The sequence below is a fragment of the Ambystoma mexicanum genome, chromosome 2q (assembly GCF_040938575.1).
Source record: "Ambystoma mexicanum isolate Mex_15411 chromosome 2q, UKY_AmexF1_1, whole genome shotgun sequence".
In the NCBI taxonomy this organism is placed as follows: domain Eukaryota; kingdom Metazoa; phylum Chordata; class Amphibia; order Caudata; family Ambystomatidae; genus Ambystoma; species Ambystoma mexicanum.
This window is the reverse complement of record NC_090924.1, coordinates 1,041,839,525-1,041,983,703: the sequence shown is the minus strand read 5'-3', so window position 1 is coordinate 1,041,983,703 and position 144,179 is coordinate 1,041,839,525.

Here is a 144,179-nt window from a genome sequence, read left to right as displayed (position 1 = left end):
ACAACACAAACTTCCCACTTTCCCATCCAGAAGACTCAACCAGTGATGCTGGAGTTGTCGCTGAGCAATAAGTTTCAAACACTGGCAGAAAAAAGGCAAGTTGAAGACGTAAAATTCTTTCTAAACCAGAAAAGCATCTGACCAAGTGAAGAACCTAAATTAGAAACTTCAAAGCTTGTGGTCGCCAAAGGTCCTATTGTCAAGGTGGCAACATTGTGCGCGACTCACAGCAAAGTGCTGAGTGACAGAGCTGAGGAAGGTTCGACTTCGAGCCCCCAAAAATTCTTACCGTTGGCTCAAAGAAGGCTGGCGGCAGACAACTTACATATGCAGCAGCAGAAAACAGCCACTTAGACCCAAACACCAGAAAAAGATCCTTTAAAGTCCTGGGCACTGGGGTAAAACAGCATAAGGGATAGATCAAGGTGTTTAATATTAGAAAGGTTGGTAGACTGAGATGACAACCTCATCGAAAAACAGACAAAATATATTGGACCTTTGACATTGTATCCCAAACCTCAGACAAATCAATTCAGAGGACCTATCTTTAATCGAATTTGTGGATGAGGTAGCTTTGAGTCTCCAGTTGTTGGACTTTGACTTGACATCAGCGCTTGAAGATGGATCAGAGGAACACAGTGTCAAAAGTGGAAAAGGGGGCCTCTCCAAACACATCAGTTGGGATAGGCCTCCTAAATGGAAAGCCAAAGTTTGAGGTGGTCAGGGTAAAAGTCACTCACTGTCTCGCCCAGCCCTCGAATCCCACAAAAATGAATGAGCGTTCAAAGTCAAAACAAAATGAGCAACACAACAAACACACCCTTATTATGATAGTGTCTTGGTAAGGAAGCCTTGGACAGGAGAGAACAGTACAGATGCCGATGACAAAAGCTGCAAACACATTAGAGAGGCACTCCTGGTACTGGTTGCCTGGTGTTTTGGTGGTGGATAAATCGCAGTAGCTGGCACCAGCAAAGGGGCCTAGATATTTAACTATAGCATCATGGAACACCAGAGGCTTCCCCCACTTGCTTGGAAGAAGCAACGTAAAATTGGAGGATTATGACTTGATATGCCTCCAAGAGACCTGGTTATGCAATAAACCAAGCTTGGATGGTTTCTCAGTCCTTCTTAACCCAGCGATTTGTAGCATAAAGGGAACACCAGTATTGGGACTCCTCATTGCCATTAAAAATGAAATTGGTTTAGAAGTGATTAGTATGGAGAACACAAAAACATACATACAGCGAGTAGTGTTGCGTTGGGTCTCCTTCCGGGACATCCATAAAAGTCCAAAGGAAGGGTTTGACTATTATTAATCTCTACTGAAATCCGATGGTCGTGGTGGAGGCAGACTTCACTGAGAAGGTGGCAGACTTCATCGATGAAGCCTATAATACGGAAGGAACTAGATCCATCATAGTATATGGAGATTTGAATATTACATGCTTGAACAAGATAGGAGAAATAAACTGTGACGAGACTCTTCATGTAAGGCCATCGGAAAGAAGAGGTTTGGTGTGGGTCACTCTTATGGAGTCAGGCGATCTACACATCCTGAATGGCCACATGTAGGGAGACCAACTAGGATGCACAGCGTGGTCCTGGAGTGAAGAAACTGCAATAATTGATTATATTTTTGTTTCACAGGATTTGTGAAAGGACATAAAAGACTTCAAGGTGGTGAACACTATGCACAGCGATCACAACCTCTTGAAAATGTCTTTGCTAGGACAAGAAGAAATGGTGGGTGTTGCAAGAACGCTATTGTCGGGGTAGTGAATAAGGGAAATTGCCTTTAAATGCCAAGAAAGAATGTTGAGAGTTTGGTAGCCCAATATTCATTGTGGGTGCTTTTCATGAAAGAGGGTTTAATTGGTAAATATCCTAGACTGCACCCCTATTCTGCAGAGCTTCATGGTCCGGAGACAGGGTCAGGCAGGAGGTTATTTTCGACATTGGCATGTTAATGATAGAGCAGTAGTGAAAAAAAGGATTGAAATGAGGAGACGTCTAAAACTTCAGAATTCCCCGGCCTCTATTATAGCCGCTAATAAGATAAAAAAACTCTACAAAATTGCTTACAATTATATAAGGCCACAATATTTCAGCAAAATGCAGAGGACATGCTAAGATCCATCTGTAAAAAAAAAACAGGTGAGGTCTGGGTGGATCATTTTAAAACCTTATACTAAGATAAGAGTAAGTCACAAAGTGAGATTATAAAAGGGGAATCTGTAAAATGGTTAATTCCACATAGTGTGGAAGACCCCTTGGCACTGATTAAGAAGGAAAGTAGTTCTCCAGAACGGGGGCCTGATGGCCAAACTAATGCTATGCTGAAGCAAGAACCAGAGGTTTGGGCCTATTTCGTACATATTCTGTTTGAAAAAATTGAAAGAACTTGTGTCATACCAGCGTAATGGATGAGAACGCCTATAGTTCCAATATTTAAAAAGGGCAATATGGACGATCCCAAAAACTATCGCCCTATTGCCATTTTGGATGTTGTTGGAAACATTTTTGGATCACTGTTACTAACCAGGCTGAATGAGTGGTCCTCAAGAGAGGGCCCAATGACATTTTTCAAACAGGGTTTGTACAGGGCCTCAAAACAAGTCCAAACATTACTGTGATAAATATACTAAAAGGCAGGGCTTTGAAAGGCAATTCAAGGACCTACTTAGCCTTTGTCGGTGTAGTGCAGGCCCTTGACAGTGTCTCCGGATACCCTGGGATTCACAGGTCAGGCTCTGGCGTGGTTAACCTACTTTGTCTCCAACTAAAGCTCTCTCAACCTGTGGCATTCCGCAGGGATCTAACCTATCCCCCTGGTTCTTCAGTGTCTACATGGCTGCCCTGACACATGTGATTGCCACCTTCATCTCTAACTTCCAGTGTTACGCAGATGACACGCAACTATCTTTCAGGCTCCCCTCAGCCGCCTCCTCCTCCTCAACACCAGTAAGACTGAGATTGTTTGAATTGGGACCCCTGCTTCCGCTTTCCCACTTTCACTGTGGCCGGCCTCCCTTGGCCCTGCACACGCACCCACCTGTGTGACAAGAAACCTTGGGGTCATTTTCGACTCCACTCTTTCCTTCTCCTCTCACATTTCGGACATCTCTAAAAAGTCCAACTATCAGGTACACATCTGTACTGGAGGACCCGAATTAAAAATATATTGAATCAACAGCTGATTTAAGTGGAGGGAACCCACCCCCCCCCCCCACTTAAACCTAAGCGGAGAAATTTGCATGGACTAATGTGGTGTTGCAATTATGTGAAAATGGTATTCATAATGTTAGTATATACAAGTAGTCAAAAAGCATCATGGTTAATGTCGAAAATGTCATTATCATGATGGAGTAAGGTGGCAAGGCACAGAATGGACAATAAGATTTCTTTACACAGACAGAAAATAATGCTGCCAAATACCTTTAATGAAAATGCATGTATCCGAAAATGTGGCTAAAATGAGCAGAGAGTGTAGTATGAGGTAATTTTAAGGTTGAGACATTCAAGGGTAGCCTGCTGTCAGAACATTGACGAATAGCCAGTAACCAGACATTTAATTGGGCATGGTCGAGAACCTTATCTGAAGAATCCAGCTGCACCAATGATAAATTGAGAAAAACACTGCAGGAAAAGTCAGACATGGATGCTAGAGCGTATTTCATTCTGAAGGTTTAGTTTAATTAAAAATAATTGGCCAATGAGCTAATGTTTGACGATGAAGTTGCTTAAGACTGTGCAGGAACAGTGGGGGCAGATTTCTCCCTCACATTTGGCTATAAAAATTAGCTTTGTGTGATGCTGAGGGGGGTTGAGGATAGGAGCTCCGCCGCGGCACGAAGGCTGCTCTGTGCCAGCAGTTGCATGAAATAAACCTCTATGAACTTAACAGTCTCTTTGCCATATCCTTGAGTTGTCCTTATTGAATTGTGTTGGAGTATATGAATCCTGCACCCTAACCTCCTCAAGGTGCAGCTGCCTTGTCTTAAGGTATTCAAGGGCGAGCTCTGATTCTATGGGCCCGTCAGAGGTCACTCGGGCCTCGTTTACATTTGGTAGCAGAGGATGGTTCTTGACCATCAATTATTGACTAAAATAAGACACCTAATGGCCGTTGATACAAAGTAACTCTAGGTCTTCGGCAAAATCACGAATCCTTCACCATTTCGGGCTGAGTAGACTGTGAAGCTCCCCGTAGACAATGGTAGTGTAATTGAGACTGCAGTCGGAACCTGAAGGGGCTCGTGCTTATAAACTTCTCCATTTCCATTCCTACGGGCAGCGGACCAGACAAAAACCTGAAGAAGGCAGTGATCGAGAAGGGCAGGAGGTTAAAAAAGGTGAGTGAAAACTACCCTAGCCGATAGAGACAGGGACACGGGGAAAAAGGATAATGGCAGTCAAGATTTGGGAACAAACCAAAAACATTAACTGCATTTAAAAATCAATAACAAGAGTAAAATATTCATGAGGGGCTTGCATGCAGCTGACCATATCGTGTCTGATTTTGACACGTCGTGTTATGTTGTGTGTCTAAATTGTTGTATGTTACGGCTGTTCATGTGATTTATTTTATGGCATAACTGTCTGTGTGCACTGTAAAAATATTGAACCAGTATAAAAAATGATATTTTAAGCTAAATTAAAAAATTGGCGTCAAGCCAAGGTTTTGAAATTGCGAAAAATTACATTAAAAATAGGTGATCAGATATTATGGTTTAAGGCACACAAATTTGTGGTGATTTCAGCCCAAAAAGTGTCAAACAGCCTATGAAAAGTGCAAAAAGCTGGTGCACTTTAAGCAAACACATTTTGTTTCAAACCAGCAGCTATGGAGTTAAATTTGTGATGTCCTTGTAGAAGACAAGATAACTGATAAATCGTGCCAAGAATGATAGATTTTTGCAGTAAAATAGCTGAATTATAATGATTTATAGAAGTACTGTTCTCGTGCGTTAAGCGCGCTGAGAGAAAGGAATGTGCAAATAGCAGCCCTTGAGACAAGCATTGCCAACGCTCCATGTGAGCCTTGCAAGGTTGTCTTAAATCACACACAGAGTATTATAAAAAGACAGGCTGTACTTCAGATTGCAGAAGGCAAAGAATAATTCTGAGCATTGTTGCAAATTATGGAATGAAAGGCCCACATTTAACCAAGCGGTTAGGGGATATTTATTAATGAAAACAGCAGCTAAATATTTCCGTGGGATGGCTGGTAAACGCAGGGCTCAGATCTGGCTGGGTCATTACATTTTTTCATTATGACTCGTGGTGACACGCTAGCAGCTGTTGTAATTGTGAGGTTATTTCAGTGATCTGGAGAATGCTTGAGTGAATGTGTCTTATACATTGCATTTTTGAAAAAGAATGCATTACATGTAGAATGAATGTGTCTCACGGCAGAACAGCCCCAGGAATTGTAGGAAAGGGGCTTGATTGCATAATAATGTGTCCGGCCTGTTGTGGAAAGCATTGCAAGATTATTTCATTGTAGTACTGGTGGGCAGACATTCCAGCTTTTGGGAGCCGGATGACTAAAGCTAGGCCCCGTTTGTGGAGTTTCAAGAATAGGCGTATATTATTGGGGTGGCCTGGAGGGTCTAAAGGACTAACAAGAGTGATTAATTCCGATAAGGATGAATGAGCGCAGACGAAAAGACATCTTTTGCGCGCTGCCAATGAGGTTAACAAGAAATGCATTATTTTACTGATAACCTATGCGCTTCTCTCATGTCTTATGAGAGGCATCTGTATGGGAATATTCAGTATTACCTAGAGGCCTTACTCTCTGTGAGACATACTCATGCTGCTGTGCAGCATTCAAGATAAGCATGTTTACGCCCTTTTTAAATCCCCTACCCTCTCCATTCCTGCGCTATTGAGAATGAGAAACAAGTAGCATTTGAAGGCCAACATTAGCAATTTATGAAGAGGTCACTTCTCTTCCAGTGTAGAACAAGATACCTTTTAGCATCCGGGAAAGTATACAGCCTGCAGTAATAATGAAGGACTGTATGTGAAAAGATACATGCAACTCAGAATAGGCAGATTAGAAGCTGCCAGGAAGGTGTCTTTATCCAGGCAGACTGAGAGTAGGAGTGGGACATGGTTTTCGAATTGCGTTGCCATTAGAGATCGAGGGGACAAGTGCCTGTAGTATGCAATATGTCAATTCTCACTATCATAATGGAAACAACCCCATAGCCAGTGAAACTATGAGTGGTGCCTCGATGAAAAACATACCCTGAGAAGGAAATCACCCTGAAGGGCTGACGATTTTGAAAGGTTTAGAGACTGGCAATTAAGAAATGTTAGGCAATAAAAGATTAAATGAGATGCCCAGGATCACACAGTGTTTAATGGGGGAAGCTGGGATTTGTGCCAATATTGCAATTCCTGCAGTTGAGCACTTTCTCTTCCAGCTCTTAACATGAACTAAAACAATCTAATGTTATAAAACTGACTTGCAAAAGTACGCAACCCGCATTTCCAAACCTGACAATTTTAAAACCCAAAATATTACAGAAGGGGGTTACACAACATGGGAATGATTATAGCATCAGTTTCTCCATTATCAAGGGGAGTTCCAGCATGCAAGCAGGTAAAACCTCGCAGAAGACAGCACAGTAATGCAAGGGATCCTATATGATTTGACCAGGATCACTGTGCCGTCTGCTGGCATAGCCAGGACACAAGCATGAACACTTTGGCTACACAGTCTCGAATTTGCATGCTTGTTTGCGCGCTTGGATGGATATTCTATGCACATCTTTTAAGGGATTGCTTAGGTTTTAAGAATGCCCAGCTGAGCAAACTAATTTCAACCCCTATCTGGTGCAGGAACAGTGCTGTTAATCGCGCCGCTTGTGCTGCAAACCCAAGTAAATGTGCAGGTATGTTTTTGAACTTCAGATTTAAAGACGGTTCAACCAGTCTTACTGGGATGTGCCCTCCTGATCTTTCACATGAACACATATCCCTACAATAAGTGCTTAACACACTGAGACAACGTCTGAACCTCTGGGGATAAATATGGATTTCAACTTTGGCTATTGCACACAATCAGCAACTTCCCACAGTGGGGATGTAACGCTACAAAGCTTGTGTTACCCAAACTATGTATTCCACAATGAAAATGAAAGGCATTGCATGTTTTAATTGATCAAGGCAGAATGTACTTGTCAAAACCGACAGGCAATGGGTTTGGAGCCTCAGCAGCATGGAATCAAATTTTCCTGGCATGTGCTATTTAAGCCTGATGTAAACTGGAATCTTACTTCAGACCAGGCAGCATCGTGGGGGGCCCTGGGCAGCCACACCATGTGCCCTCCAATAAAAACATCTCTGGGGTCTACTGTCGTCTGGCAAGGAATGAGCGATTCCCAGTAGCATGGAGCACACAGAAGCCTGTGGGCATTGTGGTGCTATTACAAGGAAGGGGCTTGCAGATTACAATAAAAAGGCATACACTAGGGGCTGTGTGATGAAGCATCGCCTGTAGTTATAAGACAAATAGATATATATTGTAATTACTATGAATGAGCTGCACGTTAAGCTCACACTGTATAGAGTATATTAAGTAAAACATAGCATAATGGTTAATTTAGCAAATGGGGGATGAGTGCAGACACTGCTGGCCGAACTGATAGAGGTAGGTAACCAAAGTAGGGTTGAGAGTTTTGCGGGAAATGAGGAGGGATGGCTCTGCTCTAAGTTCACTAGAGAAAGCATTCCATGTTTTGGGGACAAGACGGGGGAGCTAAGCCCTGCGGCATTAGCTCCTTTGGTCAATGGGGACAGCAGCTGGTGACAATAAGTCCATGAGCACGAGCATTAGGTGGTAGGTCAGGATTTAAGATATGCTCGCCTCTCGCATTGCATGTCGGAAAAGCTCCTCACCTAGGTAGGCCCTTCTGCGACGCGTGTGCATGTGTTTATGTATTGTTAAGTGCTGTATGGAAACAGAATACTAGCAGTAGTGGTGAATTTTAACACTGAGCTTGCAGAGTGAGCGTGCCAAATTGACTTGTTAAATTGGGATTTTATTCCTTGCATTGGGAGGGGGGAATTTAAGGCTGTGTATGACCATCCTGCACGCCCAATAGGGGAACCAGTGATGACAATGAAACAGGTCTTAGTTCCATTTCTATTTCTTTATATTGTGGGGTGGCAAGCAGCCTGGTGCAGATAGGCAACCTGACCCTGGCTAAGCATCAAAGAAGATATTGGCTGGGTCAGTGCGCCTGCAGTCCCAGTGATGCATACATGCAGGACTACCAACAACTTAGGCAAATGGAATATGGCAGTCAGAGTATGAATGCTGCTCCCTATAGCATGTGTGGCTCTGAAAGAGCTAGAGAATGAGGTTTAGAGTCTCATCTAGCTGCCTCCTCACTCTCAACCCCTTTCTGGGCTGGCAGAGATCCTTCAAAGGGCAGAATCTGTGTTTGTGCATAGCTGTGAATAACACCAGTCTCAACATGTCACTCAATGGTGTGCTGTTTGGACACTTGGCTTTCATACCCTTTGTTTGCAGACACCTTGCCACAGATATTGCTTTGTATTTCTGATATGTGGACTTTTAGTTAAGTCTATTGTGTATGTGCGTTGTATGGCAGAGGCACAGTGTTCCCATTTTTGTGAACTGCCTTTGATGGTGTCGATAGGTGCTTCATTTTAGAAAAATGTATTCGTATGCATTATTTGTTAATGCTTTCACATTAGTCAAGTCCAGATGTACTTGAGCTGGAAAAAACCATTGTCAACATTTCAGTGGATTCCAGGCTGTTTCCGACTAATATCTAGGCCAGGATTTGTGATGTCATATTTCTGTGGGCTTGGACAGTCAATTGCACATCTTGTAAGCCATTTTTCCAAAATCCCTTGCAGAGGGAGAAGCCACCGGCACACTGGTTGGTGTGAGGTGGCCTAGCTCGCTCCCAAATTCCCGCCAAGATATGTACGCCCCACCATCTTCCAAAGTTACCAGCCGCCACTGGGCTGAACTGACCCTAGTCGCAGCAACAGTTAAATAAACTAGCGCTGTGTAAGACTTACATTCTTGATTTTAAAAATTAGCCTGTCCTCCATGGGTAACCAGTGCACAGCTCGTCTGACGCGAAATCATGTGTATTCTCTCAATGAATACTGAGAGTTGGCCACAGCAGCACTCCGCACTTTTAGAGCTTGTGAAGATTCTGTAAGATGTCTGCAAGAATGGCAGTGTAGTAATACAATTTAACACTGATAATGACACGAGAAATGAATGAGCAAGGTGTTGTAAGTATGGCGGGGAAAGGAAAGGGCTGGAGGCATTAGCATATGTGGTATTGAAAAGGAAGTAATGACACAGGGACGTCATTCCACCAAACTGATAGAGGTATCGGACGTGACATCTCATGACCCTTGACCTCTGATGATATCACTGTAGGAAAAGTTTTAAACATTTTTTTATTTTAGGGTAGCAAAGGAGACCGCGGGGCAACAAGGGATACCTCAGGGGTTGCAGCCTCGACCCCTGGCAACCCCCAAATGACGTCCCCGCAATGACACTCAAACGATAAGTGCAACAATGCAGAGTGTAGCATGTAAGCTGGCATGACATGAGCAAGGGTTATTTTACAGATACAGAAGTAGTGTTAGAATTAAAAGAGGTAGTGATAAACTTCATGAAATGAGAAGCAAGTGATTTCACATGGGGTTTTAAATCAACGTGCAGGCAGGAGCAGGCACTGCCCTGTAGCTGAATGGTTCATTGCCATTCATGTGTTCTATCATTTTTGACTTAGAATGCCCCATGAAACTAAAGGAGGTTACTGGGTCATTTGCGACCTGCTTTTGGGGAATTTTGGGGATAGCACACATGTAGTGAAGGGGGTTTTTGGGGTGCTCCTAAAGGCTTTTTCTAGGAGCTCCACCGTGAGGGGTAGGACAGTTTGCATGGAGTCATAGCAGGGGTGATATTTTATAATTTTGAGGCCTCGACGGCCAGAGTGGAGAACATTTTTATTAAACAAGGAAAACCCTTTTGTGATTTGAGACGAGCAGTTGTGATTCAGGTATTATAGGATTTAGATGAATGAAGAAAGGTTTGAATGACAATATGTAAAAGCATGATGATAGCATTTAGATTGCCAAGAAAAGCATGTTTTATGTAGAATATGCCCCATTTCGGGATAAGCACGATTTTGAGGCATGAAAGCGGCAGAAGGTCGATGAGAATGTTTGGGTGAAAACTAAAAGATTTCATTATCATGGCAGCATGGTAAAAAACAGCTCGTTGTATGACCTGGTGGAGAAATAACGAAAAAGGAGAGGAAGGATTTTAGAAATTCAGGCGCAGGCTGCGAATTATGAACGTTTGCAGACACGAGGTAGAAACAGATGACCTCCAGGAAAATAAAGGCAGCCATAAAATAGGGAAATATGGCAAATGAAAAAAGAGCAAGCAGAATGAAATAAGAATCATGAAGGACAGTAGTGGTTCAAGTAAGGTTTCCGGGGGGGGGGGCACCCGAGAGAAAAAAGTAAGGTTTCCGGGGGGGGGGGGCACCCGAGAGAAAAATGTAAGGTTACCGGGGGGGGGCACATGAGAGAAAAACGTAAGGTTACCGGGGGGGGACCCGAGAGAAAAACATAAGAGGATTCGCCTTGTTCCTGTGCTTTAATACAGCGGTCAGAAGAAACGTGAACCCGGAGCCCACATAATAGGGGATGATAGGCTACGGTGTCGATTAAAGACGGCATCAAAGGGGTTCGTTTACACCCCATGTCGGGCTATTGATTAGAAGGCAGGTATATGTGTGTCCAGCTGTCATGAACTTCAGATCACGCCCCTTTTGGACCACCTGGTCCTTGTCTCAACGGGGCTTACATTCAGTACTAGTTCCAACATGGCCGTTCAGAGCCGTAGCCCTTGCTCGCTCCATGCGCTGAGCGCGGCGTGATCTATTTATAGACCACGCCTTCCGCGGCTCCGCGCGTCTCAATGCTATTGCAGAGTAGCCCAGACGTGTGTTCTTAGCTCGCGGTATTGTTTCCTTATCCCAGTGCTATTACCCACTCCTGTCCCTTTCCCCTTCCTGGTCCCGGGCATTTCTAGCCTTTCAGTCTCCCGGATTCCTGGACTCCGCGATCCCGGAACTAAACGCAACCTGGAACCAGACGAGACTCGAGCAGCGCTGTTCAAGACCAGGAGCGTTCGCAAGAAGGCAGCGATCGAAGACACCGGCAAACACCGGACCCAGGTGAAAAGGGGGGAACTTCTTGACAGTTTGAGAAGTCACCCGATCGAACCTAAAAACGAGATGGAAGCCACCGTGCAGGACTTAATGCGAGGCATGCAAGAGTTATCAACCAAGGTTCAAAACCTTAAGGCAAAAAACGCCGCACTCAAACAATTGGTCTTGTCCCGGGATTCTGCTACATAGGAGGGTGCCCTGTTGGGCAGTAGTGTTGACAAGTATGATGGTTCGGCAAAAACACTTCGCGGATTCCTGGATTCATGCCTGGTCCATTTTACCTTTAAGCCCTATTATTTCTCGACTCCTAGGGCTAAGGTGGGTTTCATCATATCCCACCTTTCCGGCAATGCCTTAACTTGGGCAACACCCCTTGTTAACTCCGGCTATGCCCTCCTAGACGACTACGATGGGTTCATATAGGCCCTTAAAGGCATGTTTGATCGTCCAGAGCAGGTCTATACTGCCCAAGAACGCTTGCTGGATTTTCAACAGGGCTCCCAAGATATGCTCACTTATGTGACCAGATTTAAACAATTGGCTAAGGAAGCAGACTGGTCTTCTGAGGCTAGTTTTACCCTGTTCAGGAGAGGCCTAAACGAAGAGATCAAGGATGAACTGGCCAGGGTGGCCAGACCAAATTAATTCCAAGCACTAATGGCCCTGGCCTTGCAAATAGACTTTCGCATCCAGGAAAGGAAGGCTGAAAGGAAGAAATCCAAGGGAAACCCACCCAAGATGTCCTTTGAGAGCACAGCCAGAACGGACGCAAACCCAAGTCCAGCCCCAGAACCTAAACCCATGCAAATTGGACCCATATCACCTCAAGAAAGATTGAGAAGGATCCATACGGGTTTGTGTATGTATTGTGCTTCAGACAAACATTTGGTCAGGGAATGTCCTTTGGCACCTCCTCAGGGTTCGGGAAACGCCAGCTCCTGATCTTAAATGGAGCAGAGATTCGGGAGAGAGATGTTTGCTCCACATCAATTCCATCCTTCAACTCTCCTGGACAAAACAGTTTGGTGATACTACAGGCCTTCCTGTCGCCCTCCAAAGACAAGACCTATCCCATTCTGGCCTTGGTGGACTGCGGAGCTATGGGAATTTTCATTGATCAAGACTGGGTTGTTAGTCATCATATTCCGTACGAGACACGAAACACCATGCAGCCGGTGGAAGCAATTGACGGAAGACCCCTCTCTTCAGGACCCATAAGCCTGCAGACTAAAGAGATCCAACTTTCCATAAACCATCATCAAGAGCGGATTACATTCGACATCATTAAGTCAGCCCATTACCCCATGGTTTTGGGTATGCCCTGGTTACAAAAGCACAATCCGTATATCAATTGGACAGCAGGATCATTATTCCTGGGCTCAGAGTTCTGTATGTCCCACTGTCTATCCCTGGATCCCTCCTCGATAACTCCTAAAGAACTACCAAGAGACCAAGAAAAACCACTCATGGTTTCCAATGTCATACAAGTTCCAGAGGCCTATCAGGGATATGCTGATGTATTTTCTACTGCCATTGTCCAGGCCTTACCCCCCTCACAGGCCCGAAGACTGTGCCATAGATACGGATCCCGCAGCTGTAATTCCTTTCGGCAGAATGTTCATTCTTTCCGAACCCGAGAAAAAGGCCCTTCGGAAAATACCTAGACACTAATCTTGAAAACGGCACCATAAAACCCTCGAAATCTCCAGCGGGTGCTTCATTGTTCTTCGTTCCCAAGAAGGATACCAAGGAACTCAGACCTTGCCTCGACTATAGAGGCTTAAATCAATGCACCCTCAAGGATCGATACCCACTGCCCCTGATCTCGGATATCCTGGAAGCTGTGAGAGGAGCCGTAATATTCACCAAATTGGATCTCAGGGGTGCCTACCATTTGATCCGTATCCGGGAAGGAGACGAGTGGAAGACCACCTTTAGAACACCCTTTGGTCACTACGAGTACCTGGTCATGCCCTTTGGACTAGCCAATGCCCCAGCAGTATTCCAACGTATTATGGATAGGGTGTTCTCTGATATGTTGTTTCTCTTCGTCATTGTCTATCTGGACGACATATTGATTTTTTCCAAAGACCCTCTGAAGCATGAAGGACATGTTAAGGCAGTTCTACAAAGACTCCGGGAATATCACCTCTTAGCCTAACCTGAAAAATGTTTGTTTCATGTTACCTCTGTGCACTATCTGGGATTTATCCTTAGTCCAGAGGGGATTGGCATGGACCCTTCAAAAGTAAAGGCCATTCTCGCCTGGCCTATTCCCACGTCCGTGAAACAAATCCAATCCTTCCTAGGACTAGCCAATTTCTACCGGAAGTTCATAGCCACCTTTTCCGAGATTGTACAACCCATAGTGGCTCTGCTAAAGAAGGACACCCCATTTGTCTGGTCAACATTACAAGAAACTGCATTTCAGCGTTTAAAGACTGAGTTCACACAAGCTCCCATTTTGGCTCAACCTGATACAAGTCGACCCTTTTTAGTGGAAACGGATGCCTCTAATTACGCTATAGGAGCAGTGTTGAAGCAGAAGATGGAGGACGATTTGGAACACCCTATTGCTTATCTGTCAAGAACTTAACTCCTAGTGAAACGCACTACTCCGTCCTAGAAAAGGAACTCTTAGCCATTCGCCAAGCCTTCGCTGAATGGCGACACCTACTTCTGGGAGCCAGACATCCTGTCCAAGTCCGTACTGATCATCGAAACCTTCAGATTCTACAGTCACTGGAGTGCAGGAACAGTCGTCAGGCACGTTGGGCCTACTTTTTTGCCCAGTATCAGTTCCACATTACCCATGTCCCTGGATCACAGAACCTGATCGCTGACGCCTTGTCTCGCCGTTCTGACTAAGTGACCACTGAAGATAAGGCATTTCCTAAAATGTTCTCTCCCACGATCTTCGTAGCCCAAGCAGTTGATCTCCTGGAAGAAGTCCGATCGCAAACTCAATACTCGGAATTATGGAAGGACATTTCAACACGAAATCTCTGGAAATTAAGAGCCAAGGAAGGCTACTTATTCAAGGACAATTCACTACTCATTCCTACACAGAAGTTACAGCAAAAAATAATAAACCTTTGTCATGACACACTCCATTCCGGGCACCGAGGTATCACCAACACCCTCCGTTTTATACAGAGACAGTTCTGGTGGCCTAAAATGAAGTCTGACGTACAGCAATACATCCAGGCTTGTAAAACCTGTGCCCAAAATAAACATGATAACAAAAGACCAGTGGGTCTTCTTCTGCAGCCTACTCTACCCTCTAAACCATGGGAAATCATCGCTACAGACTTCATAGTGGAGTTACCACCTTCCAGAGGATATACTACCATCATCATGGTCACCATAGATTTGTTTACCCATATGGCCCATTTTACGCCACTGATGAAACTACCCTCCTCTTCAGAGCTAGCTGGAATATTTCTGGAACACATATTCCGACTACATGGGCTTCCTTCCAAGATCATATCTGTCCGGGGTCCCCAATACATTTCACAATTCTGGAAACACCTCTGTCGGGTACTAGGAATCCAACATGCCCTCTCTTCAGGATATCACCTCCAAACCAACGGAGCCACAGAACGTGCAAATCAGACCCTGGAACAATATCTCTGATGTTTCACCACCAAGGTGCAGGATGACTGGTCTCTCCTGATACCCGTTGCGGAATTCGCTTACAACAACTCTGAACACTCAGCGCTACAGACCAGCCCCTTTTATTGTAGCCAGGGGTTCCATCCATCAGTCTTACCCTCGATTCTTCCTTACTCTACACCAGTACCTACTGTTGACTCCTGGATCGAAACTCTTATCAACATTCACCGGGAGGCTAAAGAACACTTAGAGAAAGCCAGATCACAAACCAAGAGGTATGCAGATTCCAAGAGAAGACCAGGTCCTTCCTATACGGTTGGTGACCGAGTGTGGTTGTCATCAAAACTGCTTCCCCGACACTTACGACCTAACAAGCTGGCTCCCTGCTACTATGGTTCATTTCCCATCAAGGAGATTATCAATCCTGTCTCATATCGAATCAAGATACCTGATTCCTGGAAAAGAATTCATCCAGTTTTTCACACATCCCTATTGAAACCCTACATCCAATCCTCTCGAAAATCCAGTAGACCAACTCCTCTACTGGTTGACAACCAACTGGAATATGAGGTGTCCCAGATTTGTGACTCCAGGTATAAGCGGGGCCATCTTCAATACCTAGTGGAGTGGAAAGGACATCCTCCTAGCGAAAGGACCTGGGAACCTATTTCAAATATCAAGGCTCCTCGGTTGCTCAGAAGATTCCACCTAATACACCCAGGCAAACCTGGAGGGAAAGGCCTTCGGAGGAGGCATGCTGTCATGAACTTCAGATCACGCCCCTTTTGGACATCCTGGTCCTTGTCTCAACGGGGCTTACATTCAGTACTACTTCCAACATGGCCGTTCAGAGCCGTAGCCCTTGCTTGCTCCATGCGCTGAGCGCGGCGTGATCTATTTATAGACCACGCCTTCCGCGGCTCTGCGCGTCTCAATGCTATTTCAGAGTAGCCCAGACGTGTGTTCGTAGCTCGCGGTATTGTTTCCTTATCCCAGTGCTATTACCCACTCCTGTCCCTTTCCCCCTTCCTGGTCCTGGGCATTTCTAGCCTTTCAGTCTCCCGGATTCCTGGACTCCGTGATCCCAGAACTAAACGCAACCTGGAACCAGATGAGACTCGAGCAGTGCTGTTCAAGACCAGGAGCGTTCGCAAGAAGGCAGCGATCGAAGACACCGGCAAACACTGGACCCAGGTGAGAAGGGGGGAACTCCTTGACACCAGCTGGTGTTTGTCTAGTCTGTCAAGTGCCTGTTATACATGTCCTGTTGTATGTCACATGTAAGGAATTTTGTCTCCTTGTTGGTTGAAATCAAGTAAGGGTTTTATGCGATTCTATAGTTGAGAGGGAATCGCTCACAGATTGATGTTCTTTGAGTAAATTGGCGGTATGAATAATTTGGCGGGAAGAGACTGGATTGGAGTTTGCAGTATTTGGTGCTCGCTCATAGTAATGGGAGTGTTGGACTCACATAAGGATATCGTTAGAAACAGAGTTAAGCCCGGAAAACATTGCTCCAATTGGAGGAGTGGGTTAAAGGTACCGCCCACAAGATGTTTATGCCGCGGTCCCAAATTGAGTCTTCATCTAAAGCCATCTTACAACGCATGGCAACTTACTTGCATGCCGCATATACAAGAAAAAAGTCAGAAAACGCTATGCTGTTCTCAAATTGTGAAAAATATAAGAACAAGGAAAGGAGGAAGAGCCTCCAGAAGCTTGGTTGCAAAAAAAAAAAATATGCACTGAGAGGGGGTGAGACACCTGCAGCGACGCCTGCCCCGCCTGAAACAAGAACCGAGGGAAGTAAGCCTGAGAGACTTTACCCATTAAAGAGAGATAAAAGCAGCCACAGGGTATAGCAACCCTGCTTATGAGTCACCTACATACAGTAGTAACAAAAATCAAGGGAAGGACAAGAATCTCACATCCCTAGCCCCAAGGGACAAGGGGAGATGCGATGATGTAGTAATAAAGGAGGGGATCAGGCACAGACAAGTGCATCTCTCGATAAGGGGAGAGGAGGAAATAAGAGGAAAGGAAGTGAAGACAGAACTGATGAGATAGCATTTACAAAGGACGAATGGATGGGAGGACAAATCTCATTGAAACTCGATGGGAAAGAAAGTGATGATGGGAGACCTAAAAAGAAGTTAGATGAGGCACAGAGGAAGAAGAAAGAGAAGGAGTTAAGGGACGGAAGGATAAGAAGGAAGGTAAGGTTAAGGCGAGAAACAGCTATATCGCGAAGAGCAAGAAAAGCGACAGAGAACAGCCTATGAACGAGAAAGACAGAAACAGCAAAGGTTAGAAGAAAAGCAAAAGGTACGTGAAAGAAGGGATGAGGAAGTTCAGAAGAAAGATGAACGTAGAAATAAAGGGAAAAGGAAGAAGGTAGGGTCAGAGAAGAGGCAAGAAGCGTAAAAGGATTGGTCACAGAAATAAATAAACAAATAAATAAATCAGGAAATACTGAAAATGAGTGGTTATCTTGAATAAAAAATGAATAAAGGGAAAATTGAGAAATAGGAACAATTGGGCAAATTAATAAAAGGATAAGGGATACACTCAAAAGCATAAAGCGAAAAAAAAAAGCAAAAAGTGGAAAACAAATATCACTTATGAGGTTTCCTGGCCAACAGAAAAAAGGAGCGTTGGGCAATAAAAAACATCAAGAGACCATGAAGACCAAGAAAAGGAGTATGAATGATAAAATTGGGTCAATTAAACAAAGAAAACTCGCATGAGCCATTTTAAGTAAATATGGTGAAGTAAGCAAAACAACTTGTGAATGTGTCAGGTTGGTCAGAAATATCCTCCTCTTCTACTGAGGACTCCGTCCCTTCCAACTCCCCTTCCTCCTCAACTCTACTTTTCCACCTGAGTGCCAGCTTCTTCTTTCCTTTAGGTCCGGGTCTCTCCTTTTTTTTTATGTAGATAGGGGCGGCCGCGGAAGGACGCCACAGTGTCACCTTATAGGTGGGCTGTGGGCAATCCTCTGCGGTAGCCAAATGTGGGGAAAAAGCCAGAGGCACAAAAAAACCCAATGGAGTCTCCACCGACTTCAATGTTGTTGCTGTGTTCCGGGGTTGACTCTGAAGTGTATCCACGTGAGGAATCTGGTAGGCAAACGCTGTCACAGGACGATGAAACAGTAGAAAGGCGGCCAAAAGAGAGTATACCGCCAAACTGTATTAGGCTGCTGAGTGTGGTATTAGAACAGAACGTAGTACTGAAGGGTCAGGAAGAAGCAATCCGGGGACAGGCGCAGGTCTGGTACACACGAGATGAGGAACGAATACAATGGGTAAGGCAGAGCAATCCAAAGGCAGGCCAGGAGTAGGTGAACAGGAAGACGGGAACGAGAAATACAAACGGGAAAAAACAGACAAGACACGGGAAGGAAAGAACAATAAGAAGGAACCAGAGAAAAGAAACGGAAGGAACAGAGGGAACAGAGGAACCGGGAGTGAGGGCAGCAAGGAGGATGGGAGAAATAAACAGAGAGAGAGAGGAATAAACAAGGAAGGCAAGGCGGACGGGCAGGTAAAGCTAGAAGCTAGGGCAGGAAGCGAAGGCAACAGCAAGCGGCAGAAAACCAAGGGACGTTGCAAGGTGTCCAAGAGCCGGAAGTGGGGAAACCGGCGTCAGACGTGTAGCAACAGAAACACTAGACCTGCACACGACGCTGCAAGGAACGTGATGGAAACTTCAATGGCGGACAACGTTTCCATCGGTTCCAAACCCCCCATCTGCCCCAAGCCGTGACAGTATGCCTCCTCCCAAGACCTACACACTCGGGTTTACCTGGATGATTCCGGTGGAACTTGCGTAACAGTATTGGGGCATTTAAATGGGATCTGGGTTCCCACGAGTTCTCAGACCAAGGGTATCCCTTCCAATGTACGAGATATTCCAATCGTCCCCTGTGATATCTGGAGTCACATATCTGAGCCACCTCGTACTCTTCCTTGGAAGAATCCGGGGGAAAAGGGGCGTTTCTGGAGACACGAGTCCACTTGTCAACCACAAACGGTTTAAACTGAGAGGTGTGAAAAACCGGGTGGACTCGGCGCAGACTCGCGGAGGGCTGAAGGCGGAATGCCACTGGGTTTATTTTGTGGGTAATCTTATAAGGACCAATGAATTTTGGGGACAACTTGGAAGGGCAAACCCATCGTGGTAAATATTTGGTTGAAAGTAGTACCTTAGATCCGACCTCCCAACCCGGAACGGGTCTACGGTGTCTATTGGCCTGGGTCTTGTTGCGATCTTGAGCCTCCTGGAGACTCAGTTTGGCCTTCTCGTGGGCTTCATGAATGAGTGTTAAGGAGGAATTAATGGTGGGAATGTTGGAGATAAGGCCTGCTAGGGGTAGAACAGAATGTGGGTGATACCCATAGGTGCAAAAAAAGGACTCATCCCTAGAGTGGAATGGAAGGAATTATTGTAAGAGAATTCTGCGGTGGGAAGGAGTGGGACCCAATTGTCTTGTTGCTGATTAACAAAACAGCGAAGGTACTGTTCAAGAGTACCGTTCAGACGTTCGGTTTGTCCACTGGATTGGGGATGGAAACCTGAAGTCAATGCTCTTTCAATCCCCAATCTCTCGCAGAATGCCTTGCAGAAACGGGGGGTGTACTGGCTACCATGATCTGAGATCATTTTGGTTGGTATCCCATGAAGTTTGAAGACATCCTTTAGGAAAACTTCTGCCATTTCGGTACCTGAGGGAACGACAGGCAGGGGTGAAAAATTAGCCAATTTAAAAAAAGAATCCACTACAACCATGATGCAGGTACACCCTTGGGATCTGGGTAACTCGACAATGAAATCCGTTGATATGGTGCACCAGGGGCTTGTAGGTATGGCACATGGCTCCAACAATCCCACAGGCTTTTGCGTGGGTACCTTGTTGCGGAGACAAGTCGGACAAGACTGTACATATCGGGTGGTTTCTTCTCCCATATCTGGCCAGTAGAAATGTCATTGTAGAAAGACGAGATCGCCTTTACTACCACGATGTCCTTCGTTTTTTTGAGTCGTGACACCAAGATAAAGCAGTCTTCCTCAAAGACTGTGAAGGTAGGTATAATTTCCCCTTCACCAAGTACAGACCGTCCTGTATGTCATAGTCGATATCTTTGTAATGTCTTTCAATCTCAAAGTGTCCACTGACTCCTCCTTTACTTGTTGTAGGAAGGTGGATGGTACCTCGATCCTCTTGGTCTTCGTGATCAACAACTCTTTTGCCTGTTCGGTTTCTGCGGAGTAGTTACTGCGTCTGGAAAGGGCATCAGCAACCAAATTCTGTTTGCCTGCTATGTAGGTGATGTCAAAGTTGAACTGGGCAAAGAAGTGAGCGCATCTCGCCTGTCTGGTGTTATAACATTCGAAGTGACGTAAAACTTGGAGATTTTTGTGGTCGGTCCGGATAGTGAAGGGATGTTCACCACCCTGAAGGAGATGGCGCCATTTCAGACAGGCCAATTTCATAGCTAGCAGTTCGCGTTCTATTACAGAATAGTTCTTTTCACTGCTGTTGAGTGTTTTCGAGAAGTAGGATACCGGGTGTTCCTTATCCTGATGTCTTTGTAGCAACACTGCCCCTACAGCAGCGGCAGAAGCATCGGATTCTACAATGAAAGGAAGGAGTTGATCCGGTTGTCGGAGAATGGGTGCAGAGCAAAGGGATTCCTAGAGATGAACAAAGCTTTCTTCGGCATCTTGGGACCAACAAAACGGGGTAGATGATTTCTTAAGGAGTGTAGTGATGGGCAATACCTGTTGAGAAAAGTTAGGTATGCATTTCTTGTAAAAGTTCGCCAAACCAAGAAATCTTTGGACATCCTTAACAGTCTTGGGTGATGGCCAACCTAGGATGGAGCTGACCTTCTGGGGATCCATGGCGATACCTTCAGGGGAAAGGATGAACGCGAAATAAGAAATGGTGTAAGCCGAAAAGACACTTTTATTGAGTTTTACGGAAAGATGATTTTCCTGCAGTCTCTGGAAGACTTCTTTGACATGTCAGTCATGTTCTTCTTGGGTGCGAGAAAATATCAAGATGTCGTCCAGATATATTATGGTAGTGTGACTCAGTAGGTCGGAAAACAGGCGATCCACGAAGCGCTGAAATATGGAAGGAGCATTGACTAACCCAAAAGGCATCACTTGGTACTCATAAAGACCAAAAGGGGTGCGAAAGGCGGTTTTCCATTCATCACCGGACTGAATCCGCAGCAGGTGGTAAGCATTGCGTAAGTCTAGTTTGGTGAAGACGGTGGCTCCTTGTACAGCGTTAATAATCTCGGTGATAAGTGGCATGGGATATCGGTCCTTTATGGTCACCTTGTTCAAGCCCCTGTAGTCAATGCATGGACGTAGTTCTTGCGTCCCTCTCTTAGGGATGAAGAATAATGAAGCTCCAGCCGGAGACTTAGAAGGGCGGATCAATTCATTGGCATGGTTGTTGTCCAGATATTCTTGGAGATATTGCTTTTCTTGTACGGATAAGGGGAACATCCGGCAGAAAGGTACCAGGGCTCCTGGATTGAGATCGATACAACAATCTTCTGGTCTGTGTGGTGGTAGTTCTAAGGGGATCTTTTCTGCAACCACTTCAGCGTAGTCCTCGAGATAGTTGGGCAGACAATGGACCACCTTAGACTCTGTACCGCATACGGTTTTCACCATTTCAAATTTAGGTTCAGGCAGGCAATCTGCCTTGCAGAAAGATGAATGAAAACTTAGGAGATTCTTGGACCAATTGATGGTGGGGTTATGCTTCCGTAGCCAACCAATGCCAAGGATAAGAGGAAAGTGTGCGGCTCGAATTATGTCAAAGGTAATGCATTTGGAATGTTGTTGGATAGACATAGTGAGCTCCTCGGTGGTATGGGTAATAAGGCCTGAGCTCAGGGGTTCACCATCTACCCCCTCTACCTTCTGGTCTTCTGTCTTGGTGATGCGGGTTAAACCTCATTGCTCTGCCCATTGGGTATCAATAAAGTTCCCAGCAGCTCCACAGTCGAGCAGGGCTTGGGACTGAATTTTTAAAGTTACCAACAAGTAAAGTCACTGCCACTACCACGAGAATCATCCGTCCTGTCTGAAGAGGTTACCGAAAGTGTGGCTTAAGGACTAGTAATAGCCCCTCGGTAGTGAGTTCCAGCACTCACCGAGGGCGATCGTTTCCCGGGCGTCTGGGTGGCACATCTGGACATTCCCGCAGCAAATGAGTTGAGGAGCCACAGTACATATATAGACTTCCTTCTCGGCATCTCTTGCGTTCTTCTGGCGTAAGAGGGGCACGGGTGGTTCCGATCTGCATAGGCTCCTCTCGGGATGAGCATGAGGTAGAAGGTTGTAGCGGAGGAAGGGTCTCCAAGGGAGAAGGGCCATAACCCTTTTCTTTCTTTCTTTCTGTTCGGCGTTCTGATAACGGAAAGTCAATGCGGAGCGTGGCAGTAACTAACTCAGCAAATGTGGGAGGTCGAGCAATGCATGCCAGCTCATCCTTTAAGTCTTCTCTTAACCCGCTCCGAAATATGGCATATTGAGCCTGTTCTTGCCATCCGGCTTCCGCCGCTATTTGCTTGAAAGAAGTAATGTATGACAGTAGATCGGTATTACCTTGTTTGATATCCAGGAGATCCTCAGATGCTACGTAGGTGCTTTCAGTACGTAAGAAAGTCTGTTGGATAAAAGTCTTGAAGGCACTATAGTTGTGTAGTACCGGATCGGCTTGGTTGACCAATGGGGTGGCCCATGCCAGGGCGTTTCCGGTCATGTGGGTGATAATAAACCCTACTTTGGCATGATCAGAAGAATATGATTGAGCTCGGAATGAAAAATGTAAATTACAAGCGTCTAAGAACTCTTTCACTTTCTTAGGTGTGCCATCAAATTTTCCTGAAACCAACGGAAGCGGAGGCTGTTCCCTCTCGGTCATCCGGTGTTGTAGGGTGGCATTGGCACTCTTGAGATTCTGGACTTCCAGATTCAAGTTCTGGACAGCTGCCACTAGTTCCTGGACTTGCTGTGGAGTAGCCATGTCGGGTTGTGGGCGTTGCAAACTGTCAGGTTGGTCAGAAATATCTTCCTCTGTCGGAATCCAATGATGCGGAATCTATGGATGATAACACATGGAGTTATTTTCAAAAGTATTAGGAATGATGTTAGCACTTGGCATAGGCCAAAAGGAGGGTCTGTCGGAATCGAAATAATATTATACCTCCTATTGCATTGTTTGAATGTATGTTGGCCTACGCCAAGTTGTCTAAAACATCGTGTAAATAGATTCCGCGGCAAGGTCTTGACCTTAATGTACTGTGTAAATCGCCATCTTGGATTTAGCCGCCATTTTAGGTTCTCTTGTAATGTGGAAGTCACCCTGAACACCAAAATGGAGAACGAATGACATTTCGAGTGGGATTCCGGCCGTTGTGACCTCCGCACACATGAATAAGTAATATGCCTGCAGGCCACTTGTTGGGGTCGCGAACTGAGACCTTGTCCTATCTCTGACCTATGTGTAAATGAACAACTGTATCAGCGGAACTGATCAAAATGCATACATTATGGGATTGACCTGGCAAGGAACCCTAGGCCTGGTCCTAAGAATGGTTAACCCGCGAGGGGGTTGGCCAGAGCAGGATAAAGAGTATAAAAACATGAGTATCCCAATGTACGGTCTCTCTCACTAACGCAGTGAACTCTCGTTCGTTCTGTTACTCTGAGAGACGAATAGCTATCCGTTTGTCATTTGACTTTTTGGTAACTGTTGTAGCTTTTGAATAAAGCACTTTGTATGTTCTTTGTAACCTGTGTTGGTGTGTTTCCTTCGGGCTTCCCGGCCTCATATCAATTTCTCTGTTTTCACAGTTGGCGCCCGAATAGGGACCCTCAAGATTGATGCCGGATCATTGAAGGTTGACGCAGACTATCGAACCGGGATCGGACGGTGTGATTCTGCGTGCCCGACCGATCGAGACGCGATACCTCGGCAGCGCTGCACGATCCGATCCTTGGACAATAGTCGTGTGGTCTGACACGGCATCTTGACGAGGGTCCAAATTTTGAGGCGGGCAGATTTGCCGAAACCACCAAACACAAGGTCAAATTTGTTAGGTAAGTTCTTTGATAAACCGTACAGTCCTCCTTAGGTTTGGTCAGGTGCAGTCGTGACCCGGCTCTTAATTTAACCCTGACAATTTGAATTTGGCGTATTGTATCTGCAGACACAATTATTGACCAGGTAACACCATTTTTTTGTGAAATGCCTCGGAAATTGTCTAGCTGCTTTAGGGCTCTGTTCCGCAGCGATCGACAATCCTTGGAATTTAGCCGCCCGGCACCACAGGAGGGGTCGCCGGGGTGTACTATGTACTGTAAGTATGGCATTGGAAGTATAGTATTTAATGATATTTGGCACAGACAGACCAGACATGCCTCCGAATTTCAGTGGCCAATCAACGGTAGTTTTGAGATCCCCCGTATTGAATACTTAGAATCAATCTTGTTAAAGAAGAAGGCTAGACCTGCAGCCTTTGATGTTTTACAGAATTGGAAAAAAGAAGCGTTACAGCAGCTTAAAAGTAGGGATAAACATGCACGTCGTCATAAAACAAACGCCGAAAAAGCATTATTATATGATAAAGAAAAGCGTTCAGAATCAGTTAATAATATGGATAGAGCTTTTTCACTCGGGATCCAGAAAATTTACCCCTCTAAAGATTTCCATGTTTCTGAGGAATTTATCGAGAAGTTATTAAATGAACGGAGGTTTGATGCCTCAGCGCCACCTCCGTATGCTCCTATTTTGGGCGCTCTGCCCATTCCTGCTGTCGCTCCTGTTGTTATTCCTGTTCCCCCTGTACAACCTATTGTTCCTAGTCCTCTGGTTGTTGTTCCTCCACCTATCGCACCGCCCCTTCCTTCTACACCGATAGTTGCACCTTTATTAAATTTACCTACACCTCTGCTCCCGAGTGGCCCCGTATTGACTGAAGTCGATCCAGGTGCAGGATCAAAGATTGTCACTCGTAGTACTGTTTCTGCAGATAAGAAACAGGAATTGTTTGCATGGGCTAAGCATTGCATGGAGAAAGGTGATCAAGTTGATGTTTTTTCCACATTATCTAATTTGAATAGTTTTCCCGAGAAAAATGTTTTTATCGAAGGTTTGGGGACTCATTTGTGTGTGATGTGGGGTAGATTACAAAATTCAGATCTTCCACAAGGAGTAAGAGATCTAAATGCTTTGGCACTTTCGAGGGACACAGAGCAGAAAGTATATGGGCATGTTGAAAAATTGTTTGAGTTTAGGAAAGACTTTGAAAAGTCACGAGATGAGGACGACGAAGACGATAGAATATATGTACAGAAACGGTTCCTTCCGTGCCGCAAATAGGCACCTGAGGAAGTACGAATTTGTACTAAAGATGCGGTTCGATGGATTTCGGATTCATCGATTCCGCCAGACGAAGTATATGACACGTATAGTCAGTATACAGTAGAAATGCAAAGAAAGGTAATTCAGGTTATGGTACAGCACCTGCAAGAAGAATGTGTAAGAAAGAGGGTTAGTTGCCCCATAGAATTATTGGGGATCTGTAAAAGGGCTTTTTCGCCCGATACTTCTACAGCTGCCTTAGCGCTCGACCTGGCCCTGTTGCTTAGTAAGCGGCCGGAGGTACCTATATCTCAGTTGCCAATGAGAGAGGTTCCTCTGACCTTTGTCCCAAAAGTTGAGATCCCCGCCAACGCGGGGACTGGTGCCCCCGCTGTGGATATCCCTGCACATCATGTATCGCAATTTGTTCACGTCCCGTTTTCACGACAGGAAGTGAACACAATTAGACAATCAGTTCCCGATATCAGGAAAAACCCGACGGGGTTTTACAAAGAAATAGAGTCCGTTTTGCAGTCCTCTGTGTTCACCTTGAGTGACATTGACTTGTTATTCCCTGTACTTCTACCCGTAGATGTATGGAAACAGGTTCGGACAATAGACGATGTGCCGGGGGTTGGGAGATACGTGGGCTAATATGATTAGAATTGATGGGGAAAGACCAGCTGGTGAGAAACCACCACAGGTAATACTTACTTTGCCTGATAGAATTGTTGCAAAACCGAAAACTATAATTCCAGAGAAAAGGATTATTTGGGACAAGCTTACGGCCTGTGTCCAAGGAAAAACTGAAGGCGCCACCGAATTTTTTAATAGATTCGAGCAGGTATTTTCTGACTTCAGTGGACAGGATTTAGGTACAGAGTCGGGGAAAAGGTTGTTCGTGGACAAATTTGTACGTGGATTGTTACCTGACATCCAGTCACAGATTATGTCCTCTGAGAGCGCTTGGCAGGCAAAATCTCAATCTGAGGTTTTGCACATGGCTCAGTATTATGAGAACCGTGTTAATAATGAGAAGGAAAAAATTGCAAAGAGGAAAGGAGATTTGAAAACCAAAGTATTATTACAGCAAATTGTTAGAAACCCCAGAGGAGGCACGACACAGACTAGAGGTCAGTATGTCCCAAAAGGAAATGCTCCTTTGGGTCCTGTGAATATTAATCAATGTGCTTATTGCCGCCAGGAAGGTCATTGGCGAGCACAGTGCCCTGTCCTTCGTCAGAGGTCAAACAGTGCGTTTGGGGGCATGGGTAGACGACCTAGGGGCCACCCTGGAGCAGGGGGCCCTGATAGAGGTCAGCTTTTACAAGATCCTCAGCAACTTTTTTCACGGGAAAATCAGACCTCGAGTATGGACTTGAGGAACATATTTGATCACCCTTCTGCTGCCTACCTTTCTGAAGAGCTTCCTTTTGACGAGGCTCTATTTCATTAGGATTGCCGAAGCAGGGTTTGGAACCTTCACCTATTCCCGTTAATCAGAAAGGCCCCTACGTTGAATTATTAGTAGGGAATAGGAAACACCAGTTTTTGATTGACACTGGAGCGCAGAAGTGCTCCATTGATCATTCTCGGGTTCCAAACATACCACTGTCAGGGCAAACAAATGTTTCCGTAGGGTTTTCTGGTATACCAACTGGCTGTCCGGTTTCTGCACCGGTATCCGTTTCTTTGGGTCCCTTTACGGACCATTGCCCTTTTCTTCTCACTTCAAACTGTGGAGAGAATTTGCTGGGGTTGAATTTGTTAAAGAAATTGAACGCAGTAATTCATTGTTCTTCGGATGGAGTACGGCTGACGGTTTCACCACAGCAACTTCCTAATTCTCAGTTTTTGATTCGACCTTTACCTCCTGAGTTTAGCATTGTCCCGGAATGTTTGTGGGCGGTGGACGACAATGATGTCGGGGTGTTACAGATTGAGCCCGTTAAAATAGTTCTGAAACATGGAGTGAAACTGCCACGCATTCCGCAGTATAAAATATCAGTTGAGGGCGAACGTGCTTTGAAATGCATTGTCTCCGATTTTGTGCATCGTGGGGTGATCGAGGAGATTACAGGTAGTTTGTGTATTAGTCCAATCTTGCCTGTATATAAGAAAGGCGACAATGCAATTCCATACCGGTTCATAATTGATCTTCGTGCTATTAACAGAGTGGTCGCCCCACAATTTCCAATTGTGCCCGATGTGACGACGATATTGACAATGATCCCTGTTACGGCTACGCACTTCAGCGTTGTGGATTTAAAAAACGCTTTCTTTAGTATTCCTATACATAAAGAAAGTAGATATCTGTTTGCGTTCACCTTGGGGGGACGCTCATTTACATTTACAAGGGCACCTCAAGGGTATACTGAAAGTCCCAGCATTTATAGTAGAGCTTTGAAAGAGCAGCTCGACACCCTTGAATTGCCACCTACTTGTACGCTGCTTCAATATGTTGACGATTTGCTTTTGGCTGCAGACTCTGAGAGTGCTTGTAAAGAAGGCACTGTACTGTTGCTTGTTCATCTAGCTAAAAATGGTCAGAAAGCTTCACTTAAAAAATTTCAATATTGTTGTCAGGAGGTTGCCTATTTAGGCTACCTCCTGTCAAAGGAGGGGAGAAGATTGACACCTGAAAGAATAAAACACATTTCTGGCATGTCTGTTCCAAATACACAGAAGGAAGTCAGAGCCCTGATAGGTATGGCTTCTTACTGTAGGTTGTGGATCCCGAACTTCTCACTAGTGATAAAACCGATGTTGGCTCTGACGAAGAAGGGCATTTCTCTGCCACTGCCATGGGAATCGGAACATCAACGATCATTTGAGCTTCTCAAAACCGCGCTATGTTCGGCACCGGTTCTGGGTACTCCAAATTATGACAAGGCCTTTGTGTTGTTTGTGCATGAATGTGATGGATGTGCTTTGGCTGTGTTAACACAGGAACACGGAGGGAAGAATAGGCCGTGCGGCTACTACTCCTCCGCCTTTGATCCTGTTGCATGCGCTTTGCCAAGATGTTTGCGCGCTGTCGCTGCTGCTGCCGCGTCTGTAAAACAGAGTGAGGGAATGGTCCTAGGCCATGATTTGATTTTGATGGTACCTCACTCTGTTGATATTCTATTGAACAAAACCCAAACGCAACACCTCACCTCTGCGCGGTTAACAAGGTATGAACTAATTCTGTTTGCCCCTCACATCCAAATTAAGAGGTGTTGTGTTCTTAATCCGGCTGAACTCTTACCTTTCCCGCAAAACACTGTTTGCGGAGACGAAGAATTACATGACTGCCTGTATACCACTGAACAAGAAACGAAGGGCAGGATAGATCTCATAGATACTCCTTTGGATAATGCAGAAGGGGAGCTGTTTTGCGATGGCTCCTGCTTAAAACTTTCGGATGGTACATCTACAGCTGCTTATGCAGTTACTACATTGAGCAAAGTTGTCGAAACTAAGAGAATTTCGCATAACTCCGCGCAGGCCGCAGAGATTATAGCGTTGATCCGAGCTTGTGAACTTTTCCAAGGGCGTAGAGTAAATATATATACTGATAGTCAGTACTCTTTTGGGGTGGCTCACAACTTTGGAAGGCTCTGGTCGGAAAGAGGGTTCCTGACCTCACATGGGACCAAGATCCAGCATGGCCCCTTGATAGTGCAATTACTTTCGGCACTCTCACTCCCTAAACAGTTAGCGATCATGAAATGTGCAGCACATCGGAAGGTCATAGATGATGTGGGCAAAGGGAATGCTTTTGCGGACTTGATAGCCAGACAAACGGCCACAGACCTTAGCACGGACATGTATGCCTCGAGGGAAATGAGAGATGCTTACATAATGGATGAAGGTATTGGGTCTGTGCGAGATATTCAAACTGATGCCACAATAGAAGAATCTAAAAGGTGGGCTGAAGGAATGGGGAAACTGGATGATGAAGGGTGTTGGGTGGATACATCCGAAGGGAAATGGTTGCTCCCTGATTCATATGTATTGGCAATGGTTACGATGGCACACGGTCCTACGCATGTTTGTGCCCAGCAGATCACGAAAATGCTAGAACAAGTTTGGGTAAATGACAAGATTCTGGAAACTGCGAAGAGGCACGTCCAGAACTGTATGATCTGCCTACTGCACAATGTGGGTAAGGGGACAGTGACTCCAAGGGGAAGCTTTGGGCCCCCTTTTGTTCCCTTCGAGGTCCTTCACTTTGATTTAATTGAGATGGAACGATGTAATAATCTAAAATATGTTCTTGTAATTATTTGTGCCTTCAGTAAATGGGTCGAGACTTTCCCCGTCAAAGATGCTACCGCCATGACCACTGCAAAGATTATGGTAAAAGAATTCTTTCCTCGATTTGGGCTCCCGAGGATAATTTGGTCGGATAATGGTCCCCACTTTATTGCAGCAGTAATTTTGCAGATATGCACAGCCCTATTTATTGAGAAACGATTTCACTCAGCTAGACATCCTCAAAGCACTGGGTTGGTGGAAAGACACAACGGTATTTTAAAGAATAAGCTTGCGAAAACATGTGCTGATACCAAACTAAAATGGCCGGATGCCTTACCTATCGTGTTACTAGCTATGCGTACCACACCTCAGACTAAGACTGGGCTTTCTCCATTTGAGGTAGTGATGGGGAGACCTGCTAACATTTGGGGTCTCCCAAAACCTAAAGCCCTGAGAGAGGTGGAAAATGTATTGCTTGTAGACTATTGTAACCAGTTAACTAAAAACTTGTATTTCATTTATCACCAGGTACACTCGGCTTTACCTGTACGGTTCACGGGCCCAGGACACGATATACAGCCTGGAAGTTGGGTCCTAGTGAAGGCCTACGAGAGGTCTTCCTGTCTCGCGCCTCGCTGGCGGGGACCCCACCAGGTGTTATTGGTCACCAGGACAGCAGTGCGTGTGGCTGGAAAGAAGAACTGGATTCACGCAACGCATGTCAAGAAACTTCCTCACCCGACGCTACACGTTACAGAAGAAGCAGAACCCCTCGCTGACGCTACAGTCTCTGATCTTGGAGTAGCAAACAGCACTGTGAGTGCATCGGAGAAGTTCTCTGAGCCCGAGGAGCTTGGGGAACAGTCCATTTCGTCTCCGCACTCTCTTGGAAAATCACTTCCGGAAAACACTGTTTCAAGCTCCGCGACTTCCGTCGCCTCCGACACGTCGCTTCGCTCAGGAAGTGACGACACTTTACTTCCGGACCAGACAGTTTTGGGTACCACCAGGTACAACCTTCGACGAAGAAAATAGAACTACGGCACGAGTTTTTCGTGCATCTGGAAAAAGGAAGTGATTGGAAATTCTCTTTTTATGAGAAAGTTCTGTTGAGCAAAAGGGATTCTGCTGGCTAGGGTTGGGAAGGACTAAGAAATCGCGCGACCGTAGCGTCGCCAGCAACGAACATTGGGGTCGTTGATTGAGGAACTATGATGCCTGCCACCTCCGCTGCTGCCCCCCGCATTGGACTTGTGAATAAGGGGGTGACCAAATTGGACAATGAACAAAGTGCCTGGGCCCCGAAAATGTACTGCTGTGTTTTGATAATGATTATTGTTATTTTGGCAACTGCTGCTGTAGGACTTTGGTATTGCGAAGAAATCTATCCTCTGAAACCTTTATTACCGACCGAGATTGCACCAACTGTTTGACTCCCTCTGTACACCTTCACACTCTGTCCCCTAGAGACTCCCAACATAGACAAAAGTATCATAATAACACTCTGATGATAGTAATGAATGCTACTCATGCCATTTTTTAATAAGAGTAATTGTTGGATTTGTACTCATTTACCGCAACATGGGAACAAGGGACTGGGATGGTATATACATCCTCTACCTTTAACGACTGCTTGCTATGCCTCTCTTAGAGCACTATTCTTTGGCCGATGGAATGATAGCATCTCAGGGAACTTTGATGGAACTAATCTGAATGATTTCGAGAAACGTGAATTGACTCCCCTGGGATGCTCGCTTTTCACAAATAGAAGTAAACCTAACGTTGCTTCTATTAGGCCGTCTGATAAACTATCTCTTCCTTTTCAAACTCTCATTTCCTTTAAAATGGCTCCGATAGGCAATAAGGACGCTGTACCTCCTTCTTATTCTATAAATCATAGTCCTGACTCGGTTCCCTTCTGTGTACAGAGAAATGGCACTAGGCCAATGGGAGATTTTGAAGGTTGTAAAAACATTGTAAATTTGACTGGGGAGAACAGGCCTCTGTATGTAGAGGGGCCTGTTTATTTTGGTTGTGGTAGTTTAGCATTTCCCTTTTTGCCCAAGGATTGGCAGGGAACCTGTTATTTAGGAATATTGTTACCCGGGGTATTTGTAGCAAGTACATTAGAGATTTCTAAGGCTCACCCGCGGCGAGACGAGAACGGAGATACCCCTGGGCAAGTATTGGGAGATATAGCGAAATCAGTTGTGCCCTTCTGGGGACAAATATCAAACTCAGAGAACATTAGGGGATTAGCAAGGGTACTGGAGAGAAAGATCAACCGGACCACGGACATACTCTACAATATGACCTTAGAGCAAAAAGCAATAAGATTGGTAGCACTTCAAAATCGGATGGCATTAGATGTCATTTTGGCAGAACGAGGTGGAGTATGCAAATTAGTGGGGTCCACTTGTTGTGTTTTCGCACCAGACTCCTCGCCAACAATTTTTAAAGCGATACAGAACTTGCATACTCTTAGTTCTGAAGTACATATCCCTGTAGGAGACTGGAATCTCAGCACTTGGTTCTGGGATTCTTTACGATCTTGGGGTTGGAAGGTGCTTTCCGTTATTCTAGTTATTTTAGGGATCCTGCTATTCCTTTGTTGCTGTTTTCAATACCTCCCGAGTATATGTGGAATGATAGGGGGATGTTGCGCCCAAGCAGTGAGCGCAATAGGGCATAAAATATATGCCCCAGATACAGCATCTAAAGAATTCATGTTACAAGAGGTTTTTATGAACGACCTAATGGCTATAGACATTACAGACAATGATGCGGAATCTATGGATGATAACACATGGAGTTATTTTCAAAAGTATTAGGAATGATGTTAGCACTTGGCATAGGCCAAAAGGAGGGTCTGTCGGAATCGAAATAATATTATACCTCCTATTGCATTGTTTGAATGTATGTTGGCCTACGCCAAGTTGTCTAAAACATTGTGTAAATAGATTCCGCGGCAAGGTCTTGACCTTAATGTACTGTGTAAATCGCCATCTTGGATTTAGCCGCCATTTTAGGTTCTCTTGTAATGTGGAAGTCACCCTGAACACCAAAATGGAGGCCGAATGACATTTCGAGTGGGATTCCGGCCGTTGTGACCTCCGCACACATGAATAAGTAATATGCCTGCAGGCCACTTGTTGGGGTCGCGAACTGAGACCTTGTCCTATCTCTGACCTATGTGTAAATGAACAACTGTATCAGCGGAACTGATCAAAATGCATACATTATGGGATTGACCTGGCAAGGAACCCTAGGCCTGGTCCTAAGAATGGTTAACCCGCGAGGGGGTTGGCCAGAGCAGGATAAAGAGTATAAAAACATGAGTATCCCAATGTACGGTCTCTCTCACTAACGCAGTGAACTCTCGTTGAAGTTCGTTCTGTTACTCTGAGAGCCGAATAGCTATCCGTTTGTCAATTGACTTTTTGATAACTGTTGTAGCTTTTGAATATAGCACTTTGTATGTTCTTTGTAACCTGTGTTGGTGTGTTTCCTTTGGGCTTCCCGGCCTCATATCAATTTCTCTGTTTTCACACCTCTTCTACTGAGGACTCTGTCTCTCCCAACCCCCCTTCCTCCTCACCTCTACTTTTCCACCTGAGTGCGGGCTTCTTCTTTCCTTTAGGTCCCGGTCTCTCCTTTTTTTTATGTAGATAGGGGCGGCCTCGGAAGGACGCCACAGTGTCACCTTATAGGTGGGTTGTGGGCAATCCTCCGCGGTAGCCAAATGTGTGCGGAAAAAGCCAGAGGCACAAAGAACCCCAATGGAGTCTCCACAGACTTCAATGTTGTTGCCGGGTTCCGGGTTGACTCTGAAGTGTATTCACATGAGGAGTCTGGTAGGCAAACACTGTCACAGGATGATGAAATAGTAGAAAGGCGGCCCAAAGAGAGTATACCGCTGAACTATATTAGGCTGCTGAGCGTGGTATTAGAACAGAACGTAGTACTGAAGGGTCAGGAAGTAGCAATCCGGGGACAGGCGCAGGTCTGGTACACACGAGATGAGGAACGAATACAATGGGTAAGGCAGAGCAATCCAAAGGCAGGCCAGGAGTCGGTGAACAGGAAGATGGGAACGAGAAATACAAATGGGAAAAAACAGACAAGACACGGGAAGGAAAGAACAATAAGAAGGAACCAGAGAAAAGAAATGGAAGACGGAAGGAACGGAGGGAGCGGAGGAACCGGGAGCGAGGGTAGCGAGAAGGATGGGAGAAATAAACAGAGAGAGAGAGAGAGAGAGAGGAATAAACATGGAAGAGAAGGAGGACGGGCAGGTAAAGCTAGAAGCTAGGGCAAGAAGCGAAGGCAACAGCAAGCGGCAGAAAACCAAGGGATATTGCAACGCGTCCGAGAGCCGGAAGTAGGGAAAGAAAACAACCGGCGTCGGACGCGTAGCAACGGAAACACTAGACCTGCACACAACGCTGCAAGGAACGTGATGGAAACTTCAATGGCGGACAACTTTTCCATCGGTTCCAAACCCGCCATCTGCCCCAAGTCATGACAGAATGCCTGTAACAATTTTGATTTATTTTACAGACAAGCTATGGACCTCTTGCATGGAAGCACAAGAAATTGTCTGCATGGCCTTAAATTAGGGAGAAAGAGAAAAAGGTAAGTACTAGTTCACACCAAAAGGGTGTGAACACACAATCGATCAACACTAAAAGTAAGAGGATCCAAGTGAGTAACAGGAAAAAGGTAGTAAGAGACACAATGGGCCTCATTACACGGTAGGAGGTAACCATGGCACTATTAGCGGCATGGCTACTCCCTTACCGCATGCCGAAATCCGGGTAGGCGGTATGGGGACTTACCGGGTCATTCCAACCCTGGAGGACCCGGTAAGTCCCCATTCCAAATACCATTCCCCATTCCCATTGAGCCCCCATAGGACTCAATGGGAATGGGGACGGAGCTAATAACGGTACCGCAATTTGCGGTACCGTTATTAGCTGTGAAGTCCCTCAGCGGGTCCCGTCCTTAACGCCTGGTCAGACCAGGCGTTAAGGATGGGACCCGCTGAGGGACCTCATAGTAGGGCGCTAAGGGATTACTGGCACCGGTGACCTTACCGGTGCCGGTAATCCCTTAGGGCCTACCGTGTAATGAGGCCGAATGTCTTCAAAAGTTAGCTGTTTTTCCCAAGACAGGTACAACAGGTGTGGGAAGAGTAGAAAATAGATAACAACATGGCCGTTTCAGACAACCACAGAAAACAGAATTAGAATTGATGGTAAGTAATCATTTTCATGTTCATAATGTCAAAAGGATTGTTATGATAGAGGTATGCAGCATTAGAATAGGCAAACATTAATGAGAACAATAAAGGTGGAGGCACATAGTAAGAATTGAAGACTTAGAAGACAGGGGTGGGCTAGATCAAGTTAGACAGGGACGGTGTGCAGCGAAACGCCTCTGTTTTATCTCCCTAGGATGAACACAAAGCACAAGCATAGACCATGGTCCAACTAACGGAAAAAAAAGAATAGGAAGAATGGCTGCTAAGCTGAATAAGTATGTGCAGCTAACCAGCAAGAATTTACTGCTAAGCTGAGGAAATATGTGCAGCTAAGCAGCAAGTATTTACTGCTAACCTGGAAGAATGCAGCTAAGCTGACCAAAGAACCCAGCCGAAACTAAGTATCCTCATGGGGTGGTTGGAAAATAGTGTTTATGTGCACCAACGAATAGGGGAGAATGACCCAGAGAGTATTTTTTGATAGCAGAAAAGGAGGAAGGGGGTTAAAGTCATAAAGAAAACCTGACCCCTTGCTGATGCCCGAATGACTTTTGTCTTTATTTTTTACTTTCTACAGACAACAGGGATCCCCAAGGGCGTTTCTGTCATCTACTACGGACGTGCCTAGAAGACCAGGAAAGAAGAAGACATCTTTCTTTAATTATTTTGTCTCCTTAGGGTTGCATGTGGCACCCAGAAGGGGAAAATGTGTCCCATGAAGGACGAGATGTATTTTGTGTTATTGAAAACAAAAATCATTTCAAAGCCAGCTGACACAGAGCTAGGAATGGGGAGTATTTTAGTTATGGTGTGAAAATGACCCACAAAAGGGAAATGTTTGAAAGAAAATGTTTTGTAGCTTGTCTAGGAGGCAGGGGTGTCAAATAAGAGGGAATGTCTCACAATTTCTAGGGAATAAGGTGTAAGAGCAAATGCGAAAAGAGGTTTTAAGGAAATGGGTTGGTAGGAAATGTGTTAAACAGTAGAGACCTGTTATTTTACAAAAGAAACTCATTCCGTTTTATATTACAGGTATAAGTCGAGGGACCTGTATGCCTTGGGAAATTAACGTTGAACCGCGTGAGGAGAGAGGGAGGTCGTAGATAAACCCAGTGAAACCCCGACGCTGAATTGCGTCTGCATAAAGACTCCCCCAACCCTGCATCCCCATGCTGAACCGTCCCCTCTTGTGGACTCATTGAACAATAAACCCTTTGTTGAAAAAGAAACACTCTGGGAGGAAAGAAAAACTGAATGTCTTGTGAAAAGGAAAAAACAATGGACTTCTGGTCTAAGCATCAAAAGAACCTGGGAGACCGACTGTAAAAACAGCACAATGAAAAGGAAAAGGCGACAGGACACAGACGGGCCACTAAGGCCAAACAAAAGACAAATAAAACGGAAGATACCGAAAAGGAAAGAGTGTGGAAAAGAGGGAAGGACAAAGTGAAAACAATATGCATGGGCAGAAGGAGGTGATCAAGGAGAGACGGTACTTTGTTGGGGTGGGAGTTGCAGACAAGGTGTGACATACAAAGAGACAATGGGCTAATGGGTTGCCTCAAAGCTTGACCAAACCTCTCACATCTCACAATGGCTGTGAATCGTCCAAGGCATACAGTTAGATTAGAGGCACACGATTACAGGAAGTAGGGCTTCCATGGAAGGAGATGACACGCACATGTTTGTTTTAAGAATTACAATACGTTAGTATGTACCAAAGTGTAAGATTGTGTTAAGATGTTTTAGATAAATATTAAGGAGAATAGACATTGGATATGGTTTAACGTTGTTGTTTTACAAACAAAAAAACTTTCAATACGAGGGAGTGTACTGGAGGACCTGAATTAAAAATATATTGAATCAACAGCTGAATGAAGTGGAGGGCACCCCCTCCCCACTTAAACCTAAGCGGAGAAATTCATATGGACTAATGTGGTGTTGTAATTATGTGAAAATGGTATTCATAATGTTAGTATATACAAGTAGTCAAAAAGCATCAAGGTTAATGTCGAAAATGTCATTATCATGATGGAGTAAGGTGGCAAGGCACAGAATGGACAATAAGATTTAGTACACAGACAGAAAATAATTCTGCCAAATACCTTTAATGAAAATGCATGTATCGAAAATGTGGCCAAAATGAGCAGAGAGTGTAGTATGAGGTAATTTTAAGGTTGAGACATTCAAGGGTAGCCTGCTGTCAGAACGTTGACGAATAGCCAGTAACCATACATTTAATTGGGCCTGGTCGAGAATCTTATCTGAAGAATCCAGCTGCACCAACGATAAATTGAGCAGAACACCGGAGGAAAAGTCAGACATGGATGCTAGAGTGAATTTCATTCTGAAGGTTTAGTTTAATTAAAAATAATTGCCCAATGAGCTAATGTTTGACGATGAAGTTGCTTAACACTGTGCAGGAACGGTGGGGGCAGATTTCTCCCTCACATTTGGCTATACAAATTAGCTCTGTGTCATGCTGAGGGGGGTTGAGGCCGGGAGCTCCACCGCGGCACGAAGGCTGCTCTGTGCCAGCAGTGGTATGAAATAAACCTCTATGAAGCAATGGTTCTTTCTAGGCTGGACTATTGCAACAGCCTCTTCCTCAAACTCCCTTCTTCTACCCTGCACCCTCTCCAACTCATCCAGAACAGACTCAAGCCTAGGGACTGCATCTCTTTGGCACTGAAATCCCTTCACTGGCTCCCTGTGGCTGCAAGTATCAAGTTCAAGACCCTCTGCATTGTCCACAAAGCTGTTTGGGGTTTGGGGTTGGGGTTCTGGGACCTACCTACCTGTTGCGCTGCCTACCTAAATACTGCCCCTCACAAGCCCTTTGCTCATCTACCTCCAACCTTCTGCAAGTGAGCCGGTTCTTCAAGCAGAGATTTGGAGGGCGGTCCTCAGCAGGTGCCTCCCTCTGGAATAGCCTCCGTGCCACCCTCTGCCTTGAGCCCGATCTTCTTAAGTTACAGAAACTCTTCAAGACCTTCCTCTTCTCGTCTTCCTTCTCTCTCCCTCCCTCTCCCCTGCTAACCTAGATATCTGCTGTTTCCCTCCTCTTCCTTACAGCTTGCTGACTGATATGATATGATAAGTTATTTATAATGTGCTTAATGGCCAGAGGTTTCTAAGTGCGGACCCGGGGATCGAACCTGTAGTGCTCCGTGTCGTCCTTCTTCCAAGGCGAGCTTGTTGCTCCTGAGCTATCCTCCCGAGACCACCTGGTGTACCTCAGATTGTCACAGGTCCTGGGCACCACCGCCAGTGCTCTTTTTGCACTTGCCTAATGGCCCTTCACCCCACCCACATGCACTGCACTTGAGAAATAACCAAAGAGAGTGGCTCCCTTTGCACTTACCCCAGTCTGCACCTATGGGGTGCACTTGGACCTCCCCCTCCCTGTGACCATCTATGCACTTGCACGATCTGCATGCACAATGCCTGAAGATCGTCTGTCTGTTCCACCTGTCTTCACCCCTTAATTGCACTGGTAAAACTGCAGAATTGCCTTCAGGCCTATTTGCTGTGTCTCAACTGTTATATGTACTTTATGCACTTAGTCTGCCTGTGCAGACTATTATCATCTCAGAATTTCAAGGACTCTGATCAACTGTTGTTTTTTCCTTACGTTCCCACCCTCTTTGAGCGCTTTGAAACACTTACCTGTATATAGGCGCTTTATAAATAAACAATGCCATACCATACCAATACCAACAGGTCCCGACTGTTTGGTAAACTGACCACATGGAATTGCCCAGTAGATCTTTTGGAGCTGCTGAAAGCACTGCACACAGACACACACCTGAGGGTTAGACTGAACTCTTCTGGTTTGCTATCAGAAGAAATAAGTACATCCCAGGGACTTAAACAGGACTGCTCCCTAGCACCAGCACTTTTCAATTTTTCTTGTCTTGCTTGGATGAAAAATTAAACCAGGCGAAAAGTTTCCCACCACGATTTGGAGGAAGGTCCATTAGCGGCCTGCTGTACGCAGAAGACTTGATCCTGATGGACCAAACTGCGATTGGTCTACAGCGGCAGCTAGGAAAACTAGATGAGTATGTCCAAGAAAATTAGCTCGTAATACACACAGAAGGCAAAGATCCTAATCTTGGAACAAGCTCAAAGAAGGGTAATATCTCTGTTTGTCTAGCGTCTGAGGACAGTGCAGATAGTGCTTGTGGAGTCTTTTAGATATTTGGTACTATAAGTTAACACGAGAAAGGTAGAGGCAAACACTGAAATTATTTTAGAAAACAAGTCAAACATTTTGGCAACTCAGGCAAGTGCACTAGATAGGAAATGTTGCAGTATTTCCATATTGCCAGTGCTGGAGTTTTATGAGCTAAAAGTTACTGCTGCACTGACATTTGGCTCTGAATATTTATTATGTATACCTCCGAGACTGTGGTTGGTTATTGAAGGTATATTTGAAAATATACCTTCAATAACCCAATACAAGTTCTACAGCAGGAATTGGGGTTGGCCTCTCTAAAAGCAATGGTCGTTGGAAATCGCTGGCCTTGTTTAGAAAATGTATTCTGGAAGAGCTGCCTCCAGTCTTTGCCATTTAAAAAAAAGAATTGGCTAATGGAAGAGGCAGAACACTGAAGACATTGGAAATGTGTTGTAGAGATTTGCTTGATAAATTGCCTCAGGGGATGATCGAAGGGGAAATCCAAATATGGTGAAGCTGATACTTTGGAAATTAGATTGGATTTTAACAATAGAAGAGGCAAATAAATTCAAACTGTATTAACATTGAAACATGAAACTAGTGCATTTGGTTCCATTCCCAAATATCTGAGCAAGTTTCCAAACAGCTTTTACAGAAACCAGTTTATGAGGAGTCGGCTGTATTTACTCCCAAATAAAAAGTATTATCCACCAGACTACATATCAGGCTGAGAGATGTGCAATGTACTTACTGTAATAAAGAGGGAATGGCCGAAATTTTGCAGCATATGCTACAATTTTGCACCGCTCTAACAGACTTAAGAACTAAGCACTTTTAGACCTACTTGGACAGTTCAAGTACTTTAACACCTGAGGAATGGTGGTCTCTTTTAATAAGTAAGGAAATTACATTGTTGGTTTTAGTAACTGTAAACGTTTTAGAAATTGTTCTATAGGACATTTTAGAAATGGTTTTATGTCTTGAGGTGATTATATGGATTTCAATCGTTTCTCCTTTTTCTTTAAGCTGGAATGTGTGTGACGTAATACATGCAAAAAGGTTAGCAATACACCAAAATTAATTGTAACAATGTGACCACGGGCAATGCAGTTTTTGATCCAAAAACAGTGAGTGAGGTAAGTGTATAGCAGATGTTGTGCTAATTGTAATACCAAGAATGCCATATACACTATCAGGTGTCCTTGTGGCATTATTATGTTGGTTATAATGCAAATGAAGCAAAAACATGCTGGAATGAACATAGCTCAGACATGTAAACAAACAACGAGAGATCAGCAGTGGCATGTAATTTCAAAGAAGCAAGACATAAATGTCTCACAAATGTGGTTCCATATTGTGGACAGAACTGACAACAGGAGGCAGAATTGGGACTTGGAAAAAATGCTGAAACAAAGAGAATACAAATGGATTGAGATGCTGGATTCACTCGAGCCAGATGGAACAAATGAAGAACAAGACTTTACATGTTTTCTTTGAGTTGAATATTGATGGTAACAGCATGGTTAAACGGCTTTCAGCAGTATCATGTGGTATCTATCACATACAGAGATTAATGTACTAGTTGTATGAAAAGGCCACAGATGTCGTTTAGAGATGTAGAATATGATGTGATATTTTTGTTGTGAAAAGGTGTCTTTAATTAGAGTGGACCATTTGTGAACATTGATTACTTATAAAGATAAGACAGGCGCACCACACAATGTGGGAATGGCAGCAATAAGTAATCAGAGAAACCAAAGACACAGTACTGATACAGATGTAGTTGTGATGGAGATCAGGTAGAGGAGCTTGGTATTTTTAGTTTTTGCCAGGTGTTTGCACAATGAGCTGGTGCTGGTTTTGTAAAATGCACTACCAATGTTTGACAGTGATTTAAGCCATCATGGTGATACTTTTAATCTAGACAATGGGGTTTGTTTGGAAGGTAAAGGGGTTGGATACACAAGGTTTTGGTATTGGATTATAACAACCATTGTAGTACTTATCTTTATTATTTCATCTTTTGTAGGGTTGGAATCTCCATCTTTCACCGGTGTTTTATCGGTATGGAGGCGATTGGTAGGATGAACAAGGTACAGATTGAAGACATAGGAATGGGGTTCAGTATTTACAGTGTTTAAATGACTCATAACTAATGTCATTTTGTCTTTTGGTGTTTTTTCTGTTTTCTTTCTGTCTGTTTGTATGACAGGGGATCATGATCTCTTGAATTATGTGTATACTTGTGACATCCCTTTCTTTATATTTTTTTTACAAGGTCCCTGCTGAAGGACTTGTGGTAGTCCAAAATGCATTGGACATATCACCCAAGTTTGGCTCGATATTAAAGCATATATTTTATGATTATTTTTAATAAATCTTAAATTTCACATTGACTTGATTGCAGGGATGTAATTGAGATCATTAGTTTCAATAGCAGCAAGAGTTTGAAGTTTGAAGTTTGGTTTATTTGTAAAGCGCACCAGGCCCATGGGCAACCGGGCGCATAATCTTAGTTAAAGGTTACAACAAAAGTATACACAGGGTACCAAATTTACAAGTTATACACAAATACAAATATACAAGTTATAATCGATACAGTGTGGCATATGTACAAAGATAAGATATATTGCAGGTAGAGAACCAGGCTAGTGTGAGGAACCTTATGCTTTCTGGGTGAACAGCCAAGCTTTGGCGTTGTTCTTGAACGTTAGGAACGAAGGTTCAATTCTTATCTGGGTTGGTAGACTGTTCCACAGTTTGGAAGATAGGACAGGGAAGCTCACACCACCCGCTTTTTGGAGTTTAAATCTGGGCAGGGTTAGACTGTGAATTTGGGCTGATCTGGTGGGATGGGCAGAGGAGTGAAGTGCAAGACGCGAAGAAAGGTAAGGTGGGGCATTGTTGTTCAGGCATTTGTGAGTCAAAGCTAACGTTTTCAGGGCAATTCTTTGTTTTACCGAGAGCCAACGTAAGTCAGATCTAATGATGGAGATATGGGACCGTCTAGGGATAATGAGAGCTGCCCTTATGGCATTATTTTAAATAGTTTGAAGTTTATTGAGGTTAGACTGACTAGTCCCTAGGTAGAGGGCGCTACAGTAATCGATTTTGGACATGATGAGTGTTCTAGCCAAAGTAGTGCAGTTGTGAAGGTTCAGAAATGGTCTGCAGGCGGTGATAAGTTAGCATGTGTAGGCTGAGGCCAACCTAACAGCATTTGTTTGTCTGTTCAAGGAAAGGGTGGTGTCCAGATAAACACCTAAGGTTTTGGTGTCTTTGGAGACCTTGATGACGTTGCCGCCAATAGTGAAGGACTTATAGGCTTGGTCAAGTTTGTTAAGACGATAGGTGGATCCTAGTAGTAAGAGCTCCGTCTTATCGTTGTTGAGGCAAAGTTCATGTTGCGTCATCCAGGCCTGGATGATCAAGTAGACATCATTCAAGGATTTGGTATCGGCTGTGTAGTCACCAGTAATGGGAATGAGTATCTGGGTGTCATCCGCGTAATTGGTGTAGGATACACCCAGATAGTCAAGCACATCGAAAAGGGGCTTGGTGAATACATTGTACAGTGTAGGCGATACACAAGAGCCGATGCTGAGGGTGAGAAGACCCGCATATATCTGTTGCTGAGGAACGAGTGGATCCAGGCATTAGCAGAGTCAGAGAAGTAGGCAGCGGATTTGAGATGTTGGCAAAGTATTTGGTGATTGACCAAATCGAATGCCGCAGAGAGGTCGAGGAGAAGGAGTAGAGCTAGCTTCCCGTTGTCCTTCAGTGTCTCCATCTGAGTTTTCAGATCAATCAGGGCTGATTTGGTGCCGTGTTTGGGGCGGAAGCCTGATTGTCTTAGCCCCAGGAGTTTGTTAGACTCGAGGTAGTCTTGGATCTGCAGGTAAGCTGCGCGATCAAGAATCTTAAGCAGGAACGGGACCGTAGTGATTGGTCTGACGTTGGTCGGGATGTTGGGGTCAAGGGATGGTTTTTGGAGTAGTGGGATTACCCACGCATCCTTGAGGTTGTCAGGGACTGTGCCCGTTTTGAAGGAGGCGTTTATGAAGGATGTGATGAAAGGGGCAAGGTGGTGCAAGGCTTCCTTAATGATAGGAGCTGGGCAAGGGTCACCTTGGCAGTTAGACGGTTTGAGGTTGTTCATGATTCCTTCTACTTCAGGGATGGTAAGAGGGGAGAAGGCGAATGGTTTAACGGACGGGATGGCTTGGTGTTGGGTGCTAGGTGTGGATGTGAACAGTGGTTGGTCCGACTGTAAAGACTTTTGTTTATCTCTGATTTTAGTTTGGAGGGTGGCAATTTCACCCAGGAGTGCTGTCTGAATATTCGTGCACCAACAGTTGCTGTCTTTAGGACCGGAGTCAGGGGGGGCTGCAGGTGTCTCAAGTTCCTTGAGAATTTTGAATAATTCCTTAGTATTTGACTGTGCTGACACGATGCGGTTGTTGTATGAATCTTTTTTGACCTGGAGTAAAGCTTCTTTATAGTTAAGGGTGGCTAATAGGACGCTGTCCTTGTGGGTGTCAGAAGGGTGACTTTTCCTGCGTGACTCTGCACTGCGTTTCTCTTTGCGTAGCACTCTAATCTGCGGTGTGAACCACGAGTTAAGGTGCGCGTGTTGTTTGGGTCTTCTAAGTTTGAGTGGGGCGATAGAGTTTATGGCTGTAAGAACTGACTGGTTGTAGCTGTTGGCTAAGATAGTAGGGTCCGAGCAAGAGTCAGTGGCGTTATTGAGGGTGGGGAGGATGAGGGGGAGTTGCTTTTCAGCAGATATGTTCTTTTTATTTCTCATGATTTTAGCTGGGGCGACAGGAGGCGTTGGTAGCAAGGCTGCTTCAATGCTGAAAGTGATGATGTGGTGATCTGACCAAACGCAAGAGACGCTCGAGAGTAGGCGGGTGTTGCAGTTGGTGTTGCTGAGCTAGTCTAAGGCTCGCCCTTTGATGTAGGTAGGTTCTTGTATGTGGTGGGAAAAACCTAGATCTGTTAAGGTATTGGCAAGATCGAAGGCCGCTGGGTCATTGGGGTCTTGGTAACCTAAATTAAGGTCACTGAGGATAATAGTTTGAGAGTTCGTTTTCACTTTGTCAAGTAATAGAGCGGTGATGTCATCCACAAAGGAAGTGGGGGGACCTGGTGGTCTGTATACTAAGTGGATAGTGGCCGTTTGGTTGGCCAATAATGTGAGTTTGACAGAGAGTAGCTCTGCAGATTCCATCTTAGTACTCGTTAGAGTTCTAAGTCCTAGTGCGTTTTTAAAGATGAATCCAATTCCTCCACCTCTGGAGGTGCGGTCGCATCTGGTGATGGAATAATTAGGTGGGATAGCCAGTGAGAGAGCCAGGCCGGAGGCGGGGTGCAAACAGGTCTCAGAGATGGCGATGAAGTCAAGCTCCTGAGTCTTGATGAGATCAGCAATGTCCAAGGCGTGACCTTCTAGGGACCGTGCGCTGATCATGGTGGCCTTGATCAGGCCAGCGTTGCTTGGCCTTGCCTTAATCGGACTGGTGTTGACTGAAGCGGTAAGGTTAGTCTGAAGGCCTTGGGGCATAGGTGAGGTAAGGGTTTGGGGGGACAGGCTAGGCTTCAGGGTTCTCAGAAGTACGCTTGGGTACATGGGGTGACCCTTCTTGCCCATAAGTCTAGAACCTAGTCTTAGGTTTCTTAGGGCGGTAGCGCAAGGTTGATTAGGTGTAGGTTTTTTGGTGAAGTGGTCGAGCCATAAGGCCGGTGCATTAAGGTAGATGTTAGGATACTGGGGAACAGCGCTAGAGCAGGTGTCAGCAGGTCTGCCGGTAGGGGCCATAGTTGCAGTGTACAGAGTGGTGGGTGCCAATGTGCTGGGGGGTGATAAATAGAGCATGCAGGTGGATAACTATAATACGAAGAGTATTCTTAATAGTGGGAGGAGAACGTTTTGGGCGGGTAGGCGCGGTAACATGATACCAGAATTAGGTGGGAATAGGGCACCAGTCCGATGTAGTGGTCACTAAATGGACAAAGCAGAGTACAGCAAGGCTAGGGTCGAAGGGCTCGTTAGGCTATGCAGTGCAAAGTGCAATAACGCCCAAAACGAATGTCAGGCACATCAGGGTAAAACAGTGCAAGATGTGGTACGGCTAAAATCGAAAGTAGGGACAACAGGGCAAAGCAGTGCAAAATGCAGCATGGCTAAATTCGAATGTAAGGCACAACAGGGTAAAACAGTGCAAAATGCAGCATGGCTAAATTCAAATGTAAGGCACAACAGGGTAAAACAGTGCAAAATGCAGCACAGCTAAATTTGAATGTAAGGCACAACAGAGTAAAACAGTGCAAAATGCAGCACGGCTAAATTCGAATGTAAGGCACAATAGGGTAAAACAGTGCAAAATGCAGCACGGCTAAATTCGAATGAGAGGCACATCAGGTAAAACAGTGCAAAATGCAGCACGGCTAAATTCGAATGTAAGGCACATCAGGTAAAACAGTGCAAAATGCAGCACAGCTAAAATCGATTGTAAGATCAATAGGATAGGCAATGCGGAGTACAGCCAGGGTAAATGTCAGTTGTACGGGTGCATCAGGATAGTCAATGCAGGCCCAGCAAGCAAAGAGATCAAGTACATATTATTGGTATGGGTGATGATGTATAGATCTGGACGGATAAGGTGAGGACTTGCGGCTTTGGTGGATGGCGAGGGGCGGCAGTAGTAGCCTCGGTAAAGCACTGGGCTGCTGAGGAGTGAGTGATTAGCAGAGGATCACAGAGAATTAAAAAACGTTATGGCGAGGTAGTTAGGGTGGTAGTTACCTAGCGCAGGATAGTTGCAGGCAGGAACACTGGTAGTTATACATTCTGCAACTATTTGGGTATAGAGACGTCGCCTAGCGGCGGCTGCGCTCGGTCAGCTCAGTCAGAGCTGATGCCTCTTTCCTCGCTTTACGTCCACTGCCGCCTGTTGGCAATTCCTATTGGCCTTTGGAACGGGGCAGCAGCCAATCCGATGCCGACTAGAAGCCTGGTGAGGCCAGGCAGGGGTGAAGACACGTCGATGCAGGGGCGGCAGCCATTTTAAGACGTGAGAACACCACGAGTGCCCCAATGGTAGAATCTTACGAAAAGGGGCTGATGCACGTCGCTCTAAATAGGAGCGTGAATGTGAACAAAGAGTGAAAGGCTGCAACCTTGCATGGGATAAGGTGGCACCACAGGTGGTGCCCATGGTCCTGTAGTTATATATGTATTAGTCTGCCACTGTATGTGCCAGTGGTTGCTATCTGTTCTAAATAATACATTGTATTCAGAATTTTATTGGGTTACTAAGGCATTATCTTTTGTATTGTAAAGGTGATACCGGCCTCCCCAATGTCTAAGTGATTGAGGATATTACCTTTCCTGTGAATTGGGTCTTTCTTGTGATGTGTGACCTTCAGAGTATTGAGTAGACAGTGGAGAAGTGTGATGCTGGAAATGCATCGGTGGGACATGGCCTCCGTATCCTTTTTTTATCGTGTTTTATCGTGTGTTCTGTCGTGTTTTCCGCGCAGGGGTTCATGTGGGCCTCCTGGGGGTGCAGCTCTCTCCTTTGGTTTTGGTGAACAGACCCATGGGATACCCTAATGGCACCCATGGGTAGGGGTGCAACCATGTGCCCCTAGTGTATGTTTTTGGGCACCTGTGTGTGACCCACAGAGTAGGGTACGGGCTGGTGGCAGCTACGTGCTGAATTGACTGGTGCCCTGAGCGTCCTCCATTTTGGAATGCCCAGGCCCTGTCATTGGAATCGGTAGATTCCTGATGGAGACAAAATGGCCCCCATGGCCTCTTGCCTTCCATCGCCTGTTACCTTGATCTTCCAAAGTCCCGGGAAGCCCTGACTCTGTCCCTTCTCCCTGACTGGCTGTTGGGTGGAAGTTCCATATATGGTAGTGTGGGGACATGCCGACCAGACTGGCTGGAGCCTTCCCAACAACCGTATTTTGTGGGTACGACTTTGGGTGGGACCTGGGTGAATGGAGTGTATGAGGAATCTGCATTCTATGTTGTTGGTGTCTAGTATCTAGTGGTTGACACAATGACTGAGACAGCCCTGCCCGAAACCGGTATGAATGCAGTGTGGAGTGTTGAATGGCTCGGTACTTGTCCCAATACACATAACTTGTTTTGAGTGTCTGGAGAGAAGTGAATGGCCTGAATGCAGCGTGTCGCTGATTGGCTGCCTCCCTGCCTGAATGCACTTAGTCGTGATTGGATGCTTGAGTGTGACCCAGCGGAATAAATGGGAGATCAACAGTATATCTGGGGACCTCTCACTGCCAGGAATCGTGTTCCGAAGCTGAAGTCCACTATGATGAGTAACTGGAGTAACTGAAGCTTGACCTTGAAGCCCCGCTGAACGAGAAGAAGTGCTGTTGCTCTCCTTCACAATCTGAAAGCTGCTGTGCCTCCAAGGACTGACCTCGAGAGGACCTGGTAAATCGCCCTCTTCCCGAGCCACGAGGGACCATCGTGCACCAGCAGATCTTTGCCAAAGCTCCCTGGTAGACAGACCTACGACAGGCTGCCGACCGGAGATGGGGACCGCTGCAGAATCACAAAGAGAAGCGCCCAGACTGTTGTCCGCCACTGTCGATGACCGCCGTCGCCAACTGGAGCCGCCGAGGGAACTCAAGAAGGGCCGTCGATTCCCTGACGAGGAACGCTACAACGCCAGGTACTTTGGGGTTGCAGAACTATTGGGAAGTCTAGAGTGAACAATATATGGACTGGGCTTGTATCTTTATTCTACAGGTTGCCCAGCTGGGAGGATCTTCACACAGAACTGTGTCTAGGTAGCGGGACCAGTATTCTGCCAATTGTTCAACCATCTTGCTTTCTTTCCTCTCTCTACTGCTGGTTTCCTCTTTATTAATCTGTGTGCCATTTTGACCGTATAGTTGATGCACTTTAATGAGATCTAATAATCGTTGTGGTACCACTTTAGAACTGAATATATTTACCATTGTTGATTTTCCGAGCACACAGTGTGTTATTGTGATATTGTATATACCTTTGAATATTAATTATATAAATACTGTGTTTTAACCGATACAGTTTGCGGACATTCCTTTGTGGGTGCTTGGGGACTACACTGTACTTAAGAACCAGCCTGCATGACCTCCTGAGAAGCTAGGCCTTGATTGCTCGACCACGATACCAATAATAGAGAATCTTGGCTGGGGTCCTCTGTGCCTCTCCTCTACCATATAGAGAGCGGAAGTACAGACACCTCCCACCGGGCGTCTTTACAAGAACGTCTTTCATTGACTTGGTTGCTGGGTTGCCATATTTGGGATCTTTCGCCGTGAGACAGTTTAGCCAAGGTTTGAAGAATTAATTGGCCGGTATGTTTCCTGTAGTTTTTCTACAGACAACGTCTAAAGGGACAAAATATTCACTAAGCTCAATCTGTGCTCCTCTGTTCGCTTAAAACATAATTTTGTTTCCTGTTACTTACTATCTTGTCAGAGTAAACATTGATAAAGGAGTTCCCTTCTAGCATTTCCAGCATCTTACTTCATATGCGTTTTAGAAAAATACATTTGCTGCCCTTTTTCAAAAAGGTTGTCTGTTCCGCCCTCCATTAGCCAAGTGTACTCAATGTAAATAAAACCACACAAGAAGCTCAGGTACGATGAACGTGACAAAGGGCAAAACAGCAGATCTCTGGGAGAGTTAAGGACATTAACAAGCAAGGTAAGGATGTTTGCAAAATAATTAAAATATGGACTGAGGCAGTCAGTGATGGCCCCAGGTATGCCAGCGCCCTGTGCAATATTTTTGTGTGCGCCCCCACCGTTCTGTACCTGCACACATCACAGGCCCAGAATAAAATTCCATGCCACAAAAATCAGCTAGACTGGCTAAATTAAAATGTCAGTCTAGCCACATACTAAGACATCATGCTTGCTTTATCGTAGATGGCAAGTACAAAATGTCATGCCACAATGTGAAATGGCTAGACTGGCTGCAGCATAATGCCAGCCTAGCCCCATAATAACACATAACATGCTTGCTTTATCATGGGAGGATGCCCATTAAACAAATGGCAGTGCCATAATGGAACCCCACCACTCACCTCTCATCTGGCAAAATCAGCTCCTCCATGGCCAGCCCAGCAGAAACACACATTCACAGCCATTCACTCAACATTCACTCGCTCATTTACTCATACCATTCAATCAATCACACTCCCATAGACACACATTACATAACACACCCTTGCATTCACATGTGCATACATCATAAACATGAAATACAAACGCGCACACAAAAAACATTTTTTTTCCTTACCTGCTCCAGTGCAGAATCAGTCTCCCCAGGAAGGTCTCCGCTCCAGCAGCCAACTCCCACACTTCATACTCCACCACACAGCAAGGAGTCAGGAAGCAGAGAGCTTTCTGTTTCCTGTCACGCGCAGTGGGTTCAGACAGAAAGTAACAGTGTAGCTGCAGCATGGCACTCCGGAGTGCCATGCTGCAATTAGAACATTACTTTTGTGAAGTCAGATCTCATGCACTCTAACTTCAGAAAAAAGTCAGTTCATTTCTGGTGCACCCTTTATTTTTTGCACTCCATTGCAGCCGTACCACTCAATCGCCTGTTAACCCAGCACTGGGGGGAATGTAAATCCAAATAACTGCTAACAATGGACAGTTTACCATTCTGGGACAATGTCTGCAATTCAGGGTTTTAGCCAGCAAGCGGCTGTAGGCACACTTCGTTCAGATGAATTCCATCAATAGCGGGTTTATCTGGTTTATGGCTGCATTATGATCCATTAGTTTTCAGAAGGCTGTTCAGAAAGCACAGAGATAGATCCAAAGAGTTCCTTTGGTGGATGTGTTTTCGATGGGGGGCAGATAGTCGGTGGGGACAGACATTGGTATTATTATGGACCTGGGCAGTGAATGGGTGGGCAAATAGCCAAACAACACCCACAAGCTGTGTGTACCTCCGATACATCTCTCTATGAACATTCATTTCTCCGTACAATAGCTCTGGCTTATAGGCAGAGCTTTCAGCTAGACCTAAAAGCCAAAACGAAAAATGGACACTGAGCCAAACTTAATATTGTTGGGTATCATGGCTCATACACTCAAATAATCAAGCAAGATCGCATCTTGAAATGTCCTTAAAAGGAGAAGTACAGCAGTCATGCAAACTGGCCATAGCAGTCAGCAGATAAAATAAAGATGAATAGATCCTTTAGATGACAAAACAAGAGCATACAAAGGAGACATGGGCCCCATGAAATCCCCACAATGACCACACCAAAAAACAAAATATCCCAGCCAGTGCCTTAAGTGGCACTACAAATCGAGCCGGGGCCCATCGAGGGGGCGTGGCCTAACAACGGGATCTTGATGGGCCGTTAGGCCACGCCCCCTTGACGAGCCCCGGCTCAATGGGCTACTGGCACCCCTGCCAGGCAGCCTTTTGTAGAGATTAGCACCCTCTCCCCTATGGGGGAGAGGGTGCTGATCTCTGCATTTATTTTGTATAGGCTTGCCTGGCAGGGGACAGCGCCTCGCCTATTCAGCCTTAATGGTGGTGCTGCCCCTCGCCAGCTGGGGAGGGGCAGCGTCACCACTAAGGCTGAAAGGGTGAGGCCGCTGGAAGCAGAGGCCTTTTTCCTAAAGACTGAAACTCTAGCGAATCCGCGGGAGCTTCAGTATTTAGAAAGCAAGGCCTCTGCTTCCAGCGGCCTCACGTTTCTCCATAATGGTGGCGCCGGCCCACGTGCATCCCTTGATTAAAGGGATGCCTCACAGGTGCGGCGCCACCATTATAGCTGAAAGGCATTTTTTTCTGAAGCCTGAAGCTCTCGCACACGAGCGAGAGCTTCAGGCTGTAGAAAAAAATGCCTTTTCGTGTAGTGGCCGGGGCTGCCCGGGGACATTAGTGGGCCCCGGCAGGGCCCTGCCTCAAAACGAAATTTCGAAGCTTGCCGGGGCCCAGCCCCGGCAGGCCCCAGCCCACTTAAAGCCCTGATCCCAGCACACACACACACATACCCACCTAATCATATATGGACAAAGCATACAGACACGATAATATCCATTGCACACGGGGCCAGAATCAGTGCTAAATGACCATAGCAAAATCACAGCACCTATGCACACATAGCAGAACCCTAACTTACACTTTATAATACAGAACAGAAATGTCGGCTTTGGGAATTCGCAAAGCACATGACTACAGCACAGAATAATGAACATGCACACCTCACAGCCCCCCTTTGTCCATATAAATAGAGGCATGTGCAAATGTCAAAATGAAATCGAAACAACACAACTAAAATATGTTTTCTATCTATACCATCAGCGTAAAAGTTTATAACAAGCACAAAACGCCCATTGTATTGAAAATAGGATGTACATATTTACTATGTATGTAGCTTTCTTGTATACCCTTCAGGTTACTTCAAGCTCTGGAGGGTAGAAAGACAAAGGGAGGGTGTAAGTAGGAGAGAGAGAGAAGTAGAAGTAGGATGAAGAGAAAATGCTGTGATTGAAAGTGACTTAAGTGCTAAAGGCCACAGCAGAAGGCCATACCAGCTAAAATGGCCTCCATCCCGAGATCATGGCCTGACTGATGCAAGGGCATTACTGAGGACAACAGTTATAATCAGACCGGTTCAGTCGACTACCACTGCCATGGTGACGATTATTACTCACGTCCATGCAGGAATGGAAAGGGAATTAGGGAAATGCAAAAATAGCAGACTGAAGATGCCCATAAACTGCACTTTATGAGTGCCACCAGCATTGGTGGGAGGAAAGACGGGCCAATGCTGAGAGGTCAGAACAGAAATGCAGGTCTTGGAACGAGAAGTTCCTCAATTTTGGTCATTTGAGGAAGGAGATGGAGCGGCATAGGGCATGTAACACAAAGCAAGGATTAGAAGAAGGAACGTAGCAGCAGGTGCATGTTAAATGTCAGCACTACAAAGGCGTGGGAGGTCATTTAGTAGGATAATAATGGGGTGTTTTTACTAATTGGTATTGCCTACATTCCAAGCCACCTGATTGGCTGCTCTGCACTCTGAGGGAGGTTATGTATTGGAGCTTATTTAAGGAGCACAGTGAGAATGGGAACTAGGACAGACAAATACCAGGCATGCAGTTCTCTTCCTTTTACCCCAACTACTGGGTGAATACACAAGTGGAAAAATACCAGCCTCCAAACAGGCCAGCTCATTTCCACTGATACCGTTCATTAAGGTGTTACCAAAATGCTGTCAAAATCAGTGTGCATGGCATGCGAAGAAGGAGTGGCAAATGGAGGAGGTGCACCTTCACAGGAGTTGCTAGCTGGCGAGACAATAAAAGTGTAGCCGGAATGGCTAGTAAGGCAAGCAGGTGGCAGAGCAAAGGATATTGGGGTAGGAATGGGACAGGGCAGAGCACAGAGGGATTGGGAGATTCCCCCAAAAAAGGTCATATGGGAAGAAGGACGCTGCTGTGATGAGGGTGACACAGACCGAACTGACAAGGTATGCAGGTGAGGAGATGTTTATTACAACAGAATGAGGAGACCCCCGTGGAGGGCAACCAGCACTTAGCCAGGGGATAATCTCATCATAGCCCTCACCATACTATTCTAGAACCGTGGTTCCAGAACAGCACGAGAGGGCACAGTGATGCATATACATAACATGTCCCCTCATAACAGTGAATAGAAACACACAACAGAAGGGAGTGGTGAGCAGGGGAAGGAGGGAAGGAAAACCAGGGAAAGAGAGGACAATGAAGTGTAACAGAAACATTTGAACAATAAAAGATACATTTCAGCAGTCAAAAGCTCCTCTCTGGAGTTGACACCATTTCTTGATCACAGAAGAGACATAGTTGACGTGGTTCAATACTACGCAAAATCTTTTCTAAAATTGAACATGACTTTTCTCTTAAGAGCAGGAAGTTCTGAACGGTCACCCTCCTCTCTTCTTTCGAGAGGCTGTGCTGACTTCTCTCCATATGCCATCTCTCCACAAGAAAAGGCAGCAGGCGCTCAGACGATGTCATCAAAGAGGCCAAACTTTCCCATCCTCTAGGACCATGCTCTTTCTTCCTAACTTTTCAATCTTCTGTCGATACCTTAATCTAGAACATCCTTTCATCACTTTGCGATGTTCCTGCATTCTGACCCAATCTCCTTCTTTGAACATGACATCCTGGGTCGCTCAGACATGGTCATAATGATCTTTGTGTTTCTTTTGCTTCTCTTTCACTCTAATATGAACTTCATCCATGTCCACCATCTCGATGTTCTTCTTTACCAACCATGAAGGGCTGAGCCTATTACATGGAACTCTCCCCCTCATCATGACAAAAGGTGCGACCTCTGTAGTGAAATGGGAAGTCATCCTGTGTGCGTACAATGCCTCCTTAAGAGTTTCTCTCCAGGGTAGAGAGTTCACCACTGCTAACTGAAACACTCCTTTCATGAAGCCATTCATCCGCTCCACAAGCCCATTTGCCAGGGGATGATAGAGGGAAGTACTTTTATGTTCAATTCTACTGTCCTTCAAAATTCTCTGCATGATTTCTGAAGTGAACTGTGCTCCATTGTCAGTGACCAATTCCTCAGGGTCCCCCTCTCTGTTGAATACTCTCTCTAAAAACTCCACAATTTTGTTTTTTTCACGCTTTCATTCATGACACACCATTCTACCCACTTGGAAGTGTAGTCTATGAGGACCGTAATGTCTACTTTGCAAACGTCTAGCCTTTCAAAGGGTCCAGTTATATCCATAGCAAGCTTCCTCCACACTGATCCATGAATCTGCACAAGTTGTGCAGGCGCTACACTGCTCTTTTTAGAATTGTCTCTGACAGGCACAAGCTTGGCACAATTTCACAAGTTCTTCAACCTCTCCCAACATCCTAGGTCACCAATAATTCTCTCTCAACCGTCTCTTAGTGAAGTTCCTCACTAAATGGCCCTCATGTACCAGATTGAGTATCCAGTTCCTCCTAGATTTCAGTGGTATTATGCAATCTCCTCTCAAAACACACTCCACACTTCCATTAACCTCATCTCGAATTGGGTCATACTCAGAAAGAGCATTCCTTATGCTCTCCCATCTTTCATGGATGGCGTGTCTAAGTAGACATTGTTCAGAATCTCCCTCTGATTCTCGCATCCAGTCCTCTCTCGCGATCCCGGTTGAATGTGTGCAATGATCTTCTCTTCTGCGACTTCTTTCTCTAGTTGCACAGTTTCTTCAGCCCAGGGCAACCTGGATAGACAATCAGCAATGACATTTGCTTTTCCTGGAGTGTAAATAACCTTGGCATTGTATTGCATGACCTCTAGCATACATCTCCATATTCTCAGTGAGGCTAGATGTTGAATGTTGGAGTTCATGATGTGGATGAGAGGTTTGTGGTCTGTTTTTTATTACTACAGGCAGACCCCAGATGAATGTCCTGCAATGCTCTAATGTCAATTTCACCCCCAAGGCTTCCTTTTCTATAGTGGAGTAATTCAACTCTGACTCTTTTAAAACACAGGAGGCAAAGGCAATTGTCACTTCTTTTCCATCCTGTATTTGTTCAAGAACTCCCCTCAAACCTGCATTGCTGGCATTTACTGTAATTATACTTGTTGCTGTGGTATTAAACATTGTGAGGTTTGGTGGCTTGCTGACATCAGATCTTATGGTCTCCCATTCTTTTTGGCAATGCTCAGCCCACACAAATCTTGTACCCTTCTTCATAAGTTCCTTCATGTGTTGTTTTTTTCTCTGAAGCATAATACAAATTTGGAGTAATATTCGGCTAGGCCCAAGAAGGACCTGAGTTGCTCCTTGTTGTGGGGGGCAGGCATGTTTGTTATTGTGTCCGCAAGCTCCTTCTTGTGTCTGATCCCTTTGCCATTTACCACATGCCCCAGATATATCACTTCTTGGACCTTGATCTTGCATTTCTCTATTTTTAACGTAAGCCCTTTTTCTCTAATTACTTGTAACACTCCCAGAAGTTTTGGTCATGTTCCTTTTCTGTTGGTGCCGCTATTAAGGTGTCGTCTTTGAAAAAATAAACTCATCAGAATCCCCAAAACAACTGCTGCATGAGCCTTTGAAAAACAGCAGCGGCCGAAACTAACCAAAATGGCATGTGGTTGTATCTGTAAACTCCTAGAGGTGTAACAAAAGATGTTAGGTGTTTTGATTCTTTGTCCAGAACCACCTGATGATACGCAGATGACAAATCTAATGTTGAGAAGAATTTGACAGGGGATGTCTATCGACCCAAATGTTGGTATTGAGGTCTCTGAGATCCACACACATGCACATTGAACTATTAGCTTTCTGCACAATGACAATGGGGGATAGTCAATCAGAGGACTCAATTGGTTCAAATGATGTCCTCCTTGCAATGTTTTGCTAATTCTTTCTGTAGCGCATCCTTCGTGCCAACCGGGATGCTTGTCACTTAGTGTACTACTGCTCTTGTCCCCCTTCTTAAAACTATTTAGTGTTTAAACCCTATGAGTTTCCCAATTTTCTCACTGAACACTTGTGGAAACTGTTCTACCAGGCTCTCTTTGGAGGAAATATCTTGGTTTGTGATGCTCAACATTGGTTTTTCTTCTCCAGGATGTATTTTGAGTTGCAGGGCAGCTTGCTCATACCATCCTCATATGGATGATCCCTTTTGGGCCACAAACTGTTTGCAATATGTCTCTCTGTTCTTAAACTTGAGATGTACCCATTGGAATCCTACGATGTCTATGGGACTATGGCCGTAGCTCGTAGCTCTTACTTGTGTGGGTCTTAGCTCTTCCATAGCACCACCAAAGTCATTCTGGTACATAATTATGTCTACCATGGTATACAGTGACCGAGTATCTATCATCACCTCTAATGGAGTCTTGTCAACTTCTACCTTTTACTAGGGCCCTCTTTTCTTGGACAAATTCTTTGAAAGAATGCATATCTGATCACTGTCGTCCTCCACTATGGTAAGGAGACTGCTGGCACCTCCAATTTCATCGAGAGCTCTTATGGTGCAACGTTCTTTAGCCTTGCAATATCTATACGCTCTTCCAAGGTGTCTCATAATAACACATCTGTAACATTCTGCGTTGGCAGCTCAAGATTCTTTCTCACCGTTATGGTGCTTGGTGTGTCCACACCTGATTGGGGACGTGTATTTTGTGCACTTTTTTCAGGAGGCTTGTCCTTCCTTTCCTTTTTCGCTTTGGTATTGGCATATCTTTTATGCCATGTCACCGGCAACAAGTTCTTCCTCACTAATGCAACTATTTCATCGTCACTATCATCATCATATTCTTCTATCCTTTTTATTTCTGTAACAGACCCTTCTTGCTGAATAACTTTCATGCACTGCTTCCCTAGTTCAATTGCCTTTTTCTAGATCAAGAGCTTGTTCCAAGGTAGGATCCTTGGCCTGCCACAATTTCTGTTGAGCATGCAGGCCTGAAGTGTATAGCATCAATTGATCCTTGAGGTATTTGTCTGCGACACCTGTACATTAGCTGGACGCCATGAGGACCCTCAATGCTGCTATGTAACTCTCTACAGACTCTCCTTTATTCTGTTTTCTTGAAAAGAAGAAGTACCTCTCTGGAAGAACATTTGTCTTGTTTCCAAAGTGCTTTTCAAGTTTGGCTAGAGCACACTCATATTTCTTGGTAGTACTTGCAGTACTGGCACCCCCCCCCCTTTCTGGGCATGGTACTTCAGGAATAGTGCGGAAAACTCTGAGTGCTTCTGCACCGATACAGTTCAGCAGAGATGCTTCTTTCAAATCATCATTCAATTTGCTCCTCCAATGGTGCGCAAATACAATTGGAAAGAGTCCACCCATTCATTATTCCCAAGTAACAGGGGGATCCCCAGGGGCGGCATGAAAAGTGCATGGGGCAGGTGTGTTTTGCATGGTTGATGATATGGCCCAGTTCTGATGTTTGTTATTTTAATACGAAGGCAAAAAGAAAAAGAAAAAAAATAATCTTTTTTTGGTTTTTTTGTGTGGAGATTGCCGGGTTGGTAATTTAATTGGGCACAACTTCAAGAGTAAGTGCTTTTGGGAAGCAAGGACGGCTTGTGGGAGCACAATGGCATGTAGTTATCCCTCCTTTTGTTGCCAGCGTTTCCAGCGGTTGTCATGAGAACCCTTGTAAACAAAATGGCTTCTAAGTAGAGGACGTCCTGAAGTCCTTTCCTCTGTGTTCACGCTCGCTATCTAGGAGGCCGTGAAGAGTGATGGTTGCCTTTGTGTGGGATGCACAGTGGAGGCGCGGCTCACAAACCTCCCCAATTTGGCCTGAGGAACGCTTAATTGGTGTTGCTCTCACCTTCAGTGTAGTCTCCATCTCCGGGCACCCTGCCAAATGGAGTATGGTCACACCGGCGGCAGTCTTGTAGGTTGGCCGTGGGGGTCTCCTCTCACCGGGGATGGTGCTCAGCTGCTTGGCGCTGAGCTCCTCATTGCCAATTGTTGTAATGAAGGTGACACAGACCAAGCTGACAAGGTATGCAGTTGAGGAGATGTTTCTTACACCAGAATGAGGAGACCCCGGTGGGGCAACCAGAAGTTAGATAGCCAGGGGATAATCTCTTCATAGCCCTCACCATACTATTCTAGAACCGTGGTTCCAGAACAGCACAAGAGGGCACGGTGATGCATATACATAACAAGGACACCCGTGGTAGAGAGGCATATCAGCATTCTGGCAGGATAGCGGGATGGCAGTGGCATAAAGTGAAGCCAGTGTTATCTCACCAGAAGAAAGTCACATATCCCTTCCTGTCCCCTGTCTCTCCCTGATGTCAGAGGTTAAGAATAATTCTAAACCTTCCAGCCATCACCTCTTTTGTTTTGCTATAGTTTCCCTGATGGATACATTTCTGCAGATCCCCAGGCTTGACCCTAGCGTTTTAAAGAAATGGTGAGATGGCCTCTGGGTTTATAACTTTATAGCTTTATTACTGCAATAACATTAGCAGTACAAACAAGGTGGAATGGTGCAGCTTAAGTCCCTGGGCTGCAGACCATAAACAGTGTAGAGTAGTGTAATGTAAAATGTCCCAACAAAGTCCCTTTATGCCTCCCTTAAGAGGAGAGCCGGGAGCTTGACCTGCTCTGTGTCCTCTGCGCCATTTTAATGGTGCTCTTGTGCTCTTTCCCTGGCTCTTCCTGGTTCCTCTCTAAGTCTCGTGAGACTACACGTCCCACGAGATCCCAACACACCTCCCCTTGATAACACAGCAAAGTTTATTTCATTACAAAGTGATCATACTTTCCAGGTCTTTTGTGCTCCCTTCTCGGGCGATCTTCCTTCCTATCACTTGTGTCCTGTTTTTGACTTGCTTCATGGGATTTTTCTTACGCGTCTCCTTCTGTTTTTCCCTCTGTGATTTCTCTCGCAGTGGCTTCTAATTTGTGCTCTCAGGGAGACTCTCTGTCGGGGCTTTTTTAAGGAGTGGGTTCCTCCTGGGTCCTTTCTGCTTCGCGATGCTTCTCAAAAATTGCTACCCGCTCCATGTTCCATGTGCGGCCATCCTATGCGCGGACATAGTTTGTCCCTCTGTGAATGACTTTTATTGGTTGACTGAACTTCGAACCTGTCATTTGGTCCTTGCTCGGTAGTCGTATTTTAATCCAATTGCCTTCCTTGAATTTGCGGATTTGGGTCATTCTTCTTTGATCGCTCCATCTCTTCATGCATGCTTTGATAATTTCCAGCCTCCACACCACTTCAGCCATATCTACTTCATCATCTTCTCTTACTCTGGTCAACCATCCTGGCACAAGTGTGGACGCTGCTCTCCTCCCCTTCAGCAATCGAAACAGGGCAATTTGGTTGACAGCGTTGGGAGTTAAGCTGTGGGCTGCAACAGCCTCCTTGACCATTTTGAGGGGATCCATTCCTGAAGTGGTTGCTAGCTGGATGGCTCCTTTGATGAACCTATTAGCCCTGTTCACTAGTCCATTCACTTGGGGATGGTAAGTGCGGCCTTTCTCTGATTAATGTTATGCTTGTGCAGGAATTCCTCCATATCCCTTGACTCTAGCTGTACTCCACTGTCCGTGACTAATTCTTTGGGGAGACCTTTCCTCTGAAATATGGATGTAAGGACTTCTATGAGCTGGGATCCAATTTGATCTTGAGTTTGGCTTGGTCGTCCCATCCTAGGACTGCTGGGCCTTCCTGGCTGAAATATATTCTTGTTGTGGTTTCTCTCCCCTTGAACTCCACCTTCCTTTTGATGTATCCTAATAGATCAACTGACGCACCTCCAAATACTGTGGGCTTGTGGCGTGTGCTGAGGACTTCAACCGTATCAGTGCCCATCATTTCTTTGTATGTGCGTAGGGGCAGTATGGTCAAATCAGAACCCGAATCTGCCATGACTCTCGTCTCCATGCCGTTCACTCTGATTGCACAGTGGGGATTTTCCCTCCTGGCTCATGGGCTGTTTACCATTAATACTGTGGGTCTCCCTTAATCTTCGGATGAGGACTCTCCCTCTGCGTTATGTACCGCATTGATGTTCGTAACGTTTTTATTTTGCCACCTGCATACCAACGAGAAATGTCTGATTTCTTTGCACACCGAGCACTCCTTGTCTCTTGCAGGACATTCCCTTTCGTTGGCAAGGTGTTTGGTGCTGGTGAACCTAGGCACTTCAATGGTTCTTTCTTTCCCCACTTCCCTTCTCTTGCGTCAGTTCCTTGTTTCTCCTTCCTATTCCTAAAGGCAATAGCTTGGACTTCCGCTGGGACGGGGCTTCCTGCATATTCTTTCCATCGTCCTGCAGTTTTGTCAACTGCTCTTGCAATCTCAATGGCCTTTTCTAGCTGGAGTTCCTTCTCCAAAATAAATGTGTCCTGCACTTTTCTGCTGTTGGTGTGGACTGTCAGCATGTCGCAGATTAATCATTCCATGTTATTTCCAAAGTTGCACAGTGCAGCTAGTTTGTGCAACTTAGTCACAAAGTCGTCTACAGGTTCAGATGCCACTTGTTTGCGACTGTAGAACCGTATCGTGTGCAATACTGTATTTTCTTTGCTGGCAAAGCGCTTTATTATCCTCCTGACCGCCTTATACACATCGTCGTTATCATCAGCCAGCACTTCAGGCGTAAAGCTTGCAAACACTCTCTGGCCTTCCACGCCCAGCACATTGAAAAACATGGCTCTGCGCCTTGCCGCTGTGTACCCCGCACCTCCTAGTGCTTCCAGGTAAGTAGTAAACAGGGGATGCCATTTTGGCCATGGAATTGTCGGCCTACCTGCCATTTGTAGAAACGGCGGCCCGGCATCGCTCCTTGCATGATGCTGCCCTGGTTCAATTCCTGATCCTTGTCACCAAATATGTTGTAAATAAATGGTGAGATGGCTTCTGGGTTTATAACTTTATAGCTTTATTACTGCAATAACATTATCAGTACAAACAAGGTGGAATGGTGCAGCTTAAGTCCATGGGTTGCAGGATATAAACAGTACAGAGTAGTGTAATGTAAAATGTCCCTGCTCCGTGTCCACTGTGCCGTCTTAATGGCACTCTCGCACTCTTTCCCTGGCTCTTCCTGGTTCCACCCGAAGTCTTGCGAGACTACACATCCTGCGAGATCCCAACACCTAGGCTGCTTGGGTGTAGGTATCATTGAGACACAGTTGGAGACAAGGATGTCCCAATGAGGTGTGTGGTCATGTTTGGCCATGTCATGGACACATGCAGGATATAGGGGTAAGAAGTCATCTTGTTTCTCGAGCAGGGTCGGACTGGGCCATAAAATTGCCTCGGGCACCAATGAAAATGTGGCCCATGGTTGCAAATGACTATTCATTCCTTTTGTGGCACTGGCCCTCATTCCGAGATTGAAGGTAGCCATGGCGCTATTTGCGCCATGGCTGCCTCCAATACCGGGTCCGGCACCGGTCTGGTTGAATGGGGACTTACCGGGACATTCCGACCTGCCTGGACCCGGTAAGTCCCCATTCAACCAACCATTCCCCATTCCCATTTGAGCCCCCATAGGGCTCAATGGGAATGGGGAAGGCGCTAATAACAAGCCCGCGAATAGCAGGCCCGTTATTAGAGTCCTGGTCCCTTAGCGGGACCGGTAAAGGACGTGCGGTCAGACCACATGTCCTTTACGGTTCTCGCTAAGGGACCTCAGAATTGGGCGGTAAGGGATTACCGGCACCGGTCTCCTTACAGGTGCCCGGTATCCCTTACCGCCCAACTCATAATGACCCCCACTGTTTTGATAGTACCCAAAGAGGAGATTTTTGATAAAATGTGATACAAATTGTGCATTTTAAAGAATTGTATTTAGCAACACTGGTCGAAACTATTAGCCGCATAGTGAAGTAACTCATGAAACTGGCCCACGTTGACCAAAATAATGGGCCCACACCATCATTCTGTTTTTTTGGTTCGGCCATGGGCCTATTGCCCTATATGCCAGTCCGAGCCCGTTCTCGGGTGGATCAGGTCCCTGTTGTGCCTGCTGCAAAGGAAGAGGACTACTGCTGAACCCTGCATTTATAAGTGAAAGCCACACTATGTAGAAAAGTATCTACTTCTCCTGGAAAATGTAGCCATTCCTCCACTGGGAGGGGTCACTATGGCCCATACTATTCACATGACAAGTTGCACAGTGTAACGTTGGACAGACCGTAGAAAAGTGATCAGCCTATGCCCTCTACACAGGGATGGATGGACAGGAGGCCCGGCTGTTACTTTTCAGGATATTTGCCCAGCACTACTCCCCAGAGTCACACAATCTCAAACAATAGTTACTGTAGCATTTGCCCATAAATAAACAGTAAAGGAGTACCTTGAATGATATCAGTCTACTCATACAGGAAACACACTTGCAAGACTAATCTGCAGCTTGTTACAGTCGGGCTACTCATCCCTGACAACATGTGCAGACACACTGACTCCATTAGAGCTGCTGGACACGCGCCAGCAGGAGACCAATTGCTGGGTTAAGGACAGCTTGTTACCATTAAGGCATCCGATGAGCAGTTTAGAGCAGTGCCGCTGGCGGATGTCTGGGGGAAGAGCTGAGACACTCTTGCTGCGGATGTTCTTAAGAGCTTACCACAGATCTGCAAATCAGAGAATAGCCCAACAACGCTATTTAAAGATCTCACGGAATTATCTGAGCATTGTGTCACAGTTATTTGTAAGTGAAAATCTCCAGGTCAAGATTGAAAGAACATGTATGGCGCAAACTGGTTGGTGGAAGTAAGTTGTGCAATATTACATTGTAGCAATATTTGGCTGCACTTATACTGCACAGCCTAAATTCCACACAAGCATCTTCTCTAGAGCCTCGAGTTTCCTTTTTTGTTTGTGCTATTAGGTGCTTGTGCCACCTATAAGCGGCAACTATTGCATTGAAGTACATATAGGGAGCAATGGCATGTGAGGAGGGACACACAGCTTGTAGATGTTGTTTGGTTATTTGCCCAACCATGCACTGCACATGGACATGCCAATCCATATGGTCTTTCCCGCCAGCTCCTGCCCCTCCCCACCCAAAACACCACCTCATTGGGAACTCTTTGAGCTTGCTTTATTCAAGCCTTACCATCAAACGGTGTGCTGTCTGGGGCCTGCCATTGTTTTTTCAAAGCAGTCTTGTGAAAGTTGATGGGCCTCATTACAAGTTTGTCGGTCCGGTAACAACGGTGCCGGTACGCTACCGGCACTGTTGTTACCGGACTGGCAAACTACGAAGTCTGCAAGCAGGTGCCTTTCAGCCCACCAGGTCTGACCCAGCGGGCAGAAAGGCACGCCGCGGACGAACAAACACATGATATCATTCTTAAGAAAATGTTCACCAAATTACAGGATGCTGGAGTCAAGTTGAGATACGAAAAGTGTATCATAAGGGCACGAGAAGTTGAATATTTGGGGTACACGATTTCATCCCTTGACGGATGCACTGGCACCATGGTACAGGTCCATCCGTCCTCCCCATTCCCACTGAGTCAAATGGAACTCAAATTGCAATGGGGAGTAATATTTTTCGATGCCCGGGAATGGGCAATTACCGGGTCCGCCCAGGCTGAAATGCCCCGGTAATTGCCCATTCCCGGGTGCCGGAAAGTTCATGACTCTGGCGGCAGCCGTGCCGGTATTTACCGCCACGGCTACCACCTACATTGTGATGTCCCCCAATGACTTAATTGGAGCTGTAAACCTGTTACAGGTGTAATTAAAATGTCTGAACCAGGACTGCCTTCAGTCACTTGATTTATAAGCATTACACTTGTCCTTCACTTAAAGCCTGTTACTGCCATTAAATGCCCAGGTCCCCACACCAGTGTGCATCTGCTAAATCAATGCCCAATTAATTCTGCTATGGCAGTGCCTGGCAAGGGCTTTTCCAATGCCTACACAAAAGTCCAAGCTATTGGCATTGCCAATGCTTGTTCACATTCTATCCAGGGTGTTCCAGCAGGCAAAGTGAAACACCAAAAAGGGTTCAAGGTGTCATGACATGGTTACCACTTTGAAGCAATATGAATTAGGTATGACTCTAAGTCTTACATTGAAAAATTGAAACTAACAATACCAGTCAAAATTTGCTGAACACATATTTAGACCAACTACAATACTCGTCTGCCTCCTCAGAAGAGAAGGCGCTTGTGCATAATGTAGCCTCAGCAATGCAGGAGCGGCCAAAGAAGCTCCTGTTGTCCATGCCATACAATGCACATTTCAAATCCTAGCACAATTCCCAACAATCTGGCATATAGCACGGGCAGCACATATATATGTAATCAAGCCTCTGGTGTTCAGTGCGTTGGATACAGGTCGGTTTTCAGGGCTGAAATGTAAATGAGTTGCACACCTGGCACAATGAATGCCACCTGCAGTGCGTCCCTGGGAACAGATAACATGGCACAGAGCTGCAAATCATATTTCTCCCAACGATAGCCTGCATTGGTCATGCATCCCTGATCACGAAAATAAACCAAATTTAGATTTACAGTTGTATACCAGCACATTTAGAAGTACAGTGGATAAAGCATGATACAATTCCGAAGGAGCTTAAAGAAAGTGGGTTCGAAAGTTAGTGCCATTTTCCTGCAGAATGTTCATTTCAAAATTAAGGTTGACCTGGTTTTGTTTGATTACAAGGACTTATTTTAGTGGTAAAATATGAAGCGAGTTCAGTGTGAGCTGTGCACACTTTATTTTGTTAGAACCATTGCTACGTGTTAAAAGACCAGATTTTCAATTGTGTTACGTCAAACGTGATAAAGAGCATACTCACAAAACCCATTATTCATTCTTCATTATTGCCACGTGTCCACATAAACATGAATGTGACCATACCCATGATAATCATTAGCACCTCTACATCTGCTTGCACCCATAGGTGGGCTGTTCTATAGGGAACTCGGCAGATTTCCTGGTAAGCCTCTGCGCTCTGGGACTCTTTTGAGTGGTAATTCCAAATTTTCCCAGAGGAAAGGGATTGGGCTTGTTGAAAATGTGTAATATCGAGCCCCTTTCTACATTATTTTCAGGGCTAATCTTGGTTCCCAGCACACGCCTGCTTGTGCCCCTCAAAACCATTGTGTGCCCAGTAGAAATACATGTTGTGCACTAGTGACCTTTTTCCTCCGCAAGACAAAGTTGAACATTCATTATGCCTTGGTCCTTTCACTTCCTAATGTGCTTTCATTTCTCTTTTGTTGCTCTGCATCCAGCAGACATAATACTACCAAAAACACTAGGAGTAAATGTGCTCCTTCAGCATGTATCAGCATTCAAGAGACAGTATTACTTACCAACACGTCACTGTGCTGTTGTGTATTATCCTATAATGTGTGGCACCGGAACTTCCTATTCATGAAGCAAGTATCGGTGGGACTGTGATGGGAGAGTGACCTGCCACCCTGTTCCTGGAATGCTCGGTCACACTGAGATAATCCGAGAATACTGCGCTTGCTATGAATTACCCTCGAAATAATAAGTGTGAAATCTCCCTGGATAAATTTAATCTCCTTAATCCCACCGCTGGAATGTTCAGCCTGTGCTCTGGATGCTCTTGAGGATGTTGAAATGGCAAGGGCAGCTGCACTAAAAGTGAGGATGGCACAGGCACAGCTGGTGGTTTTGACAATGGCATTTGGTGCCGTGCAGGGTATTATTTGGAATCACATGACTTGATGGTAGGGACTGGGCCCCATGAAGAAGTTTGCTCTTGGATTGGGAAGGTGACATCAGGTAAGGGGAGGTCATCAACAAGCAAGGGATGGTCCTTCACTTCTCAGTAAAGGTGCCCTGCCTCTTAATTGACATGCATTGCTCCCATGTGCCAGGCACGCTCCTCCCGTCCAAGAATTAGCGGTGCATCCTTTAAAAACATTCACATAGGGCACTCTACGGGTTTTTCTTCATCTACCCATCCAAAGTAAAATCTAGTTACCACCTCAGCCATGAAGTGAGTGGTTTTCACTCTGCAACATATGATGGAGTGGTCTGGAGGACCGTGATTATAGCTCTGAAACCTTTGGTCAGACACAGACATATTAATGAGCTCTACAGGGTGTCCTTAAGGATATCACACTGCTTCAGGTTGATATTAATGAGCTCTACGGGCTGTCCTTAAGCATATCACCCTGCTTCAGGTTGATATTAATGAGCTCTACGGGCTGTCCTTAAGGATATAACGCCGCTTCAGGTTGATATTAATGAGCTCTATGAGCTATCCTTAAGGATATCACGCCACTTCAGTTTGATATTAATGCGCTCTACGGGCTGTCCTTAAGGATATCACACCGCTTCAGGTTGAGCTATGGGACTTGCCTATTCAATTACTAGACCTCAGTAGTATCTTCCAAAATCTCAAGTCAAACGAAACATACACTGATCTAATGGTGAGAATAATATTATGGGATGGGAGGGGACTAAACGCTCAGAGCAAAAGGATAAATGTATGGACTTTTATATTAGAACACCCACCAGTGATTCTATTTTACCAAGACACATCCAAAGAAGATCTACATAGATGCAAAATAAATAGTTTTCCCTCATGTCAGGCTTCTGCAGGTGGCAAACGTAAGTTTGAATTATACTTGTGTGATGGTACCCAAGATAAGGTTGGCACATCTGTGATGGTCATAGGCTGGTCTCAAGGCTGATGAAAGAATCCCTTTAAGCTCCGAATGCACGTCAAGAGGGTTTTTTAATCCAAATTTCTGGGAACTTTGATTCATTTAGAAGGTAAAATTATTCTGGCAGGAAATATCAACATGGAGTGTTCAGCCGAAAAGGATAGGCTCCCCAACAACATCACTCATTCCAATACCATGTCAGAGGTACTTAAAAATAAGTTCACACAAATGGCCCTTACTGACACATGGAACGCACTTCACCCAGATGGCAGTTTTGTCTTTCACTGCCATCTCCATAATTTGCACTCCCATAATGATCTACTTTTTTTCAGGCCAAGAATCTGTGACACAGTAGAAACCCCAAATATTGGCTCTCTTTTAATATCTAACCACTCCCAAGTGACATCTAAACTTAATCAACCAACATAAATTCCCATAGTTGTCATTTCAATGCGAGTATGCAGAAAGTCGCTATCCTCAAAGATGAGTAAAGAGGCGGCATAAAACATTGGGCCTCATTACGAGTTTGGGGGTAGCCATGCCCTTAATGAGGGCATGGCTACCCCCAAACTCGGGTCCGGGTCCCGCAAAAGGGGACTTACCGGGCCATTCCGACCTTAGAGGGCCCGGTAATTCCCTTTTGCGCGACCCGGTACGTCCCCATTCCCATTGAGCCCCATAGGGCTCAATGGGAATGGGGAGGATGGCAACAACGCCCCCGTTAATAACGGGCCGTTGCTGCCACCCAGTACTGCTCGCGGGTGCCGCTCTGCACGCCTGGTCTGACCAGGCGTTCCAGAGCGGGACCCGCGAGCATACTCGGAATGTTGCAGTGAGGTAACAACGGCACCAATGACACCTGCAATATCCTGGCAATACCGGGATATATGGGTGGCGGAAACGGTAAGGTTGTTTTCCCAGTATCCAGTCGGAATTATGAGGGTGTGAAAAGCACGATAAAGCACAATTTGCATTAGTGTCTACTGTTGAAGTGTTGGTCTTGAATTAGTTGCAAAACCGGTCAGAAATACATTAACAGTAAAGGAGGACAACACCCTACAGCATTCAAAGCTATCCAGTACATGACCACTGTGAAAGAAAGGCGGTTACTGTACATGTGTGTGATAAGTGAGCAGATGATACATACATAGAATCCTTTGGCAATCTCTGGGTGTGTGTGTGGTCATTTCCTTGATAAACTACCTCACCACAGGACGGCACCACATCACGTCATTAAGTCTCATTTTGGAGTATTTAACAAGCTGACCCACCTCATGTTCCCACCTTGTTGCACTTTGCATAAACTACACACACTCAAAGCCTCACTATTTATCATTGTTACCCTTCCTGAAGAAGCTCACCGAAGATGCATGGTCATAGAATCCCAGGGCAGGATTTAAGGTTCCTGGCATGTTGTTACAATTGGAGCTATGACATGATAGGTTATTTATAACGCTCTTAATACCCAGAGGTTTCTAAGCGCGGACCTGGGGATCGAATCTCTGTTGCTTCGTGTCGTCTTGCTTCCAAGGTGAGTACATTGCCCCTAGGTTATCCTCCCGAGACAGGTGCTCTGACTTCCACATGCATTTTTTCTCTCGCAATGGACCTAAGCCAAGACTCTGGCAGGATCAAAGAACGCAGGAAATTGATGGGAATTTCTATACGTTTCTTATTTCACCCACTAACGCATTCACTTTGATGTTTTCATATAGGTAAGGACTTACACTGGAGAAACCTAGCTAGGGATTAATGCGACTCTGTAGCACCCTACATTTCTTCTACACACAGACATGAGGATTTCTTAACTCAAGTGGGTAATAATCCACTGGTTTAGATTTATCCACATGCATTTTAATTCTAGACTCTAGCCCAGACTGGTAGTATCTAAGCAAGACAGATACATCTTTGACTTTCTTAATGCAGAATGCAAATCCTAAATGCAAGTGTGTTTTAACTTTGTTTGCTGCCAGCGGTTGCTCCATATAACCATAAAATGAATGTTGAGGAACACAATGTGCCATCAAGATCCTCTCAGTTACCCACTTGCAATAGATCCATGGTCACTGGGCCACAAAAGACTTGGGGCATGGACCCCAAAGATTAAGCCAGTACATCAAAAGCTGCAGCCTCTCCAGAGGCACGATTCAGATTCATTCTGTACCTAACTTTGGCAGTACCTCTCATCACCCCAGTATCTTCTTGAAAAAATCTTTGTCTTTGCACAATATTAGACCTGCGTTTCTAAATCCCTCAATGTGTGCTTCATGGGCCCTCATTACCAGTCAGGTGGATTTCCGTATGGTAAATAATGATAACCCATGTGGTAGTTCTGAAAATTCACCACCAGGTTTCTGTTAACAAATGTGAATTTCCTGAAATACCGCATGCAGAATTTCTGGAAATCCTCATGCTTTATTTCTCTATTTTTTCAAAATCGACTTGCACCCTCATTGCGAGGATGAACCTGGATTCTATTCCATTACAGCTTCTACTGATACCGTATAATATTTTTTCAATGCACAAAAAGGTCATTTCTGACCCTACCTTACACATTTCACTACCTGCAAAAGGTGGGAAAGCTTTCTTTTATAGTCCCTCTGTTGACGAGGAGAGGAAATTACTGACGGGCCCATTGGTCAGTACTCACCCTCGAAAACTAGTAATGCATGATAGCTGCACCATGTGAGGACAGAGTGCAGGCTTCACATTCTCCAGCAACATTCAATAATCAGGACTCAGTAAATTGGCAAAGGGAAGTCTGTTTAATGATACATACATCAGCAGATGGAAATCAGCAGCATCACGCCCACATGCCTCACCCCGACTTTCCCGAACTTCAGTCAAACAGCCTCTTTTATGGGCAAAATCCGTCATCATTGACGTCTAATTCTACAAAAAATCATCATGCAATATAATTGGTTGGGAAAGGTAACTTAAGTATAGGTGCTATATCTGTATATGGAAATAACGCAAGTGGATTGGATAACTCTTATCGGGTGGGCGTCTATGGCCTTCCCTCTACAACACACGTGATTGACATCACTACAAGTACGACGTCTCAATGGTTACAGTGTCTATAGGACCCTAGATTACATGGTCCCTTGTGATTGGGCAAGTTACACCCCTAAACATAAATCTCCATTTTAATTAGCAGCATGCAGAGTAGACACCCAGGTGCCTAGTGTCCCAGGATTAACCCTTCCTCCCTTCCATCAATCAGTGTTTTAGGGATATGTGTCAATTAGTTGGCTGGGTATGGCCTTGGATCTGTAGTCTCTTATCAGGAAAAGTTATGGCACCCTCTCGTTCTGGATGACATCAGGCGGTGGTACATCTTTGCGCCTGTCTGGTCACGTGCTGGTCCACCGTGAATCTGCTTCAGTTTCCAACCTTTTGCGCATTTAATTCTGTGTGCGCTTGGCCACCTGCTGGGCCTCTCTTATCTTGACCTTCATGGGCGGGCTGGTATTCTCTGTAGTTGGTGTCTCGTGAGCTCATGCTCACCTCCCCTTCTCTGGTTGACCTCGATCTCCCCAGCATAAGCCTCTCTTTGTTGAGTTTCGATTATGCTCCTTCTCTGGTCTTTTCTGGGTTTCTAAACTCGGCCTGTCAGGCCTTTGGCCACCTGAGTACATTTCTGCTTTCACAAAATGGAGTCACACGTGTACATTGTGCAGTATTGAGGTAGATAGACGGTTGGCGCTTGCCGCTCTATTCTTCTACCAAGCATTGTAGGCAGTATCGATTTCTTAGCATCTTGCGTTTCAAGCTTATTTACACACATTCAACAGGGCTGTTGCTTCCATCTTGTCTCATGGCACCATTCTCTTGCGTTTTAATAGTGTCTCTCCCCTGTATCCATTATCATTATCCTTGCAGTTACTAGCACTGGCATACGTGCTTTCAGTAGCCAATTCCGTTTGTTCTCGGGGCTGCTCGGGCCCTTGGTTTATTTTCATTGGCCTTCCATTAAGGCCTTAGTGGTCTCCTCGTGGACCGTGTGCAGGTATTCCTCACTTCGCATCAGTGGCTGGTAAGGCTGTCTGATAGGGTACCGTGCTGCGCAGGGTTGTCGCGTTATGGCTGCTTCAACCGGTATTGATCTCCTTATGTACGCGGGGCAGAGTCCCAGTGCAGCTCTCTGTTGGTTCATTTGCTCCTCATATGTCACGTACTTCGGTGAGTACCTTACTGGCGACTCGCAATGGAAGGCAGGGGTGCAGGTCATATCCGGGACCTCCTCTACACTCCCCCCTCTGGTCGGTTCATCGACCACTCCTACTTCCTCCTTTATATTCAGTTTCTTTGATTCCTCAGATTCTTGCTCATCGTCTCCTGCGTTTACACAAGAAGGCGTGAAAGTATGCAATTTTGGTGTCCATATCTTTATCACCACTTTCAAGCTCCCTGCTGTTCTCACATGCTCATCTTTGTTCCAGGTCATCAACTGGCATTGTCCATTTGGACTGCAGTAAATCCATTTGCCTACGTATCTTCTTTGTTTCTTGGGATAAGTGAATTTTGTTCCTTCTGGTGCAAATTCACTGGCCTTCACAAAGTCCTTTATCTCCTCATCTGTCAAGTCTCTTGGCTCCCAGCCTCGCTCGACATAGACCATGATTTTCATCCCAATGACCTTCTTTGCCGTTTTCTGGCCTTGTGTGATGATTGTCTTGATTACACCGAATCCTAGCAGCACCATTGCTAGCAAGGCTCCCAGAAACTTGAATATATCAGCCATCCATTGCGGGACCCATGAGAATAGGTTCCCAAACCAGCTGTCGTCATCCACTTCATCTGTCTCATCGGTCATCTGGTTTTTTAGGGTTGTTAACATGGCTATGGCCTCTGTGAGGGTTCCATTTTCTTCGTCGTGTGATGTTATAAATGTGCAACATGATTCTCCAATTTTTGTGCAAACACCTCCATCCATTGCAGTGATCATGTAAAGCACATATCTGTTCTGGAGGGTCATCAGTCTGACTGCTCTCAGTTCTTCCTTGATTACATTGAACCCTTTTATGGTGGTATTGATGGTCTGCAGTAACTCCCATCTCGTTATCTACAACCACTTGGTATTTGCACCAACCTGGATGTGCGGCAAAAGTATTGTTCTAAATACGGATGAAGTTAGGCTAAACAGCCTGTGTTCGTAGGGAATGGCATAAAATGTGTCCTCTGATTTGGCGGAGAAGTAATTCTCTCTCTTCATCCTTGACATTAGTTCCACAGATCTCTTTTTCCTCAGGTGAGCATCTGCTTTCGGGAAATTGTCCAAATTCAGTTAATTTTTTGGGATCACTAGTGCAGGAACGTAGACGTTCACCAGTGTGCATATGCCTACCCAGTTCCTCGGTAGTCTTATGTAGGCTTTGGATCCACATGCCCAATAGTGGTCCATCAGGACTGCGGTCCCTTGCGACATCCCTGGGGCTTCGTATATTCATCTGCAGTTTTGATTCTCCCCCATTTTCCTTGTGCCATTACTTCTAAAGCACAGTTTTGGGTTTTCCAGCGGTACTATTTGCAGGGGGCCTCCTCTGTCTTCGACCCATGTTAACAGCTTTACCAATTTTGGCCATAGTGGTTTACATAGTCTTTGAGAGTTCTCTATAGCTTCTTGGCAGGCTCCAAGGACCATCCAAGCTCGGCAGATTACAACTCCTTCTTCCCACCCGTGGGGGGAAACTACTGATCCCCAGATCTGCATTTGGCCTCGGTTTTCCATATTTGAGCATCTTCTGCTGTTTTCCCTTGGATGTTCAGTCTTGAGTTTATTTCCCACCTTATTCCTGACCCTTTGACGTCAGGGTTCTCATATCGAATCACATGATTCTTGGTGTGAGCCATGTTTCTTGTTTTGATGTCCTGGACATATCCGTCTTCATCAGGGTAGTCCTTTTCATTGGCCAATATCAACGAGGCGTCTCTCACCATGAATTGTCCTCTGGTGTTACACATTGCCACATGTGACATGCAGTGTGCTGTGGGGACATCTATTTCTACAGCCACAAAGATTTTGGACTTGCCCATGCTGTACGGCAGGAGTGCACAGACGAAACAATCTCCTTCTGATTGTCTTCGTCCAACTTCCTTCGTGTGCTGGTACCATATGTTGCTTCCAAGATGGGCCGTGCTGTCCAAGTAATCGTTTAACTCGTTATCGGTTTCATATGGACTTCTCTTGATCCTTAGCGTTTTTCTGTAGTTGGCTATCACTATGTCTCTGAATGTGTCTGTACTGCTCTTTCATTCAGGCAGACTCTCGGGTGTTATCCTTGGAGGGGCAGGTTTCATTTCCAGCCCTGCAGTAATAGGGGGAGCTTTTGCACTTCTTTTCCTTCCCTCCATTCTTTTGTAGACCTCCTCCCACCACATGTGACTTATCATCCTTCCAACACGTGGCTGTGTCGTAGGCTTGGTAGTTACTTCTGGCGTTGGAGCTGGCGTGCTCGCTATCACAGTTGTGGTGGTTGTCTTGCTCAGCTGCATATGTAGCTTCTTTGCTCTAAGTATGAGTGGAAACACATACTCAACTACCGCATGTGTTTTCTCAGTGAGTACTTTCGTTGCTTCCTCTGTTCTATTGAGTGATTTTGCTATTTCACTTCGGTCCGGATTCTCACGTTGCTCCCTGCTTTCTGGAGCTGCTTGTTCCACCGGTGATTTCTCTCTTTCAGTTGTTTTGGCCTGTGGTTTCGTAGCCATTGACACTTTCCCTTGTGCGTGTGCACTCATTGTATGGGTGTGTGCTGTGGACACTGCTATGTTATCATTCATTCCGTGCCGACCCTGTCTCCAGCCTTTCTCACCATTCATTACTTCAAGTGTATACGTATTACTGCTAATTACATTCAACTGTAAATCGTTTGCTTTATCATCAGTTTTTCTTGGAACAGGGATGACAATATAAGGTCTGGGTGCTTTTGTGGGCCCCATATGTTCATTACCTGGTGGATGTACAGACATTGGGATGCTTCGTGCACCAATAAAAAATGCAGTTCTAATAGTTAACGATAAAAATACTACAATAATCACAATGCATATAGATATGACGGCCTTGAAAGACAGCTTGCAGCATCTCCTTCCAGGGAACCGTGGGCGCCCTTCCACTGGTGGCACGACTAAGTTACTGTTTTGGGCCCCCATTTCAAATACGTCCACAGTCAATAGTTTATTTTTCTCCTTATTCTGATTTCGTCACTCAAAAGTTCAGTAAACACTAAAGTGACAAGTGCAGTTCAGTGTCCCCCCTCTTGCAGTGATGATGATGATAGTCTCTGAGTATGGAGTACAGTTCCTTTGCTAGGCTATGGAAAAAGGTTAGACTATCGTTTTCAGCACATCATAATTATCCTGTATTTGTATGGCCAACGTATTCCCAGGGCGCTCCTCCAACTCGCCTTGGCCCTGGGGACATACAGGACTTTGTTTGCAGTGACACCATGAAAGGATGGATTCATTACATATCACTCAAAATAAAATATTGAAAAAATGAAAATAAAAATGAAAATAAAAGTGAACATATGAGAAGGTAGATAGATAAAAATAAGAAAAAGGTTGAAAAAGGTAAACACGACAGTGAAGTTCATGTCTCTGTTCCTTTCACTTGGTCTTTCGACGTCGAGTTGGTGAACAGTCTCTCTCTCCCCCATTTACTCCACTGCGGAACGATGATGGAAAATAGAAAAAGTAAGAAAAATAAGAAAAGATGTTTAAGATGTTGTTGTCCTTGTTCCTGCCTTTTCGTTCCGTTCTACGTTGGAAGCATGAAGAACTGTGTCTTTGTTTCCTTGCTCTGTCCCTGGCTGGGGGATGATGGAAAGTTTTATCTTGGATCTCTCCATTCTAAGGCTCTTCTTAGCAGTGGATGTTTATAATTGCTTCTTAGTTGTGATGCAATAGCCCTCAGGAGCTGATTCAATTGGGCATTTTTTGCTGGATCATTAAGAAAAGCGGGCACATCAGTGTTGTGGGGTCTACCCACTAGTTCTGGAAAGTTTTCAATGAGATGAAAGAAAACACGAAACGCATACCGACTGTCTTCGGGTGTTAATGACATTTGCTCTGACAATTTGGCTCTTAGGTCACAGGCCTTTCATGCAGTGTATCAGTCTTCGCCTCCTCGATCTGTCCCTCGCCAAATAGTCTCACAGGAATCTCCTAAGGAATTCTCTCTGGAAGTTGGACAGCTCCACTTGGAGCATGATTCCATGGAGAAGGGTCTTCATGTGTAGGAAATTGACTGGGTCTCTAAGGAAGGTTGCAACATCGACATCAGCAGGCCTTCCCACCATTTTTGGATAGTCTGTGACTAGCCTGATCAGGACGTTGTAGGCTAGCTGCGTGTCTGCAGGGGACAGGGACATTTGCTTTGTTTTGCTGGGTCCCGATTACAAGTGTTTTTGTTGTCGTGAACAGGTCTTGCACTTTCCTGCTGCGTGGTCTGATACCACATTGTTCAGTTTAATCCATATTTGATTCAGGATGTGATTATTTCGGGGATCTCTGATGAAAGTCAGGGTATCTGTGGTCCTCCCGACAAGTTCTGGGCACTCCTTAATGATTCGAAAGAATAAAATGTAGGCAACTTCGTCAATAACTGCTTGAGGCGGGAGCATTAGCCTTTTGTTCACTGTGCTCGGGCAACTCGGCGAAGACCTCTGCGATAACAGTCAGTAGTTGCCTGATAACCTTATTATTTTCTGGATCTTGAATATATTCTGTGACACTTGTTTCTCTCCCTGAGTGACGGATAGGACAGTACTACTAGCTGAAAATAGGTGAGCACATCCCACTTGAGACTTCTGCTGGGGTGAACCATATGTCCGTGAACAAAGTCTTGATACTGGATGCTTCAGGATACCAGTTTTAGTTTACAAGAGTGTCCTGTTTTTACAGTTTATCAGAGTCTGAGAGTTTGTGTTCAATGCTTTGTGGCTCAACGTGATCAAGCTATCAGTGTCACTGCAGGTTCAGAGTATGCGACTTTTTCCTTTACCCTGCGAGTTCAGCTGCACTTTGCATTCGTTTGAAGGTCTTGTACCTCATTCAGTGTCTGGAGGAGAAGTTCAGTGTACAGCCACAGTTTTCACTGCGAGTTCCTTAGTTTATGTTTTCTGCTCGTGTGTCCTTCTTCCTCGCCATAGACCTTGTCTGCACGTGCTGCAGTCCTTCCCCGTTGTCTGTGGATTCCCTGCCAGTAGATGCAGTAGGAGTGCTCTCTCCTATAAAAGGTTTTATCTCGTTCAGGAAGATCCAGGCTCTTCTGCCCACAAGCTTGACAGCGGACGGGGTGCGGTCCTCTACGATGAAGGGGCTGTTAAACCTCGGCTCGTCCCATTTCTTTCTTGCAAAGTTTTTTACCAGAACTCTGTCTCCAGGGAAGACAAGGGGTGCGCCAAGGCTGAGAGCTGCGCCTGCATCAGCACTATCTGCAGTGGTTCGTGCTGTGCTGTCCCCTTACCGCCGTTGCTGTAGCTGGCCTGTAATGGCAGTGGCACTAGATGTGAGACAGTCCAGATACGCTTTCATTTCTTCTCCTAGAACCTCCCTTGTTGTCTGGGCATCATATCTAGCTCTGTCTTGGGGGGTAAGGGGAGTCCTCATCCTTCTCCCAGTAACTATTTCATGCGGCGTGAGATGATGGTCGGAGCCTGGTTGGTTCCGAAGCGCATACAATGCCAGTGGTAGGCAGTGCATCCATCCCTTTCTTAATGTGAGCTTCAACTTTTCTATCCTCTCCTTAAGCAAGCTGTTGATTCTCTCACATATCCCATTTCCCTCTGGATGATACGCCGATGAGAACGTGTGCTTTATACCAAGCAACCAGCTAATCTGTTCGCACACTGCGTTTACGAAATGAGGCCCATTGTCTGATCTCATAACCTCACATACCCCCCATCTAGGGAAGACCTCCGTCACCAGGAATTTAGCATCGGGGTGTGTACAGGGACCTGCTTCCACCCATCTGGAAAAGGGACACACCACCACAATTAAATACCTGTACCCATTACACACTTGAATCATATCGACATAATCGATATGCAGGTGCTGGAAAGGTCCGCTTGGTCTGGGGATGACTCCTCTCACTACTTTTAATGTGTGCCCAGAGGTGAATTGTTGGCAGACAATCCAATTTACCATAAAGAATGCGACATCCTCTGCTAAATTCGGTGTAAACCAGTCTTCGGCAAGCGTTGCGGCAAGATTTTCTCTTGTCATGTGAATGGGGTAATGAAGCTGTTCTAGCGCTACTTTTAGAAGGGCGACAGGCATTACTGGTTTACCAGTGCTGTCTTGCCTCCACAATCCGTCTGAGGGGTTTAAAGAACACCCTCAACGCTTCCACAGATTTTTCTCCTCCTGAGGTGCCTCCCCCTGGAGCTCTATTAACTGAGACTGCCCCATATCACTATAGGTTTCTGGTGTGGCTCGTGCCACCATCATACGTTCATGGGTACGTGCCTCATCCAGGTCCATGATTGTTTCAGCTTTGGATGCCATGTGCTTGGCTTCCGTGTCCGCTTCATGGTTTCCACGTGACACAAAATCTGTCCCTTTGGTATGAGCGGCGCATTTTACGACCGCTATGCCCACTGGGAGCTGTAATGCTTTTATCAGCCTGTCCAGTAAGGCCGCGTGCTGCACTGGCGTGCCGTCCGCTCTGAGGTGGCCCCTCCTTTTCCAGCGTGCCAGTCCTGCATGCACTGTAGACGTCACATAGGCGGAGTCACTGTACACTGTTACTTCCTGGTCTGCGTGATTCTCAATGGCGAGTATCAATGCCACTAGTTCTACGGCCTGTGCCCGAATAATGAGATGGTATTCGTGCACTGACAAGTACTTGGAACACTCCATTCGCCATGTGTTTGATCATGTATATACCTTTGCCCGTCCTCTTGATCAATCCTCGAAGACCTGTCAATAAAGACGATCTCTCCACTTGACAGGGCATTTTCCTTGACCCTGGGGATCTCATCATAGTATTCTTCATAGTTCGCACAGTCATGCACAGGTTCTCCCTCTGTGACTGGCTCAGCAATAAACATAGCAGGGTTCACCGTTTTGCCTCGCACTATTTTGATCGATGGATTGGAGATAATCACCTCATAGGCTGATGCTCTCTGAGAAGTCAGCGTGCCACTTGGCTTCTCTAGTATGGCGAATAATGAGTGCTCAACATATAATGTCATGAAGCACCCCATCACAATGGATGACGCCTTCCCAATGGCGAACGCAGCGGCAGCAAAATATTGTTCGCACAGGAAGTGGCTTTTCATAACCGGGTCCATACTTCCACTGTAATATGCTAGGGGTTTATATCCCAGTGAGGTTCGCTGCACGAGTACTGCCGTCATAAAATCGCCATCAGTATGAGAAAACAGATAGAATTCCTCAGCATAATTAGGAATCCCGAGGACTAGGGCCTTACAAATTGCCCCCTTGAGTTCTGTAAACCCTTTCTCCATCACTTCATTCCATTCAATTCCTTCTCTCATTGCCTGGGCCTTTTTAAAGGCCTGCAACAAGGGCTTGGTATACGAGCTGTAGTCAAAGATCCATGCTCTGACATAGTGGCACAGGCCTAGGAAGCTTTGCATTTGCTTTACTGTGTGCGGCTTGGCCGTGTTCATGATAGCCTCAGCCCTTTCTGGGGTTACCTTTTTCCCCTCACGTGAGATCAGTTGCCCTATGTACAGCACCTCCTGTTGGCAGTATTGCAACTTGTCCTTGTCCACTTTGTACCCCTTCTCAGCCAATATGGTCAATAGCTGGACAGAGTCATGTCGGCATTGCTCTTCAGTGATGCTGCAGATTAGAATGTCATCTACATACTGCAAAACAACACTGTCCACTGCAATATTGCTTAGGGCAATTTTCAGGACTCTGTTGAAAATAGATGGAGACTCGCAATACCCCTGTGGCAGCCTCGTACTTTTCAGGCGCATTTGTCTGAAAGTAAATGACATCAGATCTTATGAGTCACGGTGTAATGGAATAGAGAATGCATTCTTCAAATCGATCGCCGTGAAGTATTTTGATTCAGTGGGTATATTGCACAAAATTGTGGATGGATTAGGGACTAGAGGGAACTTGGCTTCGACTATGCCGTTCAATGCTCATAAGTCCTGGATTAAACGCCAGGACCCTCCCTTAGATTTCTTGACAGGGTAAATCACTGTTTTGCATGGTGATTCTGACGTCACCAGGATGCCCTGCTCATTCATGGCAGAGATTGTCTTTGCGAACCCTTCATCTGCTTCCCTGGACATGGGATACTGTTGTGCCCGTGGCAGAATTGCTCCTGGTTTCAATTTAATTTTTACTTCTCCAGCCCCCTTCGGGAGACCTACATCATAGGGCTCTGTAGTCCATACTTTGGCCGGCACTAAGGCCATGTCGTTATCAAAGTATTCTGCGCGTACCAATGCTAACATCATTCTCTGTGGTACCTCCCGCTTGATCATTTTGACCCAAAATATGAGACTCACTTCCACCCGTGTCGCTTCTTGGTCAGGGTGTTCTTCGAACAGATCATCATCGGTGACATCAGTCATTCGATACCCTTCTTCGATGGCAACAATGGCACACCAAGGTCTGTCCTCGTACCAATGCTCGGAAGAAAGGAGGGTGCACGAAAGGAAAGTGAAGAAGAAGGAAGAGGAGGAAAGTAGAAGGGCAAGGGAGCGTAGGAATGAACGGATGAGGGAAGTAGATAAGGCTAGAGAGGAAGCGAAGAAGCAAAGAGAAATGGACGAGGAAGCAGAACGTAAATCGAGGCAAAGGGTGCGAGATTTAGAATTCTTGCAACGGGAAGTGAAAAAACCCAATCCTGTTGTAGACTGGGAAGACGTAGAAGAGTTCTTCCCTGCACGCGATACAGTACCAGGTACAAGCGGGACAGTTATTGATGATGACTTCGACACCAGAAGCGTTGGGGAAGCAATTGATAAAATATACGATGAGATGGGACTGGAACGAATCTCCCAAGAGGGAAGGGAAGACGAGCGCTTAGAGAGCATTCAGCTATATGACACTGAGGATGTCACCCAAAGTAGTGGGAGTAGGGGACGTTCCCTAGATAGACTAGAAGTTGGGCAGAACGAAGATGATGCGAGAAGTTGTGTAAATTGGGAGTACTCGGAATCAGACTCTGATGGGGAAGCGGAGTAAGTGGCGTATGGTCGAAGGGAGGCGGTGCGAAAAGCGACGCCCAGGGAACTGAGAGATACGATGGTCAGATGCTAGCGGGTCCATATATAGGACACTGAAGTCCGCTGGACAGTCCAGCCGACATGAAGAGACACCCCACGGTCAGAGGGGGGCGTCGGCACCTGCCTATACAGATAGGTTAAGGGCATTGCCAGGTAGAAGGCAAGGCGGGAACGCCGCCCCGGCAAGAGACCGAGGAGGTATAGAGAAGGAAAAGGAGGATTGCGTATTCCAATTCCCACTGCTAGAAAAGTGGGGAGCAAGACCACAATATATTTCATGGCCACACATGGACCGAGAGAATCTTAAAAATAAGCTTCCAATGCTGACATCGGGAGCCGGAAAGTGGATACATGAGCTAGAGAAAATGACAGGGGGCGTCACTCTAGCCATAGGGGACATCAAGGGTCTTCTAATTGCTATACTTGGTGAAAGAGCAGACGACATGTGGAAAAGGGCAGGATACCCCAGGGTAACCATAAGTAACACCTGTCATGACGGGGCGCCATTTAACAACTGTAGAGCAGCAGTGTGGAAAGCGCTGCATACGCTTTATCCAGACACATCTGATATGGGAGCTATAATGACTCGAAAAATGAAGGAGTCAGAGGATCCTTTGCTTTATATCCAGAATTTTCAAGAACTTTAGCATGTTCTGCCTGTACTTTTCATAGGCTGTATATTGCGTGCGACTGAGTGGTATACCTTGCTCTTCGCGATATAGTTGTTCTCGCCTCAACCTATCCTTCTTTCTTGCCCTCTCGTTTCTTATGTCCACTTCTTTTTCCCTTTCCTTTCTTTGCGCCTCATCAGACCGTTCACTCCGCCTTGCACCATCACTTCCTTTTCCATCTAACTTCAACAGTATCTGCCCTCCCATCCATTTGTCCTTCGTACATGTTAACTCATCGGTTCCTTTCCTCTTCTTTCCCTCTCTCTCTCTATCAAGAGGTGCACTCGTTTGTGCCTGGTTCTTTCTTTCCTCACCTCGCCTCTCTTTTCCCCATGGGACATGGAGGCAGAGTCAATTTCCTGTTCCTTCTCCTTCATGTCGTCACTGCTACACGCAGGTGACTCATATGCAGGGTTGCTATAACCTGTGGCTGCCTTAAGTTCTCTTAGTGGGTAAAGGCCCTCCGAATTACTTCCCTCAACAGCTGGTTCCGGCGGGGTAGGTGGCGCGGTAGGCGTCTCACCCCCCTCTGTACATACATTTAATATCCAGTCTGCGGGGGGTTCTTCTTCTTTTACTTGTTCAAACATTTTCCAAAGCTCGAGAACAGCAAGGCGTTTTTCAAGCTTCTTCCCGCTATATGTGGCATGTAAGAAGGTGGCCATGTGCTGTAAAACAGCCTTAGACAATGACCCATTTTGGGGCCATGTCATAAACATTTTATTTGCGGTGCCCTTAACCCACTCCTGGCTATATTTCTTCAATTTTGTTGCGCGCTTTGGCAACTGCCTGCACAGATGTGCAAGTGGGGTAACTTCTTCCATTCTTAATTTTGTCACCAACAATGTTCATACAGTTTTTCAACTTTACGCTATTATGAGCAAGCACCTCATACGCGAGCTCCAATCCAATTTTCCCGCACAATTTTATACCAACAGTTTTATTCAAAACACATCAATTCAGTGGCGATTCCCTCTCATTTACAGAATCGCGTAAAGCTAAAATACATTGCCATCAATTATTAACACAATAATTCCACATTCAGCATGCATAGGACATACAGGACAGACGCTTGACAGACTAGATGGACACTAGCTGGTCATACGTATACCTGCCTTCTAATTATTACCCTGTCATGGGATTTGAACGAACCCCATTCTTACGTCTTTAAATGTAAGCGTAGCCCAAATGGCCCTTCTCTGTGGGCTCTGGGTTCACGTTCCTTCTGACCACTCTTTAAAGCGCAGGAACAAGGCAAATTTTACAGTTTTCTCTCGGGTGCCCCCCCGGTATTCCTTACAGTTTTTTCTCGGGGGCCCCCCCGGTATTCCTTACAGTTTTTTTCTCAGGGGGCCCCCCAGTATTCCTTACAGTTTTTTCTCGGGTGCCCCCCCCCCCCGGTATTCCGTACAGTTTTTTTCTCGGGTGCCCCTTACAGTTTTTTCTCGGGTGCCCCCACCCCCGGTATTCCTTACAGTTATTTCTCGGGTGCCCCCCCCGGTATTTTCCCAATTACTTCAGGTGCCCGGGTTTTTACCCTCTATATCTCTACAGTCTTTCCTACTTTTAACAGTATTAATCTTCTCCACCACCCTCCGTTACCTTTCCCCTTCTTACTCTAAGGCCTATAAGACCTTTGCCAGGATAACGAGTTTTGTTGTTTTCACTCACTGATTGCCTCTTTTCCTCTCTGGAACTTCAGGATCACCGCCCCTTCCTCTTCCTGCTTTTATGGTTTTCGTCTGATCCGCTGCCCGTGGTCATTAGAAGGGTTATGCTTGGAAAGGCGAGTTCCTTCAGACCCACTGCAGATTTTTGGGGAATAATTACACTATCATTGTCCATGGGGAGCTTCTCAGCCTACTCAGCCGGAATAGCAAAAGGACTTGTGATGTAACCGAAGGCCCAGAGTTACTGTGTGCCGTCGGTCTAAAGGTGTTTTATACTATGTCAATCGATAATCTATAATCGATGGCCGAAACCATCCTCATGCTACCAAGTGTTGACTAGGAGAGGAAATTACTGACGGGCCCATTGGTCAGTACTCACCCTCGAAAACTAGTAATGCATGATAGCTGCACCATGTGAGGACAGAGTGCAGGATTCACATACTCCATCAAGATTCAATAATCAGGACTCAGTAAATTGGCAAAGGGAAGTCAGTTTAATGATACATACATCAGCAGATGGAAATCAGCAGCATCACACCCACCTGCCTCACCCCGACTTTCCCGAACTTTAGTCAAACAGCCTCTTTTATGGGCAAAATCCGTCATCATTGACGTCTATTTCTCCAAAAATTCATCATGCTATATAATTGGTTGTGTAAAGGTAACTTTAGTATAGGTGCTATATCTGTATATGGAAATAACGCAAGTGGATTGGATAACTCTTATCGGGTGGGTGTCTAAGCCCTTCCCTCTACAACACACATGATTGACGTCACTACAAGTACGACGTCTCATTGGTTAGTTACAGTGTCTATAGGACCCTACATTACATGGTCCCTTGTGATTGGGCAAGTTACACCCCTAAACATGAATCTCCATTTTAATTAGCAGCATGCAGAGTAGACACCCAGGTGCCTAGTGTCCCAAGATTAACCCTTCCTCCCTTCCATCAATCAGTGTTTTAGGGATATGTGTCAATTAGTTGGCTGGGTATGGCCTTGGATCTGTAGTCTCTTATCAGGAAAAGTTATGGCATCCTCTGGTTCTGGATGACATCAGGCGGTGGTACATCTTTGCGCCTGTCTGGTCACGTGCTTGTCCACCGTGAATCTGCTTCAGTTTCCAACCTTTTGTGCATTTAATTCTGTGTGCGCTTGGCCACCTACATGGGCCTCTCTTATCTTGACCTTCACGGTCTGGCTGGCATTCTCTGTAGTTGGCGTCTCGTGAGCTCATGCTCACCTCGCCTTCTCTGGTTGACCTCGATCTCCCCGGCATAAGCCTCTCTTTGTTGAGTTTCGATTCCGCTCCTTCTCTGGTCTTTGCTGGGTTTCTAAACTCGGCCTGTCAGGCCTTTGGCCGCCTGGGTACATTTCTGCTTTCACAAAATGGAGTCGCACGTGTACATTGTGCAGTATTGAGGTAGATATATGGTTGGCGCTTGCCGCTCTATTCTTCTACTAAGCATTGTAGGCAGTATCGATTTCTTAGCTTCTTGTGTTTCAAGCTTATTTACACACATTCAACAGGGCAGTTGCTTCCATCTTGGCTCATGGCACCATTCTCTTACATTTTAACAGTGTCTCTCCCTTGCATTCATTATCATTATCCTTGCAGTTACTAGTACTGGCATACGTGCTTTCAGTAGCCAATTCTGTTTGTTCTCGGGGCTGCTCGGGCCCTTGGTTTATTTTCATTGGCCTTCCATTAAGGCTTTAGGGGTCTCTTCGTGGACCGTGTGCAGGTATTCCTCACTTCGCATCAGTGGCTGGTAAGGCTGTCTGATAGGGTACCGTGCTGCCCAGGGTTGTCGCGTTATTTCTGCTTCAACCGGTATTAATCTCCTTATGTACACGGGGCAGAGTCCCAGTGCGGCTCTCTGTTGGTTCATTTGCTCCTCATACGTCACATACTTCGGTGAGTACCTTAATGGCGACTCGCAATGGAGGGTAGGGATTCAGGTCATATCTAGGACCTCCTCTACACCTCTTTTTGAATCGTACAAAAATCTTTTTTTCTGCATTTTCCATCCATTGCAGGAAATTTTTTTTTGAAACGTCAAGGGAATTTGTAAACATTATATCTCCACCTGTTGGTAAAAAAAGAAGAATGTTGACTTAATACAGTGATAATTATCCGAGTCAGTATTCAGTATTCCTAAAGGAGTACTGCCTGCAGAAATTCCACCTGGCGGACAATCAAGTGGGCAATGAAAACAGGGGCTATTTCCAAATATCTCCTATGTTCTCCATTACCGCCATACACAAAATGAGGACCATAATGAGGACCACATTGTGTTGTCCCATTGTCCTGGTGTCATTCATCGTTATCACTGCTCTATCAATTAAATCAAAGAATTTCCATATAATGTACAATATTGGCAATTAATGTCTTCTACTAAAAGGTTTACCAGGAACCTCTCACAAACCCAAAGGAGGACAGTCGACCTTGTTGTGAATAACTGTTTTCCAAAGAAATAACTACACTATTTCTCAGACTGCCATTTCAATAATGTGGGAGGCCTGGCTGTTAGCCTTCCCCAGGTGAATGCTAGACTAGTAACTATCATTAGGGAATACAACATCTGATTAATCATTGCCTTGGATTTCTCATCCCAGCCGCATACTGCCTCATAGAGGATAATTCTGCCTGTGTATGTATAATAATATTAATTTCAGCCAAAACTGTTTCCCAGAATGCATGAGTTATTGTGTAGAAGAAAAGCATGTGGTGGTGTCAGTGTTTAGTGCTTAACATTAGGGGCACCAAACTGTATCTTTTGCTCCGCTGCAAGCACATTGTTTGGGTTGAAGTACAGATCTAGAATTCTTTAATAATAATCCACTTTAAGATTGACAGGGCTGAGATTGTGTGGAATTTATTTGAATTCATTTTCATACATAGATCAACATTCAATATACCAATCTCCAGCCTTCTTCGATAAATCATCTGTTTTAGCATCCTGTAGCTGTTTACCTACCTGTTAATCTGAATAGATTCATAATTTATTAATGTTGACAAATATCAGTTTTACTGAGAGGATATATCTGGGAATATTTTCTTAAGAAGGTGAGGGTGTAGTTGAAGATAAACTGGATTATTGTATTTATCTTGTACTTTTGAGGAATATTTCATACTTGTACCAATCATGCAATTTCTAGTATGCCTTTATTAGCCCATGCCCACGGTATGGCACCCAGTTAGATATCCGGTGAAAATCAATTAATCCAGAGGGGTATATGCCAGGACAGTCTAGAACTGTCCAAGGCATAGCTTACTTCCGGTCTTACAGGTATAAACATAGCTAATGGCCTTTACTGAAATATTTAGTAAACTTGATATTTCCTAAGTAGCAGAATATTTCTAACCCTACATTTTGGTTCAATGACAATATAGACCACAAGTGAATCTACTCTATCTCCCATTGAAACAAGATAATAAAAATGAAAATCTTGCAGTGCCAGCCAAACCAGGGCCCGGTCAAGCTGGAGATGTTTGATTGCTCTTTGAGGTTCTGTATCTTCACAGGTAAGGCTTGATATTGTGCAACGAACAGGGAGGAGGAAACAGGAAACAAGAAAGTACAGCCATTTTAACAATGGAATATTGTCCCATTTTTAAAACGATTGGTGGTATTCAGCAGTGTTCATTGGGGAGGAAGGATAGCTCAGGGGCAACACGTTTGTCTTGGAAGCAAGACAATACAGCGCAACACAGGTTTGAATCCCAATCCCATGCTTAGAAACCACTTGTTGGTATTAAGCCTGTTATAAAAGAACAATTATAATAATATAGTTGCACTTCTATGCAATGTCAAGAGTGTGTAGTTTGGAAAACATATTGTTTTACTGAGATTCATTTGGTACCCATAACAGGTCCCAAATTCTCCTATGAGTGTGGCAGAATTATTAATTAAGCGTATGGGAAAGGAGATACAGACTACAGCCTTGTTGGCATATGACCACATTTTAATTTAACCAGTCCTAAATGAGATAAGCATGATAGATGGGCTTTGAAATGTGTTGTAAATTAGTGGTTCCATTTGTATCGAAAATTATAGGAGAAAGAGAGTCATCAGCCCTGCCTTTTCCCTCTCACAATTTCAACAGTGGGTGATAAATGCTGTTTGACACAGATGTGAGCCCAAAGGTTTGTATAGCTTATACAAGGAATTATAAGAGATGGACATATTTTAGTCCAATGTGATCTTATTTCTGGAGGAGGACCTGAAAAACCTCACATTGTCACATGCAAAATGGAAGAATTGCAGGGAATAGGACTATTTAAAGAGAACCTATCATAGGCCCCATCCAATCGGAAATTGCTCCGTCAAACAATGCTGGGTGGAGTTTGTCAATTACCTAAGGCAAAACACACAGGGAGCTGAGAGGGTGGAATGGAGCTTGTCTGACAGCACACATGCTGACTGGGATTCCATCTGGATGTAGCTGGTATAAATTCCCCTAAAGATGGACTTTGCCAGAGAAATCTAATGCAGAAGCCTTTCCCAAAACAGAACCAGATTACCTGAGAGGGATGCTGGAAGTAGGACACAGACTTGGAGCAGAGCTCATGTGGAGGAGATTCCTGGAGATGTTGGTGTCCCTACCTGTCCCAGGCCTTTAAAAAGACAAACCAAAAGCGAGCACAACAACCCCTGTACATTCAAACCTATTCCCCAAGAATGTGTTACAGCCCAGATAGAAATTAAGTTTTTGGGGAATCCTTTACAAGATATGCCAGCAAAGGGGACTGAGCCTATAATGGAAACTTTGTGGGATTATATTTAAAATAGAACGCCCAAGAACTTATGATTGCGCAAAGCGCACTGTTCTCTGATAGTAGCAAAATATTAATTCATCCCAGGTTTTCACAGGGCCAATTTATATCTAATTTGTGACTGCAGTGTACAATATGGATTACAGATTTGTAGGAATTGATAGAATTCTTGACCTATGAAAACCATACTTTACATAAAAAGAATAATTCTGAATAGAGTTTTATACCCCTTAAGGTGGAATAGGAAGGATGCTTTTTCCTCCCCTTCATTTCCAAGAAAATAATGCCAAATTTAAAACCAATTGTATTTTACAAATAAAGTCCCTGGACAGTGCCTGGCGGAATATGCTTGGCTGAATGCAATGGAAATTCATCCAATAAAGTCAAAAGTTATGCTAATAGGGAATCGAAGCAGAAGAAAATCTTCATTTAAGTGGTCTTTAGCAGGTCATACACTGGAACTGGTAGACGACTACCTATACTTGGGTTACCCAGCTAAGCAAACCCCAACACTTCCCTTCTATGGCAATTATATCAATTCAAAAATAATGAAAAAATGGCAACTCTTAAAGAGGTTTATTGCAAATAAGGGAGGTCATAATGTCAAAGGCCTGTGTACAATTGATAATATCAGTATCGTACCTGGTGTATTATATGGCCTTGAAGCTCTGCCCTCTTCTCACTTACGTTGGTTCAAAAAACTTGGGGAAGGTCCTACGCTCAGTACTGTCTGTACCTAACCCATGTAAACATTAGTGAGATAATAGCAGGCAAGTTGTGTTTCTTTTTTGTAGACAATCTGCCTGCATTTTTGTATAATTTTTTGATTAACTCCCCAGCATTCAAGGTTAAGAGACCACTTTTAATTTTGATGTTTATTTGAAATAAAACAGAATATTCAGATAAAACCAGCCTGTTTTTTGTCCTGTATTTTGGGATGAGATTGTCGTGGTGGGGGTGTTAATCTTCTCCATAAGTAGAATCTTCAAAACCGAGATACATTTAATAAATCAAAGTCATTACACATTGGACCAGGCAATATGGCAGGAGAGTACTGAAGCAAGAGGCTTTAGAGCTCAGCTAAGGCCCAGGACCCATTCACAAATCCCCTAAATTGCCAGAGGGAAACTTTAAAAAACATGCTGGCACTTTCACACTGGAAACATAGATTGCTAGAGGAAACACTGGAAACCTCTGCTGGGGCAGATGGGGTGGCGTCCAAGAAAAGCAGCGGTGTGAATATGGTGACAGGAACTCTCATTGGGGACCACACACTCTCACACTGATAGCATTGACTAATACGAATGCTAAAGAGTGTTTGCTTCTGCAGCCCCTCGAGTTTGCCTAAACTGTAAAAATGGTGGTTTCTGTGCAAAACGGTAAGGCTATCAAAAGATATATCTGAACTCCTTGCATCAATGCTGTCTGTCTTGTGAAAAACTATAAACTCCTTAATCACTAACATACTTCTGATCATTGCATATTCATGAATGACTGGGATAATATAGAACTCCATGACTTCTGTGGTAGGGTGGAAAACCAACCGTCTCAAACACTTTTCTTCATTTTATCATTTGCCCTCATTAAGGACACATTTATCAATTAGTATTTGATGATTGGAGTTACAATGTGATTGAACGTGGTTAAAAATAATCGCTGGATTGGAGCCTTCGGAATCTGGGTGACAGCGATTTTAGATTTTGCAACAAAACTATCCCATTAGCTGCATGGTTAAGTTTGTCTGCAACTATAGTTTATCAAGTTTGTCAAGTTTGTCATCTTAGAAACTCATCACACCTACTGTTGCCGCTCTTAGTTTATGTTGTTATTCTCCTACTTAAGCCTTGTGTCCTTGCAGATGACTGCAGATGCTATATGCACTATAGGCCTCATTCAGATGCCAAACCCAAATAAGTCCACCACTGTGGTAACGGGAAGGATGTGCATGATTTACAGTACTTCAGCTGTCCATCATTTGGGAGTCCCATAGGAGTCCATAAGGAAATGCTATGCCACACCATGTGTGTTTATCACATGCCCTTATACTGTTGTGTGGAGTACGTTCTTAATGCAGAAACATTTAATGAGGCCCTATGATTGTTAGAATTAAGTGCTACGTTTATTTCATTGAAGATGTTGTGACAGCAGGCACCTATGGCCAGGAAAGGAGCATAGAAGTTGACTAGCAGAGAGTGGGTGATAGAAACCAGCATAGTAAAGGGGTTGGTTGTTTGGTGGAGTACATCTAATTAGGACAGGACACATTACAGTTGTGTTTTTTTGTAACCTTATTCTTAATTACTGTTTTGGACACAGGGAATTTGCTCCAAATAAAACCATTGTTTTGCCCACATTAGAACCCAGGTCACCATGTGGGGTAAAAGGTTGACAACTCACCCATTAGACCACATTTTCTTCCAGCTGGTGAACAAACAGTTTTTTACAAGTGTTTTGAACTCTGGCTGTTAAAATGTTTGAGGAGGTTGAACAAAGCTGATTGTGCAACGTGACATTTCTAAATGCTGTAAAGATCACTATAGTGGCCAAAATCGCTGAGACTGTATGGTGTGGAAAAAAAGCAACAAGCTTTCTCTGAATAACACAAAACATGATTTTCTGTTGTGCTCACTAGAAGTTATGAATGGAAAATATATGCAACTAATTATTCCTTCCATGGGAGTTATGCCAGCCTGAGTTGGACTATTGGAATGCAAAACTTGAACATTTCCTCAAGTTTCATCTCAATGGAAACTCAACATGAGAATATGTTTCATTTAACATTACAGTCATTCATAATTGCTGAATTTGGATCCTTCAACTGAACCATGAAAATTGAAACAGATATAATCAAATTGACAGAATTGTTCAGAAGGTGTGCAGTTAAGATATCATTCAAATGTACGTTTTGTAAATCAAAAACAATATAAATCTTGTCTTGCATAACTAAAATATGTGGCTGTTTTTCGGTGCAGTTCATTAGATGTCCTGTTCTTTCAAACTGGCATTGGTAAAAAAGGGTTGCGCCAAAGTCCCTTATTTTAAAAATAATGTCATGTTAACTTAAGTGCCAGGCTATTACGCAAGTCTATGCAAAAAGGACGAGCATACTCGTCCTTGTCACTTAAGGGGTTCAAAAATCACATGATAACAACGTCAGTGAATGGTCATCGATACTTTTCAACCACATTAATGTAAAAGTTTAAAAAATGAAATGAATGGGGTGAAGAAACTAATACTATTGGGAATGCTTTCTTGAAAGATAATGTTTGTATGTGATGTATTTATTAATACAAGTGGGGTGCCCCTCGACTGAGAACAAACACGGGAAAATAACCTGTTGCATGGGATGTTTTCAACCGATGGATTCCCATGTTTTTGCATATTGTGATGCATGTATGCATTTTTTTGTAGAGCGCAAACCCAGCTAAAAAGCGGTGGAGTGCTGTACATAACGAGAGGATGATTATAGGTCAGGCCTGTTTGAACTTTGGGGGTGATTAGAGATTGCTCTCTCAAGGGGGGAGAGAGCAGGATGCAGCCCCCAAAGTTCTGGAGAGATGTAAGACTCCTTACTCCTTACATTTTTTCTGAAACACAATGGGCCTCATTACGAATGTTGCGGTAAGGCAACAACGGCGCCGGTAGTGCTACCGGACGCTAGTAAATTCCCACTCCATGGAGTGCTAGAGGATTCCATAGGATGGGATTGATGAAATGACTGGCACGGGTACTACTGGGCCATTGATTCTGGCGTTCATTTGCCGGTAGAGGGCCTGATCTACCGGCAGGTCGGGCCTGCTGCTAGATCACTGCTCCCACCGGCAAACTTGTGTTTCACCAGTTCAGAAAAAATGCTGTGGCCAGTATTACCAGCAATTTTACAGGCATTTTTTCCAGACGGCGGAGCTCTTAAGGAGCCCAGTCTGTATTATGACGTAAAGGGGTTGATCCTCTGAGTTGTGTGGGTCCAAACACCGAGAACCAGGGACTACGAGCCCACCAGCAGGCGCAAGACCACCTTTGAAGATCGCAGTCTGTCAAGGAGCAAGCGAATGAAGGAATGGAGTCAGGGGTGAAAGTGTCCAAGTCTTAAGAAGAGGGTCTAAAAGCTAGCATTAAGTTGTAGTGCTTTTCATGGATTCTTTTCCTAACAGTACATAAAACAAACTCTGTGGATGATATGTCACAGAATCGGAATCTGCACTAGCTCATGGGTGTGAAACTCTGTGCATGATATGTCACAGAATCGGAATCTGCACTAGCTCATGGGTGTGAAACTCTGTGCATGATATGTCACAGAATCGGAATCTGCACTAGCTCATGGGTGTGAAACTCTGTGCATGATATGTCACAGAATCGGAATCTGCACTAGCTCATGGGTGTGAAACTCTGTGCATGATATGTCACAGAATGGGAATCTGCACTAGCTCATGGGTGTGAAACTCTGTGCATGATATGTCACAGAATCGGAATCTGCACTAGCTCATGGGTGTGAAACTCTGTGGATGATATGTCACAGAATCGGAATCTGCACTAGCTCATGGGTGTGAAAATCTGTGCATGATATGTCACAGAATCGGAATCTGCACTAGCTCATGGGTGTGAAACTGTGCATGATATGTCACAGAATCGGAATCTGCACTAGCTCATGGGTGTAAAACTCTGTGCATGATATGTCACAGAATCGGAATCTGCACTAGCTCGATGGGTGTGATTTTCTTGATGTAAAACGAAACCTTTGCAGAACCTTTCGCACATCTGCGTGTAGCATTTTGGGATTCAAACAGACGCACTTTGTTAGAAGCTTATAGTGCAAGCTTTGAAAAGAAGCACGAGCTAATGTAAGCTTGTGAGCAAGAATTCATAATGTACATAGTGTCAGTATTTGACTTTGAGCATCAGCAATCTGCACTATTGGTCTGGATGCAGTGATCGAACAGCACCCCCTAATGGAACCCTAGAGCTCAGGTTACTGTGGAAGTATGTGCTTTACCTAAACTTCACTTCAAAACATATTGTCTTACTTCCGGATTTATTTAATATGTACAGGTTTAATTAGAATCTATTCGCTGCTTCGGGAGGATGGGAGAAGTTTGATTGGAACGCGGTTGCAGCACATCATCTCTGTCCACTGCTCTTTCCCAGAATGCGGACGAAGCACCAGTGGTGTTATAGGCCAGCCTGGGATCACCAGGCTGGCCTCTGAGTGTGCCACGAGCACCCGACACAGACCATATGTGCTATTATCACGCAGCAGACAAATGAGCGGGGATCACCCCACTCGCTCCGGAGCACAGGAGCAACCCACGTGGCCGGGGGCACCCAGCACACAGCAGCCCCGGCTCTGGGGGCACCTAGGCTGGGGTAGCCCATGTAGCCATGCTCACACAGCCAATACCTGAAGGTGGGACAGCATGGCCCAGCAGGGACACCGTCCCGGTACGAGGCTCCTCCATTGGGCCTGACACACGCGGTGCAGCACCAGCATGGTGCAATAATGAAGACACCAGAGTCAGCTCTTTGTGGGACTGACGAGCCGGAAACGGCTTGTGTCTTTTATTAAGTTGGTCACATGGCTACTGCCACGTGACCCATTACAACATCCTGGGAGCTACCATGCTCCCAGGAGAGGCAACATGCAACAAGTGGCAGCTGGTGGATTTTTTAAGTGAAGTGGCGTAAATATATGTGTCAAATATGAGGGAGACGCCAAGTGCATCGATGGAACCCGAATCAAACCGAGGGAGATTAGAGGGGGTGGGGGAGGGTTCTCCCTGATCATTATTTTTAAATAGTGGGTTCAAATGGTGCATTTTACAGCACTTTCTGTGAAAAATTGGATAGTTCCACAAAAAGCCACATAGTTGGCAAGCAATGTTGTATGGTAGCTTATGAAACAAACACTGGCAAATGGCTAAGACAACAGTTTGGGCTTTTGTGCAATCATGGGAAAGTACTTACCAACCATAAGGCTGCAACAGCTAGAACAGTGTGAGTACCTGAGCATATGGTAGCTGTGCATGGTAAATGCCTATAAACAAGCCACAACTTTTGGCTTTACCACTGCTTGCTGTTAACAGGACTTGATATCTAAGGATACAAATCCTACTTAAAAATCAAGTGGCTGGAGGCACTCTTGGTTAAGACATTTTGATAACACTAGTATTGTATTTATAGATGCAATAAAGTCATTAACTGTCATAGGCCATTTAAGCAGAAATCAACTCATGCACACCACCACTTAGAGGCCATCTCTGGAATTTCTCCTACAGATCAGAGCCACATAGAAATCAATATGGGTATGCAAATTATCTGAAACTATTGTTTTTGTTTCATATGAGTAAATTATGATTACCTTATGGGGCAGTGCTATTTTATAGATAGCTTTGTCAACCTAAGACTTACATCTCTCAAGGATGCAACAACCAATCACATAACACTGGCAAGCCCTTAACAGAACACAGTCTGCTGTTCCTGTTTGATACAGCTAGATCGAGGCGATCCCAGGGGATTGTTTATTGGGTGGGAAGGGGCAGGTAGTGGGTTAATATGGTCATATGCCTTAGAATGACCAGGGACAGTGAATGGGTGGGCAAATACCTGAAGCACACCCAGAGGCTCTATGTCCCGCCTCACATTTAATCTCTATGGATTGCTGATTTTTGCAACTACTCGTTTGCCTCAGGATCCTTCCCCTCCCTTCTGAAGCACTCCCTTGTGCATCCTCTTCTCAAGAAACCCACAGCTGATCCTTCCTGTCTGGCAAACTATCGCCCAATTTCCATTACCCCCTTTCTGGGCAAACTCCTGGAAAAGCTGGCCATCTCTCAGCTTAACCTTCATTCAGATTCTGTTGGTTGTCTCCATGACCACCAGTCTGACTTCAGAGCGGCCAGAAGCACGGAAACTGCTCTCCTCAATATCCATGAAGATCTGCTCTCCAACCTTGATTCTAACATTCCCTCTGTCCTCATCCTTCTTGATCTCTCTTCTGCCTTCGACACGGTCAACCACACCATCCTGCTCAACCGTCTCCGTGATAATCTGGGTATCACTGATCAGGCTCTGGCCTGGCTGACCTCTTTCCTCTCTGATCGACCCTCCCAGGTCCAACTGGGGTCTTTCCTATCATCTATCTTCCTCTCCACCTGTGGGGTTCCCCAGGGGTCTAACCTCTCACCCTGGCTTTTCAACCAATACCTGGCAACTCTCGCTCACTGCATTGCCATTTTCTGCTCAAATTTCCAGTGCTACGCTGATGACACTCAACTCATTTTCCAGCTGCCCTCGGCCACCTCCTCTCCCTCTCTGACTGCCTAACTGCCATTCGAAATTAGTGTGCCACCAATTATCTTTGTCTGCATGCCAGCAAGACAGAGATCCTCCTCATCGGCACACCATCTCCATCCTTTTCCCTCACTCTCTGGCCAGCCTCCCTTGGCCCTCCTCCTACCCACACCTGCGAGGCTAAGAACCTTGGCATCATCTTTGACTCCACACTTTCCTTCTCAGCCCATATCTCTGATGTCTATAAAAAGTCAAACTTCCGACTGCACCTCCTCAGAGGTATTCTGCCTTTCTTCTCCTTCCCCCAGAAGCTCAAGGTATCCCAAGCTCTGGTTCTCGCTTGCTTGGACTATTGTAACAGCCTCTTTCTAAATCTACCTGTCTCTACTCTCCGCCCTCTACAACTTATCCAGAACAGGACTGCAAGACTTGTCCTTGGCCTCAAGCCCTGGGATCGTATCTCTCCAGCTTTGAAATCTCTCCATTGGCTCCCAGTGGATGCAAGGATTAAATTCAAAATCCTCTGCATTGTCCACAAGGCTCTCTGGGGCCTGGGTCCAAAATACCTTCAGCTATCCTTCCGCAAATACCTCCCCTCTCGAGCTCTTTGCTCCTCTACCTCTAACTCCCCCAGGGTCAGTGGTTTTTCAATGAAATGAGCTCGGGGTAGATCTCTATCTTTGGCTGGGGCCTCCCTCTGGAACAGCCTCCCTGCCACTCTAAAACTTGAGGAGAACCATCCCCGTTTCCGGAAGCACCTCAAAACCTTCCTCTTTGCTTCTGCCTTCGCTCTCCTTCTCCCCTGCTGATCTGCTCTCTTGGCACTGTGCACCTGGCCACCCTCTGTCCCCTGGGCCCAGGTACCTGCTCACCCTGCCACCTTCCTGCACTGCCTCCTGGCCACCCCTTGCACTGGGGACTGTATCTGTACAAATACAGCCCCCCCATTTTTCTTCTTTTTCTGCACTTATTCAGACTCACACAGTCTGCTGCCTTAAACACAGCACTTGCCACTTGCTGGCTGCACTACCACAGTTTGCCTCAATTTTCTATTTATTTTATTTATCTGCGCTTCTCGGCTTCTACACTTTCCACTCTCCCCCTTCCATGCACTTTTTCCCTTTCCCGTGCACTTGCGCGTTCTCAATGTCACTGGGCCTAGTAAGATCGTGTTTATGTTGTGCTGTGTTCTCCCTTGTTCCCCTCCCTTGCTTAGTCGCGCTCTGAAACACTTGTGTACGAGCACGATACAAATAAAATATCATATCATATCTATCCTATCTTCACTTATCATGACCATAGCTTTGGCTTATAGGCGACGATTTCAGCATCCCCGCCCCACCCAATAGAGAAAACCAACACAGGGCTTCAGATGCCTGTTTTTAACAAGCCTGCACCTGCAAGGGCACAAACACTTCTTATAAATGAAGTGGTGGAAGGCACACTTGGTAAGGACATGTCACACCAGCAACCATTATCAGCTGCAAGTAAGCCATTATATCTCAGGAGGCTGCTTTGAAATGATGCTGGCAGGCCATTGACAGAATAAAGTCTGAAGTTATTGTTTTAGCTCAATGTGATCCCAGTGGGATGTGTTTTGGGCAGAGAGGGGCCGGTAGTAGGTTGAAACGGCTGTGAGGACTAGCATGGTCAGAGGCAGTCAATGGGTGGGTAAAAAACCAAACAACACCCACAGGATGTGTGTACTTTCTCATGTGCCATCTTTCTTCCATCTTTATTTCCTATGAAAAATTGTTTTTATTGGAAGCGATTTCAGTGCCACCTAATAACCCAAATAAAGAACCCACAAGCTGCAAGTTACCAACAGTGCACAGAACCATTTTCCAAAGCATTTTTACTATGCCTTTTTCCACAACATATGACATTACATAAACATTTTCATGCTGGAATGCCAATGCATGCTGCACCAATATATGCCAGTATTACCATATGAGGACTCCCAGCCAGTAAAGAATGCCATTACATGGAAAGTAGAGAATATCCTGACTGGCTATACCAAGATAGGCCAGTGTACCAAGTAATCACACTTATGTTTGCTTTTAACCTTGATGTAAAGTACAAAAATGCCAGGATACACAAAGAATATATGGCTAGACACCAATGGCCAGTCTAGCCAAATAATAACACTCAACATGTTTGCTTTACTCCTGATATCAAGTCAAAAGTGACAAATGCCATGACCCACTAAGAAAGTAAATGCACACTGAGGGCATAGGCCAAGTTACCCATGAAATTACACTTATCACGTTTGATTTACACTTGATGCCACATAAAGAAATGCCATGCCACATTAAGAAAGTATATGCATACTGACACTAGTAGTGCCAGTCTACAGATATGTTGTTAATGTGACATGCCATTTTTTACTTGCCATCAAGGGTAATGCAAACATGATACGTGTTATTAGCTGACCAGTGAGGTAATAGCACATCATGCTTGTTTTACCCTTAATGACAAGTAAAAGATGCCATACCACACTAAGAAAGTGTATGCAGACTGGCACTGCTAATATTGGATGGTCTAGTCACCTAATGAATCTTATCTTCCTGGCTTTACCCTTGATACAGAGTAACTGTGCATCAAGGCTAAAGCAAACATAGCTGGTATTTTTGATTTACCCTTGATACGCAGTTGCTGTGCATCGAGGGTAAAACAAACATGGTATGTGTTATTACCTGGGTAGGCTAGTCTACATTGAATGTAGGCCAGTGACAACACGTGTCATGTTTGCTTTACCCTTGATGCAAAGTTACTGTGCATCAAATGTAAAGAAAAGATATGTGTTGTTACCTGGCTAGACTGGCCTGCAGTCAATGTAGCTGTGCATCAAGGGTAAAGTAAATATACGTTTTATGTTTGCTTTACCATTTATGCACAGTTACTACATTGCTACATTTTCTGTAGGCCACTGACACCACTTGTCATGTTTGCTTTGCATCAAGTGTAAGGCAAACATGATAAGTGTTAGTACCTGGATAGAATGGCCTACACTGACTGTAGGCAAGGACAACACTTTTCATGTTTTCCTCACCATTGATGTAAAGTAACTGTGCATCAAGGGTAATCCAAACATAAGTGTTATTACATGGCTAGATCTGCATACATGATATACATAATAATACTTCACTTACCATTTTTGCTTAGGCCTTGACACGGTACTGTGCATCAAGGGTAAAGCAAAAAGAATGCCATGCCCCAAGCAGCCCCCACCCCTAAATGTAGTAGTGAGGGTTGGCACACACACACAGACACGTTCACCCACACATTCACACATCATTCATACAAATCCTTGCATGCACGCATTCATTACAACAACACCAACATACATACATGTTTATTAATTTGCATTTTTAAAGTTCTCACACAGCCCGTGGGCATTGAGGCGCTGTTACTGGAATTTTTTTTTCTTAGTTGCGTATTTATAACTCACTTAAATACCCAGAGGTTTCTAAGCGCGGACCCGGGGATCGAACCTGTGTTGCTTCATGTCGTCTTGCTTTCAAGACGAACACGTTGACACATACATATACAATACATATAACTACAGTTACCTTGCCTACATGCACCCTCCATATGCACACACACCATCACAGGGAGGACCCGGATGGTCCACCCCTCTATTGTGAAATGTAAAGATGCTAACTGACAGAAGAGGTCCTGTCAGTCAGCGCGTTCACACTGTAGGTTTCTGTGTCTGTGCAATGTGAGCAAGCAGACTGACAGGACAGGACTCCTCTCTTGAGTGAGCATATCCACGCTGATAGCTCACTAATGAGAGGCAGGGAGCAGTCTTCTGACACGTTCTACCTTCCAATATTATGTATTGTTTGTTGCAGAGCCATAATGGCTCTGCAACAAATAAACAAAAAAAAGCATAGAGGGGCCATGCCCCTGCTCAGAGGCAGGCAACACAGTAAAGCACAGTCCCACATGCAAGTAAAGCGCACAGGGGACTGTGCAGCCTGCCACTCCGGTAAGACAGTGGCATTCCCCTGCATATAGTGGTGGGTCGCCACTGCTAAGCACCAAAGGGAGGTTTAAGGCATTGATTGCTTTGAAAAAGACTGCCAGAGGCCCCCGAGATGAGCAGTCATGGAGATAGTGGAGATGATTATGGTGTACATTTATGGCCTAAGGTAGAACCCCCCTACAACAAAAACTGCATTTCAGCAGTCACCCAAAAATGGCTGTGCTTTGGTCTGCTGAGCACATATGGGGTGAAAGTTGAACACAGCCACCCCAAGAATAGCTGCATTTTGTTTTCATTCATGTGAATCCAGCGAAAACAAATAAAATTCAGAATGGCTGTAAATTGCTGTTCTGTCATGTAAACATTCAAGGCTGCACAGGAAAATGACCTGCATTTAAAACGGCATCACACTGGTGCCTACTTTCATTTCAAACATCACGCAGTTTTGTTCTATTAAAACATAGCCCTGGCCGTATATTTCATTTTTAACACCATTAAATAAGGTAATCCCTCCCAGAACGGCATTGTTTCATCAGTAAAGTCCATGAAAAGCAAAATAATTCTGCTTCAAGTTGACACAGGATGGATTTACCTTTTTGAAATAAACCAACACACGCAAAGTACTTCAAAGAAAAGATGCTCTCTCTTGCTTCGTGTCAGTTACTAAGAAACCATTTTCAAGCATATCTCTGTGTCTAAGAAACTGACCAGATCCATAAAAAGCCTTTCAGAAAGTAAATGCAAAGCAAGCTGTGTGCGGGAAAAAACGCATTTTGTGAAAGGAACATGAGAAAATAATGAATCTGTTGTTGCAAAGCAGAAAATTACCTTGGGAACGCTAAATGGGAAATAATACTGTAGCTCGCCAGAAACATAATTGTACATTTGGGGAGAGGGGCTGCAAAGATATATATATATATATATATATATATATATATATATATATATATATATATATATATATATATATATATATATATATATATGCATATATATATATATATATATATATATATATATATATATATATATATATATATATATATATATATATATATATATATATATATATATATATTGTGCTCTGTTTTCCCCCCCAAAAGACAAATCATCCAGGCTGGGGCCCAGGCATTCTTGTCAAACCAGTGTGGTTTAAAGGCTAATTTCGCACCTACTAGTGACTAAGGCTGCAAGGGCATGTGTTCTGTTCCCATGGACCTGCCATGTGATACTAACAGGTTATCCCAGACTGCCAGGCAGAACTGCTCACAAGGAAAAAGGATGGGGGAAGCCCTGTGTTTTGCCTCGCAAATGTGATTTCCGCTCCATTCATCCCCAGTATCCACTGGAGGACTTCAAACAGGGAGTCATGGAAACCCTTGTGCAAGATGACCCAGGGATGACAATTTGGATTGTGGGGGTGGCAGCGCCACCCACTTCTTTGGCAAATCTGCCTCATTGATAATGTAGAACATTAACACTTTAAGACATTTTTCTTTGCAATGTGAATACACAGCAATGTGATATTATGACAGTTTTAATGTAATTTTTGATCAAGCAAAATAAGAATATGTGCAGCTCTCTGGCACGTGGTGAACTGAAATGGTAGGAAAATGCATTTATGGGGGAAGCATAAACGGCACAGATATTAAACTTGGGGGAAAATATGCCAAATACTATTATTCATATGTTTAGCCATTTGCAGGATTTTAGATAATATGTTTCTCCAGAAAATAGTGAAATTGTGCCCAAGGACGAGGCAACATCGCACAGAATTGGCGTTCGAACTGCCATATTCCTTGTCAAATATGGCTTGTGAGACAAAGGGAGTCATAAAAACACACAAACACAAACTGATGTCACTTCCTTGGACCAATCAGCCCAGAGTGTGGAGGGGACCCCAATAGCCTGGCCTATCCCATCAGGGGTAAGTCCCGGATACTTCTGCCCACATTGTAAAATTCTATGATGTCACTCTGGCTATTTAAAGGGGTCACCAGGAGGCACATGGATCTTCAACATTCAAAATTCACCCTGCAAGATTCCAAGACTCCAGAAACAGGTTCAGAGGTAGCTGACCCAGATCCAGACAGAACCACCTATCCAGAACCACCTATCCAGAACCACCTATCCAGAACCACATTCATCCCAGTAACTCAGGGAGAAAGGATGAAAGGCTGCTGATCCCTTTAGGAGAATCCAGTGACCAGACCTTTTTGCCCAGCTGACCCATACCGCTGTCCAAAGTGACCAGACTTTGCCCAGCTGTTCCCTGCCAGGAGAGCCCAGCTGACCTAGTAACCAGATCTCTTGACCCCGCTGCCTTTGACCAGATCCATGACCCCACCATCTAGAGACCATGTTGGCTTTCCAAATTAACAAACCCAAGCTTGCCTTGTAAGTATCCCATCACACAGTACCCAAAAACTGCATATCCTGCTATTTTACCTTGCATCCTGTTCAAACCCTATTCAAATCCCATAAAAATCCTAGTCATTTCCCAAATTTCTAGTATCCTCCATTCACCTTTTTCCCTAGAAGAATCTGTGTATGTCCATATCTGTTAGCATATTTGTTCTTTATTTCCTTCAGTTACCCTTGTAAGTCCCTAGTATCATTTGGAATAACTCAATTAATTTCCCTATACAGAGATTCACAGTGATTTGGTTCTAATTCGAACTCAAGCTCTTCATGATAAGTGCATTTCTTTAACATTTATAGTCTTTAAAATATAGTCTCAGTAGAACTAATCTTTGTTCAACAAAACCGATTTTGCCTGTGTATTTGCTTTCCTTTAAAAATCCGATTAGCTTTTTCCATTAAAAAAAAATATCATCATCCCATAAGAGTCATCCCTTCTCATTAGTATCCTATCTGTTCTGTGTCTTTGTTTCCCATCCCAAAAAACAATTTTTCTGATTTTGCCTGCTAAACCCATTTTCTTAGCTGTTTCCCAATTTAAAGCCTGTGTGGAATGAGAGATTGCAATTCTGCCACATGGGATTTTTGTTGCATTGTTTTCCTCCCAAAATCGATGTTCTCACCTGTGTTCATGTTGCTTTAGTACCCTGCTCAGTAGCCTGTGAGCTTCCTTGTCTCTTTAGTGCAGCCACACAAATGTCTGTTCTAACTATCCTACCGCAACTGTAACTGATCTATAAGTAACCAGTGAAATCTGAGTGTGCTATTTTGCTCATTTTTAAGGTTTTCATTTTATTCTTTGACCTCCCATTCTGGAATGGTGGGTCGAATTTAAAAACGGATTTGTCCTTCTTCTTGCTGACTCCTCGCCACTGCTTTATAGCCACAGAATTTAGTATTTGGGGGAGTGTTGCAGGGGGAGTGCATAACATAAATGCCATCCATGATTGTGAAAAAAAGTGATTTTGTTTCCATTTCTATTTTAGGTTTATGTAGATGATGTTAGAACGTTGAATTAACAGTATTATCAGATTCTGCATTTATATGGTCACCAAACTGGTGATTGTTGCCCTAAAATTTTGTTTTGCTCTGATTTTCATTTGAATTTTAAAAATGAATAAATATTTCTTTGTTACACACCGGCCTGGTTCATGGTCCATTGCGACACAGGGTGTTTGTTAAGGTGGGTGTGAGACGGGTTGGGTGCCTCTTCAAGAAAGAATCCAGGATCCAAATAAAAATAAAAAGGCGTGTTTTATTGAGCGCCACCTTCAGTGTCAGTGCAAGAAGTCTCTGGCTGGAGAGTGCCGTGTCTTAAAATCCGTTACATGATGAACATTAGGGACAAATTAACATTGGGCCTCATTACGAGTCTGGCGGTAGCCGTGCCGGTAAACCCTGCAGGGTACCGCCGGACTCGTGATGATTTACTGCCGCCTGACTTACCAGAAACACCAGGGCATTACAGCCCCGGCGGTCCGGTAAGTCAGGCGGCAGTAATTGTTAGTCCCCATTCCCATTTCAGTTCCATAGGACTCAATGGGAATGGGGACCATGGAAGCACTGGCACTGTTAATAACGGTGCCGGTGCTTCCATGAAAGTCTCTGGGCGGGTGCCTTTCCGCCCGCCAGGGCAGACCTGGCGGGCAGAAAGGCAACCCACCCACAGACTACTAAGACTAAGCTTACCAGCACCGTTATTTCCAGACCGGCAAAGTTGTAATGAGGGCCATTGACTTTTATTTACTTGTGGTTTTGTGTGATTACCAGGGACATCATTTGGGGGTCACCAGGGGTCTCCCTTGCACACCTTAAAAAAAGAAATATATATATATATATATATATATATATATATATATATATATATATATATATATATATATATATATATATATATTTTGACAGAAGCTGCAGAGTGGTAGTACATGTGTATGTTTCTCGAAAATTAAAAGCTTCCCAAATGTAAAATGCATTTAAACCCTAACAGCAGTGGTGGGAAATGGGTGTGAGGTAGGTGTTGGGTTTGCCTCTTACAAGTATTTCAGCAGCATAAGTGACCTGAAGGCTCGGTCTAGAGCTGGCTTCAATTTTCACCCTGTCAGGACTGTTCCACTCACCTTCACCCTGGCAGGACTTTGGTGGACCAGTGTGTTAGCAGCAGTCATGTATAGGAGGTGAGGGGAACACACATGTGCTTCACCTAGTGTTTAAGATACGTATTTAACAGAAACTCTCCCTCTCGTCCCTTTTGGTCCTTAACCCCACAGGAAGCAGAGTATCTTCTGACTTTTTCTTCTAATGGGCAAACTATCTACAGCGTCCCTTAGCATATTTCAGATTTAGGGCTCCTGCGCTCTGCCTCCATTCATACTTGCTGGCCCAGGATGGAAAACTATCACCTGTCTTGAGTGTTTACTTCTTAAAAAGGGACGCCAGCCAGGCCCCTCCATCAAAACCCAGATTGGCTATCAACACTGATGCACACTTTGACAAGGCACTGAGCGAGTGTTCCTATGCCCAGCCCGCTCACTCTCAGAGACAGAGAAACTGTTAACCAGCACTGTGAGCAAGGAGGAGAATGGCCTGAAGAAATCCTTCTCTGTCCCCATGTCCAGTGATAAGTCTATGTACATGGACCAGAATGACCACAGCATGTCTTACAAGTCGGGGGCTCAAGTCAGCGCTGCTCTAGCCCTACACGGTCAGTCTCGCCAGTGCATCCTCCACAGCCACTACCAATGCCCAGGAGCAGGGCAGACCCACAGATTACCTAATTCTGGCCATATTCTTCTGCTTCTGCCAAGTGTGGCCAGTGAACATTGTGACTCTAGTCTTTTCCATTATTGTAAGTAACAAGACACAGACTTACCCTCGCCTTATTGAAGCCACACATGATTAAACCACCTGTATATTGCTTCCTTCCAACATCCCACAGCGGATAGTAAGGTTATACTTTTTGTTTAGTTTAAAAGCCTACGCTGCAGTGGCTGCTTTTGAATAAAAGGTGCAATCATTTATTGTGCACACAGTACGCATTATGTTAATTCCTGCTCCTCAGCTTATCCCTTTTTGCAAATCTGTTTATGCTATGAATTGTTAACATGCTGATGGAGGCAGTTTTCAAACACAAACGCAGCACGATCTAAACATCCATATTATGAATGTTTTTTGTTTGAGCTGGAAACTACACGTCACATCCGGTTGGTAAGATTTAAACAAAAATGAAGCTGACATAATTGTTAGCAGCTACCATTCAGGAATTGTGGGGGTGTTTAGAAGAGGGAAATGAATAGGAAAATCCAGGGATGGCAGGGAAAATAAATAAAAGCAACATGTCAAGCTACTTAAATCCAGCAGGGTCCTTTTTTGTTTCTCTCCTTTTCGGTAAAGGTCTGTGTTATATACACTTCAAAGCCAGCCTCTGTGGGATGCATGCTCTCTTCTCTAACCAGAAACATTTCCTAGAAAGAATTGAAATCTAAGGGGAAAAGAATCGCTTCTCCACTGCAGCATCAGGAGAAATGTGAGCGATGTGTGCTATTTGTATGCAAAGAAGGTTGCTTAGCCTTCACTACAACTACTGCCAAACGTGTGTGCCATCTGCAGATACAAGTTCCATTCTACAGAATTGTGTGAATTCAAATCAGTAGAATGAATGGTGTAACAGCAAATGTTGGGGCCCCCTGCACAATATGATAATGGGTGGCCAAGACGTTCATGGTATGATATGATATGGCATTTATAACCCTCCTGTACACAAGTGTTTCTTGGAGTTACAAAACGACATGGGGTGGACAAGACAATGATCCTATTGGGCCTTGTGTCATTCGGATCATTCCAGTGCGACAATAGAAGTGCAAGGGGAAGGCAAGGGGCAAGAGGGAGAGGAAAGAAGTGCCACCAGGGCAGCATGGCTCTGAGTATGTGCAGCCAGGGCAATGCGGCTCTGGGTAAGTGCAAGGAGGCAGGGTGGCTGTAGGGCTACAGTTAGAGGCTCTAAGTGTACGGTGGGCCAGCAGGCAGTGCAAGGGAGGACTAATCATGGAGGGGCCTGGAACCGAGTGAGACCCTGTGGGAACCAAGCAACCTGGCGGCGCAGCAGACAGGCAAGTTAGTGAGTGAGAGAGGGAAGGCAGAGGAGAAAAGCAGGGTCTTGAGCTGCTGTCGGACCTTCAGGTGGTCTGGCTCAAGCCTGAAAGGGCAAGGCGGCCATTCCAGAGGGAGGAACCTTCAGAGGAGAGAGATCTACCACCCACTCTCTGCCTAGAGAAGCGTCTGACCCTCAGAGAGTTGGAGGTAGCTGAGTGAAGGGCTCTAGATGGTAGGTATTTCGGAAGAGAGAATCAGATGTAGTGCATGGCCCAGCCCCAGAATGCCTTCTGGACAATGCAGAGGATCTTGAACTTGATCCTTACAGCCAGTGGAGAAATGTCAGGGCTTTAGAGATACAGTCCCTGGGTTTGAGGCCAAGGATAACTCTTGCAGTCTTGTTCTGGATTAGTTTTTGGGGGCAAAGAGTAGAGAAGGCAGATTGAGAAAGAGGCTGTTGCAGTAGTCAGGCCTGGAGAGAACCAAGGCTCTGGAGACAGTGAGCTTCTGGGGAAAAGTGAGAAAAGTTAGAATACCTCTGCGAAGGTGCAGCTGGAAGTGGGCCTTTTTGGCATGGTTGGTGATGTGAGGAGAGAAAGAGAGAGTGAGAGATGACACAAAGGTTTTTTGCCTCACAGGAAGGTGAGGGTAGAGGGCACAAGGCGGATGGCCAGAGTGAGAGAGGGAAAGTGGGAGCAGGGGTCCCAATGAGAAGGATCTCCATCTTACTGGCATTAAGGCAGAGATTGTTGGAGGTGTACCAATCCTGAATCACGGATAGACAGTCAGGAATGAGTGTGAGAGGAGAGGAGGCTGAGGGGAGCCTGGAAGTCAGCTCAGTGTCATCGGCATAACACTGACAATTAAAAGAGAAGGTGGAGACCAGGTGGGCAAAAGTGGCCAGATAGACATTGAAAAACCAGGGTGAGAGGATAGATCCCTGGGGGACACCACATGTGGAGAGAGAGGTGGTGGAGAGAAAGGACCCATGTTGGACCTGGCAGGGTCAGTGCAGGAGGAAGGAGGTCAACCACTCCAGGGCCTGATCCATGATGCCCAGGTTCACACGGAGTTGGCTGATCAGGGTGGCATGATTGACCGTGTCGAAGCAGAGGAAATGTCAAGGAGGATGAGGAGAGGGGGAGAGCTGGATTCGAGGTTAGAGATGTAAGGAAGGCATGCGGTCAAATAGTGAAGACAGACACAAGTGATCACAATCCAAGGATGTTCATTGAACTTCAATGGGTTGGTTGAATGCCTAGATCTAAGGATGGGAGCAAACTACGACCATCAAATAATAATAACACAGTCCTAGTGGAGTCTCTGTCAAAATAAAAGGGGCTATACCAAAACAATCTATTGCCAATCCTAACCTTTAAAAACAAATGGTGTGGGGAAATGATGTATGTAAAAGAAAGAGTGCTTATGAAACAATATGTCAGGACAGCTGGTCAATTAGCTTCCCTTCACCACATTTTCAGCACAGGGCAAGGTGGCACACTTGAGCTTAGCACAAACTCTGGCTTCTCCAGCCCGAGGATGCCGTTCAGGATATAAACCAGGGCCTTCTGAGAGAAAGTCTCTTTTAGTTCAAAAGTCTCTCATTCAAAGAATGCCTTGTATACAAAACACAAAATCAAAGTTACTTTCTCTTCAGGAATCTCACGCTTCGCGGGTGTACTGTTCACCCTGGGTCTTCCTCAGCCATGCTCTGACCACTTTTATACACACATTCTCAATAGGTCTCCCTCGATCTGGACCTTGCACTCTTGCTTTCTCCTTATTTCACAGTTCGATAAATTCACAATAGGTCTCCCAAGATTGGGCTTGGACCTTGTACTCTCGCTTTCTTTATCTTAGTTCATGTTAAATGTTAAAACAATTCATCAGCCGTCTGGCCTTTACCCGTGTCTTTCACCAACTGCTTCAAAATTCGCTCTTTCGTGTAACAATGTTGCCACTTGCACCCTTTGCTTCAACACAGACCAGCCTCGTACAGTTTCCTTCAACTCACTGGCTGTATTGATTTCTATGCTTGCGGCTTTGATCTTGGAGCCAAGGTTGATACCACGATGGCTGCTGCTCCTCCCCGACTTGGCCAGTCATACAGGAGGGCCCCAAATATTTCAGACACACAATGCAGGATTCTTCGGTCTCCCTTCTTGGCCTCACACATGTTGCTTTCAAGTTCCTAGAAGTATAACGATTACTCGTCGAAAAGATCAAGGGTATCTCCTTCCTTGCTCTCCTTTCTTGGTCTGCCGTCTGCTTCATGTTAGCTCTGGATCCACAGGCCCAATAGTGATCCATTATCACCACTGTTCCATCCTTTATTCCTGGTACATCAAAGAATTGTCCGCACTGTTGATTCTCTTCAACTTTTCTCGTGCCATTGTTTCTGAAGCATAGTTCTGCACTAGCCAAAGGCACTATCTGCAATGGACTTCCTTTGTCTTTGACCCATGTCAGCAACTTTGCAAGCCTTGGCCATAGAGGTTTGCATCCATTTTCCACTTGTTCGATAACTGGTTTGTGATGACCAGTTACTGCTACAGCTCTGCATATGACTGCACCTTCTTCCCATCCGTCTGGAGAAAGCATTGTTCCCTAGATCTGCATCTGGCCTCTTTCCATGCAGCTTTGAATTTCTTCATCGGTCTTCATTTGACAGTTGAGTTTCTTGTTTATCTCCCACATAATTCCTGCTCCCTTCATGCCAGGCTGTTCATATCTTATCACATGATTTCTGGTGTGTGCTCTAGCTCATGTCTTCAAATCTTGTACATAATCATCTTCATCTGGTGCTGTCCATTCTGTCACCCATATCAAGGATGCTGTTCGACCCTGGAATTGACCTCTTGTATGGAGTGCAAGGTGAGTAAGGCAATGAGCCATTTGAACATCTATTTCGATAGCTATGAATATCTTAGACTTTCCCATAGCCTAAGGCAGGAGTGCACATACATAGCAATCCTCCTCAGAAGTACTCATTCCCACCTCTTTCATAAGATGATGCCACATGTTGTTCCCCAAATGTGCTGTACTGTCCAAATAATTGTTCAATTCATAATCATCCTCCCTTGCACTTCTCTTAGGTCTGTTTCTTCGTCTCTCTCTCTCAGTATCTGTATCTGGTGCTCAGTAAGAATATCTATAAGGGTCCTTCATGCATAAGGATTTCTAGGGACAATTACCACAGGACTAGGTGTCTCCACATGAGCTAATGGAGTAGGGACAATTACATAAGGCCTCGGCTGTCTTACAATGTCTAGTTCTGCCAATGTAACTGGAGTGTGTAGAGTCAAGTGCTTTTTTGGGACCAATGAAATACACAGTGTGAATTAGCAGAATCAGTAAAACAATGATAAACATAGAACAAGCATATATTATGCACCAATACATGAGGCTCCACCATCAATGCCTCTCCACGCGTCATTGACTCTTCTGACTTTCTGGACCTGCAATATGCTCTATGGACCACATGTTTGCCTGTGAATACTTTTAAGGAAGGAAAAACTTGTTTTATTCAGGCAAACATTGTCAGATGCTCCGGTAGTTGTTGAATCTGTTCTATAATCTCCACAAGTTACTGGCTGATTGCTGGACGGTTTATAGGATCTCGCATAAACACAAAAAGTGTTGGTGTTCCTCCAAACAAGATAAGGATGAACTTGAAGCAAATAGTAAAAGATCATAACAAGTAGCTTGTGGGCATCATCACTAGACAGGTTCATCTGTACCTCCAGTAAGATGCTCAGGTAAGAGTCTGATCTGTCTTATTATTGCTGCCAGTAAATGTCTCATAGTCAGGCCATTCTTAGGATCCTGTATAAAAGCACGTATATCAGTGCTCCTCCCAACAAGAGCAGGGAAAGCTCTGAGTATAAATATGAAGACAACAAGAAGTAGTCTGTGTACATCAGCATTGGAGAGCACCATAGACACCTACAAAAAGAAATTCAGTGAGAAATGAGTCAGGGAACTGTTCCCTCTTCCAGTCGTCGAACACAAAGTCCAAGTCTGGCATGTTTTGCTTACTTCTGTACTTCACAGTCCAATGTCAGCAAAAACCCTTGTGGCTCAAGAACAGCAACTTGCTCACTCCTTGCTTAGCAGCTACAAAGCTGTGGTTTCAGGGGAGCCAGAGCGCAAAATGCACACTTTTATCCGTCTACTTGACACCCTCTGCGTGCTTCTTCCTTGTCATCCGTCAAGTCTGCACATTCTGAACTTCTTCTTTTTGACTTGCTTACTGAATGGGTTGGGGGTTCATCGGCCTCTCCAGCATAGACTTTCACATCACCATGGCGGATCCAAGCACATCGTCCTAGGACTTTGACTGCTGATGGAGTAATGTCCTCCACAATGAAAAGGCCTCTGAAACGGGGCTTGTGCCACTTTCGTGTGAAATTTCTAAATAAAACCTTATCTCCAGCAAATAGTCTAGGTAAACATAGTTCTCTAGCTGTGGTTGCTGTATGGTCTACATCTGTGCTATAAAACCGAAACCCCATCTGCTTGACTTGATCTGAAATGACAGAGATACTAGCCATCATGCATGTTAAGTACACAAGTAACTAATCTCCTAACAATTCTGCAATAGTCTGGGCATCACTTCTGTGGTGTGTGAGGTGGTGGTCAGAGCCGGGCTGATTTCTTAATGCATATAATGCAAGGTGCAGGCAATGAAGCCACCCTTTTTCAGTATTAATTTCAACTTGGCTATTCTCTCTTTCAGCAGACCGTTGAGTCTCTCACATATCCCGTTCGCTTGCAGGTGAGAAGCAGAAGAAAACGAGTGCTTAATACTAAGTAATAGGCTAATTTGCTCAGATACCTCATTCACAAAATGGGGGTCATTGTCTGAATTTAGTACCTCACATACTCCCCATCTGGGAAATACTTCTCACACTGAAAACTTCGTAGCACAAGTGGCATCAGGGTGTGTGCATGGACCGGCCTAGATCCACCTTGAGAAGGAGCACACCACAACTATCATATCCCTATATCCACTGCAAACCTGCAGCATATCAATATAATCAATATGTAAAAGCAGAAAAGAATCATTTGGTTGAGAAATGACTCCTCCACTGTTCGCAGCGAGTGCCCAGCATTAACCTTTTGACATATGATACAATTTATTATATAAAAATCACTGTGTTGTAACAGGTTCGGTACGAACCAGTCCTCCTCAATGGTTGCTGCAAGGCTCTCTCTAGTGACATGTGCAGGGTAGTGTAGCTGTTCTAACACCACCCTTAATAAGGCTACAGGCATCACTGTTGACCAGTGCTGTCTTGTCGCCATAATGCCTCGTATGGGGATAAAGAACACCCCCTCTGTGTGCACAAGTCCCTCTCCTCCTGTGGAGCTTCACCTTGAACTTCCATCAATTGCGTTCTCAATAAGTGGTTAAAGCTTTCATTCCCAACCATCATCACAATAATTTTCTCTTTCACATCAGGCGTATGAAAACTCATTAAGTTAGATGAATATGCAACCCTTTTGGCCTCTTCATCCTGTAGTGCTTTAATAAGCCTGTCCAATAATGCAGCGTGTTGCACTGGAGTGCTGTGTGCTCTGAGGTAGCCCCTCCTTTTCCTTAGTGCTAATCCTGTGTGCCCGGTTGATATCACATAGGCGGAGTCACTGTACACGGTTACTTCCTGGTCTGTGTGATTCTCGAGCATGACAATAAGCGCCACTAATTCAGGAACCTGTGCTGAAAAGTGAGACAGTAATCTTTCACTTCATCACTTCAAATTCCCCATTAGCCTTATGCTTTACTACAGCGGCACCTAAATGTCTTTCTCCATCAGTTTGATCAATCCTTGAAGAACCATCAATAAAGAGAATCTCCCCTGCTGCTCAAGCATTTTCCTTCACCCTTGGGATCTCATCATAGAATTCCTCATAGTTTGAGCAATCATGCACTTGTTCATCCTCTGCCAGTGATTCAGCTACAAGCAATGCAGGGTTCACCATTTTACACCTGACTAGTTTGATTGCCGGATTTGAAATGACCACCTCATAAGCAGAAGCTATTTGAGACCTCAGTGTACCATTTGGTTTCTCTAAAATAGCAAACAAAGCATTTTCAACAAATAAAGTCATGGAACATCCCATCACTATGCTGGCAGACTTCTCAATAGCGAACACGGCTGCAGCCAACGATTGTTCACAAGGGACGTGACCTCTAAATACTGGTTCCAAAATCCCACTGTAATATGTTATCGGTTTGTACCCCAAGGTAGTTCTCTGCGTGAGTACTGCTGTCATTACTGTCTCATTCGTGTGCGAGAATAAAAAGAACTCCTCAGAATAATTGAGAATTCCTAAAACTGCAGCTGTGCATATTGCCTTTTTTAATTCATCAAACCCTTCCTCCATCGCCTCAGTCCATTCAATTTTTTCCTATTTCACCTGTGCCTTTTTCAATATACATTATAATCAAATACCCATGCTCTAACATAATTACACAGTCCTAAAAACTGTTGCATTCACTTTATTGTGTGTGGTTTTGATGTTTTCAAAATCACCTCAGCTCTTTCAGGTGTAACCTTCTTTCCTTCATGTGTGATTAACTGACAACACCTCTTCTTGGCAGTACTGCAATTTCTCTTTGTCCACCTTACATGCTTTCTCTGCTAAAATAATCATTAGCTGAATAGAGTCTCATCTGCATTCTTCTTTTGATGTGCTACAGACCAAAATATCATCTACATATTGCAGCACGACACTTCAATATTGCTTAGGTCTATCTGCAGGACCCTATTAAAAATCGATGAAGACTCACAGTACCCCTGTGGCAAATGTGTGCTTTTCAGCTTAGTCTGACGGAACGTAAATGACATAAGGTCTTGGGAGTCTTTTTGCAACATGATTGAGAAAAATGCATTTTTCAAGTCAATCACTGTGAAATATCGCGTCTCAACAGGAATACTACATAGTATCATCGCCAGATTCGGAACTAGAGGAAACTCTGCTTCTACAATCTGGTTAATCGGCTGCATATCTTGAATTAAATGCCACAAACCCCATTTTGATTTTTTGATAGGATACACTACTGTTTTGCATGGTGACTCTGATGTCACTAAGATGCCTTAATCCATCATGGCTGATATAGTCTTGAAAATACCTTCATCTGTCTCTCAAGACATGGGATATTGCCTTGCTCGAGGTAAAATTTCTCCTGGTTTCAGTTTAATCTTAACTTCTCCCACCCCCTTTATCAGGCCTATGTCATAGGGGCCCTAGTCCCAAAGAAATTAGCACTTTCTCCATATCTTCATCAAAAAATGCAGGGCACAGCCGCACTATCATCTTTTTCTGTGGGATCTCTCACCTTTCTGTGCTAATGCAATATGTAATGCTCATCTCGAACAATACTTCGTCATCTGACTGGTCATCTCTAAACATATCCTTGTCAGTGACGTTAGTCAATCTATATCCTGCCTCAATAGCAATCACTGTTCTCCATGTCCTGCCTCGATCTCAATCTTCGACTTTGGCTACCTATGGCTGCCTGCAGTTCCAAGGGAAAAACCTGTCCCCCTCTTCGTCCATAGGTATCTGTGGCCCGAACAGAAATTCATCAGGTATTCTCATAATCTTGCCCACTATACCAGTTAGCCATGTTAACAAAATGTGTACCCCATAGTGAAAAAAATCTGGCTCTAACAGCTTTCCTCGCAGAGCTATTTTACCTGTAAATGCCATGAAAAATTCACCCATGTTTAAATAATGTATTCCTGGTGTTGAACACACTATGCCTTCATCAGTGAAAGTAATTGTCATATTTAACTTCGTAATTAAATCTCTACTCAATATATTAACTGGTGTCTGTCTTGAATACAACAATGGGACAGACATATCACACTCTCCTATACAAACTGACAATTTCTCAGTAAAAGGAACTCTACTTGTAGCTCCATGAAACTCTTGAGCATTCATGGCATTACCTGATAACGAAAATGTTCCCTCTCGTATACATGAGCGAGTTGCCCCTGTATCTACTAGAAAAGAAAAGGATAGCCTCCTATGGTAATGTCCGCCATCAGTTCATCTTGAGGATTGGGGTCAATGATAGTACTGAACACATCAAGTCACCCTGCGAGCTGTCCTATTGTGGGTACATACTTATTCCCGTACCCGTAAAAGGATTCCCTCCTGTGACAGTGACACCCCCTACTCTAGGAGTCAATAACTGTCCTGTGTTTGGGCACTGCTGTATTTGCATGTGACTGTCATTGCAGCGTATTCAATGGTGCTTGCTGTGGTTGCAAAGCCTGTTGTGTTTGCGGTACCTGTGCTTGATACACTGTCTGATCTTGGGCGAACCCGTCCCTGTTTTATGGGCTATATGCTGGCTGATAAGCTGTTCCCCCCTTCTTGAGAATTGCCCATTCTGCACATATACTTGGCTCCCACATGTTTGTTCGATGTGCCCTGTCATTCCACGTGTCCAACATACAGGAATGAATCTCCTAACTTACCCTCCCTGCATGCCTTTACTGATTTTTCATATTCTGAAACCTGCCTCGGTTATTCTGAAAGTTTCCCTGATTATTCTAAAAGCCTCCTCTTCCGCTGAAGCCTCCTCTGCCTCATGGCATAAATGTGTTCCCTCCTTGATCCGACTGCCGTTGGTTATTCTCCTGTGCCATACCTGTTGCCTGCTGTGATCCTGACCCTTCTCCACAAGACAACATCACCCCTTCTATAGGATATTTTGACAGCTTCTTCTGCACTAATTTAGCTTCCTTGAGCTTCCTAGCATCTTCTCTCTTTTGCTTTTTCTCTTGCAACAGGTGACAATGGTGTCCAATGGTCAGCTGTATTTCTGGCTATGGCTGTGCCTCCATGCCCACCAGCTTCTTGAACTGTCTCTGTACCTGGTCTTGCAATCCCTGACATAGTATATGATAGAATACAGGTATAGATTTCCACCACGGCTCACAAGTCTCCAAAGACCACAGCTCTTGAAAATTCTGAATGTAAGCAAGTGGATCTTCGCCTTTCTGCAGCTTACATGCCAGTATAGCGCCCATATCCGATTTATCAGGATATTGCACTCTAACCACTTTCCAGACTGTCGCTCTACAATTATTAAACAGGGCTCCATCATGCGCTGTGTTCTGTGCTGTGACACTTGATTATCCTGCTCTTGTCCAAATGTCGTCAGCCCTTTCCCCAAGGATAGCTGCTAGAAGACCCTTAATGTCCCCTATAGCTAACGTGTTTCCTCCTGTAATTTTTTCTAAATCATAAATCCATTTCCTGGTGCCTGAAGTCAAACTCGGTAGCTTACACCTTAGATTATCCTTGTCCATCTGGGGCCACAGAATATACTGTGGTCTGGCCTCTCCTTTTGCTAACAAGTGAACTGCGAAATCCCAAAATCACAATCGTCTCCCATCGTCTGTCTTCTTTGCTTCCTTCCTAATCCTTCCTCTTCCTGCCTTTTTGCATCCCTGCTTTCATTTGCCCTAGGCACCTTGTCATCCCTGTGTCTTTGTATTCTTTTGTCTCTTCCTTTCTGTTCTTCCTCTTCTTGTTTCCTCTTTTCTAGCCTGTCTACTTCTCTGATTGCTCTCTGCCTGTTGTCATATTTTCATTGGTCTTCCGCCCTTTCCTCCTTTCTTAACTGCACTTCCTGATACAGTTGCTCTCGTCTTGGTCTACTCTTTTTTAGCCTTGTCTTCCTTCAATTGTTTCTCTCTTTTCCTGTCCTTTTTATCTTGCTCGTCTTGATCTTCCCTTGCCGCACTTCCTCGATGCTATTCCCATCAAGTTGAGCAGTATCTGACCACCCATCCATTCGTTCTGTATGAGCGCTATCTCATCAGTTTTATCCTTCTCTCTTTTCCATCTCTTAATTTCTCATTCTATATCTAGAGTCATACTCAGTAATTCACTTCTCTTTTTGTTCCTTGGGACTTTAGAGATCACATCCCTTTCTGGAGTTTTTTCTGGACCTTCGTCACTACTATATGCAGGCGACTCATGCGTCGGATTAAGGTATCCAGCCGCTGCTTTAAGCTCCCTTAATGGATACACTCCCTCATCTTTTGTGCTATCGCCATTTACTTCAGGAGCGGTAGGGGGAGCAGAAGACTCAACACCCCCCTCTTTACACAGGTTAAGCATCCAGTCTTGAGGTGGTGGGTCTTCCTGTTTCTCCTGGTACATTTTCCAAAGCTCTAGGCTAGCTAATCTTTTTCCTAACTTATTTCCCGTGTACGTTGTGTGCAGGTATCTGGTCATGTGTTGCAAAACTGCTTTTTACACTTGATCCCCCTTGTCGCCATGGCATGAACATTTTATCTGCTGTGCCTTTAACCCATTCTGCATTATACTACTTAAGCTTGCGTGTGTGTTTTGGCAGATGTTTGCACAGGTGCATGAGTGGAGTAACATCCTCCATCATGACTAGTCAAACTTGACTGTCAATACTTAGCGTTGTTTTACACAGAAAATACTTTTCAGAAAAATAACACAATATGAGCGTGCACCAATCGTTGCAGCTCCAAACCTTTGTGTCTCACTTTACTTCAGTCTACCTGTTCAGTCAATACCTTTGACAACTAAATAAATAAATAATCTACTCCTAGTCTTTTACCACAAACTTTTACCACAATTTAAGCATGCCAAGCAGCATTTACAATTTATTCCAATGAAATAAGCCTGCTTTTTGCATCTGTAAAAAGCAGGTGGATTCAAAAAGAACCCAATTGCTCTACGCCAAAGTGAATATACCAGGTTGCCGTAAAAGCAAGTGTTTTTTGGAGGCATAGGAGAAACCGGAGGCAAAAATGGTACTCCCATTCCGTGCCCCCTTTCCACCTCCAAAAATAACGAACAAGTCCTGTAGTTTGAAAAAGGTGTTAAGGCACGGCTAAAACCTTTACTCCTGTCTTTAGCACCTTTTTATGATCCACACTTTATATTGGTGTACAACAGCTCCACGCTTTTTGTAATATTTCCTGTGTACAGTAAAGTAGTGACTGGTATTGTTTTCACAAATTGAAATTACGTGTGAGCAAGAAAAGTGCTGACTTCTTCTTGTTCATGTTTCTTGGAATGCTTTCCTTTAAATGTGATGATGTGGTCCCCTTGTGGGTAAATCTCTCTTTTTCTCTGTCACTTTACTCTCTTTTAGACACCCACCTCATTGATCACTTTCATTCCTAGCTTCAGAAATGTTTGCATAGTATACCGCTTTGGTCTTTATTCGCAAACATTGTGTTAAATCTCCTATGCTTCCTTTCTAGAGGTTTTTCATGCTGCTGTTGGAGATGCTAATATTGACCCAAGGTTACCCATGAGTATTTGTGTTTAAGTGAACAATAAATGTGCACACCCGTCAGGAGTAAAGGGCGTCTGGATTTACTGTTTGCACTGTTCGGCTGGTGGAGAGACTGAACGCTATTCCCACTGACCTGCATGCCTGCCTGGAGGGGCTGCCGCCTGTGACCCTGGGAGCCTGCTGACTGCTGTATAACAAGGAGACAGCAGAGTCGCGCTCCAATTCGCGTAAGACTTCTGGGTTTCAGAAGCAGTTTGAAAGTGAGCGTGGCGATCGTACACTGCCGCACAGCTGATTGCTGCAGACCACGGCCACAGGAAGTGGAACTCGGAAGGTGCATAAAATCACTATACCAGAGCCCTTGCGGCGTGAAGCCCATCAGGAGTAAAGGGCGTCTGGATGTACTGTTTGCACTGTTTGCGGCTGGTTACGCAGTACGCAAGACTTCTGGGTGGACTATCCGGAATTGAAAAAATGGAGACAGGAAGAGTGGAGGAAATCACGGCCCTTAGAAAAGGGCCTTGAGGCGTTGGTGAACCCCCGAGCAGTGCAGTGATAACCCAGGACAGACGGGAGAGTCAAGAATCCCTGGACTCACTGGAGGAAAGGGGGACGGATACAGAAACTACGCCCATCAGAAGTAAAGTGGGCCAAATTTCTGATTTGTTGGTATTGGGAGATATCCGGCGCATTGATGACATTGAAGGTAAGAAAAAAAAGGATGCATGTGGCAGTAATAATAGGGAAAATTACTGTCCCAACTTAGACACTAAAGTGGTATCAGAGAAGCGTGTACTTTGATCACTAAGTAATCCCTCGCAGAGTAAGCTGAAGTCGGCTCCCCCAAAACGTACGGACAGAACGACCAGTAGTAAAATTACACTATCTACGCGAACAGAGCTAAAACTGGCAAATGAAAGGATAGGGGCTCATAAAGAAATGCTGCCAAACCATACAGGAATGACCAGTTTAAAAAATCAACAGGAAATCCAATCATTACAGCAATTAGAGCAGCAACAGGTGAGCCCAGATGAAGCTAAAAACAGCCACTCACATATGAAGGAGGTTATAGTTGAAATACACGAGGTTAATAGGAAGGAAGATGCCTTCGAGATGAGTCAATGTGAGGGCGCGCAAGAGAGAAACAAACATAGAAACAAAGGAGACCTGCACGAAGAGGCTTCTGAAGAACGGGAGCCACCGTTTGACCAGCCTGGTAAGGAAAAGCCACAAGGAAGTATAGATAACGATCAAAATAAAGAACGACATACTTCAGCTATGACACCACCGAAGAAGGAAAAGCTGAAAAGCATAAATAATGAGACTGACCTGAATAATAGCAAACACAAAATGCAAGAAGCTGAGTGGGAAGACCAAGATCAAATTCTCAACCTTCAGAGGGATAGAGAAAAGGTCAAACAAAGGGGACAAAAAGATGCGACAAACAAACAAAGTTACAATCCAAGTAAAAAAATTGTAGGAAAAGCAATAAAATCAAAGCAAAAAAAGGCAAAAGATTAAAAGCAATAATACATAAAAGGACTTCAACTAATTCAGAAAAAGTGGAATCAATTAATAAACTATTTGGCCAACTATCACTAAACTCAACCTGCGATATAACAGATTGGAGCATCTATACAGTAGATGAGGTGGAATCGGATCCAAACCCAACTCCAAGATATAAAAGAAAAGCGATCGCCTTAAATCTAAACGGGATGAGGAGGGATCACAGAAAGAAAATCTGTACTAGAGAACAGGAGCTGGATATTTATTCCAGGGACCAACAGAAGCAAATGGACCGGATTGAAGAAACTGACAAAATGAAAAAAAGAAAATAGAGGGAAGAATTACTAAAAGTGGAAAAGATCAATGGATGGAGAATACTGTGGATAAAAAATGAGAAATACCGGGAGGAATAATCCATCAGTAGCGTCTGAAAAATAGGCTAGACTTGAGTTAACGAGGAAATCACCTCTACGATGTAAGAGATTATTGAAAGAGAAATCTGTTGACTCGTCACCAAGAAGAAAAGAGGACAAGAATGTGGCTTTATCAAATATAAAAAGTACCTGCATCTTTCAATTGGAACGCAAATATCAGGAAAATGAAGATCTAATCCTGAATAGACGTACCATTATAAACATTTTTGCGCAGATACCAAAATTACGGGATATCCAGAATCAGGATCTATGGATAGTAGAACCGAGTGAAAGGGGTAGAAAAGATAAATCATACCTACACATCAAATCCCAAGTTATTAGAGAATTGCTAAGAAAAGGCAGTGAACAATTAAACATTTTGGGATATGTGATGAGGGAATTGGAACAACCCAAAGAAGGACATAAACAGCAGGCAAATCAAAAAATAGCTCAAGAGTGCTTGTGTGACAGAAGAAGGAGAAAAATAAATAATCTAGGACAACACTCACCAATAGACTCGGTGGAGGATTATAAAAGAAGGGAAAGAAAGGAACTGAGATGTCCAGAAGAAGCACACAAAAAAGAACATAGTAAACAAGTCAGAGGAGATCATCATAAGAAGGACAAGAGGGATGAGTCAATAAGACAAAGGGACAATACCAAAAATACGGCAGTAAAATGGACATGGAAATCTTCAATGCCCCATCTAAATAATGAAGATTAGCAGTTAGACAAGAAAGACCGGACAGAGAAAACCATCGTCAGACTAAAAATGGTTGAAGGTAAAACAACAGTGAAAAAATCCATGGATTTGATGTCTTGGAACACCAGAGGCTTTACCCACCTCATGACAAAAAATGATGTAAAACTCAGTAGATGGGATATAATATTCCTCCAGGAGACATGGCTTCTAAACAAACCGAATCTGGATGGATACACGATAGTCAATGTGCCGGCGAAAAAAGGTTGAACAGGGAGACCGACGGCAGGGCTATTAATAGCAATTAAGGCAGGATCTGGTCTGGAGATGATAGAACAGCTAACAACAAAGTACTTATTTCAAGTTGTACTACTCTCCTGGAAGTATATAGAAATGGGTGATAAGGAGGAGAAGGAAGACAAAATTCTCCTAATAAACACATATTGGAACCCAGAAGTCATTTCCGAAGAGGCTTATATCTAATCTTTAAATAACAGCTTAGATGAAGCCAGTCTAAATTCCGGCCATAATTACATAATAATAACAGGAGACTTCAACGCTATATGCCCGGGAATTGGAAACCAAAGACCTCACTTGAAGAACTCGGCCAAAGTACTGGAAAGGGGTAGACGTTTGGAACAAACAGTAGCGGCGAGAGACCTTCATAACCTGCATTGGTTGAGATCAAAAAGCAACGCAAAAATACCAACATGTCCGAGAGGCGACCAAATAGGCCCTATAGATCATACGTTTGTGTCCAAAGACTTCCTAGGACTGATGAAAAGATTCACAGTTGTAAAAACAATAAATAGCGACCATAACCTATTGAATGCAAGTTGGGCTAGCAGACAGAAACCAAAATACTGGCACAAGCATGACTTCGAAGTCAACACAAGGGGTAACAGCCTTAAGATCACAGAAACTGCAATTATCGAACTTTCAGAAAATGACACTGAAATGTGCAACACTAAGATAAAGAGAGGGGAAAAGGATGAAAACACCTTAAGATATACACCGCTGTTAGAAGAATATATGGTAAAGGGCAAGAAGCAAACATCTAAGACGGACCATCAGCATGTCTATAATCGAGAAATAGTGATAAAAAGAAGAATCTTGAGAAAACTGAAAAAAAGTTGCATTTTCATCTGAGCTACCCGAGAACAAGATAAGATGGCAGAGAGCATGCAAGGAGTATAAAGCATGGTTATGGCAGAAAAAAAGCCTATTTACGCCAGAAAGATGCAAAGAACATGCTAAAAACATTATGCAGGAGAAAATCGAAGGAATTATGGTCCTTGATAAAGGGAGGACACGCAACTACAAATGCCCTACAGAATAATGTAAGTGAAGGCAAATGGGTATCCCACTTTGAAAACCTATACAGTTTAGTATATAACATCGATGGTGGGAAGCAAAGTGAGAAAGTGGGAAAAACTGAAGAAATATCACAGTGGGAGATCCCGTATAATGAAGAAGATCTCATACTACAAATTAAGAAGATAAGTAATTCAAGGGCTCCGGGACCGGACATGTTAGCAAATAGTGATCTTAAACTAAATCCAGAACTATGGGCAACGTTTATAAGCAAGCTGTTTATGAATTGCAACCAAGAAAAAAATATTCCGGATTCCTGGCGAATGGCAGTAGTGGTCCCGATCTTTAAAAGAGGGGATAGAGAGGATCCATGTAATTACCGCCCGATTTCGTTATTAGATGTTATCGGAAAAATCTTTGGACATTTCGCACTAGAAGCATTTCAAAACTGGCTGAAAGGAGGAAATAGATCTGACCACTTTCAAACGGGTTTTGTTAAGAATGCAGGGACTCTTCCAAATGTCCTGGCGATGAGCATAATAAAAGCAAAGAGTGCTCAAACAGGTCAACAAGTGTATGTGGCTTTTATTGACCTGGTCCAAGCTTTTGACCAGGTCAACAGACAACTACTGTGGGACAAGCTGGAAAATCTAAAATGTCCTGAGATCATACTAGCACCGATTAAGGCTCTCTACCAAGATACTGTAATCAAGGTGCGACTAAGCCGAGAGAGCTTTTTGACGGGAGACATCAAAACAGCAAGAGGTGTAAAACAGGGCTGCCCCTTGCACCTGCGTTATATAATGCTTATATGGCGGACTTTGGAAAAACGCAGGACAACGTAAGATGTTTCCCACCGAAGGTTGGAGAGGCTGTACCACGGCTGCTCTATGCAGATGATATAATTCTATTAGATCTTACAGCGATGGGACTACAGAGGCAATTGGGTAACCTGGCCGACTACTTGAAAAGAAATAATCTGCATATAAATATATCAGAAACTAAGGTGATGACGTGGGAACCACAGAGCAGAAAGAAACACAATCAGAACTGGTTTGTGGAACATCAAAAGCTAGAAAGAGTAGATACCTTCAAATATCTAGGAGTGACTCTAAGTAATAACCTAAAGGAGAAACCGATGCAAGACATGATCTGGACCAAAATGAATGCTCTAACCTCGCAAGCAAAATTCATAGATAAAAAATATGGAAAATTTTCGATCAAACCCATAATAACTTTTTACAAAGCAAAGGTGATCCCTGCGATTTTATATGGTACAGAGGCTATGGTTGCAATACAGGAATCCTTATGGATTAAACTAGAGAGTTTTTTCTGGAGGCGAGTGCTTGGACTGTCACAGAGCACTCCTATGCCACTTATCAGACGGGAATTGTGTATCTCATCATTAAGAATGATCAAAGAAAGAAAGACGTTAATGCTCTATCGGAAGATTATCCAGCCAACCAAGCCAAAAGTTTTAGAGCTCATTGAGAAAGAATTGGAAAATGATAACATCAAACAAGTAACGGAGTGGAAAAATCAAAACATTAAACTAATGGCCAACCTTGACATCATGACAGATCAGCTGGTAAGAAATCCTGACAGTGTATCTAAAGAAATGCTAGAACTAGACTGGATCACCACAGGTGAAACTGCAAACATTTATGAACTAACGATTCATTTACCGACGACGGAAAAGAGATTAAATGACATCAGAAGCTATCTGGAAAAATTTGCGGACAAAATCCGAAGAAGAACTTTCTTAAGATTCCGTCTGAATCATCTTAAAACAAACAAGGTTTTGTATATAAGAAAACAAACTGTAACAAACAAATGTAGATTCTGTAAAAAAGAGGAAGTAGAATCAAGCAGACACCTCCTATTAGGATGCGAAGGAACCTTTCAAGCCAGAAAGACATCCTTGGGACAAATAATGTCATCCTTCACAACTTTAACAGAAGCTGACTGCTGGAGAATCCTTTCAAGTGGCGATGACACGCGATGTGTGATAGGGGTAACTTCTTATTTTTTAAATCATCGACCTGGAATAAAAGGGCGCATGAATAAAGAAAGAGCTATAAGGACTTGCTCGAGGGGGTGGAAAGGGAATGCCTGGCAGTGCTTAGGTATATATAACTTCTGGCCCTTCCAAAAACTGTGAAATCAAATAGTTAAAAAGAATGGGCAGAAAGATCGGGACTGAAGATATCTCGAGAAGACCAAAAAAATTAACTTGAAACTCTCGAAGAGAGTTGAGATGGCGGCGTCCTTGATCAACGTAAATGAGAGAATCTTTCATTACATGTGATTTTATTTCTTCTTTTAAAAGTTTGAACAGGGACATGGGACATGGATCCAATTGGACGTTTTCCTTTCTTTTTTTGTAAAAATTGTTAAATCAATTAAACAAAAATAAAAAATAAAAAATGTGCACACCTCTGAGGAATCAAAAAGTGGAAATGGAGCAAACATCTATACCATAATTGTGCATAGAAGAAGTATGCTGTTTATTTTTTAGAACAATATAAATGCATAGTGTGATGAATGTCTGCTTCTCCACTTGTGTAGCATACTTCCCAAAATGTGTTTCATTAGGGAGATTAGGCTGTCTCTCTGCAGTCCCCTCTGCACCAACACATGCTGCTGGAGCCCAACTCGAGCAATGGCTACAAAAAGCACACCAGGTAAAAGAAAGAGGAAAGCTGTTCAAGTGGTTGTAAGACATAGTGGCTCTAGTGATAGGGAAAGGTAGAAATAGTATGGCTCAGTTCCCATCAGTTGCCGCACACTTCGACCTTTGAGTTACTGTTTCCCAACCAAAACTGCAGGGTACTCTAAAATCCCATACGCCACTGCAAGTCGATGATGTAGTCTTAACATCCTGGTATTATTTTGTCAAATTATTGTCTTTGAATCGTGACATTTTGTGTTTCCTGCGAATCCCTTCTCTGCTCTCAATTCTGCTTCTTTGATTGAATCTACAGGATTGTCGTTGTTAGGTGGAATGTACGTAGGGAGTGCTTCCAATGTGTTCTCCTTCTATGCGTGCATTACTTATCAGTATCTCTCTTTTTCTTGCCACCAAACAGAGCTGGCCACCCACAGGGAGAATGCATCTCTATCTTCCAACTGAGCACTTCACTGGTAATAGCAGCGGTAGTGGAAGCAAGTGAAGGAATTGGTATTTGACGTGTCACAGCTGAAAATGTACTTTACAGGGCATTAGCTTAGCCTGCAACCCAGAGCATGAACGCTGCAAGCAATGCAGACACGTTCTGTAGAGAATACCAATGGGCCAGTCTGCAATACCTAACACTATACTGTGCATTACATCCTTCGGAAATAATATTCTGCATCTGGATTTACAGGCAGCGCTGCAGCATGTCTGCCAGGACTCAAGGCTTTGACTTTTCAAGCCGAAGTTAATGAAGGAAATCCCACGTGCTGAACCAATGCTGGGGCTGCACTTTCCAGGCGCCCTGCTGGGCGCCGTGCAGTTAATTGTAGCCGGCGAGACTGCAACTCCCAGGCAGAGAATTAAATAATGTATTCATAGCATAAGGCTTTTAAGCAGTGAACGCGATAGCATTTGGTTTCAAATGATCCATAGTCTAGAAAGATTAGCAATGATATAAATCATATGCTCAAGAGATCCCATGGTACATATTAGAAGGAAAAATAACGCTTGCTGACTGAAAACATGTGCAGCCAGTGTATATCGAAACGCTCCTGGGAAGACAGGCCTGGGAACCTCGAGAAGGTTCTCATAAAGGAGCGTTGTGGAGAATTCACTCTCCAGGTAGTGGTGGAAGAAAAGATAAAGGTGTCTAAGCGCTATACCCAGCCACCTGCAAAGCACCCGCACTCAGACGGGAGAGAAAGGCTCTCTAATTTTAATGACATTCGTTTCAATTGGTTTCAGTACAGGAACATGTGGATTTAATATCCATCCTTCACAGAACAATTGAACAACATCAACTTAATACATTAATATTGTAGGACATTTTAAAAATAATGTTTTTTGTTGTTGCAATAACCCACGAGATTATCATAAAAGCAGAAAGAAATTACATAACTCAAACTTGGATGAAAATAATTCTAAGCACTCAATAAGAAATGAGTGTTAGGGCTTTATAATGACGCGTTATTAAAGGTGCATAAAAACGCATATGGCACTAGAAAAATGGCCCAGAACAAAGTCTGTCTGTGGGACAAGTGAAAGGGCATGCTTAGGCTTGGGGTGTGGGTGCTAGCTAGCATGATTTACTGGGCTAGCCCATTGATGAATGCCACCACACGCTTGGCATCGTCTATAGAGTATAGTTCACATAAAAACAACGGGCTGCAGGTGTTTTTTAATGACGTCAACATATGGGTGGAACTGCATCACAGGTGCTTGTGATGATCAGGCCTTGAAGCTGAGTAAAGTCCTGTATGGTAGCATGACTCAAAGATACAATCAATGTTTTAAGAGTAGCAAGATGATAGCAAAGCTAAAAAGCAGGGGGTATATGTGCACAAATATGTGCATAGGCTACATGAAATAAAATTAGGAAATAACAAGGGACTATTTGGATATCTGTAATATCTCGGTTCCTGCAGGAACACCCGCACCAGCAGGTAAGCTATATGTAGGTTTACTGTATGTTAGTTGCCAGGAACAACATCGGCATGTCCCCTCAATTCAGCATAGCTCTCAACTGTAAATCTTAGAACCAGCTTTCAGAGCATAACATCCCCAAAACTCCACACACTCTGACATCACTGCATTCCATACAACAGTGATGTCACCACCTCACCTGAGATACACATTACAACGCCTCTCCCTCCTTTCATTTATTGAACAAGGAGGAATTCCACTAAACCATCACTGACATAATCCCCTGCATACACGTGTGGCGAGCACGTAATGCACCAACTAACCATACTCCACTGGCGACAAGAAAACTGCCACCCTTAGATCACCATCACCCTCAATACATCCAGTTTTATGACACTATGGAAATGTGCTTATCCACGAAACCATGGGACAAACATAACCTACATGGCACCCCAAGGATACACTATCTAACTGTGCCACAAACAAATTGGACAACATAAACCAGCATGTGTCAGCCAAGACACCCAACTCCAACTCCAGAATACTCCCAAATCCAACTCCAATTCTACTCCTCCCTCTAAAAACACAACAATGATGAACCCAACGCAGTCTAATAAGGGCTAACTCCTCCCATAAAACAGAACTGGAAATACCCTAGAGAAACAAAAACAATAAACTAAGCACTACCACCTGTTCCAAGCTGCCCTTTGCAACCTAGGACCTGCCACGACCCAGCGTTCCCACAGATACACTACCTAACGTGCCAAACAATCCATGCACAAACAACCTTCCGCCCTAGTCTGCACCCTAGGGCACCAGGGCTGCCACCCATGGGCACAAACCCAGCTCAACAAGAGCAACAACAAGCACACCATCCCAAGATCAGTCCACAACAGCACCTGAACAGGGCACCCCAACACAACAAGGACACCTAAGAAAACCCAATCCTACAGGATTGCTCAAAAACACCCACCTTAAACCAACACAATACGTGTACACAACAAACCTAGGACCCCTAGTCCAGCCAACTGAATCACCGCAGTACACCCACACACACACCTTGGACCCCTACTCCAGCCAACTGCATAACTGCAGCACACTCACACACACCTAGGACCCCTAGCCCTTGCCAAACTGAAACATGCAGCACACCTAAATCTACCACAGAGGACACCAAATCCTAACCAATCTGCACTCGCAGCACACCAAGTCACTAACCAATGGAAACCCGTATCACACTATGTTACCATCGGGACACCATCATGGTACACTACAATTAGCAGAACACAACCCCCGCACACACACACAACCTAGAGGTTGCCCTAACATACCATACGCACACAATGCTATGCAAGCGATAGGCGGGCATATAAACAACAACACTTTGGCATAAATATGCAAATGTGCACAAATTGAAATCAGAAATACATAAGCAATCCCACTGAAAGATAAAGGTTAGAACAACCAATTCATCACAGTAAAATTGTTTTAGAACTTTGTTAACTGCGCTGCCATCAATGCGCAATCAAAACCCATGAGTCCCCCCACCACAAGTCCGTCCAAACCCTATAGTCCCAAATGCGACCTGCAAGAAAGTATGGTTACAGATCAAGCACTTGCTTTACACGTGAGTACCCCCACCCACGAGTCCATAATCCCAACTGTTCAGTCTCACCGGAAAGAAAAATAAGTTACACAAGAAAGTGCAATGCAATTTTAGTATTTTAGTGCACTGTAACTTAAAACACCAACCATACTCCACTCAATCTCACATTTGCACAGCTCATTATAAATACAAAACTACATCACAATAACGCACATCCAGACACATCCATACACAACTTTTCAATGAGCGCATCGACACTCACTCACACGGAATCACAGGGGCCCATGTTACACAACCAACTAACACAAATAAGGCCATCACATAAGAAGAAGACAGCATACACACTGGCCTCAAACGCACACAAATTGTCTCACTGATAGTTCAGTAAACGCTAAGTGCCCTCCTTCTCCCTTCGAGCTGCAAGCCTTGGATCTCTATTCCTCCAGGGTCCCGAAAACGCTGCAACGACACTGGTGAATTTTGACAGAAACTCCTTTACACTAAGGCAGATCGATGGGTATGCGGTCCTCGCCACCATTAACCTTAAGGGACTCAGATGACAGTCCACATTCCATATGGGGAAATGACCGTCCACGTCCCATGTGAGGAAATACTTGCGCTCTACCGATGCACACACACAAATGTCCGCGCCTCCCCAGGCATTTCTACAAACCACCACGCCTTCACCCGCATAGGATACCCCACAGCCATGTTCGGAAACGCTGCGCGACTGCTTTCCTGTGACTAAAAACAGTACTTCAGCGCGTCTACTGTGCTCAGCACATCCAATGCAATGTAATTCTTCCTTGCGTTCCAGCTGCTCACGCTGGAAGGCATGCCCCGACAAGGGCAACGTCATTACAGCACCACCCTCGGCCCCTCCCTCAAGAATAACTGCGCTCCAGCTTCTCACGCTGGAAGGCATGATCAGTCAAGGGCAACGTCATCATTTGGCCCGAGTCACCGCCAAGGCCACATCTCTGCAACTCCTTGATGGCGTCTGGCTCTCCGGAGTCCATGGCACCGGGGCCCTCCCCCCCTCCCCCCGACGCCCTCCTCCATGGCAAACAATTAGAAATATCTGCCTCCTGGCAGCACTCTCAGCACACGGAAATGTGCGCGGAGGAACAGCTGTACCGGAACACACGCTGCCAGCCCAAAGCGCCACCCGGCAAGCTGGGCCCTCACGGCAGATGCTCCTTACAGCACCGCACACTGACCTGTGTGCCGCTCGGCTCCCCAAAGCACCACCCGGCCACTGGGGATCAGATGGCCCTTAGAGCTGGCGTACTTAACCCAGCACTGCACACCGACTTGTGTGCCGACTCGGCACCTCCATTCAGCACCACCCGGCCTGCTGAAGAGTCATACGCAGCCCAGTTAAAACAACTCTGGGCCCCAACCTGCTGACACCTTGATATTGGAACATAGATTCACTGGAGGGCGATGTTTCGTGGCTCAGCACTGTCCCCTCCTCGACAGGATCCCATCCTCGTCGCCAGTGTAATATCTTGGTTCCAGAAGTAACACCCGGACCAGCAGGTAAAATATATGTAGGTTTATTGTATGTTAGTTGCCAGGAACAACATCGGCATGGCCCCTCAATTCAGCATAGCTCTCAACTGTAAATCTTAGAACCAGCTTTCAGAGCATAACATCCCCAATACTGGACACACTCTGACATCACTACACACATTACAACAATATCCCTCCTCTGTGAAGCCCCTGAGCCCCACCCCGGGGACAAATAGTGCCTCAAGAATTGTACATACCAAAATCTAGTGTTTTCTATAAGCGTGCTGTTCAAGGGATTTGCAGGGATTGTATTGGAGGATTTTGTTATGGGCTGAAATATCTTCACCAGGTAATGTGTCGTAATGACATCTGGATGTAGATACAGGATGGTGATGTCACATGGGCATCTGTGTGTGGATGCGGGATTGTGAGGTCATATGGAACCTGGAGTGCTGGTGAGACAGGGTTCTATGGGGTTCTACAGTGACAGTTGGAGTTGCTGTGGTGGCTGGGGAGGATGTCCCAGTACTTCTATCATCTGACTCACATGTGCTCACAGTCAGGAATAAACTTACCTGTAACGAACCTACTGACTCCAGCGTGGTGTATGAGCCTGAGAACCCCATTACTTCATAAGGTTTTTGACCAAGTCGGGTAATAAGTGTGCATCCCAGATGCCGAACACAACAGACACCACACTGTGAGTGCTGTCCACCACTCAATATTTACACAATGACTGTTTGTGTGCAGGAGATGCAGGCAGAAGGGTGGAGTAGGGTAAAGTGTGTTAACAACATTTGTGGGGGAAGTGGGGATGGGGATGAGCCAGCAAATGAAAGTTCAAGATGGGGACCTGATCTACCAGCTTTGAGAGGGGAAGAACGGAGAAACAGCAATCAGGATTAAACAATTAGGGGGAGGGTCAGGGAGGCACAGCACAGAGGTCTTTGGGGGAGGAGGGCATACATTAAAAGGGGGGGTTGGGATGTAGGCACTATGATATGGAAAGGCAGCATACAAATAACATAGCATGCAACGAGCAGCATAATACTGTAAAACACTTTTCACATGTTCATTTCCTTTACTTTTTCATCAGGTTTGGGACAGCCAACCTGACTACACTGTGTCAGGTTCCCAAAACTGTCATCTGCGACACCTCTGATACCAGACACCTAAGTAACCTTCTTCCACAGATGCCAACGCTACAGAATCTACATGGACTGAAAGATCAGCACTGCAACAGGTCCTGACTCTAGAATGGCTGAATGTGTGATGAAGGACCAACAGAACACATTTGAGGCAAAGGAAAAGTTCAACACATGTGCCTAATTTTGTCAGGATTGGTTGATGTAATGCTTATAGATTCTATGGAAGTAAAGCTAGAAATGATAAGGCACTAAACCACTGGTGTCAGAATGGGTCAACTGGAAGTGTCTGAAAGGCATAACTACAGGAGAATGTATCTTTGCCAGGGTCCCCTAACTGAAGGTTCTTAACATTCTCCTTTTGAGGGTGATAGTACCCTGCTCTCTTCTTGACACTCTCCCACCAGCAAGCACTTCTTCTCCTTTAGAGTAATTGTCAGGCTAGATAGTTTTACCGAAAAGAACGGATCACCATCCTGGGTTAATGTCAATCCTCCTTCTATCAAGTAGTTCTTTCAACCCCACTTGCTTAGGTGTTTTGTTGCAGGCTGTGATATTCTCACCCCCCAGCAAAGAGGGTCTCCCTCCTGCGTTAAAATCAATATCTCAGGCATATAACACCCAGCTTGCTTTTTGGATTCCTAGTCAGATATGTCTCTTTTTCTCTCTCAAGTTTGGCTTCTCCCAGAGTCCGCTTAATATATTCCTGTCCTCCCATACGACACCCTTTTCTTGACTGTCCTGCAACCTTATTGTTGTCTGCTGTGTCTATGTACGTGGTTTGATGCCTACGGGCTTAAGCGCTATATCAAATTGTAAACATAAACATATAGCTTATATCAGTTTCTATGTTCTCTCTTTCAGTTGACTCTCGTTCTCTCTCAATCTCTAGTCTGGTCTCTCCCAGTGTCTGAGTTCGTAGTTCTCAGCAAGCTCTCCGACTACTCACTCTATATTGGACTCTAGCATCCTGCTCACTGTATTCCGCTACTGCCTGGTGCTCTGCAGCACAACCTCAGTGGTTTTACTTTTTCACTCCCTAACCCCATATTGAGGCCAGGAGCCCTGTTTTATATCTCTCCTCCTTATCCTCAATCAATTCAGGTCTTTGCCATTTGCAGGTCCAAGTCTCAAAAAGGCAGACACCCACTTTGAAGCCACTTTGAAGTCAGGTAGAAGAGTTCCACTTGTGAGTATTGCCTTATAGTGTTCTTTCTAGGTGGAATATCCCTTACTTGTTTGGGAACCGTCACATGCCTAGTCGTGCTTGTCACAAAGGTCTCTCTGGTTAGCTTCTTCCCAGGTGCTCAAGAGAGCATCTCCCTGGTGGTCATCTCTCAGGGTGTTGCTTTAACCTGCACTATTCAGTTTCATGCTAATCAAATGTGCATATCTCCAAGTCTTCAACAACGACCATTCTCCATACGATGGGCAACTTGTGAACCTAAAGTTCCCTGGGCAGTATCGTAGCTATTGGGCCACTTCTTCTAGCAAGCAGGTGGTACGAGTGGTGAACCAAAGCAGTAGGGTCAGGGCTGGGGTAAGGGGAGGGACTCAGGGGGCTCCCCCATTTACTTTCTACATGTAGCACATCATACTACAGGCTGTGCAGCGCTGGTCCCAGACCACTTCTAGGCCCCAAAGAATGGATATCTATAGGAACTTTGTTGCAATGTCAACCCAAATATTTGACAACTGGACCTGATCACAGCTGTTTAAACTCAATTGCAAGGTTCTATTTGCATCATTGTGCTGTTTTTGACCCAAACCTTTGGACTGGTTTTGACAATGGACCCTAGTTCCTCATGGTGGGACTGTGACGAAATGGTCTATGAAATGAAAAGTATCTCTTATCTAAGTGGTAGCTCAGAATCAGGACTATTGAGTCCAAATAAACACCACTCAACATCAAGACCATCTCCTGCTCAACCAACGTGCATACTCTTAGCTTATCACTTGAACATTATGATATCTCTTTTTTCACACAACAAGGATGAGAATCCCTATACATTAGTTCAAATAGGCCTCAGGCCCACTATTTCACCCTCACAAAGACAAACTAACTATCCCTAGTGTGGTATCTCTCCCTAGATGGTGCTGATGTGCCGCCTGTCTAGGTTAGAGGATAGAGAAAGAGGCTGACCCTATGTCTTAAATCTAACCTCCCAATGTCACACATCTGAGTGTAAAGAAGTTTTGTTGTTCTCTGAAGCATACTAGATAATGGCAATCATTTGCCTGAACATTAAAATCCCTATCAATTCTGTCAGGGATTGTGACACAGGGGGAGTTAAACTTCAAATATTTATTACTCCCTCTTATGTGTCTAAAAAAAGATCTAAAGTAGAGTGGTATTGAACCTTAAAAATATCTTGCATTTTTTTCTACCCAAAACAATTTCTGGATGTTTAGAGTCTCACGTACAGACGTATGCTCTCACGGTGTGACACCCAGAACAATTTTTGGATGTCTAGAGTCTCACGTATAAACATGTACTCTTTCGGTCAACCAGTTTAAGCAGACATTTAAGTTGTTTGTTTCTGCTTTCTTCAGGACCTATTAATAGTTAATTTACACCAAAAGACAACCCATAAATTACATCACGGTCTGTCTATAGACTGTTAATCTGAGTCTACCTTGGAGTTGCGCCTTCTGTACCTGTAGCATTAGAGCTAGGTATAACAGAGGTCAAATAAATTATGATAAAACCACTGACAAACTGGCTCAAAATCTAGAACTCTAGTGTGCTAAATTCCGATAGAGAGGGTATCTATGATGTCTTACACTCTAATGTTAGTAATTTGCTTCCGTGGTTCCAATATGATGAAATACATACACATATGATGAGGACTAAATGCATTTTTTACTTATGTGCTCTTTGTATGAAGCGGCTAGACGAACATGGCTGATTCCGATTTTTATTCTGTACAACCTAAGACCCATAAGTGAAGCTATTAAACTAATTAAACCTAGGCCAGCCCATTCTGGGCTCTGCGCTGCATCATCATTCTTAGCTGGTGCTTTTTACAGGAGAAAGAGTTTTTCGAACAGTAGATGACTCAGGCTAATGGATCCATGATCCCCAAAAGTGCTCCCAAATACAACATATGATATGGTTTTTAGTCAGTTCTCTGTATTACTACGACAATATTAATAGTAATTTAGAGGGGGAAATGGGATACAAACTGTTGATTAATTATGCTGTTGTACCTTAGTATGTGGCTTTTGAGTTATGTGGTATTGCTTATCTGCTCATATGATGAAACTGAATCAAAGTATGTAAGTTATTGAGGATTCCAAGATGGAAATGTGTGAGAGGAATAATTGTTGTAAATTGAATTGCACTTTATATACTGCACGTTGCTACCGTGCTGCTGCTTGAATTTTAAAATGGATATGGATGATTTTATAGTTTTATGCCAAGCTAATTAATTTGTCGTTTTAAAAATATGTGTCATGTGTGTGTATGCTTATGGCTTACTCCCGAAATTAAGCTATTTTGTGATGGCTACTTTGAGCCTAGTGGACATGGATCAAATGATTCAGGACACATAGGCTGGCTTCAGAGTTTGGGTTTCAGGTTGAAGACAATCCTTTGAGTTTTCATTGAATTATCTTTGCCAGTTTTTGTGCAACCAGAAATTCCTCCATGCATGTTCAAAGGTGGTGGAATCAATGCCCAAATTCCACCCTACTCTAAGAAAGCTTTGTATATTGTCAGCATACATGTAGAATGACTAGGCAGTATGAACAAACAAAGCCTAGAAGTGGTTGTAGATACAAATTAAACATTGGGAGGGAGAAATGGATCTCTGTGGGATTCCATATTGTAGAGTTTCCGTACCCAAGGTGGAAGCACTACTGATTGCATCAAGTCCATTAAGTAAGATTTAATAGATTTTAGTGCTAGAAGTGCTAGAAGTTGAATGTTCACTGAGTGGAAGTGGAAAGGGGGATGGCATGGCCACCGTGGTTGATAGATCAAAATAATAAATGGTGCAACACTGCCACCTTCAACCAACAGCCTAAGGGCACCTAGGACAGGTACTAAGGTAGACATAATTCCATGGCTAGGTAGAAAACCCACCAGATGGGTATCCAGAAGAAGCAGTCATTCAGTCAAAGAGTGCAACTGCTTGTTTGCTGCCAATTCCAACAGCTTTCCTAGCTGATAATTGCAAAGCTTCCATGATTCAAGATTATGTTTGGAAAAACTACTACATGTTTTAAGGAGAAGGATATGCTACCTGACATCATTAACATAGTATTATGTTTCAGTGATCATCAACGATAGAAGGCTCAATATCCTTTGCCAATTTGCAGAGCAGCGAACATTAACTGATCCCACTGGTTTACTTTCTTTTAAATGGCAACTGAACTGATTGGTTCAAAGTTCCAGGAAACAAGTCCCTGAGGGAGATGTCATCAGGTTGCCTATCTTCGAATCAGGATCTTAAACTGCCATGTGTGGAATAATGTCTCTTCTAATTTGGTGTAAAAGAAGAATCTTTGGAGAGAATTACATAATTCTTTTGTGGGCAAACTATATGACTTGGTAGGGAACTTTCAGCTCCCGGACCATTTTAAAAGACTCTTTAAATGTATGTTACGTTGCCTCGATGTCTCTTATGGGAACACTTATGTTAATATATTTTCATCTCCATGGGCCCTCAACTTTCCCAATGTTTTCTCTAAATTCTCTCAGCTTCCCATCGAATCACACAAGAAAGGGTCATCAATCCCAACTAATTGTAATGGGTTAATACAGTCTATTACCCGCATTAACCTCTACTACCAATAAGCAGCAACTAGGCTTAGATTGGTTGGTATTGCAAGGGCCTACGCAGAGATTTAGGGTAGTAAAGAACCGTTTCCCGTTAAATGCAGACTTTTTTGGGAAAACATCCAAAGATGGGCTATGTCTTAGGGTTAGCTCACCTGTCTTGCCATGGTGGTCTGACCAGGTAACAAGGAAAGTCGGGGACATGTGAAGGTACGATCCTAAGCTATCTGAAGAGAAAAGGCCCTCTAGATGTTGGCCCGTTTCATGGGAGGATCTAGTTGCATTCAATTTAAGTCCAAGATAAAGCCAAAAATTAGAGCACAGATGGGGATGGGTGTTGCTAAGGCATCAATCCATTTTGTACGAAAGGAGTGGTCAGATTTAGGAGAGCGGTAAATCAGGAGGAAATAACATGCAAAAAGGTTTGATGTTTGGCATAACAATTTCCTCAAGGCTTGCATTGTTATACTTTTATAATATTTAATGTCAGTTCCATCATTTATTCCGATCACTCCATGGATTGAATAAAAAAATCTGTACAGTGTTGTTCAGTTAACAGTGCCTTATTTGGGGGTCATTTTCGTTTGGACAGTGAATTAAATGGATGCATAAAAGTGAAGCGTAATGCTTTCACACCTACATTTAACATTCTGGGCCTCATTATATGTTTGCCTGTCTGGTAACAACAGTATCGGTAAGCTTGCTGGTACCGTTGTTACCGGACCGGCAAACTACGACTTCTGCTTGTGGGTGCCTTCCCGCCCACCTGTCCTGACCTGGCAGGCGTACCGGCACCTACGAGCAGAGCATGTCGACCTCCCCATTCCTATTGAGCCCTATCGGGCTCAAATGGGGATGGGGAGCATTTTTTTCCGGTGCCCGCGAATGGGCACTCACCAGGTCTGGCGGGGCCATAATGGTAATGACACAGTAATTGCCCATTCTCGGGTGCCAGAAAAAATCACAAGTTTGGCGGCAACCTGCCGGTTTTACAAGCAAGGCTACCGGCAAACTTGTAATGTGGCCTTCTGTCCCATTTGTGTGCCTTTCCAAGGCATATTAATGGAGCAAAGCAGAGTTTGCATCTCCATTTTGCTTTCCTCCTCTGTCTTCGAAGAGCATACCATCACAGGATTCCTATGGTTTATGCCACGCATTTACACTTGGTAAATAGCAGGCGGATACCATAAACATCCATTACATCCATTATAAAACACCACCTGCAAAGAGTATTTTGCAGGAGGCATTTTAATTTCACAAAAAGGAGAATAGAAGTGAAGAGTAAAGGTGATTTTGCCTTCATTTACTCTTCACGATTGCACTCTGCTTTTTGAGTGACGCCAATGTTATGCAGGTGTGTCAACAGCAAATGTCAGTGGTCCCCTGCCTGAAATTTGCATTTTTGGCAGAATGACCCCCTTTATGTAAGCAAACCACATTTCTTTAAGTAAGATCAGCTCAAGATTGTATTTATTTGAAAGAAAAGATCATAGATCAAAAATGTGTGTTTGATTGCAGGTCGTACCCTCAAGGTTACAGATTGTGAATAGTGACATTTCTTTTAAGTGAAACAGAAGTAGTCCGAATCGCTGCAGTTGTGTTATTCCCAATTTTGACCAAGGTTGTTTGATCATGACTGTCCTCTTGCAGTAGAAGAGTAAAGGACAGTTTGCAGAGCTTTGTTTACCTCTTTTATGAAGAGTATCCAGCCTCCATTCTATGCTAGAGTGAAGGAAATGAGATAGAACTGTTATATTTTTTCACCATTTTAAGACAAATAGTGGAAGGCTTCAGAATACAAAATATAAAGTAAAAACATCTTTTGCAAAAAGCACACTATTTCACACAAAATGAAAAATCTAGATTAATACCAACAGAGGCCTCTTAATTCTGAGCCCCATTGTGCTGCCCATGAGCACACTGAAGACATTACAGATGGCATCACTGATGAAATCACAGATGACATCACGTATTGCATCATCAATGACATGGGTGGAAACTAGAAGCCCTGATGACAGCTATGGCCTGTTGCCACACTGCACAGGGCATGGCTTACAGAAGTGCCCCATGCCCTGCCAAGGCATGCCAAGGCATGCAAAGTAGCCACTACCCACATAGTGGGTCTGTTGTGCACTGGTGATGGCTTGTGGCCTTAGCTACTGGCCACAATTCCTATCTACCAGACTACCCAAAGTAATGACTGAGCCTGTGATGGCGTATCATAAAAATTGACTATTGTTGAATTGCCTTTCTGTGCAATTTCCCCTCTCTCTCAGCCCTCCTGATTACCTTTTACAGTCTGAACTGTTTCATTGTTCTTGTAAAACGAATGTTGCAAACATGTTCAGACATAAAATATTGCATATTTATCGGCAGCAGCACACCCCAAGGCTTAGCAAGTAATTATGTGCATGTGTTTTGCTTTTCCCCTTTTGTAATGCCTACATGACCTATTGCTTATATAAATTAACCATTCTGACAGTGTTGGTCATAGTTGGCTGTACCCGATTCCAGTGGTCCTGTGTTGCTATCGACTTGATAATCTGCCAACAACACTCTGTAGTAGAAAATTAGGGACAAATGTACCACATCTACACTATTGTAATATGCACTGTACTGCAATGTGATTGCGTGGCCTCTGGCCTCTTGCACCTTTCACATGTGTGATCCCTGTTTATTTAGGTCCCAAAAGCCAATAATTGAAGCAACCAGTTATGATTGCTGTGTTCAACCCTTTGATCTATGAAACAATTGAACTCCAGTCTTTAGAGATCCTTGTCACCGAGTATATTACTGCACAGAAGATTGCTCTTGTATCTTGTAGGTACATTTCCATTATTTGGTGGGTCATTGAGAAGAACGAGAACTGTGATTGAAGCTCGGGCCAATAGCCCAGTGAAAAGTAGGGTCTACATATTTTTCTGTGGCAAGGCCTAGCACTTCATAAAAGAGCAAAACTAATTTTCAGCAATTTGTCATTACTGAATTTGTGTATTACTTATTGTTTTTCAATTCTTAGTTGCATTAGGTTCCTATATGTGTCCAAATGCATGCATTTTGGGATTTCATCACTTTGTCAACAAGTCCTAGGACTCCAAATTGCCCTTACTTTTATTTGGTAACAAAAGTTTCTTTGAGTCTCCTTGACAAACAAGGTTGTGGATAGTGGCGAACAACACATTGTGTGTCTAACAGAATTACAAATACCCAGGCAGACGAAGAGGTGGGCATGTATCATCAGGTGCAGAAAAGGCATTTTACTTTGTGTGCTGTGATGATGTGTCCTACAGTAATTGTGCTCTTTTGTGATGTCTAGGCTCCCACTTATTATCTTTTTAGGTGAACAAGGAGAAGTGGTTGTTGCATTCAAAACACTGTTTAAAAACAGGTGAGGACTTCACAGACATGGAATGGGAACTTACCGTTCAGACCCCGCATGTAATATCCCACTATTACCAGAATATTGGGCTGTGAAAATGCTAAACTGAGGTTGCCGGTAGGCTGGTGGTACTACCGGCGGCCTACCAGCAACCTCGTACTGAGGGACATTGAATGGAATGAGGTTGTGAGTAGGATTTTATTCTGGTCCTTCATGACTGAACTTGACAATAGTTTCCTACCTCTCCGCCTTTGCCCTAGGCAAAACAAATTGGGCCTCATTATATGTTTGGTGGTATTCCATCTGTAAATTTAGCGGGATACCACCAAACGGTAATACTGTTACCGGCACCTGGTCTGCCAGAATTACCGGCAGGTTACAGGTGCCGGCAAGGGTAGGTTTATCCCCATTCAATGGAGTCCCATAAGATTCCATGGGGGATTACTAATATTAACAGCATCAGAAATACTGGTGCCGGTAATACCAGCTGTTTTTTGCCAGTGGGGTGCCTGACTTACCTTCAGCATTTGGCTGGAGGTAAATCAGGCCAGCCCACCAGCCACCATATGGTTTGCCAGTCCGGGCACTGGCCGGTAAATGTCATTACCGGCACATTATTTCCAGACCAGCAAACATGTAATGAGGCCCAAGATTGTAATATATTCCAACTGCAAACATCTCATTTCCACCACATTCTTTGCCAAATAAGTAGGATATAATAAATAAAACATGTCAACTCTTCAGTCGGTGGTAATTTGCTGAAGAGTGGTCAGTATAGCCTCCTCTTCTGCATCACAAGTCCATCCTGCGGCTGCACCTGCATGCTCTCATTGCTCTTCCTGCATCCACAAATACACACAGGATGGGATGAGAGGCCACATGGAACCAATAGGATCCAGAAGAAATACCTTCACCTGACCTTACAACTTGCACCTTGCAGTCACATACATGACAAAATGCCCATTGCATTGTGGATCCACAACTAGTACTTCATATTTGGACATTATAATTTCAGGAAAACAATGCCCACAATGCATATAACACAATATTCGGGAAGGGGACACACCTGCCTCACCAATATTTTTCAAATCATGAATATTTTTCACAGTTTAAGAGAGGGAACACGTGAGCAGTGGTCAGACTATCTTGATCCGCCACACACAGCTGCTTCGACTCCTTCAGTGGGTCCATGCACATCCTTACACCATAAATACTGAAAACATTCAATTCATTCTGTGAGGTGTTCATTGATGCATTCAACTGCAATCAAAGTATGGTGCAGGGCCTTCTGAGGACATGGTATACAGCACAGCAGTCTTGTCATGAGATATTTGCTAGTGGCACTGCTGCGAATGGCTCTCCCACATAATTAACTTGATAACTGCAATTCTTTTGTGGACACAAGACGGCTTAAAAGCAGCATTACTATGCTTTGCTGGTCCAGGTGCTAAGTAAAACAAATGCATGAGGGGCTCATTGATACGCTACACTATCAGTTTATTAAAAGTACTTTGTGCTGTAGACCATCACTTGCACAATCTACAGGTGTGGATTGAGGTGCACTGTGAGCTCCTGGCCCAGTTTCTTTTGCGTTCAGGCATGTACTAGGCTACTTGGGACCCACCTGTAAGTAATCCGCCCTCTGTCTTCTGTAAGGTGAACACTGCATGGTAAAACAAATGTACTCTACCATCTTGTTTTAGTATCTCATTAATGTTGCTCTACCACTCTGCAACAACCCCAGGGCACTTATCCCTCACCCCTTCATCCTACAACTTAGCACTTCCTCCACTATCCCATTCCTATATCACGCTCTACTGTCCTTTTCCCGGGTTTGTGTTTCAATATCCCCTGCATATGAAACAGGTGGTGGTGCCAGAATTAAGAGAGCAACTGAAGGACAAGGCAAAAGGTATTACATCAAATCATCAATTTCTTTTAATTATAAATTGAAGTAAAAAGTTCATTTTACACATCTTTAATTAATTCATTTTTATAAAAAAAGCATCCTAAATCACAGACATTCACCCATTCATTCAACTAATGCAACTCTAAAAATAATGCATTTAGATTTTCTTATGGAAATGTGAGACAAATGCAACAACAATTCCATTGTTCTGATAAAATGTTTTTTGTTGTTCATTCAAAAAGACAATTAATATTATCTAAAGCCTTCAATTTGTATTTTTACAAATACAATTCCCATCTAAAAGAGAATACAAAATACATTTCAATATTTAGTGGTTCATTCCAGACAAAAAGTATCAACTATTAGTGCCCAGACTATTAGTGCCCAAATGAGTCTTCATAATCAGACAGGCTTCTTAGTAAATAGTTTCGACTTGATTGGTAATCTATGTCTTCATCAGGATAGGGATGAACCTAACAACACTTCTAAAAAGAAAAACAGAAAACGTAATATAATTAAAATTTGATAAAAAATACCTAAATCCCTTCATTCACTCAGTTGCTCTCTTTTAATAACAATAGTCCAAATATGGGGAGAGGACAAATAAAGTCTCACTCTACAACCAACTCAAAATTTGGCTAAATGAAAATAATTTACTCCAATTCATTTTTGAACTGCTACCTAAGGGCAGCATAGACCCCAAAGGCCTCACGTACAATCCAGCCCCCCCAAAAACTCCCTCAAAAATTAATGGAAGATGGAGGAATAACTACAAGGGAAAAAGAACAGTCATTTTCCAAAAATGGGACACTATAATTTCATGTCACTGTGTTTCAACAAATCTAACACCCCGTTATCTCTATGTCTTCATTTGGATATTAATTAAAATCATACCTGAAAACTCTACAGAAAATGGTTGGATGATCTTAACTTAACCGGCATCTCATCTAAACTTGAGATACTGGGTCTGAAACAGGTATAAGTCGTTGTGCAACACGCTCCTGTGATCATGCAAAGTCCCTACAAGACACAAACATAATTCCTATTTGTACTGCGAAAAAGAAGCCACAGCAAATACCAAAGATAGTAGCACCAAAGTTACCTCACTGCCAAATATGTAAATTTCTTTGGCTTTATTTCCGCAAATTGTAGGCACAATCTGTCTCTATTGCAGTCAAAAGTTTTCTCATCATTTTCATAAACCTCAGTCCGTAGACACGCTCTTTCTCTGTAAAAACAGATATGAGACCGTGTGTCAATTTAAATGCCCTTTTTTTGCTAAAAGGACAGCTCTAAGTATATAGCCCATCGATACAAAGCAGGAAAAAGCCCTTATGTACAAAAGAGGGAGGCCAACTTCTCTTTCGCTGTAGTGGTTTTAATGAAGTCAGTGACTAAATTTTCAATAATCTCTAGTTTTTCTTTAATATTCATAATGCAACATCCAGTCTCTGCTGATGTTAAGAGTTTAGTGAAGAACAATTGGCTGAGATCACTAGGGTCCCGTCGTTCTTTGATAAATTACAGCTAGATAATGTTACGGGCGATTTTCTTAACATCACTAGTGATAGCATTTTACGTCCTAAGAAAAAGAAGTTCAGAACGGAAATGCACAGTCATCTCCTTATGGAATATTTAAAGAAGAATATTATTCCCACAGGACTATTGGTTTGCAATGAGCCTTGTTTGTTCGTAGATGATGTTGAATATAAAAGTGCGTTTTCTGGAATAGGCACAAAGTGTAGCAGAGACTGGATGTTGCTCACCATAAACACAGCCTTGAAGAAAAGCACAGCTGTTGGAGAAGAGATCGAAAAGGCAGAAGCAGCCTTTAAGGCAGATACCACCATTATGAATATTAAAGAAAAACTAGAGACTATTGAAAATGTAGTCACTGACTTCATTAAAACCACTACAGCGAAAGAGAAGTTGGCCTCCCTCTTTTGTACATAAGGGCTTTTTCATGCTTTGTATCGATGGGCTATATACTTAGAGCTGTCCTTTTAGCAAAAAAGGGCATTTAAATTGACACACGGTCTCATATCTGTTTTTACAGAGAAAGAGCGTGTCTACGGACTGAGGTTTATGAAAATGATGAGAAAACTTCTGACTGCAATAGAGACAGATTGTGCTTACAATATGCGCAAATAAAGCCAAAGAAACTTACATATTTGGCATTGAGGTAACTTTGGTGCTACTATTGAAAGGAAGCGCCCCCAATTTCAGCACGATCCTCCCCGCAATGAGAGACAATAAGGGACTCTCCCGTAGTGGGAATAAGACCAAGACAGAGTGCGGGTGAGCGTAAGTGGGAGTTTATCCAAAGAATAGGGCATGCAAAGAACTCTGCAACCTCCGAGAGCGCTCTGTCTGACAATAGCAAAGACAGGCGTATTTCTAATACAAAAAACGTCATCAGAACCTACACACTATAGGGGGCACAAGTTAATTGGGATTGGGTGGCGTCGACTAACTATAGGTGTTGCTGCAGCGTGGTTGGTCTTGGCGTGAGGACGTCACTGGTCAGCCTCGTGGGTTGGGTTGGGCCTGGCAGGCCAGCTTGAGGTCATCCGAGCGGTGTTGGTATGCTGGGGCAGCCTGTGACAAAGATGAATACCTTTCCTGACTCGTTTGCCCTAGGCCATGCACACTGCAGTTATTCAAGAAACGACATCTAAGTTCATCAATAAATCGCTCAGCAGTTTGTCTTATAAAATAAACGCAACACATGAGGAATGCACCTCGTGAGAGGTCCGGTGGTTGTCGGTTGGGGTGAGATTTACCTGTGTCCTATTGACCGGTATTTTAGGTCGAGGGGCTGGGCTCTGGGGCCTGAGCCGAATGATACATGTCTGTCTGCCGCGTTAGAAGTTATTATATGAATGGGTCTCTGTGTCTTGTCCCAGTGATGGGGGTCGTCATGATTCTTGGGGTGGTCTAGGGGGGTTGTGGGATTTACGAGAGGGTGTTGGTAGATCAGTAGATTCAAACGTGGGTTTATTACCGTGCTGTAAATAACACAGGTGGCGGGCTGTGGCCTTGGGTGCGGTACCGGGGCCTCTGACTCTCTGAAGCGGCTCCAGCTTGGTTGGGGGAGGTGAGGGAGCGCGGCACATGCCTTAGCTTCTTTATCTGGCAGGCTTGGTAGGGTGGGAGGGAGAATGGCCTTGCATATATTCACAAAGGTTTTTTCCTCGTGCGTTGCTAACTTTTGAATGCAGAACTTTTATAATGTTCCGCCTTATTTTGATGTTATTTAAACACACATATATATTTCAATTTCGTTACACATTTCTTTAATACAGTCGGTCCGAGTACCTTTTCATTACCTAACATTATATTTACTACATGGTGTGATTATTTTATGTACATTAGACGTTACACGAGGTAGTTCTAGGTTATGGCCTACAGAAATTGATGCTCGCTGCTTTAGGTGATTAAGAAAACATATATGAGTTCAGGTTTCTACATAAAATTGTAAGAACACTTATACAGATAAAGGCTATACATTTGGTCGACATCTTTCTCTGTGGTTATAGCAGCACTAGTCCAGACCTGGGGTGGTATCATGTAACGTTACATCTTTATGGTTTATTCACAGTTTACAGGATCTGTTTAAACAGAGGTAGTTCGTTAATACCAATACTTGAATTATTTTCTACTTTCTTCAGATAGTGATGCTTCAGCTTTTTTCCCGTCACCCCGGCCTCGCGGACCAGGTCATGCGGGGTGCAATATTACATTGTGAACGATAAAATGTTACAGTGTTAGCATCTCGGGTTAGCTCATACCCGACTTTCTCATGGGAACGCGCTCGCAGCGGATCTACCAGGGCTACTGCGGCGGCGGAGATGCATGAAAGGCCCTCCAAAGGTGGGGGCCTCGTTACAGTGTGCTGAACTCACGCCATGTTTGCTAAACAAGATGGCTTCTAGGCCTAACTGAATTTTGGTATATGCAGGGAACGGATACGTGTGGGCAATGTCGTCGGCGGGTGACCCCTCCTCCACCTGGGCCCGGGTGGCATGAGGGGACGGCCACCGAGTCATGGTCCTCACCTGGGGAGAAGGCTGCAGGTGAGGAGGGCCTCGCGGCCAGTCCTCCCCTACATTTCCCCCCTTTCGTTACTAAAGTAACGAATTCTTTAGCTCTTCTAATCTTCTACATTCTTGCTCCTCTATCACTGCGTCATCCCATGCAGGTGTTCCTTTTCTAGGCATCCAGGCTCTGCATACCCCCCTCAAGCTCTCACCTCTTCTAGCATACTCATCTGGTGTACATGTTAAATATATACAGTCACCAGTTTCTTCCAAGTCTACCCAGACCTCCTCATACCATTCCAGTTCCACGTCTCGGGGTTCTTTGATAGTGGTGTGCCATAGTTTATCTACTATGTACTTATCACGGCACATAGGCACTAACTGGTATCTGGGAGTGTTATCTGTTCCTGTCTGTACATGTACTTCTTGTGTCGCCTTAATTGTACCACCAGAGTTGCCCATTGTCACCATCATCATTGCACCGTTAGGGACTGCGTTAGCACAACATCGGAGGCCCACCTGGCACAGGCAGAACACCACGAGGAGGACCACCACAACTGGTATCAAGAACTTCATCGCCATTCCAAGCCATGAGGGAACCCAGGAGAAGATATTGTGGAACCATGAGCTATCTTTAGCCCCACCTTCCAGCTTCATCTTCTCTCCCAGGTTATGTACTGCTTCAATGACGTGGGACAGGGACCCATTTTCTGCGTCTTCAGAAGGTACGAACGTGCAGCACGCACTTCCTATTTTTCGGCAAACACCTCCATCGATCGCTGTTAGCAGGTCCAGAACATACCTGTTCTGCATGGTCATTAGTCGCAGAGCTCGTAGTTCCACCTTTATTATGTTGAACCCTTCTTCAGTGTCATTGGCCAGCTGAATCAGTTCCCACCGTGTGATCTGGAGCCATTTTGCATTTGCTCTTGCTTGGACACTTGAAACTAGTGAGGCAAAAAATGTTTCCACGGAGCTGAACAGGCGATACCTGTCTGGGATCTGTGCCAATAAATCGGATGATGCTTGTGATATGTAGTTTGATGCTCGCTTGTTCCGTGATAGCTCCTCTTCTTTCCCTCCGGAGGACAGGACATAGAGGTGCGCTTCTGCAGTGGGAGACGTCGCATCCTTGTTCACGTTTCCTTGCGTCCTTTTATTTTCGTCGACGTGACTTTCTGGAATCACCATTAGGGCCGAATGCAAAGTGGCCATTGAGCAGCTGCCACTCCATGCCTGGGGAAGGTGCAAGTAAGCCTGATTCCCGCATACCCAGTATGTGTCCATTAGTGCTGCTGTTCCTTTTTTCATGTCTGGGATGGTGAGAGTTTTGTTACAGTTTTTATTCGTTCCCATTGCCACTTTTCCTTCTCCCTTGAAACATAGTTCGTTTTGTATTTCACTTTGTAGCTTGAAGGGTTTCTCCATCGCTGTTACCCATGTTAGTTTAGAGATGTGTTCTTTCCATATTGGTAAGCACGTTTTTTCCATCCACCGCAGCTTGTCTGGTTGGACACCTCTCAGTGCTTCCGCTTTGCACAGTACTTCTTCATCTTTCCATTTGTTTTCGGAAAACAGCGTCCCTTGTATTGCAAAGAAAGGTTCTTTAAGACAGACCACTCCAGACGCTTTTGAATAGCACGTTTTGTTGTCCTGTATCATTTTGAAAGAGACATCGTGTGCTTGGAAGGTGTTCTTTATTCTACACAGT